This window comes from Chenopodium album, chromosome 14 (assembly GCF_948465745.1).
Source record: "Chenopodium album chromosome 14, dcCheAlbu1.1, whole genome shotgun sequence".
NCBI classification, from domain to species: Eukaryota; Viridiplantae; Streptophyta; class Magnoliopsida; order Caryophyllales; family Amaranthaceae; genus Chenopodium; species Chenopodium album.
Window position 1 is genome coordinate 28,292,802 of NC_137847.1, and position 144,179 is coordinate 28,436,980.

The 144,179-nt window shown below is 39.4% G+C and overlaps 1 protein-coding gene, 3 non-coding genes and 1 pseudogene across 5 annotated transcripts; 3 read left to right on the forward strand and 2 right to left on the reverse strand.

Moving 5' to 3' along the window:
• Positions 1-4,317: 4,317 nt before the first annotated feature.
• On the reverse strand, positions 4,318-4,423 carry LOC145580422 (small nucleolar RNA R71). The gene has a single exon (XR_014099469.1). It is a non-coding gene; the product is annotated as a small nucleolar RNA R71 (small nucleolar RNA).
• Positions 4,424-54,387: 49,964 nt separating this feature from the next.
• On the forward strand, positions 54,388-78,408 carry LOC145577956 (uncharacterized; annotated as a pseudogene). Its single transcript, XR_014098841.1, has 7 exons — positions 54,388-54,394; positions 54,503-54,626; positions 54,831-54,863; positions 55,726-55,836; positions 57,021-57,127; positions 57,199-57,267; positions 77,790-78,408. The product of XR_014098841.1 is annotated as an uncharacterized LOC145577956 (transcript).
• Positions 78,409-100,536: 22,128 nt separating this feature from the next.
• LOC145580387 (small nucleolar RNA R71) lies at positions 100,537-100,642 on the forward strand. Its single transcript, XR_014099444.1, has one exon. It is a non-coding gene; the product is annotated as a small nucleolar RNA R71 (small nucleolar RNA).
• A 13,247-nt stretch (positions 100,643-113,889) lies between these two features.
• Positions 113,890-116,929, reverse strand: LOC145577957 (uncharacterized). Its single transcript, XM_081635371.1, has 4 exons — positions 116,447-116,929; positions 116,227-116,363; positions 115,791-116,073; positions 113,890-114,870 (listed from the first exon to the last, which is right to left on the reverse strand). The coding sequence occupies exons 1-4, from the start codon at positions 116,927-116,929 to the stop codon at positions 113,890-113,892; spliced, it is 1,884 nt and encodes a 627-aa protein (XP_081491497.1).
• Positions 116,930-143,553: 26,624 nt separating this feature from the next.
• Positions 143,554-143,659, forward strand: LOC145580564 (small nucleolar RNA R71). Its single transcript, XR_014099581.1, has one exon. It is a non-coding gene; the product is annotated as a small nucleolar RNA R71 (small nucleolar RNA).
• Positions 143,660-144,179: the final 520 nt, after the last annotated feature.

Below are 144,179 nucleotides of genomic sequence, written 5' to 3' on the forward strand. Positions count from 1 at the left end.
CTATGTTTAAGTGTTCTCAATTAGTGCCTAAGCTAGGTCAAAGTCTAGGGATAAAAGGTAACTCTAACAACTACCAAAACAAGGAACCAAACAAATAAAGCACTAGGGAATGGGATCAACGAGTAATCATGACAATTGTAACAACTCGGAAATACATGCAAATCAATGGTTGCGAAGACTAATGGCAAGAGCTATCAAAAGAGTCAACAAGCTATCTCCTAGAGGTCTAACTAGCGCCAACTACGAGAGACTCTAACTAGGAACATCACTAATCAAACTCAATCAAAAATTAAAATTCCTAAATCAATGGTTCGTATCATTAGAAACTACATAATTCTCATGGCCTATCGAATTACACACATGCACAATTTCCATTATTCACTTTAATCTCAACTATTAATCAACACAATCCTCAAATTAAGCACAATCAATTAATCATCCAATTAAGTTTCACCCTAACCCTAGCCAAACAACTACTCTAACAACATCATCTAATCAACAAACAACTATAGAAATCAAAAATCAACAAAATATCAAGAACAACTACATTAATCAAAGATCAAACAACAAAATCAAATCAAAATCAAATCAAACAAACATTAATTAACTAAAGAAAGCAATAAAATAAGATAGTGTTAGAAATCATCATTGATTGATTTGATGATATTCAGTACAATTGTCACCTTAGATCTTCAATCACTCAAATCACCATTGAAATTCCTCACTTTCTCTCTCTAAAATCTACTCCTAAATTAACCCTTAAACTAGAGAGAGAAACTCTCAACTAGGCAAAAATTATGAATTCTAATTCTAATCTACTTGTTCTCTCTCTAAACCAAAAATGGGTATTTATAATTACAACAATAAAAGAAAATAAAAGAGAAAAGAAAACACAAGAAAAATATAAGAAAAGGAATTGAAATAAGAAAAGAGAAGAAAAGGAAAAATAAAAAAGAAATTAAAAGAAAGAAAATAAAAATAAATAATAAAAGAAAACGAAATCAGGGGCTACGAACTGCTCCAACAAGTGGGAATAATCCCCTGCTTTGCATCTCCTCAGACCCAGACACGCGCAGCCGCGATGAATGCGAGCGCGGCCGCAATGAATGAGGTTCGAATCGAGCTAGTTTGCATGAGGTGCATTTGGAGCTGCTGCCGGAAATTGTTGTTGGTGTTGCGTAGTGGTTGCGGGATAGGAGATGAGTGGAGTCAACTGGGCAATGCTGCTGGTTGCGGGTTTGCTGCGACTGGAGCAGGGGAAAGTGGCTGATTTGTGCGGTGGTGGTGGAATTGGAGGAATTAGGTGGCTTGGGACGGGGGAGCTGCGGTGGTCAAGTGAAGCTGGCTGGAGGTGCAAAATGGTGGCAGGGCTGGCGGGGCAGGGGAGGCAGCGAGCTGCTGTGTTGTAGGTGGTCGAGACAGGGGTTGTGGTGGCTGCTGCTTGGTGGCTGTTTTGGGTGATGCCGGGGCTGCTGGGAGTTGTTGTAGTTGTTGGTGAATTAGGGGAATAAGGAGGTGCGTGAGTGGTGGAGTGGATTGGTGGCAGGTTGGTGCGTAGGGGGATAGGTGTGATGGGAGAATAGGTGGCTACTGTTGGCTAATTAGGGAAATAAGGAGGTGCGTGAGTGGTGTGAGGTTGATGGTGGGAACGAGCATCACCCTCATAGTAAGCTCGTGATAAACACTAAAGTATGCGGTCCCAAAACACTTCCATGGTGGGTTCAAGCACCCGGCTTGAGAGCGCGGCTTTGCGAGCGCAAGGAATTGAACTTGGAACATTCACCTACAAAACCCAATTGAAACCAAGGAGAAAATGAAGTAAAAAGAACTCAAAATTAATAAACAAAAATAAAAGAAATAAAATGAAAATGAAAAGAATAAAAGAAAGAAAACTTTATAAAATGAAAAGAAAATAAAGAAAAGAAAATGAAATGAAAATGAAAATGAAAATAAAATAAAAACTAAATCTATAAAATCTATTATAAAGGAAAAGCATGATGAGTGGCATTTATGCCACAATTTAGTGTACTCTTTACGGGTTTTTCCCACCCATTTGTAGCTTGTTTGCCCCCTTTTCTCTCCTTTTTGTTCCTCTTTTCTTTGTTTGCCTTTCTCCTTGTTTTCTTTGTTTTTGTTTTGTAGGAACCAAGACATTGGAAGAAGAGCAATTCACTTCCAAACTCCCCTGTGTGCGGGCGCGCAGCTCTGGGAGAACCCGCGCAGGATGGCTCCTTGAGTAGAACACAAACAGAAGATTTGTGCGCCTTGTGCGCGCTCAGTGTACGGGCGCGCGACTTTGATGTGTGCGGGCGCGCAGCTCTGGGAGAACCCGCGCACAGCACAGCATCAGAAGCAGAATCAAAACAGAGTGTTGCGTGCGCCATGTGTGCGCCTTGTGTGCGGGCGCACACCCCTCAAGCGCGGGCGCGCAGTGTTGCTGAGAGAAGGCGCGCATCCATGGGTTTCATTCTCCGTACCCACAGATCTGCGGGCGCGCAAGATCTGCGAGGGCGCACACCCAACTTCTGCGCGGGCGCGCATTGTATGTGCGCGGGCGCGCACCGCTGAGCTGCAGTCTTTATTATTTCGTATTTTTGTATCTTTTGGGGGGACCTATATATAGAGGTCGTAGAGAGTTTAGTGCATCATCTATCATTACTTAGAAACATTTTAGCCCTAATCTAGTGAGAGAAACTTCATTAGTAGAGAGAGAAAGTGTGGATTTCCATTGATGAACTTGGATATTGAAGAAGGAGCTTGATTGAATCTTTGTAAATCTTCATCTTCAATTAATGAGCAATTTCTTACTCTCTCTCTTTGCTTTTGTATTTAGCTTTATTTGCTTACTTTGATTTTTCCTTCATTGCTTATTGATCATGTTGATGCTTATTGATTTGATGATTGGTATTGCTTTCAATATGATTTGTGAGTAGTCACCTAGCCAAGGGTGTGGGGATGGTGTAGTTGTTGATTGATTCATGCTTATGATGTTGGGGTTTTGTTAATGGTGATTAAAGTCTTTGTATGTTTGATGTTCTTTAATCTTCTTGCAAGTGCACATTGTTAGTTGATTAAAGGTGAATCTTTGCTAACAAGAAACGGAAGTTGACTTAGTTAAGATCCATTGTTATCGATAGTTCTTTGATTGCACCTTCTAATATATGGTTCTAGTGTGGAAACATGGAGGCTATGTTAGGAGAATTTGATTTACCCCGGAAGGCGGTTAGATTGAGCTTCAATTCGATATTCTTACATGCTTAGTTTACCATTGCTTTGCTTTCGTGTTATTGCATGATCAATTGGCAACTACATCTACCCACTTCCCTTGGTGCTTAGTTATATTGGTTTTAATCATTCTTAATCTCCAGTTTAATTTCTTAGCTTTTCACACTTCTCGTTCTGAGGTAGCTTAAGTATTGAGTAATGAATGTGGTGTTTATGCATGTCTCCTTGTGGTTCGACCCCTATACTTGCCTTATACTTGTATTAGGTTGTTTAGGTGTATAAATTATATTTGATCTAGGTGTAGTCGTTTGACGACGCGATTATTCCCATATCAAATTGGCGCCGTTGCCAATTAATTTTTCACTACTTCATTTGAGACTATCTCATTCCTTGTCTGTTAGTATTTGTTACTTCTTGTTACTTGTCAGTGCTTACGTTCTCCTTAGCTTTGTTGTATGAACAGAGGACGAACTCGCTCAAGGTCTTTGGTTCCCATTGATCCGAAGTTAGAAAGATCTTTGTCCTTACTTCGAAGAGAAGCGAGAGCGAGGAGTAGAAATTCTCACACCCCAACGAAAGAAGAAGCAAGAGAATTGGAAGATACTCCACCATCTTCACCCTCAAGTGAAGACTTAGATAGCCCTAATTCGCTATCAAGTCCGGAAATCAACCCCTTTTCAAACTTTAAGTCCGGAGGTGAAGAAGGTCCTAAAATGGGAGAGAATACACCTTTGAGTCGTCTTGGGGCTCCCGAAGCCTTAAGAGCCCAAAGTGGGATCCTAACTCCTACCACTCAAGCCAACAACTTCGAAATCAAGCCCAATTTGATTGCTTTGATAGAGAGGAAACAATTCTCGGGTGGAAAATTTGAGAGCCCTCATTAGCATTTAAAAGAATTTGAGAAATATTGTGACACAATCAAAGCCAACGGGGTGACTCAAGAGTACATCCGCCTCAAGATGTTTCCATTTTCTTTAATTGGGAGAGGTCTAGAATGGCTAGAGAAGGAGGTGCCCCCTAACTCTCTCACAACTTGGGACCAAGTGACTACGGCTTTCTTGAGGAAATTTTATAACCATAGGAAGACCGCCGAGGCTCGATCGTTGATCCAAGGCTTTCGCCAAAAGAGTGGTGAGACTCTAAGTGCGGCATGGGACCGGTACAAGGAGCTTCAACGCCAATGCCCTCATCATGGGATACCCAAGTATCAACTCATCCACACTTTCTATGGAGGTCCCTCACCTCAAGGGAGAACAAGCCTAGATGCCGCCGCCGGCGGTCCAATCATGAACAAGGGAGAGGATGAAGTGGAATGCATCATAGAGGAGGCCGCAAAGCATTATGATGATTGGTACGAAGGAGAAAGGGAGGCCACTTCTAGAAAAGGTGTCTATGCATTGGAGCAAGCCAACGCAATCAACAACCTTTCTTCCCAAATCTCCAAGATGGCCAAGCAAATGGATGAAATGATGAAAGAAAGGTCCAACCCTCATGGTAATACCTCCCCTTCAACCAAGGGAGGCAATGGTATGGCCACTTCTTCCCCCTCTTCTTATAATAGGATGCCTCAAGGATGCATGTTTTGCTCAAAATGTGAAACCTATGATCATGATACCTCCCATTGTGTGTATGCTTGTGAAGTTCAACCCCCTCCCTATGAACATGATGATAATGTAGAAGATGTCAATGCTATGAATTTTGCTCCTAGAATGGAAAATGTAGGGAACTTGAGGCCAAACCCCAATCAAATGGGGAATTGGAATCAAGGTGGAAACCGTGGTTGGAACCAAAGTGGTGGTGGTTATGATAACCAATACCATGGTGGGGGAGGCCCTTCCAATTTCAATGGAAGAGGCTACTCTAACCAAAGAGGGTATGGCTACCAAAACCAACAACCCGACTCCCGATACCAAGACCATCAAAATCAAAATTTTGGTGATCAAGGTAACATGGGAAATAATCGACAAAGCAATGTTCCCAACCAAGGAACCGGAGGCAATAGGGGCCAAAATGTTTCTAACTATGCCCAAACCAATAGGCCTCCGGGTTTCCATCAATCCCAACTTCCTCCACCTCAACAACCTCTTCAAATTGAGGCCCCTCCTAATGATCCCGTGATGGCTAAGCTAGATGCCATCATGAAGATGCATGAGGAGGAAAAGAAGAGGAATGAGGAGGAAAAGAAGAGGAATGAGGAGGATAAAAAGCGAACCAATGCTCATATGAAAATGCTTGAAACCCAAATTGCCCAACTTGCTTCCAATTCTTCTTCTTCTTCTTCTTCCTCTATCCCTAGTCAAGGAGTCAACCCAAAACCTTTGTATGCCGTGACAACAAGGAGTGGAAAGGTAGTAGGGAGTGACCCCTTAGTTGAGGAAGAACCTCGAAATGAAGTAGAGTTGGAGAGGGGGGGTGAGAGAACCAAGAAACCTTCTAATGTTGAGAGGGAGAAGGATGTTGAGGTGCAAAAAGAAAAAGAGACCACCCCCTTGCCCCTAAATCTCCAACCTAGAGAGGAGAGGCTACCTTTTCCCCAAAGATTTGTGAGAGCTAAGCTTGATGCCCAATTTGGGAAGTTTTTGGATGTGATCAAGAACTTGCATGTTTCTCTTCCTTTTGTAGATGCTATGAAACAAATGCCCCATTACTCTAAGTTTTTGAAAGATCTATTGAGTGGGAGAAGGGAGTGTGAAACGGTGAGCTTGACCGCCAATTGTAGTGCAATCCTTTCCAACAAACTTCCCACTAAGTTGAAGGATCCGGGTAGTTTTTCCATCCCTTGTTCTATTAATGGGATTGAGTTTGACAAAGCTTTGTGTGATTTAGGAGCGAGTGTGAGCCTCATGCCCTACTCCGTCTACCAAAAGCTTAGTGTAGGAACCCTTTCCCCCACCAACACCACTCTCCAACTAGCGGATCGGTCCATTAAATTTCCCATGGGGAAAGTGGAGGACATCCCCCTAAGGGTAGGGAAGTTCACATTCCCCGTGGACTTTTATGTGCTAGAAATGGATGAGGATGAAAGGATTCCTATTATCTTGGGTAGGCCGTTTTTAGCCACCTCTAGGGCCATTATTGATGTGAAGGAAGGCAAAATATCTTTGAAAATTGACAATGATTCAATTGAGTTTGATTTGAATAGTGTCATGCAACAACCTTCCTCAAGTAGTGAATGCTTTAGAGTAGATGTTCTAGATTCCATGCTTAGTGAATTCTCTCGTTCCCATTTGCATGCTTCTAACGATCCCCTAGAGAGTGTATTGTTGAATGATTCTAAGCTAGGTGTTCACAAGGACGACATTCAATTCTATGAGGATTTGCTAGAGGAAAGCAAGAGCAAGTGCATGGATGAGAGCATGGAGGAGGAGGCTTTTCACACCCATGACCTCTTTCAAGTTGAGGAAAGAGACGAGAGCACCAATGGTAAGGGAAAAGGTAGACTTGAAACCTCTACCTTTGGGCTTGAGGTATGTATTTCTTGGTTCTAATGAGTCTTTCCCCGTGATTGTTAATTCCAACCTAACGGAGGAGCAAACCTCCCTCTTGATCAATGTTTTGAAAAAACACAAGAAAGCTTTAGGCTATACCATTGATGACATCAAAGGTATAAGTCCTTCTTTATGCATGCACAAAATTGATCTAGAGGGAGATGCCAAACCCGTTAGGCAAAGACAAAGGAAGCTTAACCCTTCCATGCAAGAGGTTGTGCGGAAGGAAGTGGCTAAGCTTCTTGATGCGGGAATTATATACCCAATTGCTCATAGTGATTGGGTATCTCCCGTGCAAGTTGTGCCTAAGAAAGGGGGAATTACGGTAGTGAAAAATGATCATGATCAACTAGTCCCCACTAGGCTTGTAACCGGTTGGCGCATGTGCATTGACTATCGCCAACTCAACACAAGTACATGCAAAGATCATTTTCCATTACCGTTCATTGATCAAATGTTGGAGAGGCTTACAAAGCATTCCTTCTATTGTTTTCTTGATGGTTATTCGGGTTTTTTCCAAATCCCGATTGACCCCAAGGATCAAGAGAAGACGACTTTCACTTGTCCCTACGGTACTTATGCATATCGTAGGATGCCTTTTGGGCTTTGTAATGCTCCCGCAACATTCCAACGTTGTATGATGTCCATTTTTAGTGATATGATTGAGGATGAGATAGAGGTCTTTATGGATGACTTCTCCGTTGGAGGGGCCACCTATGAAGATTGTCTATCTAATTTATCTCGTTGCTTAGAAAGATGTGAGAGGGCTAATCTCGTGCTAAATTGGGAAAAATGCCATTTTATGATAGAAAGTGGGATTGTTCTTGGGCACAAAATTTCCCATGCCGGAATTGAGGTTGATAGAGCCAAGGTAGAGGTCATTGAGAAGCTTCCTCCCCCCACCAACGTGAGGGAAGTGAGGTATTTCCTTGGCCATGCCGGGTTCTATCGTCGTTTTATAAAAGTCTTTTCTTTGATTGCAAAGCCTCTCACATCCCTATTGCAACAAGATAAAGAGTTTATATTTGATGATGCTTGTCAAGAGTCTTTTTGTAGGTTGAAAGAGGCCCTTTGCACCGCCCCTATTGTCCAAGGCCCGGATTGGTCTCTTCCATTTGAGCTAATGTGTGATGCAAGCGACGAGGCTATTGGTTCGGTTCTTGGGCAACGAAAGGATGGGAAACTTCATGTCATAAATTATTTTTCGAAAACTCTCAACGACGCCCAACGAAACTACACAACCACCGAGAAGGAATTCTTAGTGGTTATTCACTCATTTGAGAAGTTTAGAACCTACCTCATTGGTTCTAGGACAATTGTGTACACCGACCATTCGGCTCTCAAATATTTGATAGGGAAGAAGGAAGCTAAACCAAGGTTGTTGAGATGGGTTTTAGTTCTCCAAGACTTTGATTATGAAATGAGAGATAAAAAGGGAGCCGAGAACGTGGTGGCGGATCACCTTTCAAGGTTGGGCGGTGCAAGGTTCAAGGATGATGGTTTGCCAATTGAGGATGCTTTAAGGGATGATGTGCTATAAGTTCTTGAGGTGAAGTCGGCTCCATGGTATGCGGATATTGTGAATTACTTGGCTTGTGGTGCCATACCTCCGGATTTCACTTCACAACAACGTCGAAAACTCAAGCACGAGGCAAAGAGATATATTTGGGATGAACCGATTTTGTTGAAGAGAGGGGTTGATGGGTTATTGAGGAGATGCGTTCCCGATGATGAGTTTCAAAGTGTTCTCCACATGTGCCACTCCTCTCCTTGTGGTGGGCATATGAGTGCTCAGAAAACGGCCTCAAAAGTTCTCCAATCAATGCTCTTTTGGCCTTCCTTATTCAAGGACTCTTGGATATTTGTCAAGACCTGCGATAGATGTTAAAGGGTGGGGAATATTTCGAGAAGGGATGAAATGCCACAAAACCCCATCCTTGAGCTTGAAGTTTTCGATGTGTGGGCAATAGATTTCATGAGGCCTTTTATCTCCTCAAATGGGAACAAATATATTTTGGTTGCCGTTGACTACGTGTCCAAATGGGCGGAGGCCGTAGCTTCTCCAACAAATGACTCAAAAGTGGTGGTCAACCTCTTCAAGAAAGTGATTTTCCCAAGATTCGGTGTTCCGAGGGCAATTATTAGTGATGGGGGGTCACATTTCAAACACCACACCTTCGTGCGACTACTTGAGAAATATGGGGTATCTCACAAGCGGGGGCTTGCTTATCACCCCCAAACAAGTGGTCAAGCGGAGGTCACAAATAGAGAGCTCAAAGTGATCTTGGAGAAAACAGTTGCCAGAACAAGGAAGGATTGGTCCTCTAAGCTCATTGATTCTCTATGGGCCTATAGGACCGCTTTCAAGACGCCAATTGGGACCACCCCTTACAAGCTTGTATATGGGAAGAATTGTCATTTGCCCGTGGAGATGGAGCATCGTGCTCACTGGGCGATCAAGCAAATCAACTTTGATCTCCATATTGCGGGGGAGCAAAGGCTTTTAGAGTTACATGAGCTAGAGGAATTGAGGTTGAGCGCTTATGAGAATGCAAGCATGTATAAGGCAAGATCAAAAGCGTGGCACGACGCTCAAATCATCAAGAAGGATTTTGTCAAAGGGCAAAAGGTGCTCCTCTTCAATTCAAGGTTGAAACTCTTCCCGGGCAAGCTCCGATCAAGATGGAGTGGGCCATACATTGTTACGGAGGTGTTTCCATATGGTGCTTATGAAATTTTCCAAGATGGCCACTCCCCCTTCAAAGTCAACGGCCACCGCCTCAAGCCTTATTTTGAAGGATTCCCAAGTGATGAACCAATTTCAGTTACTCTAACTGATGTGCATCGTCAATTCCACCCTCCTTAATCATCTCGAAGAACGTCGAGATAACGACGCTAACCAAAAGCGCTTCCGGGAGGCAACCCGAGTTTCTAACCCTCTTCTACTTTCTTCTTTTCTTGTTAGTTTTTCATTTTACAACTTTGGATTATTGGGATTTATGAGTTTTGATTATAATTGAGTCTTTGATAAACGGTGCATCTAGCATGATACATGACTATTTTTGCAGGCCGTTTGGTGTTATATTTGGAGCTAAGTTGAGGTTTGGAGACTTGAAAGTGAGCGAGGAGCCATGCACAAGAGGAATTGATGAAGACCCTGTGCGCGGGCGCGCAGGCCTGGGAGAACCCGCGCACAGGGAAGTTCAAATTCACAGATTCTGGCAGAAACTTTTGCGCGACGTGTGTGCGCCATCTGTGCGGGCGCGCAGTATACTTGCGCGGGCGCGCAGATCTGGGTTTATCGGGGCTTAAGTTCTCTTTTTCCCGTTTCTTTCATCATTTTCCCCAACCTCATTCACGATTCCCACTCTCTCTCCTCAAGAACTCAAACCCTAACTTCCTAAATCTCCTCTAATCTCACTTATTTCCCCGAAATCTCAACAAATCCCTTACATTCCCTCAACTTCCTCACGAATTTATCACTTTTCCCTCTCAAAATCACCCATTTTTCACCAATTTCGGAAGTGCTCCTTGGTGGCCGAAGTGGTGGTGCGTGAGTGGTCGTGGTGGTCTTCATGCTCTTCAATTGTGGTATAATCCTAAACTTTGACTACTTGGTAGCTTTAATTCATTAGATAATACCATGTTTTAGGATTGTTAAGCAAAAAATTGAACTTGCATGAATTTTGTGTGATTTTGAGATAGTTTAGCTTATAATTGTGGATGTTGGGATTTTCTTGGTGATTTGTGTGTATTGTTGATGAAAATTGTTGTTCTCATGAATCTTGGCTAGCAATTACTTGGCTTGAATATTGAGAATTGTGCGTATAATCACTAGTTTGATTTTGAGCATTGAAGATTGTTAATGTATGAGGATTGAAAATGCATGTTGATTGAAAGTTTTGATGCTTGATTTTGAAACTTGCCTAGTGATTCTTCATTTAGCGATTGAGTATTGCGAATTTTGGCCTGGATTTTTGTTGTTCATAGTTGTTTCTTGCTTGTGATATTTGTGTCTGGAAAGATTGTTGCTCCTAACCCCTTTTCAGGTACCAGAATCAAAGGTTTCATTTGTTGTTGTTGTTGTGGGAAGGTTTTGGTATTTTTGAGTGTTGGACTCACTCCCTGGTGTTCTCGGTTTTTTTTGGATTGTTGAGTAAGTTGGTGAAGATGAGCGGTAGGAGAAGGAGTAGAAAGGAGCCTAGAATATCAGTTGATGAGCCCCACCCCTCCTCCCAAAATCAAAACCAAACACAATCCTCTCTTCCCACTCTAAAGTTTGTGAACCGACACCATGCACCCTTCCATCAAACACTCCTCAAACGCAAGCTTAACCCCACCCGACACTACTATCAACGCTCAATGCGTGATTTGGGGATAGATGAGGACCTTCGGTCCCTTCTTGACAACCTTGGGATGAGTGAGTTCATCAATCACCAATACCCAACCTTCAAAGAACCCACCTACGAGTTCCTCGCTTCCTTTGAGAAGGAACCCGTTGGAAACAACGAATTCCAAATCTCCTTCCAACTTTTCAATGCCCGCCATGTCGTCTCTCTTCGGCGTCTAAATGAACTCCTAGACTTTAACCCCGACGCCGACCTTCTTGCCCCATCCACCGAGCTCTTCCCCGAGTACGATGCTTTCCGTTGATGGCGGACAATTACCGATTCGGATGAGTTTAGTACTCGGTACTCGGTGGCAAGCCAAATCATCCACCCGGTACTCCGCATCCTTCACCGCATCTTGGGGTTTGCGGTGTTTAGCAAGCAAGACTTGAGTAAACTCTCTCATGAGGAGCTTTTCACCCTTTGGGTCGCCACAAAGGAGGAGTTGAGTGGGCGGCTCAACATGGGGTATTGGTTTGTGCTTTGTTGCGAGGCAATCAAGAATGGGAACAAGACGGGAGAGATTGTCTTAGGAGGGATGATTTCAAGGATCGCCTCGAAGCTAGGGGGTGAGGTTCTCTTCCCTTTTTGTACAAAGGTGGGAAGAGACAGAGACATATTCGTGGACATCTCTTACATGAGGAAGTCGGTTTTCATCCAACCAACCGACGATGTGAACAACTTCCATGATTGGTGTGTTGAGAGGGAGCACCATTGCATTCTTCCATTCCCGAGCCGCACTTCCTTAGAGAGGAACGCAAGGAATGTGTGGAAGGTTCCTAAGGACAATGGTGTCCTTCCTAACGCTCTTGGAGGTGAGCGAAATATGATCATCCGCGAGCGGCATCAGCAGCAACAACATCAACAACAAGAAGAACAACAACAACAATTCCAACAGCAACAGCAATTTCAGCAACAGCAGTTTCATCAGCAACAACAACAACAAGGGTTTCAACTTCAAGGTTTCCAGTATGGGGAGGGATCCCAAGGTTTGCGCATCCCCTCCTCTAGCGAGGGAGGTATGGCCTCTTCCTCTTCTTCTTTTAACCTTGAGCAAGCTTTCCAAAACCTGTCAATGCAGGTAAACCGGTTGACGGAGGCCGCCGATGGGTACTCGGTTTACAATGCCAACATTTATGATTGGCATGTAAACCAAGGAAATTTTAACCCACCGGTGAACTATCTGTATTTTCCGCCCCAACAGGGGCCGGTTCCTTCTTACGAGGAACCGCATTCTGACGGCACTCCCCGTCAACCGGTTTGGCCCTATTGGTCCGGGCCTTCATCTCAAGGGACCCCCCGAGTGAACTACCCCACCTTTGAGGGGTATGATTACAAGGCACCGGGGGGGTGTGATTACCGTGGAGACCTCAACTACCCCATGTACCGAGTGAACTACCCCACCTTCCGAGCCCCTTGAGATGCCCCCTCCCTATGACCCTCTTCCGGATTACCAGCAAGAGTTGTACCGGAACCGCGGTTTTCCACCGGGTTACACCGGTGGTTGGGACCCCCATGGCCCTCCTATCGACGTCGACTACGAGTGGCGTCCTTATGGAGAGGGCTCTAGTTCTCACATGGAGGACTAGGGCCCTCGGGCCGAGTTTAGCCCTTCCTCCCACCCCATTTTCCACTTTGTTCAAACCGAGGACGGTTTTCCGTTCAAGTGTGGGGGGGTGCTTGTTTATTGTTTCATTCAAGGGCTTTGTTTTTATGGGGCGTGATTTTGGGCCAATAGGTGTCTTTTTGGAAGGTTCCCTCCCCTCTTTTCAACAAAATGATGATGATGATGTTTTAATGAAACCTTGTGTTGTTTTGACTCCCTTTCTTTTCGAAAATCCAAATTCCCCTTTAATCCAAACTTTTTCTTGTGTTTCTTTTGCTTTGTATATATTTCTCTTGCTACTAACCAAATATTTGCCGAGTTGTTTTGGTCTTTGACATTTTGTAGGGCTCATGGGCGCATTCCCCGAATATTTCCAAGCAATGGAGTTTCAACGATTGTGGACTTGCGTTTTCTAAGCGTAACTGGGTGACAAATTCTCCTTCTCAACTCTTTAAATATTTGATTGGTTGCATAGCTTAGGTTAGTTTAGGAAGGAGTTGAATGGTTCGAGGTTGATTGATTTGGTTCTAAGGAACCTGGGATCGTTGATGTTGTATTCAACGATCATTGTATGTCGATTGGGATTTATATGATTTGCATGCCTCATTTATGAGCCTTCTTGACTTCTTCCTTTTTCTTTGTGTGTTTCTTTTCTTCTTTCTTTTATGTGACATTCATAATCATGACAAGAGAAAAATTTTGGAAATTGAGAATTTGCTTGTTCATTTGGAAATGTGGACCTATATGCTTTTGCTATGACATATTCTTTTGAATGCTTACCTTCCTAGTTGAAGAGGGTCTTCACGGTTTGAGAGTGCTTAGGGTTGAACTAGACACATTTTAAGCTAAGGTAGCCCGGTTTAGAACTCTTGAGGACGTTTGAACCCCTAGTTCACGGGAAAGTGGTAAGATGGTGTTGCTCTTCGTAGTGAATAGGATTCCCTTGGTTGGTAATTGCTTACTTTCATATCCCATGTGAGCGTTTATTGTTCAAGCCTCCATCACTTTTGTTGAGCGGCATTTTGGATCCTTAACTATGCGTGTCTTAATCCTTGTGTTGGTATCTAGCTCCCAAGACCGTGATCATATAACTCTAGAGGAAGGGGGCATCTCTTCTCATTTTTCTTTGTTTCCCTTGTGTTTTGTTACAAATTTGGTTTTTATTTTACATGTACCTTCTTGCTAGCCATGTTGAGCCTTATTTCCCCTTTCTTGGTTAAACCACGTTACAAACCTAGCGGCCTATGTTCTACCAACCCTTGTAGCTAGTGAAGCATCGGCTTGTGAGGTTCGGGTTTGAGAGTCTTGGTTTTAAGCAAGGAAGTTGTGCAATTTGGTTCGAATGAGGTCTTGAAAGTCTATTCATGAAAAAGTGTGCAAAAGGTTTGGCAGGGGAGTTGTAATCTATGAAAACCAAACACCACTCAAAAAAAAAAAAAAAAAAAAAAAAAAGAGAAAAGAAAAAAAAGAAAAAAAATTATTGTAAATATCAAGTTGGTAGAAATTGAGAAGGAAAAATCAAGTTGAACGGAATTATTGCAAAAAAAAAAAAAAGAGAGTAGTATTGTCATGTAGTTTGTATTGAAGGTGGTGATTTGAAACTTAGGTTAGATTCCTATGTTGCTTTTGAGAGATGGCCACTCTTATGCTTCACTTAGGAGTTTCCACCAAAATTTTCAAATTAATCCCCTACCTTAACCTTTAGCCATGACATTACAACCCTAACTAAGACCCTTGGACTCTAGAGGGGCGTGATCAAGGAAACGGTGGAGGGAGATAGATTTCAACCCTATGGAGAGAGTACGCATAGTTGAGATGTCGGGATAGCCTCGTTGTTCCACATAGAATTGATTTTTTTTCCGGTTCCCTCGCGGAATCATGAGGAGCCAACTAGGGGATGAATTGAAGCTAGCGGAGAGAACGAGGACAGTCTTGGATGGGGCTAGGGCGGAAGATGAAATCATTAGTTCTCTATGCTTAGCTTAGGTTTGTCTCTTTCAACCTTGAGCATCTTAAAGCGTGTTTCCCCTCTTGAATTGAGAAAGGTAAGTATTCTTTGATCAATGTCATTATATCTGAGTCCGATCTGAGCATTTCTCACCGTGGCACTAGATTGATTCTCTTGAACCTTGTCATGTTGTGTCTGTTGTCTTTTGCCTTGGTTTCCCTTGCTTGGGGACAAGCAAGAAGCAAGTGTGGGGGAATTTGATGAGTGGCATTTATGCCACAATTTAGTGTACTCTTTACGGGTTTTTCCCACCCATTTGTAGCTTGTTTGCCCCCTTTTCTCTCCTTTTTGTTCCTCTTTTCTTTGTTTGCCTTTCTCCTTGTTTTCTTTGTTTTTGTTTTGTAGGAACCAAGACATTGGAAGAAGAGCAATTCACTTCCAAACTCCCCTATGTGCGGGCGCGCAGCTCTGGGAGAACCCGCGCAGGATGGCTCCTTGAGCAGAACACAAACAGAAGATTTGTGCGCCTTGTGCGCGCTCAGTGTACGGGCGCGCGACTTTGATGTGTGCGGGCGCGCAGCTCTGGGAGAACCCGCGCACAACACAGCATCAGAAGCAGAATCAAAACAGAGTGTTGCGTGCGCCATGTGTGCGCCTTGTGTGCGGGCGCACACCCCTCAAGCGCGGGCGCGCAGTGTTGCTGAGAGAAGGCGCGCATCCATGGGTTTCATTCTCCATACCCACAGATCTGCGGGCGCGCAAGATCTGCGAGGGCGCACACCCAACTTCTGCGCGGGCGCGCACCGCTGAGCTGCAGTCTTTATTATTTCGTATTTTTGTATCTTTTGGGGGGACCTATATATAGAGGTCGTAGAGAGTTTAGTGCATCATCTATCATTACTTAGAAACATTTTAGCCCTAATCTAGTGAGAGAAACTTCATTAGTAGAGAGAGAAAGTGTGGATTTCCATTGATGAATTTGGATATTGAAGAAGGAGCTTGATTGAATCTTTGTAAATCTTCATCTTCAATTAATGAGCAATTTCTTACTCTCTCTCTTTGCTTTTGTATTTAGCTTTATTTGCTTACTTTGATTTTTCCTTCATTGCTTATTGATCATGTTGATGCTTATTGATTTGATGATTGGTATTGCTTTCAATATGATTTGTGAGAAGTCACCTAGCCAAGGGTGTGGGGATGGTGTAGTTGTTGATTGATTCATGCTTATGATGTTGGGGTTTTGTTAATGGTGATTAAAGTCTTTGTATGTTTGATGTTCTTTAATCTTCTTGCAAGTGCACATTGTTAGTTGATTAAAGGTGAATCTTTGCTAACAAGAAACGGAAGTTGACTTAGTTAAGATCCATTGTTATCGATAGTTCTTTGATTGCACCTTCTAATATATGGTTCTAGTGTGGAAACATGGAGGCTATGTTAGGAGAATTTGATTTACCCCGGAAGGCGGTTAGATTGAGCTTCAATTCGATATTCTTACATGCTTAGTTTACCATTGCTTTGCTTTCGTGTTATTGCATGATCAATTGGCAACTACATCTACCCACTTCCCTTGGTGCTTAGTTATATTGGTTTTAATCATTCTTAATCTCCAGTTTAATTTCTTAGCTTTTCACACTTCTCGTTCCGAGGTAGCTTAAGTATTGAGTAATGAATGTGGTGTTTATGCATTTCTCCTTGTGGTTCGACCCCTATACTTGCCTTATACTTGTATTAGGTTGTTTAGGTATATAAATTATATTTGATCTAGGTGTAGTCGTTTGACGACGCGATTATTCCCATATCAAAGCACAAAAACAACGAAAAGAGAACAAATAAAGGAGAAAATACTAGATTAGACATCAAACTGCACAAAACCACAAAATAAGAGAGAAAAGGTAAAACAAAGAGGAAAAGCATAAAACTAAGCATTTATTAAGCATGGAAGCCATGAAAAGAAGGAGAAAACAACCTAAATACTCATCAAATGGGTGCCATTCATGACACCCATCAAATGCCCCCAAGCTTATCTTTTGCTCGTCCTCGAGCAAAACATAACCAAGGGATGGAAATGATGAGCTTATTCAAACAAAGTAAAGAAGAGAGAAGACAAGAATATACACTAAATCACTTTCGTAGGAATCATGGTCAATTTTAGCAACTATAGACAAGCCATTTAAACCTTTAGATCGCCCTAGAGGACGAGTGATGCTCTCGTAAAGGTTTCCTAAGAGATTAACCTATAACTCTCATAATAATACAAACAAGTCAAAGCATGAAAAAGAAACCAAAATACAAGAAAAGCAAACAAATGTTCATGAAAGGACTTTTCCAAATGTACAAGCACAAGTGAATGCAATTCTTTCTAAACAAATAAGGGAGTGCACGTTCTAAGATATCCGAGATTGATTGAAACATAAATATGCTAAGCATAGGAACTATTTTTCACAATCCACTTTCATCCCAAACGGTCTTACCGCATTCTCCCTACTTGTCTCATATCTTCCCCTAGTGAGCATCTCAATAGTTCCACGAAGGAACCGGAAAAGAAATTATTTTGGGCTACTCGACGTCTTGACTATGCATCCCCTTTCTTTAGGCTATTACTCATAATTTCCTCCCCCGATATGTGACTCAACCTCTAGGTCAAAAGGACTTTCAAAGGTTGTAACGTCAGGGCAAAAAGGGTGAGGGTAGGCTTAAAATTTAAAATTTGGTGGTTTTCCTAATTAGTGAAGCAAAGATTGGCCAAATCATAACACCAAAACCAAGTAATCACCAAACAAAAACAAACTAACACCCCCAAGCTTATTCAAAGCTATACTCACAAACATATACACAAGAAGCGTAAGAACGCTTCCCCCCAAGCTTATATGGAGCATTGTCCTCAATGCCCAAAAAGGGAGAAAAACACTCACATCAAAATATTTTTGAACTTTTCATTTTTCACTTTTTTTTCGTTTTTCTTTATTAGTGCTTTGTCCTCGCCTCTTTTAACTATGGACGGCTTTTTCAGCTTTGCACTTGAATGTCCTTGCCTTTTATTTAACTTTGGACGGCTTTTTCATTTATTCATTTGCCATTATTCACACAAAAGTCATAACACAAACTTGCTCATTAAGGGAACCAAATATCCAAACTCCTCCACCACAAACTCCAACAATAATGATCAATTGCTTCACAAAAACAAAGAATAGGAACAAAAATGAAACAAAAGACTCAAAATTCTAATGATGTGGCTTGAAAAGAAAGTATAAAGCTCAAATGGTTAGCAAGTAGGCAAATGTAAACCCAAAAACCAAAAATGATTAAAACTATCCTAGAAAAGAAAAATTACCACCCCGAAAAGATGCCTTTGTCCTCCCTAGATGGTTCGGTCTCGGTCTTGAGAACTATGAGTCGAGATTCTAGATTAGGTCCGCAATAGTCAAGGATCCATGCCGCTCATGCAAATAATTGTTGATGGCTTGAAAAAGAATGAACCTCACATGGATGTAGCAAAAACTCACTATTAGTGTAAAATCAACTATAGGAAGCAACTACCAACATGGCACAAACTAGTAGACTCCGGCTTCATGGTCCCACTAGTTCTAACCAACTACCTTAGCATGCTTTATCCTAGAATCAACCAAGCATACTCTCAAACCGTGCACACCACTACCACTTAGGAAGAAAAGCATTCAAGTTTACAAGTCCAAATGTTATTATGTCCAAAACAAGAACAAAACAAAACACAATGCAAATTTGCCTTGATAGAAACAAAAATCTTTTTGGAGTTTTTCAAAATAAAGGAACATGGAAAAGCATATACAAATGTGGATGGCATATTTGAATCAACATCCCACCAAACATGATAGAATACCCTCCCCCTGGCTTGAATGAGACAATACACTCAAACATAAATCAAGTAATCCAACATGGAGATCAATCCAACAAACCAACACATGTCCAACATGGCATCAACCATTAGAGTAAGAGCAAGGAAGGATATTACTGGATATTAGGTGGGTGTAAACACCCGCAAATGACCTAATTGAACCTTTCAAAGCTAATTTCTCAAGAATTGAACCTTGTTTCCATATGCTGGCAAAAATAGGGGTCAAACTTCCTTGATTCTTGATCCAAATTGAAGCACCAAAGTATATCAAGTCATGTACCTAGCAAAAGGCACACAAACGTTTCCATGAGAGAAAATCTATTCTAAAAACAAAAGAAAAACTATTCTAAAACACGGGTTACTTCCCGAGAAAGGTTTACTTAAGGTCTAAGCTTGACCGCTCTAGTAAATAATATTGCAACGATCGCAAGAGCTTGTCAAATGCACTACTACACATTTCATACGAAAGTAAGTGTGCACATGACAAAAATAAGGCATGCAACAAGCTTAGTGCACACCTATAAGGAGAGAGATGCCAAGAGAAGGAAGAAGAATCAAAAGAAAATTCAACAAAATATGAAGAAAAAGAAGAAAAAGAAGGCAAACTCTCCTTAAAATATTTTTGGGTGGCAACATCACCCTTTTCCTCAATAATAGACGAATGAGGGACATTAAGATCATCATAGACAAGGGGGTCCCCAATAGGCTTATTAACAAAGGAAGGGAAGGATATGGGAGTGTAGGGGATATGGTTGAAACACCTTGAAAAAGGGACATGAGATGAAGGAGTAGGGGCTATGGTCTCACTAATGGACTCTTCCTCACCACCATGCCTCAAATCACCCATAAGGCATGGAAATCAATCATAGAATCCTCAAAAGAAGAACACTCATGATCACTATCTCCCTCAAACATCCAACTCCCAAGAGGAACCACATAATCTCCTCCACTACATTCATGAACAACAACTCCCTCAACTTCCTTAAAGCCTAAAGTCTCAAAACCATGCATGAATGGATGCAAATTCATCTCAAAATCATCTTTCTCCCATGAAGCATTCTCAATGAACTCACCCAAAAGGTTATGAATTTTCCTTAGACTCTCAAAAGCTTTATTGGCCATACCCTTAAACAAGTCCAAATACTCATGGATAGAAGAGTCACATTCATACACTTGAGACTCATCACAATCAACCAAGGAAGGGGAGTTTAGATTCACAAAATCATCACAATCATCATCACTCTCAACTCTTTTTCCTTCACTCCTATGCTCACTAATAAGATCCTCAAACTCTTGGTTGTTCAAAATGATCATCATCCTCCTCCTCAACACACACATTAGATAGGGATTTTCCATAAACAAGCATCAAGATCGACAATTGGCTTTCTAGCTCTTCACCTCTCCTTCTTCTCTCCTCAAGTTGCTCCTCCCACTTTGTAAGAGACTCCTCACTCTTTTTCATCATCTCCAATTGAAATCTCTTAAGATTAAGAATCAACCCTTTATTAGGCCCAAGATCATTACTAAGCTCATCATGCCTAATTTGATCTTCCAGAGTAGCAATAGGAGATTCAAAAGGTGTAGAAAGTTGAGGATCAACAAAAGAAGAAGAAGTACAACCAAGATTGGAAGAATCAACATTAAAATCATGAGCATATACATCACATTGGGGAGTGGGGGCACAATCAAACATATGAGATTTGTTAACTCGAGCATGCACATCATTATCGTGAACAAAAGAGGAAATAGAATTTAAAGCATTTGTTCTAGGTTCACTAATGGGATTATGTGACAAATCATGGGAATTCATGCTAATATTAATAGAATTATACATTGCACATCAAAATTAGAAACATGACTACCTATTATAAACATCCCTAGCAAACCAAACATAGAAATCCCAAGCATCATCAATTGACAATGCTCTAAATCTACCATTATGCATGCATTCAACTTCATTCCTAGTTTGTTCATTCAAACCAAAATAACAAATCTCACAAGCCTCCCAAAGACTACAACGATGATAGTCAAGAAATCCCTCAAGTCTATTAAAATATTCACAAAAGGCTCATTGTTATGTTAAGGAAAAGAAAAACGTGCCATTTTTACAAAGCAAACAAAAATCAAATAAAAGAAAAGTATAAACAAAGACCAAGACTCAAGCAATAAAAAACATTCAAACATAGACACCGTTCCCCGGCAACGGCGCCATTTTGACGAGGGGTGAACTAGGTCGTTGGACAAATCCTCCCTAAGCCAAACAAAATTTATAATCACTTAACTAACCTAAATACAAGTATAGAGGCAAGTCAAGGGTCGAACCACTAGGAACGGTTATGTTTAAGTGTTCTCAATTGGTACCTAAGCTTGGTCGAAGTCTAGGGATAAAAGGTAACTCTAACAACTACCAAAACAAGGAACCGAACAAATAAAGCACTAGGGAATGGGATCAACGAGTAATCATGACAATTGTAACAACTCAGAAATACATGCAAATCAATGGTTGCGAAGACTAATGGCAAGAGCTATCAAAAGAGTCAACAAGCTATCTCCTAGAGGTCTAACTAGCGCCAACTACGAGAGACTCTAACTAGGAACATCACTAATCAAACTCAATCGAAAATTAAAATTCCTAAATCAATGGTCCGTATCATTAGAAACTACAATGCAATCTAGCATAATTCTCAAGACCTATCCAATTACACACATGCATAATTTCCATTAATCTTTTTAATCTCAACAATTAATCAACACAATCCCTAAATTAAGCACAATCAATCAATCATCCAAGTTTCACCCTATCCCTAGCCAAACAACTACTCTAACAACATCATTTAATCAACAAACAACTATAGAAATCAAGAATCAACAAAATATCAAGAAAAACTACGTTAATCAAAGATCAAACAACAAAATCAAATAAAAATCAAATCAAACAAACATGAAATTAACTAATCAAAGTAATAAAATGAGATAGAGTTAGAAATCCTCATTGATTGATTTGATGATCTTCAATACAATTGTCACCTTGGATCTTCAATCACTCAAATCACCATTGAAATTCCTCACTTTCTCTCTCTAAAATCTACTCCTAAATTAACCCAAAAATTAGAGAGAAAAACTCTCAACTAAGCTAAAATTCTAATTCTAATTCAGACCCAGACTCGCGCGGCCGGGATGAATGCGAGCGCCGCCGCGATGAATGAAGTTCGAATCGAGCTAATTTGCGTGAGGTGCGTTTGGAGCTGCTGCTGGAAATTGTTGTTGGTGTTGCGTAGTGGTTGCGGGATAGGAGTTCAGTGGAGTCAGCTGGGCAGTGCTGCTGGTTGTGGGTTTGCTGCGGCTGGAGTAAGGGAAAGTGGCTGATTTGTGCGGTGGTGGCGAAATTGGAGGAATTAGGTGGCTTGGGACGGGGGAGCTGCGGTGGTCAAGTGTAGCTGGCTAGAGATGCGAAACGTTGGCAGGGCTGGGGGAGCAGGGGAGGTAGCGAGCTGCTGTGTTGCAGGTAGCCGAGACAAGGGCTGCAGTGGCTGCTGCTTGGTGGCTGTTTTGGGTGATGCTGGGGCTGCTGGGAGTTGTTATAGTTGTTGGTGAATTGGGGAAATAAGGAGGTGCGTGATTGGTGGAGTGGATTTGTGGCAGGTTGGTACGTAGGGGGATAGGAGTGATGGGAGAACAGGTGGCTACTGTTGGTTAATTGGGGAAATAAGGAGGTGCGTGAGTGGTGTGAGGTTGATGGTGGGCACGAGCATCACCCTCATAGCAAGCTCGTGATAAATACTAAAGTGTACAGTCCCAAAACACTTCCACGGTGGGTTCAACACCACCCGGCTTGAGAGCGCGGCTTCGCGAGCGCAAGGAATTGAACTTGGAACATTCACCTACAAAACCCAATTAAAACCAAGGAGAAAATGAAGTAAAAAGAACTCAAAATTAATAAACAAAACTTAAAAAAATAAAACGAAAATGAAAAGAATAAAAGAAAGAAAACTTTATAAAATGAAAAGAAAATAAAGGAAAGAAAATGAAATGAAAATGAAAATGAAAATTAAATAAACTAAAATAAAATAAAAACTAAATCTATTGCACAAATAAAGGAGAAAATACTAGAAAAGACATCAAATTGCACAAAACCACAAAATAAGAGAGAAAAGGTAAAACAAAGAGGAAAAACATTAAACTAAGCATTTATTAAGCATAGAAGCCATGAAAAGAAGGAGAAAACAACCTAAATACTCATTAAATGGGTGCCATTTATGACACCCATCAATATACAATGTGGCTAACATAAGAGTCATATAATACAAACAAGCAAAGTCCTACAGGTCAAATAATTAAAATTACAGGTACAACTACGATGGCGGAGGACGCAGATGAGTGGGAACTCCGGATGTATCAAAGAACTGTGCAGTCCGTGGAGTATGCTCCTCACCAGCTCCAAGATCGCTGATGGTCGGGATCAAAAGAGTAGGGCTAGCCCATCCAGGCTCACCTTAATGCCGAACCTCTAGAGGCTGAGGCTGTTGTGGCTACTACGACGACAAGCCAACCTCGTACGTCCCACCACCCCCTATAGGAGCCGATGTCATGCCTCCTTGGCCTGTCGGCCTTCCCGATGCACCCTCAGATGAAGAGTCCAAACCCTTCAATCTCACAGTAAGAGCCACCTCCGCTCGACCACCCTGGCTCCCAAACGAAGTACGGCGACGCCTCAAGCCATACCCGGATCTCTCTCTCCCAGCCTCGGGTCTTGTACGAGTACGCGTCGGAGAAATAGGCTGAAATGCAAGAAATAAATCAAGTCAGGCACATAAGATAAGGAAAAAAAAAAGACATAAGGTAAAGATGAGAGAAATACCTCTGCGCCAGTGTCATCACGACGACAGGAGGCTCGGTCTCTCAATCTCACGAGATGATAACGAAAGGCGTCCATACCTCTCGCCACCACCTCGCGAGAAAACTGTTAAGAGACAAAGTCAGTAACAATAAAAAAAAATATACATGAAATAGTAAACAAATGACTTACCCAAGTCTGATGTTGAGGTATCGACCGCTCTATAAAGCGGTATCCCTCTAAAGCCAAAGGAATCATCTCCTCAACCGGACGAATGTCCCCTTAGTAGGTAATAGATATTGGTGGAGGCATAAACTCTGCGATCGAAGCTTGTCAAAATAAATCTGAGTGATTAGAATCTACTTGGGCGATATCAAAAGGACAAATACCGAGAGTACAAGATATACCTCCACCTCCTATGACAAGCAAGGTGTTGGAGCCAAATGCGGTAATAACCTCTCTTAATAGCTCTGGTTCGTACGGGTACAACTCTGCCAATCCATACCACCTGGCGACCTAACCGCCAAAGCCCTCAGCCTCGTTTGATCAAACATGTGTCGAGGAGGGCGAGCGGGAACAACAAAAGACCCTGAGAGTGCTGAATAGCCACTCTCTCACCTAAATATACTACAGCATCGTATGTCCCCTGAAAATACCGACGCTAAGTAGTATATTGCACGGCAAGTGCAGGAAGATCGAACTCGGCCCACAGCCGAAACTGCACATCAGGCTCCTGCAAAACGAATGTTCATAAGATGAAATCCTACTAAAAAGTAATAAAAGCAAAAATATCAAGAAATTATACCGAGAGGATCAACTCTCGAACACGTACAGTAGCTGTCTGGTCATTAAAACGACCTCCCCAACTGGCAGCGATGGGGAGCTCTCGAGGCGAAGGCCTCGCCGCTGAAAGAGACGGGAAATACTCGTAAAACCAGACCTATAAAGATAAAGAAGCATCAGCAGGTGCTAACATAAAATCTAGAGCAAACTTCAGCTAAGAAAACGAAGTATACCTCTATGAATCTCCAAAAGCTGGAAAGCGTGACATCCTCCTCGAATCTGCTATGGTGACAGGAGAGTCGCTATCCAAGCAGGAAGTCCGCATAAGCCAAGCTGGCCCAGTCATATGATCCGACCGTATGAAGGTTGCGAAGAGCAGGCAGGTAATAGAGAAGGACTCGGCTACCCCTGTTAGGAGAGAAAGTCCCTAACAAAATAATTAGACAAAGATGCACACCCGCTGCTCCGGGGTGGTCGCACCATCTCGAAAGGCCTCCGCAAGCGTGGTCCGACGGATACACCTAGCACTAATCTGCGTCGGTTTAGCCTCGCTGCGGGCTGGAATAGCAATAGGACCTAATAGCTCCGCTACCTCCCGAGAGTAAACTATGATGTCACTGTCGAATGGAAGCACAGCTGACCGAAAATCCAACCCCGTGATGAGAGTGAAGTCGACAGGATATATAGTCATCTCACCCCAAGGAAAGTGAAAGGTGTTGGTGGTGTCCCAAAAGAACTCCACCAAAGCTCGAACCACATAGCGGCTCGGTGCAAAAGAATAGAGAGCCCTAGTAGCCCGAAGCAAGGGAGTCAAACCGCAAGACTCCCATAATCCGCGCAACTCGTCGTTGTCGCGAAAGTGAAGGTCTACAGCTCTGCAATAGTCTCGTTGTCGGAACCATGGCAACGAACTCTCCCTTCATGCATTCCAAGTCGCACGCACTCCAAGATATGGAACCTGGGTGCGAAGTATAAAGTGCGCTCGTCCCACTCAGGGAACTCGCCTAGACTAGTGGAAGTCATATCCCCTGCGTCGATAGGCTCGTCCTCCCGGTGAGCTTCACGAGAACGAGAGCCAGAGCCACGTCGTCGAGACATGCTATATTATGCAAAGCAACAGTGAATTAAAAGTTCTATATTACCTAAGTTTCGCCTAGCCACATGATACTATTTCTGCTTGATACTCCCAACAGTGTTTGGTACCGTAGACACGTAGACACGGGTATCATATTTCTGCTTGATACTCCCAACAGTGTTTGGTACCGTGCTCGAGAAACATAAATGTAAAGTGAGTGATAGACCCTACGATCGAGATTGTCCACACTTATCAAATGAAAAAAATGACAAAAAAAAGAAAAAAAAGAGAGCAAAAAACAAAATAAACAAAACAAAAGAGAGTTCAAAAGTGAGAAAGCCTCAAGCATAAAAATACAAAAATTCAAATACAAGGTTGCACACCTTAGGGGCTTATCTAGGGTCTTGAGCCTTTATCCCCTTCTTCTTCAACCTTTAGCCTAACCACGTTACAACCCTTCAAAGACCTCTTTGAGGTATACACACACTTGTTCGAGGTTCGGCTAGAGCTACGTTCGGCCTGATTCCTAACAGATATGTAGGTGTAGACACCTAAAAATGTCTCCCCAAAACCAAACCCGATGATGAAAAACCTCTCATCGCCATTATTGGTCGGATTGAGTATTTAATATTTGGAGTGCTTAAATCCATGTTCTATCCAATACATTTCATAAACCAATCCAATTCCTAGCTCATTTCCCTAAACCATAACTTACTTTCCACTTTTCGTATTCACATCAAAAACCCGAGAGAAACTGATTTTGTGGCCCTATAATTTGGATCCAATTATTATTTTATTGCATACCCCTTTCAATAAGCTTTCCAACAGTATATTATAAGTCCAATTCCGATTTGAAACGAAGAAGATATGAGCCAAACACTAAACTCGACCCAAAACCGACACCTTTCTACTAAAACGGCCATATCATAAAATCTACAAATGATTTTGACCTGATTCTAATTGGGTTGGAAAGTATACTTGATAAGCTTTCCAATTATATATTATATGCCTTATTCCAAGTTACGGATCAAAAGTTATTGCAATTTTAAAAACGCGTTAAAAACTGGAATCGTCGTGCAAACAACAAAATTACCGCGTCGTGGGGGAAAGTGACGTGGCACGGGCCAGGTACCGTTTCACGGCAGTCTATACCATGTAGCGGTACACATACCGTGACACGGTGCTTTTCTTTGTCATTCCCCACGTGATTTTTTCCTCGTGACACGGTGTACTGTACCGCGCCACGGTGGACCTTGCCGCGTCGCGGTGTTGTTTGCCGTGTCGCGGTACACACACCATGACACGGTGCTTTTTGCTTCATTTTCCACGTGATTTTTTCACCGTGACACGGTATACTGTACCGTGCCACGATGGACTTTGCCGCATCACGGGACACTTACCGTGACACAAGGCAGCTCCGTGTCCTTTCCGCGTAAACCCTTCACGCGTTTTATCTCCCGTAGCCTAATTATTTCCCGCGTCACACAATATTCCCCCATGTCATGGGATTTTCTGCCGTGTCGCGGTAGCCTTTTTAGGGTTTTTATCCTTTTTAGGGTTCCATGTTTTCCCCCTACTCATTTTCCCTATAAATACCCCCCTCCTTTCTACAGTTCGGGGCACAAAATCATTCTCTCTTCCTCTCTATTACACCAAAAATCATTCTCCTCTCTTTCTCTCATATTCTAAGCCTTAAACCTATGTTCCTTATTTCACCATTTCTTCCTTTAAGCACTCCAAGGAGTCCATACTTAACCCGAGGTTCCGTCCTTAAACCAAGGAGTGAAAGGTACAAATAACTGAGGGTTTGGACCAAATCAACTATATTTTTAATTTAATTTAATTTCCATTTGATTTATAATTTTATTGAAGTTACTAACAATTTATTCATGATGTAGCAATTTAAAGGAACGCGCGGAATGTGAGTAATTAATTAATTTAATTACTTATTTTATTTTATATTGCTGGTATCATTATTATTATTATTATTATTATTATTATTATTATTATTATTATTATTATTATTATTATTATTATTATTATTATTATTATTATTATTATTATTATTATTATTTGATTTGACTAACACTATTATTGTTGAATTGCTTCCAATATTAATATTTATTCTACTATTATTTATGATCACCATATTGCATGTTAAAGGGAATATGTAATTGAATATCACGCCTAATAAAATAATTTGGATAACCGGTTTAGGTTCCTTTAATCTTGTTATTAAATTGAAGTGGTCACAATATTTTAGAATTATATATTGCATTAATATTCAACCAATTTAGCATAATAATAGTTTGGAGCAAATTGAATATTTGTTTGTATGCCTTTGAGATCACAAGAATGCTTTTTCACTTCGTACCATCATCCCCGATCCTCCTTTCGTGGTTCCGAACCATATGGAGTTAGTAATCTCATGGATTATGAATGGGGTGTAACCTTCATGGGTCAATCATTGTTGCCTTTCGTTGTCCCTTTTCGTGGTTGCCTTATAATGATTTGTGAACGGTTTACAAGTTCCTTAAAAACTTGTTGGCGACTCCCTACTTTCCTTGTCCCTAATCGTTGTCTTTAATCTTATATGTCAATTCCCACTTCCTATGAGTGCCAAGCATATTCACCACATGCTTAACGTAGGCGCACTTCAAACGACGCCTACAATAGGAAACCTCACATTAAGGTGCGGCCGTAATAATAATACATTCACATTCATTCATGATCATATTAAGGGATATCCAATGCACATCCCTATCCATTTAGAGCTAGACTTGGGGGCTTGATCCCTACATCATTAGCCTACCTAGCCTAAGAGTCACCATCATTTGACTCTTTTCAAAATACTTCTCCACACCCTTAGCCTTTGCAACTTAACTTTAGTGTCACTTTCACACACATCACAGATACATGACCAAATAATCCTTCCCTTAGGATCCCTTTGTCATGAAATCTTAACACAACGTTGAAGTCTGCCTTGTCATATCAAGATCACTCATTATCATAATCATCATTGCATCACAAAGTATGAAGTACTTAGCCTCTGCGCCTAAGTTACCTAAATACTTTCATCATCGAGTTAGGGCCTAGGATGTTATAATCCTTGCACCATTAGATACAACATCGATTCATACATTTGACTGAGCTCATTCAACATGCATTATCAAACACTTAAAAACTTTACTTTGACTCTTTTTCACGTCTTCTTTTTCGGGAGAAAGTCGGTACCGTCCACAAAAATGACAAATTTTTTTTGCTTTTCTACATTTTGAGTCGCACGAGCAAGATCACCTTACAAAGCACACACGAGTCATGTACGTTGAGTCATGTCATGTCATATCACATCGAGTGGAGTTTGCACCTTGAGTTATGTTGAGTCACATGTATCAAAACACATTGAGCCAAGTTGGTTAGGTAACATAATAAGTTGAGTAACACCAAACCTTGGGTCAACCCTAAAATGATTATAAACATGAGAAAAGTTCTATAGTCCAAAATATAGATGTAGGTACACCAAGTCCTTAATGGACGAGTAACCTTTACAAAGGATTTAAAGCAAAAAAAACGCAAAGACTTAGCAAATCAACTGAAGTCAGCCTGATTGCAATCACATTTGATTGACGATCGGCCTGATGAAAATCATATTAATTGTAGCATATTTGGGTTTTGATCGAGCACATCATTTGAGTAGTGATTGGTCAGGATTTCCCAAGATGGAAGATCTCTACGGAAATTAATTTGAGCTCGGTAAAATCTTGAAGGATAAGGTTTTACAAGGCATGAGAAGTTATCACTTCCAAGGAGTGAAGACAAGAGGATTTGAAGAAGATTGCTCGAAATAAGGAAAAAGAGTGATTCAAATCCGCAAAATGCAAAAATAACTCTAAGCGATGCTCACATCGCTATGCGATACGACCATCACGATGCGATGAAGATATAAATTGCCATACATCTGCCACTACTGGTGACGGACTATGTAGGCCTCATAGACATATTATGAGGACTCTCTTCAGCTAATCAGGATCCTTGGTACGCCATTTAGCCCCTACAAGCAATTGGCATGTTTAGTAGTCAGCTCGATTACAATCGCAAATAGTGATGGGCCTGAAAACGATCATCTCACTTGACTTAAGCGTCTAAACATTGGCTCAGCATAAGAACCTAAGTATCGGTTCACAAGCAAGCACAAGCACCAAAGTACCGGCTCATTACATCCAAAATGCGCTGAGATACTGGCGAAGCAAAATTACACCGAAGCATTAGCACAGCACGCATTCAACAAAACAAAGCATCGGCAAACTCAGGATCACAAGGCATCGAGGTCTTCGACGACTTTCACTAGGGTGTGGAAGTTGTCAATTAAACGGTCAAGTCAAGGCGCAGACGAGATTTTGGAGATAGCTACAAACAACAGTCTTCGACGATGTCTCGAAGCATAGAGGAGATTGTCTACAGCAGCGAGGCACTGCCGAGGCGAAGCACGACCACAACAACTGAAGATGGCGAAGCACGGTCACCTTCGACGATGTTCCCGAGGCACCGTGGAGGATTGTCACAACAAATGAAGATAGCTAGGCATTGTTACCTTCAGATGGCGTTCACGAGGCACTGTGGAGGTCGTCACAACAAAATGCGGCAACAAAATCAGTTACTCCAAAGACGTGTACTCGACGGTGCAAGATACGCATTTTTAAATCTTTTATCTATTAACTAACGCTAGTTTGCAGGTATCGGCGTTATAAGAATGATTTAGGATTGCAGGACGTTCTGAATCATTCTACGACCCTATCGCTACTTTGACTTTTGTTTTTGAAACTTACGTTTCTCCAAACTCAGTAAAGTGCGGGCTTCTTTAGACACTTGATTGTGTCTCCTCAAAAACCAAACCCAGTGATGAATATCTTTCACGTCATTGATTATCGAACGAAGTGAAATGTGAAAGAGTCTCGTGAATCCCTCTGTTTTTAAAATGTTTATAATAAAATTGTTCTTTTTAGTTTTCAAAATTATTTCTTTTCGTACCCTATTTGTGAAAAACGTCCTTTCCACTTTAGTTTTCCATAATATAGGTCCAATAATTGTGTAGTTGGATGGGGCTTAAGAAGAGTTTTCCAACGACACATTATACGCCTGATTTCGAGTTATAACGAGGAAGTTAGGGCCAAAATACTAAACTGGGCCTAAACCAGATTTTATGTGCGGCCCAATGATCAAGTTGAGGGTCCATTAATTATTATTCCTAAAGTCATTAGGATTTACCTTAATCTTCTAAAATAATCTAGAAGGTTATTTTAAGTTCTAAGGAGATTTGGATTGATAATTATATTTTTATTTGATTTTGAAAAGATAAAGAATTTTATTTGGAATGTCACAAGTGTTTTTAAGGATTAAATCTAGGTTTAATTAAAGATAAGTACGGACACTAATTAACCCAATTCAATTGGAAAACGAACTCTGTACGGAATTTTATCGTACAGCACCTATCCACTGCAACAGGTCCATCGTGTCGCGATAGGCCTATCGCTGTACGATAGAGCCATCGCATAGCGATGACTTTGTCGCATCGCGATGGAACCAGTTTTACTTCAAGTCGAATTCTAGCTCTTTTTTTATCGTTTTCGATCGATTTTTCTTTATAAATAGAGTCAATATTCCCCGTTTTCAATTAACTAACAATCACCATCTCTCTCTTCTCTCTCTAAGCTAAAGCTTATTCTTTCTTTCTCCCTCTTGATTTCTAAGCCTAGCCTTTTTAAAATACACTTTACGTCCATCACGAGACTTAGACACACCTACACAAGCTCGAAGTTGCCTTCGCCCACGACGTGAAAGGTTGATAATTTCTGAGGGTTTGGTTTAGTGTTTTATTGAAGTTTACTAACGTGTGTATTCTTTTGATAGAAAGAGGTATGAGGCAACAAAGTGAGTAATTCAATTACTCTATTTCTTTAGAAAGCATACTTAGATTATTTTATTAATTCCTAGTATCATGTTAGGATGTTCTCTATTGCTTTCTAGTATCATGTTTAAGTTGCTTCCTATTTCTCCTATCATGTTAGTATCATAATAGGATTAAAGCTTTGATCTTTAATATTTAGTGACATGCTAGGATTTGTTATTAATCATGTTAGTATCATGCCTAGGATCTTGCTAATATTATTATTATTATGATGATGATGATTTGTTGTATCAATAATATAATAATATGTTGCTTGATATATCTTATTGTTATTGCTTGGTTACGCCCTTTTCTACAGGTTTAAAGGGGATTTGTACTTGAAATCACGCCTAATAAGATAATTAATAATTTGATTTAGGCTAATATGATTTTAATTCAAGTGATCGCCAATAATAGATTTATTTCTGCATTAACAATCAACCAGCATAGATTAAACAGGTTTAGAATTAGTTTAATGATTGTATGTTAATTGGAAAGAGCACATGAATATGAGAAGAATAAAGTAGAGGCCTGTTTTAGGGCGGGTTCAATCTCTTTTAGGTTGGATTCGTATCTTCATCCCCGAATATCCAGTCATGGTTCCAGACCACTATGGAGTTAGCGATCTCTATGATCGTGAAGGGGTGTAACCTTTACCCTGTGAACGGTTTACAAGTTTCTAAAACTTGTTGGCGACTCTTTTGCTTTAGCTTCCTTCCCTTTGAACGCCACCATGTTTAAGTGCATGATCATAGTGCGGCTCAAAGTTGGGTGACTTGAAATATTCCCTACAGTCCTCCAATTGTTTGGCCTATTCCTTCAATTGGTTAGTTTGATCCTGTAGCTGCTGGGACTGCACCTCCACCTTCTTCTCTTTTTCTTCCAATTTGCTCTCTAGACCTTCTACTTTCATCTTCGTCTCATTTAGCTCCTTCTTCACAGTGACGAACTGCCTCGTCACAGTCTTCGTCTTAGCCTCGTGATTCTTTGCAACATCATCCAGCCTTTTCATCTCCTTAGCCAACCCTATCACCCTATCTCTCAAAAGCAACGAGTTCTGCAAACACTGTGATAAGTGCATAATATACGATATTTTTAGTCCCTAATATTAGTTTTATTATTGCCTTTTATTTATTATTTTAGGAATTTATTTACTTTTATAATTTTAGTAGTATATTCATTTTAGGTTGATTCTTTTATTAAGTTTCTTTTATTATAAGTACTTAATATGTTTATCATTATTTTGTGATTAGGAAATGGAGGAAAACTGCTTCCCACTAGCTCAAAGTCACGTGAAGAGCACCCAAGGAATTGCAAATTAAAAAGAAATAAAAGAAAAGCAAAAGGATAAGAAGGAGTGCCTAACTATTAGGCGTGGAAACCAAAGAACCAAACTCAGTGCTCATCTTCAATAAGAGCTACGAATTCATCCAAAATTCAAGGCAAGAGATAGAGAAGATGAATCTCTATCTTATTCTACAATTTTATCCCTTCAAACCCAGAAAACCTAGGTTGTTTTTAGTTATAAAAATCCCCAATTATCCCTCCTAAAAGAGACACAAGTATTACCACAAAAAATAGGAAGTTCGTGATGCTTACTAGAGTACGATTTGGTCCAAGGTTGATCGATTGGGTGGTATTGGAAGGCGAAGGGACGAATCTGACGTGAATTTGAGCAGCGGCTGTTTGATTCTTGGCTCAGTTCATAAGTTCTCCTTAATTTACTCTTCATATTTTAATTTTGTGATTAATTTATTTGCTTCTACTTGGTGAATTGGATGTAATTTGATCTTTAATTTCCTGATTTATGTTTTGTCGTTTAAACGCTGAGTATAATCGTGTTTCAATATTCAAGTTTGATATTTAATTAATTCACATAATTTTTCCTTGTTTTTAAAAGAACGTTTAATTTATTTATACTTGTAATTGAGGACACAATTGCTAGTATGAAGTAATTAGACTATGCTAGATTATTGACAAGAGGAAAATGTAGGTCGTTATCTACCTCTCCCTATAGCCAAACCTAATTTGTAAACACTCGACCAACCTAATACAAGTATGTGTTAAGTCAAGGGTCAAACCCAAAGGAATGAGTAGGTACTATGCTATAGTCTACGTTAAGCTAATTTGAAGAATATAAATGGTTGTGGTTGGTAACTAAAGTATCAAGAAGCTAAACGAATCAAGAAATTCAATAAGCTAAACACTAGGGATATAGGTTACACATGCAAGCTCAATTATTATGCTAATTGATGGATCACTCAATTGATTTAAACGTTGCATGGGACAAACAATAGTTGCAATCAAAGGAATCCAAAGGCTATCTCCTATAAGCCAAGCTAGGGTTCACTATGAATGGCTAACAAGGAAAATCACAATCAAATTCAATCAATTAAAGCAACGCTCAAATCAAGGGTTCATGTCATTGAAATTTGCAATGCAATCTAGATTAATCTTATAGGTTGATCACTCCTAGTCTAATTAATCACATGCACAACTATGTCAACCAATTTAATTGCAACAATTCAATCAATCAATGATAATCAACTAGCAAAAATCATCAATCAAGCATGCTTCCCCTTCTCCCTAGCAACTAATCTACTCACTAATCATGGTGAAATTGAAGGACAAAACAAATTCAATCACAATCATATTCATTTCAAGCTTAATCAAAAGGAAAATCAATCAATCAACAAATTCTCAAACCTAAATCAAACATTCAAGCATTAAAGGAAATTGCAATAAAAGTAAATTCAAAGGAAAGAAATCTCACAAACTTTCATTGATATGAAGAAGAAATCCAAACTTGATTGAAGCAATGTTGTAATACAAATCAAAATCCAAGAATTTCTATCTTTACTTTCTCTCTAACTTCTCTCTAGTTTCTCTCTCTAAAAACTAAGCAAATGCTATATTATCTAAAAGTTAGCCTTGAAAAGGAATTACAAGAGTATTTATAGACAAAGAAGAAAATCTGATCGGCCGCGCCCTCTCCAAGAACATCCTGCGGGCGCGGAGAAATGGGTCGGAACCCATAACTAACTCCGCAGGCAATCTGGGGAACACCCGCGCCCGCGGGTACTGTAGCCCGCGCCCGCGGCTAAGGGCGCGGCAAATGCTCTGCTCCCAAGTGAAATCAGGGGCCCGCGGTCTCTCCAATAGGAGCGGTCTCTCCAAAACCTCCGCGCCCGCGGCTAGACCGAGGCCAGGGCGCGGAGAGTTCCTGCCAAAATTCTCCATTTTCTTGCACTTTTCCGCGCCCGCAGCCTTCAAGGCCCGCGCCCATGGCCTTTGGCAGAGGCTATGCGCCCTCTCCGTGCCCTCTCCAGGCTCTCTCCAAGGAGCTAGCTTCTTCTTTGCTTAGCCTTTTTTGCTCTTCTTGATCCCTTTGCAAAGCCAACTCCTTAAGCACCTACAAAAGTAAACAAAGAGAGAAAATAAAAGAGAAAAAGAGCCATATAAAAGGGAAACACAAAGAAACCACATAAAGGAAAGTAAAACACGAAGAAAGAAAGAAATAGAGAAACTAAAGGAAAAAAGACCAAAATAATAAAAGAAAGCTATGAAAATAGGGTGAAAACAACCTAAAAGACTACCCTATGAGTGCCATAAATGACACTCATCAAATTCCCCCAAGCTAGACTTTTGCTCGTCCCGAGCAAAGCAAAAGCTAAAAAAGGAATAAGAAGGGCTTATTTAGAAAAGAAAAGGAAAAAGAGAGGAAAAGAATATACACTAAGACTCACTAACGTAGGAATCACGGTTGTTTTTAGCTACAACAAGCCCTTTAAACCCCAAAGTCGCCTATGAGGACGAGTGAGGTCTCGTAAGGGTTTCCTAAGAGCTTAACCCATAACTCTTTGAAATAAAACGAGGAAAAATCATTTAAAAGAAAAGAAGGTAAATAAAAAATTCAAACAAATAGCACTTGATAAGGACCTTCACAAACGGTCAAATGCAAGTGAATAAACACTTTTCTATATGATAGGGGTATGCATGCTTCAAGATATCCACGGTTGATTGAAACATAAGGTATGCTAAGCGTAGAGAACTAATGAGGCGCAATCCACTTTCATCCCAACCAATCTAACCGCGTTCTCCCAATGGCTTCAAATCTTCCCTTAGTAAGCGTCACTATGGTTCCTTGAAGGAACCGGAAAAGAGTAAAATTTGAGGGTTCTCGACATCTTGACCTTGCATCCCTTTCCTTAGGCTTTAACTCATAATGCCCTCCCTCGGTATATGACTCAACCACTAGGTCGAAAGGACTTTCCCAAAGGTTGTAACGTAAGGGCAAAAGGTTAGGGGTAGGCCTAAAATTTAGAATTTGGTGGTACTCTATTTTGACGAGAGGAAAACTAGGTCATTATCTAATCTTCCCTCGGTCAAACTAAATTTATAAACACTTAACAAACCTAAATACGAGTATAGAGGCAAGTCAAGGGTGGAACCCAAAGGAACGGTAATGTTCAAATGCTTTCAATTTGGGTGCCTAAGCTAGGTCGAAGACGAAGGTAAGAGAGAATACTAACAACTAACAAAACAAGTAACTAAGGAATAAAACACTAGGAATGGGGATCAACAAGTAATCATGTCAATTGCAACAACTTAGGAAGATCATGCCAATCAAAGGTTGTGAAGACTAATGATAAGAGCAATCAATTGGAATCAAAGAACTATCTCCTAATTGTTAAGCTAAGGTTCACTATGAATAACAAACTAAGAGAATCACAATCAAAACCAATCAATAATTGCAATTCCTAAATCAATTGTTCGTGTCATTAGCAATTACAATGGAATCTAGCATAATTCTCAAGGCCTAATCGAATTACACACATGCAAACCTTCATTAATCACTTTAATCTCAACAATCAATCAACACAATTCCCAAATTAATCACAATCAATCAATCACACAAGTTTCACCCAATTCCTAGCCAACAACTACTCAAATCTCATAATCTATCAACAATCAACTAAAGAAATCAAGAATCCAAAATATATCAAGAATAATTACACTATCAAGAACCAAACATCAAAATTAAACCAAACAAACATGAAATTAAACAAAGCAATAAGGTGAGATAGAGTTAAGAATGCTCATTAATAATAGAGAAGATCTTCAACACAATTGTCACCCTTGTATCTCCAATCTCTCAATCACCATTGAAATCCCTCACTTTCTCTCTCTAAAACTACTCCTAATCTAGAGAGAGACTCCTAAACTAACCTAATCCTCCTTAGAGGAGAGAGAAACTATTCTAAAACTAAAGAATTACATGTATGAAGAATAAAGAAAGCCTTACAATATATATACAAAAGGAGAAAAGAAATGAAATCACAAAGAAAACCCGGAAACCCGCGCCCGCGGAGGAGAAAACCCCCAAGCCCAAGCCCAAGCCCGCGCCCGCGGTTGGAACTCGCGCCCACGGTCTGCCCGCGGGGAGTTCCTGGTTGGAATCGTTTGTTTTGAGGCTGCAGCAACCCCGCGCCCGTGGCGAGAGGGCTCGCACCCGCGGCCAGCCTGCGGCTGTGCTGCTGCACTGCTAGGTGCGCGGCCGAGTTGCTGGGAGCGTGGCTGCTCATGCTGCGCGCAAGAATGCTCGGGCTACTGCGTCTAGGAGCTCGGGCTCGCTTCCTTGATGCTCGAGATCGCCACCTTGGAACTCGTACTTGCGGAGCTTGCTTGGATTGGCTTTACTTGCGTGATTGGCTTCCCTAACTTGGCTCCGTTAAATTCCTTGAATGCACTTGAGCTCCTTCCTTGATTATTAATTCCCGGGGAACTCGACATATCTACAAAACAAGTCAAATAAACGGAGAAGCGAGAGAAATAGCGGAGAAATGAATAAAATAATAACAAAACCATTAAAAGCACGCATTTCTCTTAACTTACACGAAAATATGCAAATCATGCATTATTCCCTAAAAGCACGACATAAAAGACTAAAAACGAGAATAAAAATATGAAGAAAACCTAGCCTAAGAATGCCATAAATGGCACTCATCAATTATTACTTGATTCGACGTTAATAGATAATTTAGAGTGAAAGACTCGATATTACTAGTTTGAGCGGCTTAATCATAGTTTTGTTGAGTTTGTAGGTTGATCTAATAAATCAAGTTTATTGGGGTAGAAAGTGTATAGTAAGATTCTGATTTCTAGTGAGCGATACATGTCAAATCCACTGCGACGGTAATTTGACAACCTAAGTATTAAGTTGAATATTGAAGGAGACTATATGAAAGAAAGTAGGGAACTAGGTTATGTTGTTTTAATCTATGATCGAATTGGTTTCACTATGGTGGTTTGCTTGTCGTGTAATTTAAATAATAGATTAGTATATAATTTTTATCTTGTTAGGCTTAGTTACTCGTTCTATTTAATCCCCCCAATCTCATGTACATAGTGTGAATAATACTCTTTTATGTATATAGTTTACGTTTCAAGTTGATTTTGAGTTTATAGAGTTAATTAATCTCCTTGTGGGTTCGACCCTTACTTACCCTTTTTACTAGTTGTTAATATTTTTGAAGGTTTAAGTTAGGTAATTTATTAATTCATTTTATACGGTAAATGACACGTATCACACTGCCCAAAACAAAACTCCAACACAGACCAAACATCGATTCATATGGTACCAACCAAAAAGATAGAAGACGAAGACTTATGTAGAGATGAACGGAGGCAGCCTCCGACACAATATCCAGGGTAGATGTCCCAGCCAAGTGTTCTCGAGAACCAGGAAATAAGAACTGATTAAGTTGAGGAAACATAGGTGGACGATCCTTCTTCTTGCCAAGATGAAAAAAATCAGAAGGGAAACGCATCTCCACGTCGGGAAATGCGTATCGTGTAACACCCTAGAAATTCCTTTCCTTTAAAATATCTGTTTTGCTCTTTTAAAAACCCAAAATAGGAAAATCTAAGACATTACCACCACCGTGAAAACAGCTAAGGAAATTATCAAAGACACACAGCGGAAGACTATCTTTAAAAACATTCAAAACGAGTTAACTCAAAAAGTCAACCAAATGAAAGTAAAGTCAAACCAAAGTCAAACAAAGTCAACCTACAACTTGGAACCATTGTAGGCCCTTATTGAAAACCAAACCAACTTCAAAACTTTGTGTTAGTCTCACTGGTAAAATAATAAAATATTTAAAGCAATAAATCACATCGTAAACTTATGGAAACTATGCATGATTCGCTCTTCATTCATGCCCCATCATGAATATGCTTCATCACCTAAAAAACTTATCTCTACTTGTCCCCACTACTCTCCATTAAAAATGGGTCATCATAGGGCCAAAGTAAAGGTAAGGCCAAACAAACATACAAACACACAATCAGCAAAGCTGAGTACATAAGCTTAAATAGAACACAATAACATGCTTTCACCCTATCATAACACAACTTACCTTGTGGCACCTGTATTCAAGCATACAACATCTAACAAGACTCCATAATTAAATAACTAAATAATTTATTTAGCTTGATTACGCATCGAACGGGTTTTCCCCCTAACCTGCCCCAATAAAGGGGTACTAACACGGGAGCTAACCGTGCCAGTATAAAAGAACCACTCATAAGTGGCGGAATTCCTGCGCATAATAATAAAAAGGAATGTACAGCGTCCTGTACTCCAGTAGAAGTTACGGTTAAATATAAAACCCTATAACTCTCCCCATGTGTTCATACTCTCTTTCATTTTACGTTATTTACATATTTTTAGACTTCGTGATGACTCTCAAACCACAATACAATCAATCATAATAATTATTCAAACAATCAAACATACCAATTTAATTCTTAAATAACTAGTGACCATATAATAATTAATGTTGAACCCTTTTTTAACTCTACCTCGGTGTCAAAGACACCTTAAACGCGTAAAGCGCCACAAATCCTATCCCTCGGTATTGAAAACACCTTAAGTGCACTAAGGTACCAAAATATAATTTAATCATCGTGTACAAAGACACTTAAATAGCTCTTTCCCCGTGCTTAAAGCATCAATAAAAATTATATGAACCATAATAAAATTTCTTTTCTATATTCCAAACTCAAATAAACATGTAGTTTAATTCAACATGCCTTATAACATGCCATAAATAAAAGTGTGGTTCATATACAACATGCCAAATAATAATTTTTCAATCATTAATTCATCACAAATAAATCATGCTTCATAATTCAATCACCAATATCAATAAATCCACAATTTCCAATCATAACCTTAGCATGATAGTACTTGGGATTAATTAATCAAGTCTAGCATGTTACTATATCATCAAAAATATGCTAAGTAAGCGAACGTACCTTGAATACGATCTTAGAATCACCACGACTATGCGAAATCACTTAATTGGAAAATCTCCTACAAATCAAAATTATAAGGAGGCACTAAAATCTACTCCACACAAATTTCAAGCAATATATACTCTTATTAAACCACTCTTTAATTAAAAAAAGCTGAAAATTAATATAAAACCTCATACTTTAATCCCAATTAATGGGTAATCAAATTCCTTCAAGAAACTTAATTTTTAACATACTACCAAAAATTCCTACAATATTAATTCAAGAAAACTTGCTGTAAATATGCTTTAAAACCTTCAAATTTAAAGATTTAAACCATCCTAAATCATATTCCTTCAATACACAATTATTTACAAATCTAGGGTTTCAAAATTGGGGCTTTTTAATTAAATTTAAAATCTGAAAATTAATTTGCATCATACATAAAATCATCACAAAACTCATAAATTAATATAAATAGATCTATAATTAAACAAAAGAAAATAAAAAGAATAAGTTTTTTTTTTTAGAAACCGGACAGCAGCCACGGCTAGGGGTGTACAAAAGCTGGCCCGGACCTGAAAATCGACCTGAACCGGACTTGTTGGGACCGGACCTGCAGATTCAGGTCCGGTCCTGGTCCTTTATATTCAAGGATTCCGAGTTTCAGGTCCGGTCTAGGTAAAACCCGGAATTTTCAAGTCCGGACCTGAAACTGGTAAAGCTACTTTTTTTTTATTTAATAAGTCCAAATAGGTCCAAATAGGTCCAAACAGGTCTAAAAAGGTCCATAAATAGGTCTAAAAAATAGGTTTTTAAACAGGTCATAAGTTTTATATTATTTTTTTTAAAAAAACGAAATAAAATCAATAATCAGGTCTTATTCAGGTCCAAACCCGAACTGGACCTGATTTTTCAAGTCTGGATCGGAACCGGACCTGATTTTTCATGTTCGGTCTCCAGTCCTTAAAAATCAAGGATTCAGGTCCCGGTCCATTCAGGTCTGGGTCAGGTCTGGTCCGGTCCGATTTTGGATCGGTGTACAGCCCTAGCCACGGCACCACAGCAGCTACTACCGTGCTGCTGGTGGCGTCGCCGCTGCTGGTGGTGGTCGGCGGTGGTGAGTGCCGAAAAGGGGGAAGGGGAAAAAGAAGGAAAAAAAAAAGAAATAAAGGAGAAGGGAGAGAAAGTTTACCTTGGGTATTCTCCACTCTTGACAAAGTTTACTTTTGCCCAAGTGTTGAATATTTATACTCCCTTAACCCTTTTTTCCTAAAATTTCCCTTTTTATTATTTCCTAATCCCTTTCCTAATAAAACTTTACTAAAATAAAACTTTCCTAAATTAAACCCCAACTTAAATAAAGTAAATAATTAAACAAACTTTCCTTTTATAAATAATTAAAATTCCATAAATAAACATTTCAAATTATTTAAATACTTCATAAAATACTTATTTAATCTAAAATACGTATAAAAATACGGGGTATTACATATCGTCGTTTTGAACCTTCTATTGCTTCGACGGAGGGGATGACGACACTAGTATCATCGCAGGTGCATTACTTGCAATCTGCGGCGATAAAGCATGAAGCTACTCCGTCCTTTCAACCACCATAAATGGAGACGATGCCTTAGCAGGTAATCCTCGCTTCCTCCTCATCCATGCATCTTGCTCCGCCTGTGAAATGTTTCATCCTTGACAAAGACCCTGCACCGGAGATTCTGACACATCGAACAACGAATAAGCATAATGAACGACGATGATGATAATACAATCGATGAAAATAAACCAAAACTTACATGTTGACATGGTTTCTTCGGAATCTTCGATCCTTTGAGAAGTACTAACCACTTTTCTCTGTTTGTGTCACGACGATTCACCAAGAGTCTGTCTTGTCCTCTCAAAATTCCTCTCTAAGGGTCTCACTTCGAGAAATCGCTTCACTTTCGACAAAGACGCCTCCGACGATTCAAGAAACTCCAAATTCAAACCTGCACCATCGAAGCAAAGATCAAACACTTTAGATAACGTCAGCCCTAAAACACAAATGCCAGGAAAAGATGCTTATCATCCGTAGGCCACCCTTCTGTCAACCAACTACCCTCGTCACCTAGTGATGTCTTCCTGACAAACACAAACCAATTCGCCCAACCCCTGTCGTTACAATCAGTATTCAGGACCAGTCGATCCCCTTTCTTATGCAAACTCACACAACCGTCCTCCCTCATCTTAATCTCATATGCGTCAGCCAGATCCTTGTCCTTAGTAACCTCTTCCAACACAGACAAAATTCTGCGACCAGAGGGCATCAATTGCATAGGGCTCAACCCCAATACTTCAAAGAAAGACCTTGTTAAAGGTCTGAATAGGAATTTGGCCCCTGTTTCCAAGAACGAATATCTGAAGAACACAACGAAACCATTGGGGCACTTCTCCACTTTCTGACCCTTGCCCGGAATGTGGACGAAAGCGGTTTCAGGGAACCCTGCCATCTCCACGAAGCCAGCTATCCTGGCAGGCGCCATCGACGACTCCGCCTTAGTCATCGTTTTCTTCTGTGAAATAATCGTTCCCCTTTTTTCAACAACTCGATCAAAGTGAAAACCTAGATTTAATATATTTTTGGGTGTTTTACTCGACATTTGCCCAAATTATCAAATAAAGCAATAAAATGAAGTAATTACCTGTAAATTGAAGCTAAAGGAAGTTCAAGATCGCCGCCGCGCACCACCTTATAATCGCTGGAGAAGTTTTCTACACAAGAGAGAGAAAGAAGAGAGAGAAGGAAAGAAAGAAGAGTGTAGTAATTCTTGGGAGGCGGGAAAACGTGTGGCAGTAATAAAGAAGGAAAAAAGTGACGGTTAAGAAGAGTGGGAAGTTGAAATAACTTCTCAAGGTAGTGCTCCAAGACGAATGATGAATCTACCCTTGAGTAGATTTTTGAATTGTTAGTTTTTAGAGTTTTAACTAATGTGTAGCCTGGGCGTTGCACCGGTTACTACTTTAATTAGATCTTGTGATTATCAATTATATACATTTATTTTCATGTTTATAACATAGCTTATGATTGCTTAGATGGTTAAGTAACTATCTTTCTTATAAAAGGTTGGGTGTTCGAATCCCCTAATCATCATTTTTTTTTATATGAAGCAAAGTGACGCGGCGTGGTCTACGTGGAACAGAGACATTCTTAGTAACGCCTTTTAATATATTATTATAGATTTTTTTCAGTTGTCCTTTCATTTTCTAATTTTTATAATTGCCCAAAAATGAACATAGCTGTCCATATTTAGCAATTATGGGTAAATTTTGATAAGTTAGAGTCAACGAAAGTCAGCAAAATTCAACCAAAGTCAGCGATGAAGACTAAGCTCTGACGAGGAACAAATCTTGACAAAGAAGAGCCAGCCTTCGACGGACGAAACGTACGAAAACTGCTTCCCTATTTTCTAGGAAATGATAAGCATGGAAGACTTGGTCCTTCCCCAGCTGGAGACAGCCGTTAGTGAGCTGTGTTGAGGGAGAGTATTTGAAAGGATAACTCCGAGAACTATCGCCTATAACAGGTGTAAGCTTCATCGACATAAGACACACCGAAACCTAGCTACTAAATACACATTGAGCATACATTGTAATCTTGAAATTCATATTTTGCATAGTGAAAGTTTGGTAGATCCTTATTCTATCCGCGGATTTTACCTCTTTTGGGTTTTCCACGTCACCAATTCCTTGTGTCACTCTTCTAATTTCGCATTACATTTTCTTTAGATTTTATTTGGTTGATTCCTAGCCTAGATTTTGTTATTCAATCCCACTTGACGAAAATTAGCATAAACAATATCTAAAATATACTCTCAGCTATTAATAAGATTAAAAAATCAAGAAAAAATGTACAATTCCACGAAGGGTGAAAAGAAAAGAAACTACTCACTTTTCTCTCTCCTCCATTTTTCCATTTTTGATTGTCCTTCAATTTCTCTCTCCTCCTCAATACAACCAATTGATTGTTAAATAAATTTACAGATCTAAAAAGTTAGGAGTATTTCCACCAAAATATGAATCTCATACTCCAAAAATCAAGCTTCGAATTTCTGCATTGAAATTTATTGATCAATCAAATGAGTAACTTCGATCAATATTGAAAAAGAAATTGAGAAACAAAAAAAGATGTATAAATCGATGTCGCTTAATGGTCGGACTAGGTAGAGTAAGGTGCATCCTCCCGGGCCAAGTTCTCTATTTATTTATTAGACGGATCTTGCCCATTTATAACTTTGGCGGGTCATGGCTTTTAATAGGGCTCAAGGCCTCCAACCCAACCTCACCCAAAGGGCCAAAGTATTCCCGGGTTGCCTCAAAAAAAAAAAAAACCCTCACTCTCAGTTATATATTGAAGCGCAGTTCACGTCCTCCATTGAAGCACAATTCACGTTCTCCGTTGAATCTAACACTTGTATCCCCCATTGAAACAGCTTCTGAGGTAACTTGTTTGTTTTTGTTATCATCATATCAATTTCACAATCTAGGGTTTACCTTTGCTCTAATCAACTTGAATTGTCTGTGCATTAAGTGTAGGGTTCGAAAATCTGAACTCTTGGTTCTAAATTCTAAGATTATGAAACTTCATAACCAGCGAATTTACCAGAAAAGAAAATTATGAGCCTAATTTGATTATTGAATCAAATATCCCTAAAATTTCGTATTTTTGAATCAAATTTAGTTGCTAATGTATTGCACAACCCTTTAGTGTTAGGATTGTATTTGGTTATAAATTAGATAGAACTCAATGTGAATAACTGTAATGCTTTACATGTAAATTTAGATTTCATTTGGAACTTTCATGACTTTTCGAATTCAATATTATATTAATTTATTATTACTTTTTAATTTTTTTTTTTTGTCTTCAAACCCCATCGTACAGGTGTTGTTTGAATGTTTTCCCCCTCCAAAATTCTGGACTCGCCACCATGGCCCCCCTCAATTTACTAGGGATAATTTAATTATATTTGTGCTGGTTTTGCACTTATCAGGGTTTGAATTAATGTTTCGGAGCGTGTCATACTTGTCACAATATGCATGGCCCGCGTGCAAGGTAATCATTATCTATTACCATGTCAAGCATTTGTAAATATTGTGGCATACATGTTAAATTATGTTGTATTTGATGGTGTTGTGGTTTGGTCTGATTTTTTTTTAAATATATTGCCATACTGATGAAATAAATACTATACTTGGTGATTGCAATCAGGCAAATCAAATTTGTGAATGGCAGCTAGAAATCCATGCCATGAATGGTTATTCAAACATTATGAATTATCTCACTAGCATGTAGTCGAATAGCCTAAAGTAGATTCACTTAGGTCTGGAAAAAGCAGTATTTTTCAACTTATTACGGTGATATTCAAAGTTTCAAACCCTAGAGAAGGAATGGTTTTTATTTGTCCTACATGTGGACATTGTGTTTAGGAAAGTGTTTGGTTGGGTGAAAAACAATGGTTATATTTGAACCCTAATAGTGAATTGCTAACTAGTTTTCCTTTGTTTTTGTTTGTAAAGGGTGTAAAGCAGTATACTAAATGGTGATAAATAGATCATACTGTTTATTTGGGTTTTCATAATATAACCCGACTATGAGTATAGAATGGAAACAAGAGATGCTTGATAGTTTTGATGTTCTTTAGCTTAAGATGGGTGAATTTGAATTCTTAAGTTGTTTCTTGCATAAATTTGTGGTTGATGTTTATTATATACTTAGTTATTCAATGGATGCTTGTAACCACTAACTGATGTATGTTATGTGTTTCGTGTTCGTGTTGTTCTTATTTTGGGGTTCAACCTATGACACTCTAATGGGAACTAATCTTAACAAGGAGCAGTGGGTGTCATTTACTTGCAGAAAAGGTATGGCGTTCTAAGAACTTGATTTCAGTTTTGCATTTGGAAGTATAGTTATTTTTGAAGAAATTAGTTGCTTTTTACATGGGAATTATTAGGATAGTTGTTGTAACCGATGTCTAGTATGGGAGTAATATTTCCAATGTGATATTGTATTTAGCTTCTGCCGCATTTTCTAAAAGGATTTAGCAGGCTGTAAAATCAGGGATGTCTAGCATATAGCACAAATTGAAAAGAGCCACTGTCTTGTTTTACACAAGGTTGTCACAAAACTTAATGCACCTCAAATAATTTAAACTTACCTATAATTAATGTAGGCTAATAAGTTGGGATTTGTTTTGTAAATGTAAGTAGGGTTTTCGGTCTTTTTCACATGAAAATGATAAGGCCTTGTAAATTGTTATCCTGATACTCTAATGAAGTATTCTATGTTCATTGTTATGCTGGACTATCTAGTGTCTAGTTGCCTACTGTGGTGGTTTCTCTGTCCTTAACTTCTTTGTGCAGAATTTCTCTGATAGTGTAGAAGTTATTCATTTACCAGTTCTATTCTTTATCACTGAAGTGGTACCCTTGTCATAGATTTAGCTTATTGGCTTTAGATTAGGGGAAAAAAATCAAACAACAAAAACTTTATTCATTAGTAAAACTATCAAATTGGGAGACACTAAAGCAACCATCAACTAGCTGTAAAAAAGCATGGCTCTAAGGTCTAAGGTGATCGAGTCAAGTTCTTTTTTTTTTGTTTTTTTTTTTGGGGAACAGGTGAGGTGAAAGAGGCGCACTTAAGGCGCAAAAGTGTAGATGCACACAATTTTTATAGAAGAAACTCTTGAGTTGCGGTGCACTAAGGCCATATTGCTTCAAATCCTCACATATGAAGTGTACTATTCGTATAAGAAATATAATGGGAATGAGAGCAATATATTTTAAAGTATTGTCAATTATAATGGAAAACTGAAGGTTATTGGGGAATGGAGATTATCTTTGACTAAAAGCTGATGGGAAAATAGTCTACTCTTTACCTTTAGTTATGGAGGATATGGGTTTGGGGAAATAGAAAGTTGTTAGAATTTCATGGTCATATTGCTATACTGTGTGGTGCTGTGACTTTAATTTTTTGTATTGAAATTTTTAGACTATTTGCAAGAAAATACATATTTGGATAACTAGGCATGTACCTAAATGCAACCCCATGTCGTGCTTAGGTGTGTCAACTCCTGTAAAAAACAATTTTGTCATACGATTTCACTTAAAAAAGGTTAGCCGTACTACTCGAGGACACTTCAATCAAGGGAAGGTGTGGGTGTTAACTGTTAAAGACTAAAGAGCTATTCAATTTAGTTAAGAATTTACCAAGAAATCTTAAATCAACAATCAAAGTGGCTAACCCTTGCTTTTATGAATTCGGTTTTTTTTTTAAGAAACAAAAAAACAATACATTTTTATAGGGTCACTGCCATGGTGCCATTTATAGTCGTATCGCTAAGAGAAAGACCCTAATGATCTCCCAGCTCGACTACAAGTCTACAAGTGCTAATTAGGGAATACAAGTTTGGCTGAAAAGTTACTTTCCCTTCCATAAGACAAGCATATTTCTGCTATAGCAATGGGTTTAGTTAGCCGCTTATCCATAGCCAGGTTACCCATTAGCTCCTTGAAGTCGTGGCTTAATTTCTTAATGATTCATACTTATCATCTCCTTCACTGACTTTAGAAATTAATATATGCATATGAGTGTTTGCAAGCAGATTGATATTCTTTATTGTATACTTAGGTGTGATTGATGAATGTCTACTGTCTTTGGTGCAAGATAATTGATGACTAGTTTTTTTAGATATAAAATTTAACTTTTTTGTTTTTTTTTTACTAGGATGTTCTGTTTTTTCCGGCCTTGAGGCCTCTTTACGAGCCATTAGCTAAGTCAGTGAAAGGTACCAAAATGATTTCATTACTTGTATTGTGTTCCCTCATTCCTATTTTCTAGATGACTCTTTTTTTATTTGTTTGCTTATTTTTATTTATTTATTTATTATTAATATTGTTATTGTTATTATTGTTGTTATTGTATATAATTTGTTTGCTATGAGGTCCCATGTCACAGTATTGTATCATGTTCAAAATAGAGGTAAAATACTAGATGTTACTGCGTTGTGCTCAAAATGGGATTCCATTCTTTTCTATTCCTTTCTCTTTCTAACTAAATTAATCTTGAGAAATCTGGTTTCAGTTCTTAATTTAAAGATATTCTTCTAACTATTAATCTTGGAAGTTTGGCTGAATGCAACTATGCTTATAGACTTTGACATGCATCTTAAGACAGTTCAAATCTCATAGAACTAAAATTATAAAATATTAGATTTCTGTGCTTTTCTTCTGGATGCATTTACAAAGAAAATCATAAAATCTAAAAATAAGTGAGGTTAATGGGATAATGTACTGTCAAATTGCTTGTAGTTGTAGCATATCACCTATCACATAGAGATACTAGTTAATATTTAATTGGTGATGGAAAATTCTTTGTTAATTACTCAATACTCCATTATTTTGAATTTAAAAGATGAGCTTCAAACTTAGGATCTCTATGTTGAAGAGCCAATTCTGTAGACCGGTAATTGGAATCAAATTACCTATGTCCCATTCAATAAATTTTGATGAATTTTATTAGCATTTGGAGGTTAATTGGCCTTTTGTCCAACCCAAATAATTGTAAGTTTTATGTGAATTTCACTTTTCTTTAAAAGTTGCAGAATGCCAATTTAAAGGAGCTTGTCCTACAAGCCTTTTGTATTAGCTATGAAGTGTTATTTTGTTAGGAAATGATAGCTCTTTCCATACATTAGTGCAAGTTACAAATGATACCATTATTAAATACTCCCATCAGTTGTTCATGTTTTGCATATTTTAATGACCAATGACTACTTTAGCTTCTCAAATGCTTGCAATTGGAAGTCACTTGATAGTTAATACTAGGGTTGAGCAAGAAAATCGGGTACCGGGTCCAATTCCAATAATAAGAACCCTTTTTGAACTGGTTCTTGTTTCGGGTCCTATATCAACCAAGTACTCGGTTGATAGCATTTTTTTTATTTTTCTCCCGACCATGCTAGTTGTCTTGATGCCTTTATGGAAAGTTGCTATGTCACCTTTATTTAAGGGAAGTTATTCTGTAGCTTTCTTTATCAATTTACCAGCCACACAACACTCTTTTTTTATGGACAGTTGAATTAACTAATTCATTTTACTCCCTAGAAACTTCTGCCCAACTCCTAACTTTTTTTTTTGTTACCACACAATTCTCCATATATCATGGGAAGTTAAAATATCCATTCATTTCTCCCTAAAACATTCGCCAAAACCTCCTCCTTCATTTTTTTTAAAAAATATTTTTGATTTTCCTATTTACCAATTAATTACTTCTTTATAATATATTCAATTTAAACCCTTCTCCATTTTACAGTTTAATATTACTCTTAATTTTATCAAAGATGAGATAAGCAAAGTCAAGCTGTGATCCATGTTCATCGTCGTTGTTGAGATTAAAGTGAAGAATTGTAATATTTAGAAGAGGATTATCAGGGAGTTTGAAGGGGGCAAAGGGAAAAATGTTTGAGAGGGAAATTTTATAAAAATTAAAGGTTTGGTTTGATTAATTGAGATTTTTTTTTTCCTTTTTCACTGCATAATTTTTGTTTTAATTTTTGTGTTGCAATGTTTTTTTTTTTTTTTTTTGTATATAATAGATACGAGTAAATAAAATTCTTCAACAGATGACCCTATGAAGACTTCTGGACAAGTTCCAAATTTTTAAACTCGATTTTGGTGTATTTTACCCTATGAAAACTTCTTGCCAAATAAGATCATAAGGACTTGGAATTCGAACTTTACAAGGGAGAGTCTTTAAGCATCAAAATTTAATAGGCGTGTTGCATACCTAATAAAAATAACCGAAATAATTCTATTATGTAGCTGTGGAAGCAAAGTTTAAAAAAGCCCAAGGCGCATTGAAGCTTGCAGCGCCTAAGTTGCGCCTTAGTGTGCCTCTATGAAGCGAGCGCACTGTGTGGCCAGTTAAAAAAATTGGCTTAAGTTTGGTTCAGGTGCGCCTCGTGTGCTTTTGGTGCGCCTAAACAAAATTGTCTTGCCTAGACCATATTAAGCGCATACCCCTCATTGTCATACACTGTGAGGAAGTAAAGGTTGAATCCCAAGAGACTAATGGATTAACTAATTAAAACGACCCAAATTAATATTAAGCAGTAACAAAAAAAGTGCAGAAATCTGTACTAAAATTATTAGAGAATTGAAAGAGTTATATCATGCATTAATCATATTCGAATTTTGCTGAATCTCGTTTTGGGGAACTAAGAAATTAAGGAGATCAGAAAAATATAAAATCTTGAAGAGAAATTATGGATAATCAAAAGCATATAATCAGGCCCGGCCCGGTCCTTAGCCGGTGCAATGCACCTGCCAACCCAAAACCTGAAAGGGCCCGAATCTATGTAATATATTTATAATGTTGCAGCAATAGGTGAGAATGTTAGATATGTTTAAGTGGCTCAATAAATTAGTGCATTAATTAGTGTTAAGCCAGTGTAGCTGTGCAGGGTTCGAATTTTGTCACCGACATTCTTCATTTTTTTTTTTCTGTACATGGTAAGGAGGGCATTACACACTTTTTGTATTCATATTATTGTATTATGTATTTTTTTTTAATAACCTTATTTTCTTATAAACCATAACAGTAATTATTGTCACCAACATTCTTCAATTTTTTTTCTATACTTGGTAAGGAGGGCATTACACACTTTTTGTAATCATGTTATTATATTACATAATTTTTTTTAATAACCTTATTTTCTCATAACCCATAACACTATTTATTGTCAACACTATTTATTGTCAACTATTTAATGTCAACATTATATATTCTCATAACCAACACTATTTATTGGTAAGGAGTGCAAACCAACATAAAAGTGTTTTAAGTATTCTGATTTTTTATGAACATGAAGTATACAAAACTAATTTCTGGTTATTATATCATTGATGATTGTTGGTTTGCGTTTACTTTTAAAAATACATACTTTCTCCGTTTTATTAATATTGCAACAATGGACTTTTTGCTCTGTTCATCACTCTTGTTTGACCATATAATATGATTTATACGTTAAACAAAATATAGTCATGTGGGATCTTGTTAGATTTGTCTCATAAAATATTTTCACAATATCAACTTTTTATAATTTTTACTCTTACACAAATTATAGATATTTAACATATAAAATGTGGTTTGGGATGCGTAATTTCATCCTTGTTGCAATATTATTGGAACAGAGGAAGTATAATAAAGGGCCTAATTTTATCTTAGTTGCACGCCTCCATAATGATTGTGTCGGCCCTGCATATAATCTAAAAGGCAAAATCAAAACTAAGTGGAAAAATGTAACTAGGATCTAATGCTGAGTAAATAAATTAAGGATGCAAAAGAGTCTTTATAGTAGTTCTAAAAGATAAGGTTAATTAAGGAAACATGACTGCTGAAACTAGTGCCATGTAGTGCCTTCTTCAAAGCCTCTTTTTGAGGCACTAGCTTCAGCTTGTAATTACTTTAGCAAGGTAATCATCTCCTGTTCGCTATGGCACGTACGTGCCAATATACCACCTTGCCTTCACCTTAGTAGGCAGCCAGGCAGGTTTGTTATAGGTGAATGAGCAATGGATCAAGGCTAGGATATGGGATATGTAGTTGTTGCTACTAGCTTCCATGTTGATTTTTTGTGCTAAATGAATGGATAACGTTGATTTATGCAGTCAAGGATGACAGATGTGCACTGAACAAGCCTTGGTTTAAACGTCCCTATCCTTCTTCCCGAAGTCATTCTTTGCCGTCCTCCATGCATTCATCTTTTCGTATCGTGGTTGTTGGGGACATTGTAAGCTCTCTTATATCTACTATCATAATCTATGCACAATCTCTCACTTTCTCATCTCATATTTTGTAAATTTTTTAGTCCAGGAGTCCTTTTATTAAAGCTTTCTCTCTCAGTGCTTTATTTATTTTTTATTTTTTTACTTTTTATGTTTTGGTTAAGTCATGTCCTCTTTCTTTTTTAACACCTTTCTCACACACTACCCCCTGTATTCTTATATCAAGCATGAGGATTGGGAACTAGAGCATGATTATAAGGCGCTCAAATGTTTGTAGGTAAAAACAGCTCGTCTATCTATTCATCAATGTCTTACCCTCTCTCTCTCTCTCTCTCTCTCTCTCTCTCTCTCTCTCTCTCTCTTTTCTTTTTTGTGTGTGTGTAGGTGTTGGAGAGGAAGAAGAGGGGGGGTTGGGGGGGGGGGGTTGGGCTTAATTACAACATATGGTTTTTGTAGTGGTGGCAAATCCATACAAGTATAAACTATAAAAAAACACAAATTCAATGAATCCATATGCTTGCTTCATCTTAATTACATTATTTAGCAGCTTTTTAGGCTCATGTAATTCAAATGAGATTGACTTAGTTATAAAAAGCGCACCTAAGGCGCGCTTAGGCTCATGGCACAGTATGAGCTGGCAACTTAGCTCTACAAGGCTCAAAGACCTACAAAAGGCGCGTGCCTTTGCATTTTTTTCTAGGCTGTTTCTTACGCCTCATTTTGTGCCTTATGTTGTAAAGCATCAATAGCTATTAGTCTATTATATAAGTTGTTTTTTTTGCTAAAAAACACCATGGGACTTTGTGACGGGCAGGTTTAAATTATTCTAGAGGAGAGAAAAATCCCCTTTCGCCCAATTTGATTCGAAGAATCCTAGCTATTGATCACATGGCCCTTTCACCTTTTCTCATGATTCCAATTTTACACTTATTTAATAGAATATTTTTTTTCCTATATGAATAAAGTACGCCTCATATACAAAAGGCGCGCGCCTCACATACAAAAGGCGCGCGCCTTCGCCTTGTGCCTTACGCCTAAGCTCCAAGGACTTTTGCGCCTTGCACACTTTAAAATTAAGGTCGTAGACTGGACAATGGAAGGGATGAAGGAGAGAACAAAGGGAAGAGCTGCAATAAGTGAGATTAACTTTCAATTGTATAGTGACGTCAAAGGATTGGGGAGGACGTGGAAGGCCTGTAGACTTGGATTTTTTTTTTTTTTTTTTGAAAATTTAAATGTGGACCTTTAAACAAAAAGGAAGAACATAGGTTGGAGTGGAGAGGCTGCAAAGATGCAAAAACTCCCTTTTCCAAACCCTTTTATTTTTATTTTTTGGGGAACAAAGGGTTTTGCAAAGGTATAGGCATGGTTGGCCCGGCAAATTGCGATCTAGTTTGTGTACACTGGAGTGCGGAACTGACGCGACTCATATTGCTTGAGGTTGCAATCTAGATTGTGAATATGGTGACCCAATTTCAAAGCTCGAGTTTATGCTTTTGTGATTTTAGGGTTAAAGATTGTTTACCACTTCAAGCCCTTGAAGCTTTAAAATGGTGAAGAAGAAAGGTTGAAGATGGGTCAAACCTTCAAAGGTTGATGAACAATCTAGAGGAGAGAGGAGAGAGAAATAAAAAAATTAAATGGCTGTTGGACACTTGGACCCCACCTCAATTAGCTTCCTTTCCTTTTTTTATTGTGTATTTTGGACCCACACTCCATTATCTGTTTTTTCTTTGTAAATTTTTAATGTATAATAGTAAGGGTCTTTTTTTTCCCTTTTTTTCCATCATTAGATTAGGTAGTACTGTAGTACATCTTCTACTCCTGTTATATTAGACCAGATTCACCCAAGGCAGCGCTCCATGGTTTTTGTACCGCGTTTTGAACTGAGCACCATCCTTTTCAACTATAGGCTGGATCCCTCCCTCCCTCTTGGTGTTAATTTAGTTTGCATTGTTTATTCATCTTGATAAATGATAATCATCTAGTGTATCATAACCATTAGAAATGGATGAATGGAAGTAGGAGATGTGTTGCTTGGATATGTAAGAATAATCTAATATGAATATGAGGTCTGTCTGAATTTTAAAACTTAAAAAAATGCCTGGACAAAGTCAGTTTTTTTTTTTTTACAAAAAATTTTGGACTCAATTGAACAAAATCTCCCTTTGAATGGGATATTATTAAGTGGATAATTTTCCAATAGCCACCTTGCCACAGCAGATTTTAGCCACTAAAATTATTTCCCATGGGCATTGATTTTTGGTATTAAATCAAAACCATTCATTTGATTGACTACATAATTAAAATAAGAAATCAGTTACCATTAAAAAAAACTGTTTTAAATTAAAAATGAGTAATCAGTTACCATTAACCCAAAAAAAAAAAAAGTTTTTTCATCCCCTACCTGACTACCCTTTTAACTCAGATGGATGTGGAAAAACAGTTGGATGATTACAAATTGATCTTTTTGCCTTTGAAGATGATGATAATACGATTATTAGATTGTTAAATGTGGTCTGATAACAAATTGTTCTATAACTTAGAAATTTGTTAATAACACAACTATGTGCTTGTTGAATTTACAAAAGTATCATTCAATTCGATATCAAGTATGCGTAAATTAATGAAGATTGTTCGAGTTTTAATGTGGAAGAAATGCATGATATATACTATAAGTTTTTAATAAAATTTAAAAAAAATAAACATTTTTTGTTTATTTACTTGTGAATTAATTTTCTAATTTTATTTACTTTATAAAATTTTGTAGTCAAACACATGAATGGGCAAGATTGGTCCACAAAAAATAAAGGGTAGAGATTGAAAACAATTACAATAGCTACATTTTTTATGTAGCCATTGAATAGTCATCCATTATTAAGTTTAGGCTCAGTACTTTTCAACTTTTTATATAGCCGAACTAAACTTGTTGTGTTTTGTATGTGGTGCAAGTCTAACAACTAATTATGTTTACTGCAGCCAGAGTTGGTGCTTTTTACAGGCAAGACTTTGTTCTTTACTTGCTATTTTATTTAAATCTATAATAACTATCCTTCGGTGTCCTTGAGGTATAGTCCCTTCTATCTCATGTGATGGCTGGTAAGATATGCTGATAAATTTGCGATTCCAGGCTTTAGTTTGCTGTCAATGTATTTGTCTTTTTGTCTACCCATCTAAAGGGGGATCCTCGTTCATGTTGATTATTAGGCGACTTTGGCAATGAGAATGTTGAACTTGTTAGGAGCATTGCAAATGTAGACATGCCTAAAGCAGCAATACTTGGAAATCATGATTCCTGGTCTACTTATAAGTTCTCCAAGAAGTAAGTTCAGCTTCCACACTAAGTATGACAACTGATATTTTTTATTAGGCCTCAGATATATATCATATTAGATTACTTGTATGGAAGTTAATAATAATCCCTATTAATTTTGACTTCCCTTCTCCATCTGTTAATACTCTTTTTGGTTAATGTATTGATCATTTTACGAGTAGTCATATTTTTACCAACTATTGACTTTCTTTTACATGCTAGGACGAAAGATGGAGTTCAACTACAGCTGGAACTGTAAGTTTATGCGCTGTTTGAAACTTTCTACCTTCAATATTTTGTCTTGTATTCCTGCCTGAAAATTGAAACCCACCACCTACGACCCTAGAAAGAATTCAATGTTTGATCTCTATGTTTGTATAGAAAGATGTTATGGTAACCAGCCTCTATTTTAAAATCTTCTGTAATGGTTTTTAAGTGCTTCCTTATCTTCTATTACCATAAATGATGGGAGAATCAAAGAGGACAGAAAAGGCTACCATAGTATCCATCATTCTGTAATCAAGCATAAAATTGGTGTCTTGTTTGTGAGTTTTTCTACTTGTATCCTGAATTGGAAGATCACATTGTCCCCTCTACTGCCATTATAATGACTTTAGTCTTAGGGAGGCTCATTCTTTATAGTTTACAATATGAACCTTAGAAGATGAATGGAAATACTGAAGGACATGGATGAGTGAAATAAAAATTTGGTAACCTTATAATTTTCCAATGTAGAGTTTGGAAAATTGGATGGTTTAAAATTTCTTCTTATGATGTATTGTGAAAAACAAATGGAAAAGTAAAAAAGATATACAGCAAGGTGGAATGTATTGTTGGGTAAAGGAAGAAATTTCTTCTAGCTAAGGCTCTTTGCTGAGTTGGTCTAAAGGTTTTTAATGCATTTTGTAACTGTTAATCTGCCCATGTGCTGCATTGGTTGATCACCTTGATTTTATGGAAAGAGATCGCTTATTTGAGGTGATAAATGTTATCGTCTATGAAGTATATCACACACTCATTATTATTTTTTAATTAGCTATTTTCAATAAAATAGATGTTTGGAGCAATTTTTTTTCATTAGGTGAAATGATTTCTTTTACCCTTTGTCAACATTTAGGTTAGGTGAAGAGCATGTTGGATATGGACGCTTGGACTTCCCCAAATTAAAGCTTAGTGTTGTAGGTGGGAGACCATTTTCTTTAGGAGGTGATAAGTTATTCAGAAAAAAGCTTTAAAAGCAAGGTATGTTATGAAAGCAAGCTCTAGATTGGCCGTCCTATATTTTGATGCATTTCATGCTGGTTGTGGTATTGCTATATGTTGTTATATTGTTAATTATTATGCAGAACCTCTGATTTTTTATTTATTTATTTATTTATTTATTTTCAATCTTCTTGCAGTTGGTTGGTAGTTGTATAAGCTACATCTATGAGTTTTCTCAATAAATTTTATCTTTCATGAGCAATTTTATTTTAGTTAAGAGAATAAAAACAGACTATCGGACCCTTTTTGCTGGACATCTGTCACGTTTGATTATGGAGATGCATTAATTGGCTTTTTAAACTTTCTCTTGAACTCACTCCATAAGATTTCAGGTTCAGATGCAATTCAGTACACCCTTGGCTTAGTAATGGACAATTTTGCTGGACTATTTAGGTGCTAGAGACATTTATTATTTGCATTGTGATGTCAGACCATAGGGTGTCTGTGCAAGTTGCTGTGAATACTTAGACCATTTGGTGACAAAACTGTACCCACGTTTTGTTATGGAGTGTAGTGGAGCATCATCATTCTTAACATCGTTTGCTTCCTGCATTTCTCTTTTGCGGCATGTGGGTTTTTGTACTCCTTGTAACTTCCTTCTTTATGTTCTCCTTTCTCTTTTGCTACCTTGCGATTGTTACTCCCTCTATCCCTAAATATTTCTCAATTTTCTTTTTAGTACATCCCGTTTAAGTTTGCCCTGTACTATTTTTAGTAGTTGGGGACCATAACTTTACTTTCACAACCACTAAATTTACCCCACCACTTTTCTATGTTGGTAATCCTTTCAACCAAAAATTTAAAAAATTACTCTACCGGGAGGTTGGTGTTCTTGTAGCTTACCATCATAATGGAAAATTTTAATGAAAGCAATGTTACATGGCCTCATTCCATTGTTCCAGACTTTTTGGACACTTTAGTTTAGGGGATTTACAGAAATTTCCTTTCTGAACTGTTGACACCAAAGCATTGTTTTGAGGGAATCAAATCAACGGGATTATATTATTATGTCTAATCATCACACAATTTTTGATTTCATGTATATAGCTTACATATGATTGCATTCGCTGATTGGGGTTTTTTCTCTTTAAAATTCCAAGACCTGTTTAGCTTTTTAATGTTTGCTTTTGATTAATAATTTGAGGTCAGATATGGAGTCCAAAACATGGAAGAAAGTGCACATAAAATTCATAAGGCTGCTAGTGGAACTCCAGAAGACCACTCAATTATATTTCTCTCACATAATGGGCCAACAGGTAGTCGAGCTTAAATACAATTGCTGGAGATTGTAGAAATTTTGTTGAACTTTTGGATATTGTTTGTGCAGGTCTTGGTTCGGGTGTGGATGACATGTGTGGCAAGGATTGGGAAGGCGGTGGAGACAATGGGGATCCAGGTAAAATGATCCCAGTTTAAATGTTTCATTTGCACTCAGTTATTTATGTGGCCATTTTGCATTTTTCTCAATGGGATGGAGATGACTAATTGTGGACGATGAAGTTATTCATATAAGGCCCCGTTCACTTCACCTTATATTTTGCTGAACTAGAAATTATTTTTACTGAAACAAAATTATATTTGCCGAACTTAAATTTTTTTTACTAAACTGAAATTATTATTATTGATTTTCTATTATAATTCTTCTTTAAGATAACTGAATTTTATTGAATTAAACTTATTTTTAATGAACTGAAATTATTTTTAATAAACTGAACTTATTTTTACTGTACTGAAATTATTTTTACTTAATATTATTTTTTTAAAGTGAAGTGAACAGGACCCAAGTCAATTCAGTCAGGTTGGCCGGGTCGTTTATGTTTGGGTTTGTTTTATGTCCAGTTTCTTTCGGGTCGAGATGAAAATGCTTAACTTGTTCCCGAACTTTCAGGTTTAGATAAATCTGATGTGTTAGCTCACTTTCCTAGTTTGGATATACCATCTTCTTTTTACATATCCTAGTTGTAGATGTGTGTTGATTTTGCATTCAGTATATTGAGTGTCATAATCAAGATTGAGTTGTGTAAATAACTATCAACAAATAAAAAAATATCCATTTTTAAAGAAGGGTCAGACTCAGTATAATACGAGTCAGCTCTATTTTATATCAAGTTGAAAATGATACCATGTGAGTACACCTTTCACACGGCTCGGTAAACATGAGTTGAGAATTTACATCTCGGTGGGTATAGGACCTGGGCCAGGTCAAGGTGTAATTAAGTTAAAGCAACATTTTTATTCATCCTTTATAAAAGATGAATAAAATGGGTTTTGCCCTTATAAAGGACGAATGAAAAAGAAAAAAAAGGACAAATGAAATGGTTTTTGCTTATATAATAACATTGAACCTTTAGTGTTACATAACTATCAAAATTTTGTTGTCCCAACTATAAATTTTTTGTATTCTACTATAGTATTTCAAGATTTTAAATGAATAGAGTAATGTAATAGACATGACAGTGAATACATGACCCTAACTATCCGATGAATAACTGGTGCAATTAATTTTACAAACCAGTTTTCTTATTTTGTTTTGTATAGTTCAAAAGAATTTATATAATATAGGAAACTTTGAATCTAGTTTGTCAGTTTTACTCAACTGGTTCCTGCTATTTTTGACCTGTTCTTGACCTTTATTTTTTATTTGGCTGTTATAGGAATTAAAATTCCATACACTGGCGGATCGACGTAATGACCTGCTACCCCCCCCCCCCCCCTAAAACCCAAAAAAAACTGTTTACAAAAAGGCCTCCTTTAAAATAAGATATAAAGATTAAACAATGCTAACTTTACAAGGTGATTGAAGGTGTTTCAGTGGTAACTAAGCAGGTGAAAAAAAATTTCTAGTGTAGTTGGGGTCTTAGGTTCGAATCTCCCCCCCCCCCCCTCTTATCTTTTTTAACTTTTTTTGGTTCATTTCTGTATCTTTGTTTATTTTTATTTTTGAAAACTATCAATGCTTTATTATTTTTAAATATCCAAATTACTTTCCTATTTCTTGACATTTATATTCAAATTTTCAAATACTTCGTAGAGTAGATAAATAAATATGACCTCCATCATTAATTGATTCTTCCCCAAATCACTTTTCACTTTTTTGACATTTATAATTTTATATGTTCAAATCAAATAATTTAGCTTGAATAAATTTGTCCGTGAACAAAATTAGTAATTTCTTATTAATTTGACTAATTTTATATGATTGTAATACGAAGTATTTCAATATATATTGTACATAATTTTATTCGTAAAAATAACTCGGTGCAAAATATATAGATATTTAAAATTTTGGTGGTAACTTTTTATACAAAAATACAAAATCCCATTACATTATGCAAAAAAATTTAACTTGATGTGTTATTACTGGCTTAAATTTAGCTTCTTTTTTTTAAGTCTCAAGTTAGTACTCCAGTGTATATTTTTTTTCCCCTATCATTTACTCGTTTAGTGCTACCCCTACTTTGGAATCCTGGATCCGCCAAGGATTCCATAGGCGTATTTCATTGGAATTAAAATCCCACATCAAATTTCCTAGGAAATAATGAAACTTGTTTGGTTGTTATGAAGGCATTTGCAAATAAGGGGTCTTTTGAGTTACCAAAGGGGGGCTTGTATTTAATTGCCATGGTCTTGTGGGAATTGGAAAATCTCATGAATCTGCACTTCTCACATTTTTTACTTTTTATAGCCAACCAAACAAATCCCCTATTTTCAAATTAACTTGAATGTTCAAACCCCTTAGTGATTTAAATTGGTGACGGACTGATATATGATTTATCTTCCCCCCAAAAAAAAAATTTATACAACCAAACAATACCTTAGTGATTTAAATTGGTGACTGACTGATATATGATTTATTGGTCTGTTCCACTCTGACCTTTCACAACACTAGGAAAATGTAAATATAGTACCTAAGAAATTAACCAAAATGAATGTTTGGTCGAGTCGGTTTGAGTTATCTACAAATTTTCCTAGAAAATTAGCATCACATAAGTTTGTTCGAGTCGGTTTGAGTTATCTACAAATTTTCCTACAAAATTAGCATCACAGCAACAGTGAAGTCGTTAATAATTGAGGGTGTTTGCGGTCTGATTTGGTGCAGTTTGGTACCCAAGCAAAATTAAACCGCAAAAGTACACTTTGGTATTTTTCCAGACCAACACTAAATATGGTTTGTTGCAGTTTGCGATTTAACAACAATTTTTATGAAATCAATAAAATCAATAATTTATAATGTCTCTTAAATATTTTATGATTAACACAAATTTATAATGCAAAAGTTAATTTAGTACTACCTAATTACATACTCCGTAATATTCTTATGAAGGTATGGTATTATTAAACAGTTGTAAAAACTTTTTATTTATTTATTATGTTTTGAGAGAGAACTTTAAAAAAAAAAAAAAAAAAGCCCAAAACAACTAGAATGTAAAACAAAGTAAAGACCCTTTTAAAGGAAGAGAAGAGAAATAGAGTGATGCATTCTCCCTTATTTAGATATCTAATATAAGGAGGGAAGGGGAGGGAATTGGAGGGATCCATTTTCCTTCCACTTTTAATGAATTAAAATCCCTCAATTGTTGGAGAGATTTGGAAGGAAAATGGAAGGTCTTCTTCTCCCTCCCCTCACCTCCCTTTCCCTTCCTTTTCCTTTCCCTTCACTATTGTTATCCAAACATAGTGTAACAGTAGGCCGAGGAACCTTCAAAATATGGCACGCACAAAAGGAAGGAACATGAACATAAATATCATCCGAGGTCTGGTCTCGAAGAGCAATCAGTTTTGAACTACAATCAATAAGAATCTGGAGACGGGTAAACAAGCCTGCAATTCAGACTGTAGAGCGGAATTACCAAAACAAGCCTGAGCCTCTCCCTCAATCCGAAATTGACAACTCATAATTATCTAATTGCAAAATAAGATGAAAAACTCATAATTACAAATCTAATCTAATATATATAATTAAAGAGGAGTTTTTTCCCGAGTTTTTAGAGAGCCACGTAGGATCTAATTTTCTCAGCGCGCCATGTAAGATTATAAATATTAGTAGTAGCCAATTAAATAAGAGATTATTAATTTCTTTTAGAATTAAATAATTCAAATGCCACGTAAGCAAGATTGGTGAATGAGATTTTTAAGTTTAAATTAATTAAATATTAAATATTATCTTTTAATAATAGGAATTTTATCTAAATATATAACAAATTTTAGCTCATAAATACAAAAAAAAAAAAAAAAATCAAACAAACTGTGCATCGCACGGGCTTCATCTATTTAAAAATTAAAAATAAATTATATCATGCTTAAGAAAATAGTGGGAGTATTACATGCACAACTAATTATAAATGGATTACGTTACAAAGTTAGATGTAAGGAAATATTATTGCATAGTGTTAAATATTCTCTAAGAAGCTTTGGCAAAATAAAAAAAATTATTGTTTTGGCATGAAATTTTTAAAAAAGAAGATGACACTTGTCATTTCCGGTTTCACCTTTAATAGTTATAGTTATAGATTGTTGTATTAAAAGTCAATTTGATGCACTGTAACGTGATATATATTTTTTTTGTTCTATTTCGTACTACAAAATATGAATTAAATCTACTTGATTGTAATAAATCAATTAGAAAAAAGTTTTTTGAGCAAATAATATCAATGTTAGTAATACGAAGGACATTTTGAGTTTTGCTACCACTAAAATACACTATTTTGACTACTATTCACAAAAAAAAAAAAAAAAAAAAAAAAAGAAACCATTTTGACTTTGCTATCCATCTAAATTTTTATAAAATTTTACTATCTCCTATAAGCAAAAAATATATGTTTTGCTACCACTTAACAGAATTGGTTACTATTTCGTTAGTGGGGCCAACCACGTTCTAGGTACCCCTCCCCCTTCCAGCCACCCCTACTCCATGCCCACACCAACAATCAACCACCAACAACCTCCTAATCACACGCACAACAGCTCTTGTCTCACCACCAGCACAACACCTCTCACCACCGTCACTTTCATCACCTCCAGCAATTAACCCAAATTTCCCCTGCTCCATTATCCGCCAACAACATCACCCAGACAACAGCAACTCACAATCGACCACCATCCCTGCCAATAACACTGTTGCACAACCACCCGATACTCCCATCACCGCTCACCCCACGCACTAGTAATTAACCGCGACAGTAGCGGTATCAAGCAACCAATTTCGGTTAATCACGGCAGCAGCAACCAGTTGCAATCCCTACCAATAACACCGGCATAGGCATTAGGCAACACCATTAGGCCCCATCCCTCGTTGAAATCACCCTAAACGAGTAAAAATGAAACACTAAAATCCGTTTAGAGTGGTTTTAAGGGTGGTGTTTTAAGGGTGGTGAGGGGTGTCGATTTTTGGGTGGGGGAATGGGGTCATCGGGGCTGAGGGATCGTTTGGGCGTCGACATCCGGCACGAAGAGGGAAGGGGTGGCTGACGGGCTAGAGTGGTTGAGATTTTTTTTTTTTTTATGTTATTACTCTATGGTTTTTTTTTTTTTTTTTTTTTTTTTTTTTTTTTTTTTTTTTTTTTTTTTTTCTTTTTTGGGTTTTTCTACATAGTACCCTTGAGTTTTTGAGTTTTCTATCTTGTACCCTTCCAAATTCAAATTTTTACAAGGTAACCTTGAGTTATTAGTTTGTTTTACATTATACCCTTAAGTTTTTGGATTTTTCTATATGGTACCCTTGATTTGTAAAATAAATGACTCTAAATTAATTTGAATCAAGCCAACACCATCTAAATGACTTATTTAGCATCTTCAAAGACACAGCTAGCATGTTTATTGCAAAAAAAAGGACTAACAACTTGAGTCCCCTCTAAAACAAGCTCTTTTAGTTAAGTAGGAGCAAAAAAATTTCTTATCTTTCATCTCAAACAATCATACAAAACTTCCATTAAATAGCGAATAATGAAGATTGATGATTCCTTCATCGAATATAAATATAGAAGTGGTAAATAGATCATTTAGATGGTGTCGATTTGAGTCAAATTAAGTTAGAGTTATTTATTTTACAACACAAGGGTACTATGTAGAAAAACCCAAAAACTGAAGGACACCTTGTAGAACTTTGGATTTTGAAGGGTTCATTGTAGAAAACCCAATAACACATGGGTACCATGTAAAAACCCTTTTTTTTAAAAAAAAAAAGTTTTATTTGTTTTTTAATAAATTAAATCATTATTTAATGAAATAATGGGCCTCACTTAACGAAACCTAACAATTTCTGGTAGCGTAGCTATATGTTTTAACTTTTGGTGGTATAAAAATAAAACAAAATTTTAGATGAGTAGCAAAAGTTAAAATAGTTTTTTTTTTATTTTTTTTTTACACTATAGCAAAGGAAACAAAGGAAACTACAAATAATTAAAGAGGTTAGTCTGACATTTTTTCACAATGTCATCCGCCCTTTAAACCTGACCCCTATGAGCTTTTAAAATTGTGCACCTTTGGAACGAAGCCCCTACCTCCCTTAACTCTTTTAGTATCCAAGATATCGAAATCTCCTTGCCTAACTTATCTTGTAAATTATTCAGAAGGGAGATGGAGTCTAATAAAATGAGGATTCCTTGCCTTCTTTTAGCCCGAGCCCATTTCATTACATTAAGGCAAGCCCAAGCCTCACAATGGAGGGCAGAAGAAGCTGCCCCATGTCTCCCCCCTTTCCTCCATGACATAGCCTTGGAGATTAGGCTTAACTACCCAACCAATCCCAGCTCTTGTAGTTTTCTTATCCTATGAACCATCAGATTCCACGATGAACTTGTCAAAGCCCAACTTCTCCTTCCCTAATTGCTCATAATTGAAACCCGGTGAAAGGATTGGGATATCCCTACTCGTAGCCTCCATATCATTAGTTGAGTTTCTTTGGAGTTGAAAAACCTCATGGTCTTTCATTGCTAGATTTATAAACTCCACTACTAATCTTGTCGTCACTTTAGCCCCTTTGAACATCTTTCATTCCTAGACTTCCATAGCCCCCATTATTTTGCAATAAACAAGGACACCAATTACTATGTTTACCATCCTCGCTACAAAAAAACAGAATATAATGATGAATCCATCTGTTCAAAGAATTAGACCCAGGAGAGTCAGGGCAAATTGTTAGGGAGCCATTCTCCCAAACCTCCTTTGCCAAATTACAGAACCTACAGAGGTGTTGGCTGTCATCCAAGTCCACCCCACATTGATCACAAGCTTCATCAACGCACAATTTGGAGCAAAATGATCAGAAGTTTTCCTGTTAATGACAGTTTTGAAACTCACCGTCGAAATACACTATGAGATCATCCTTATCCAATGGCTGGAAAACCCATAAGCTTGCAAGTTTTTTTGAGAAGAAAGAGCAAATGCACTATATCATATGCTTTTGACATATCAATCTTGATTGCTGTGAAATTCGAGCCTTTCCTCGAATTTATGAGGTGAAAAAGCTCATGACTCAGGAGAATGTTGTCCTCCATATTCCTTCTTGGAATAAAGGCATGCTGGTTTTTCGAAATAAGACTTGGGAGAATCGACTTTAGTCTGTTAACAAGGCATTTTGAGATGCACTTATAAACCATGTTGCATAAACTGATCGGCTTGAATTGGCTAGTGAGCTCCGGGACCTTAACCTTTGGAATTAACACTAGGAGGGATTGGTTCCACTCTTTAAGCATGTTCCCTATTCTTAGGAACTGCTTCACACTGTCTACCACTAACTGTCCAACCTCCTCCCCGTAAGCCTTGAAGAAATCCACCGTGAAGCCGTTCGGCCCTAGAGACTTAGAGCAGTGCATGTTGAGCATAGCCTTTTTGATTTCTCCATCCGTAAAACCGCTGTCAAGCCAAAGGCGATCCTCTTTCTAAAGGAGGGGGATATCTAGTTGACGGAGTAATAGGTTGATGTCTTCTCCATGATTGGCAAGGATGACCAGATTATAAATATCCTTAATTGAGGTTAAAATTACCTCTTCCACCTCCTTTTGCCCTTCTACCCAAGTGTCGTTGTTATTCCTTAGGGTTAAGATCTTATTATGTAACTACCTTTGCTTCACTTTCCTATACATTGTAGGTGTGGGACAATCCCCAAGCCTAACCCAGTTCGCCTTCATTCGTTGTTTCCAGTAACCAAAACTCAGTTGACTTTTCGGGATGAGAAGTTTTATACGTTGGATGTACTCCTCCCTATCCTGAAGTGAGCTAATATTCATCCCTGTACTCTGGAAGGTCCTTGGAAAGATTTCTCCAGTTAACCCCCCAAACCTTATTGTTTTCCAAACACCAGTATTGAAGTTTGGATCTTAGCCTATCAAACTTCCTTGAGAGCTGAAACATATACGACCCTTGGAATTCACCCTTCCACGAATCCTTCGCTATTTCTTTGATTTTCGGGAAGGCGAGACACCAATTCTCAATATGATAAGGCCTATTAGATGAGGATGAATTAATCCTTGCACCTTGAGAGACATTGTTTTGGGGTTTTTTGTCCCTCGGGAGAGTTACAACTCGAAGACTGATCCTGCCGGCTCTGTACCTGCAAAATTAACGGAGACACCGGTTGGATGGTGCTCCGCCTCCAACGCTCAAGTTAGTAACTTGAAGTAGAGTAAAAGATGCGGAAATTAAGGTGGGGATCTGCTTGGATTCCAAGCTCAGTTGTCTCTATCAAAGGGACGGTTTTCAATGAATACCTTAAAATGTGAACGTCCCTCCAAAAGAGGGGAATCTCCCTATTTATAGGGTCATTGGGAATTGTGCCCCTGATTAGGGTATCAAACCCTAATCATTGGTGGGCTGCGCCGATCTACGGCTTTCTCGGGATTTGGGCCTGAAGGCCGACATTTTCCCAAATATCTGGGATGACACGTGTCAAGCGGGGAATGGTCCACTTTGGACTATCCTTGGGCTGACACGTGTCGCCCTCCGATTAGGCCACATGGCGGGGTAAAAATACCCTAAACATTTGCCCCTCACAGATGTGACGTGGCAATCCGCGTGGCATCTATGACACATGTCACTCGCTGAACGATGGTAAATTTACCGCCAAAAAATTACTGTTTAACTTCTGGGTAAATTACGGAGTTGCCCCTCCTTTCACCCTCTATATATAGCCGTTTACCCTCAGAATCTTGCCACACTTCACAAAAATTTCAGAGTAAACTTAGAATCTTGAAAGAGAGAACAGAAGTCATCCGTCTGAGTCAGGCGCATATTTGAAGAAACCCAGACGCACCAACACAGGCGGAACCGTCTACCTTCAGATATCAAATCTAAAGGTACCGTCTCTGACTCTTTCAGCTCTTTTTTCATTTTTCCGTTTGTATATATTCCTTACAATAAATGGATTCATCACCAACACACACGGCACAACCTAGGGTAGGATCCAGCCGTTCACCAGGGACGGCTGAGTCTAGGACTGGTAGTGCCGTCTCAGGGTGTTGGGACCACCCTCATGCTTGGATTCCGACCATCTGCGCGTCTGTGCAGGACACAATGGCTCGGACTATGCAGACGGCACGAGATCCAAATTATAGGAGCGACGACTCAGGCGCACAAGCGTCTGAGGGGGAGGCGTCTAGCTCTGGACACCAGACGGCTCCAGTAAGGTCCCCTCCGCGTGGCCCCCCAACTCCTCCTGATTCCTTTTTGGAGGAATGCGACCAAAGCGGGGAAGAGGACAATGACCAAGGCGGGGAAGAGGCCGCCTCAGTTTCCCTTTCTTTATCAGGGGAGGAGACGAGAAGGGTTGTTGACGTCTCTTCCTCTGAAAGCAGTGACGATCTTCCCCCGCTTGAGGATAGTGAAGAAGAAGAGAGGAAGACGTGGAAGGAGAAAGATGATCCCTTCAAAATCCACGTCTCCTCAAAAGACATTGACCTGATGGAGAAAAATCTTCCAAATTTCCTGAAAGCCCACCCAATGGGAGACGGGTGGAGTATAAGGGTGCCTCCCCCAGACGGCACCATTTCTTGGGAGGACACTGAACGCAACGCAAACGGCTACTTCGACTGTTACGAGGCGGCGTTCAGGGCAGGTCTTCGCTTCCCCCTTCACCAGGCGGTGAAGGCAATTTTGAGAGGCTACGGCCTCGGAGTCTGGCAACTTTCCCCCAATTCTTGGGCAAACATTCTGAGGTACGTTGCCGCCTGTGAATTCCAAGGGGTTCACCCCGGCTGGGAAGCGTTTGCCAAGATGCACTATCTCAGCCGCAACCCAGGCGGGTTCAGAGCGTGGTATACTCTGTCCACACTCCCCCAATACATGATGACCTTGGATAAGGTTTCCAAATTCGACGGTTGGAAACACAGGTTCTACCTGTGCACGGCTCCCACCAGACGGGAGAACTACGAGCTCCGTCTGTACAATAAGAAGCCTGACCTTATGGGTCGGAAGTGCTGTCTTCCTCGAATTCCGGATGAGGACTTCGACAAAATAATTGAGGCTGATCTCTTCGGCCTCACAGACGCAACCCTGTCAACCGGGGAAGTAATAAAGGTTCCAAAGAACTGGATCCCAAAGAGCGCCAGGTTCAGGGACGAGTGCTTCCTAGCCGCCTGCGGGCTAGGGCACATGTTTGATAGAAGTATGCGCCTGAATCATTTCCGTCTGGGGTACTTTTGTGTCGGAAATGAATTTCTTGTTTATGTTCTAACTGTTTTCCGTCTGACCTTGCAGGAGAAGCATTAAACATGTTGCCCGAAGAGAAGACACCCAAACGGTCCTCTGCCCAGATCCGCCGAGATTTGGCGGAAGCCCAGGCGCGTGAGCTCAGGGCCAAGGTAAACGCCTGACCTGCCTTTTGAGTTAACTTTCAAAGTTTCCTCACGTCGTCTGCTGACATTATGTTGTTGTATTTTCAGGGAGGCAAGGTGGACAAGACGTTTGAGAGGAATCTCAAACGGGCTAGGGAGGAGACCCCCGTCTCTAACCCAAGCAAGTCCTCTAAAAAGGCCGCCTCCTCTGCTACTCCTACTGCCCCGCCTGGGAGGCAAATGAGAATAGGAGGGAGGAATGAGCAGGTGTCAGGCTCTCTTGGCCTAAGCTTGGCCCGTCCTCTTCTTGCAACCGGGGGGCTTTCAACGGCTGCTAGCGGCTCCCGCCTGGCCGGCTCTGCAGGTAAGAATCCCTTTGAATCCCCGTCTGAGCTGGGATGGCCGCTGCGAGTGAAATCACACTCCTAGCAAACGTCATCCTCAGACGGTCGGAACCAGATAGGCGCTGCTTTAGTAACCCAATCTGATGCTGATTGTGATGCAGATCAATCGCCTCGCTGGCCAGACGTCCAGAAGCATGCCAGGGCCATGCTGGGCGCTGTAGGCAAACGGGATAAGGATGCTATCCCAGGGATTGAGACGTTCAATCTTGAACGCATCGTCACCCTTCTGGCTGAGGTAGTACACAACCAATTTTTTCAATGGCTATTTCTACACTCTTTCCCGTCTGCATCCTTAACCTTTATTTTTTGTAGGCCTTGCTGCGGGTAGACGGTCTCAAGCGCCCTTACACCCGCAAACGGGATGAGGTAAGACGGGCCAAGGAGTCCGCCTCCATTGCCAATGATGTTGCTTTCCATTCAACCATAATTAACGACCTTGAAACTAAAGCAACCGAAATGACGCAGGCGGCCAAAATTCAAGAGCTGGAGGCGGCACTGCAGACGGCCAACCAGAGGGCCGAGGCTGCAGAGGCGGCCCAGAAGCAGGCGGAGGTGGATCTCCCTAAGCTGAAGGAGGACCTCCAGAAGGCCAAAGAGAACCTCCAGGCTCTTCAAGGAGCTTCTTCAGAGAATGCTGATCTGAAGAGGAAGATATCCCAGATGGAGGAGGCGGCAGCTAAAGCTCAGGAGAACTTCCGAGCAACCCTCCAGGCGGAGCAAGACCGTCTGGTTGCTGAGATGGCCGCCGATAATGAGGCCATGATGAAGATCGCCTGGGATGCCTTGAATCCTGGAAAGGATTACGGCGTCTGGGCCCTGGCTCACAAGTATGCTGACGAAGTCGTCTACTTGCGAGAGAGAGGTGAGCCAGAGCCTGAGTCCTTCCTCGCCTGGGCTGAGACGGAACAACCGGAGCCTGAAACTCCAGAAGCTCCAGACGTTGAAATCCTTGAGGAGGGCGAGAGGAACCAGGAAGGGCCGCCTGCAGGGCAGTAGCTTCAGCGGCTGTGCGCCAAGCCTTAGTTTTTCTGCGGCAGTATGCCAAACACTTTGTTTTTCCGGCCTGCGTGCCGAGTATATTTGTATTTTTACCGGCTGAGGAGCCGGGTCTTGCAAACAATATTTGATAACAATTGATCCATCCAGCCGTTTGGTTGGACGGAAATCTTTTATGAATGCACCGACTGAGTCGGTTTTATTACTTTGCGCTTGTGTTTGAGCTTTCAAATTTTTGCATTTCAAATTTCTCCGCCTAACTTATCAAAAGTATGCGGCTGGTCTTGCCCCTGGACGGCTGTGTGGTTGGTTTCAAGTGAAGCTGGTTGATTGACTTGGGAACGTCTGATGCTGCAAAGAGCATGATACGTTTGTAAGTCAATCAATCACAGTAGTGATTGCCCCAAACCAAGTACACAGCCGTACATTAACAGGCGTTTCAGCTTCTAGCTAAACGGTGTTGCCCGTCTGAGCAGAATTTAAATAGCAGTTGCACAACTCTTTTGCCCCAAATGAGGATGTGTACAATTTAAAAAACGCTAAGTAAGAAATGCAGCCGGTCCCCGCCTGATGTCCTTAGACATCCGGGTTCCGGAACTTGCTCTTTCCTTAGACAGTTCAGGTCAGACGGCTATGGATGGCTGATTCAGCCGTCCAATTGTGGCCATCTGCATTGATAGAGCAGGAAGGCAAAAGCCGCCTGGGGCCAGGATGCATAAAGGCCGCCTGACCCTTCATGGGGCAGGAAGGCAAATGCCGCCTGCCCTTCATGGAGCAGGAGGGCAAATGCCGCCTGTCCTTCATGGAGCAGGAAAGCAAATGGCCGCCTGGCCCTTCATGGAGCAGGAAGGCAAATGCCCGCCTGGCCCTTCATGGAGCAGGAAGGCAAATGGCCGCCTGGCCCTTCATGGAGCAGGAAGGCAAATGACCGCCTGGCCCTTCATGGAGCAGGAAGGCAAATGCCCGCCTGGCCCTTCATGGAGCAGGAAGGCAAATGCCGCCTGTCCTTCATGGAGCAGGAAAGCAAATGGCCGCCTGGCCCTTCATGGAGCAGGAAGGCAAATGCCGCCTGGGGTGTTTGCAATCCAATTATACATTCAATGTCCTTTTGCCCCATTGGGAGGACTTGTATAATTTTCGAAAGTAATCTAAGTAGGAACTTCAGTCGGTCACCGGCTGATGTCCATTGGACATCCGGTTGTCGAAACTTGATCGTTCCTTAGATTCCTCTGGTCAGACGGCTATGGATGGCTGATTCAGCCATCCAATTGTGGCCGCCTGCATAGGTACGTAGAGTAAGCAGGTTGGCTTCTCTCTGCGACGATTGCACCCGGAGGGGTGTCGCCGGACGCCTTTGTCCATGTTGGGACAGGCGAATTTAGGTCGAAGTAGCCATCCGGCCATTGGCCTCTGGTCTTGTTATAGACCGGCTGTATAGCCACTAAGCGTTTCTATGCTTAGCTTACTTATCTGGCCATTGGCCTCTTCGTCAATCAGACGTTAATTCAATTTTCAAGTGTCAAACTCAGAAAAACAAACAGGTGACCCGTCTGGGTTCAGACGGGAAACAAAATATGATAACAGAAAGCAACTTCTCATTAATGTGCTTCTTGTTTACAAAATTTACAAAATCTCAGAAGTAGTATTTTTTCAAATTATCTACATTCCATGTTCTAGGCAGGCGCCTGCCGTCTGGAGTTTCCAGGCGATAGGTGCCATCTCTTACTTCTTCATAAATCCGGTAGGGGCCTTCCCAATTAGGAGTTAGCTTTCCAAGCTCATTAGCCCTACTGGTTGCCTCCATTTTCCGTAACACTAGGTCGTCCACTTTCAAGGGACGCCTGTGTACTCTCTTGCTGTAGGCTCTTGTCATTCTCAGACGGTAAATCTCATGACGCAAGGCGGCGTTGCCCCTACGTTCTGGAAGTGAATCCAATGCCAGGCGCATTGCCTCCCAGTTTGCCTCTTCATCATATAACATGACTCTGAGAGTCTGCTCATAGTGTTCAATGGGCAAGACGGCTTCAGCACCGTAAACCATGAGAAATGGGGTTTCTCCGGTTGACCCCTTTGCTGTTGTCCGGATGGCCCATAGGACATGGATTAATTCCTCAGCCCATAAGCCACCGGCTCTTTCAATTTTCTTCTTTATGCCGTCTGAGATCAGCTTGTTGAAGGCTTCAACTTGGCCATTTGCTTGGGGACGGCCGACTGATGCGAAACAGGTTGAGATCCCTTGATCTCCCAACCAAGTTTTTAGCTGAGGCGTCTCAAACTGAGGGCCATTATCAAACACCATGGACATAGGTACCCCATACCGGGTGATGACATTCTTCCAGATGAAGGAAATGACGTCTGATGTCTTGATATTCTTTACCGCCTCAGCCTCTACCCACTTGGTGAAGTAATCCACAGCCACCAAGATATAACGCTTACCGCCTGGTGCAGGCGTGTAAGGACCTAAAATGTCCATGCCCCATTTTGCAAACGGAATTGGGCTATGGATGACCGTCAGATCAGTAGCCGGGCGGTGAATAAGTTTGCCAAATTTCTGGCACTTGTCACATTTTCTCACCAATTCCTTGGCGTCTGCCTCTAGAGTAGGCCAAAAGTATTGCCGCCTGGCTCTGACGGCTAGAGATCTGCCGCCTATGTGGGAGGCGCAGAACCCCGAGTGCAAGTCTTCGAGAACTTCCTTCCCCTTCTCTGGGGTTACACACTTCAATAGAGGCTTAAGAAACCCCGCCTTGAAGAGTTCTCCATTTCTCAACTCAAAGCTTGCAGCTCGCTTTTTCAGAACGGCTGCCTCCTGTGGCGAATCAGGGAGCGTGCCGTCTGAGAGGTACGCCCGGATGCCATCCATCCAGGTGGAGCTTCGGTCTAGGACTCCAATAGGATCTTCAAAGATGCTTCTTTTTTCAAGTACTTCCCAGAAGACTGACCGAGGCGTATCATGGCAGGCGGAAGATGCAAGCTTCGATAGCGCATCCGCCTGGTTATTGTCAGACCTGGGCACTTGATTCAGCCGGAACTCCTCAAGTGACCCAGCCTCTTCTTTGACCGCCTGAAGATATTTGATCATAGCCAGGTGAGTTGCCTCATATGCTGCCTGATACTGGCTAACGACCAACTGCGAATCTGAGTAGGCGTAAATTTTTGTTGCCCCTGCCGCCTTACACATACGGATTCCGGCTAGCAGGGCTTCATATTCCGCCTCATTGTTTGAGGCCTGAAAATTGAACCGTAGTGCATACTCATATCTGTCCCCTTTAGGAGACTCATAAATTACGCCTGCACCACAGCCGTTCTTCGTAGAACTCCCGTCTACATACACCTTCCAAACCTGATCAAGATTATCCGGAGCCACCGGACGGGTCATTTCCACAATGAAGTCGGCAAACGCCTGACCTTTCACTGCCTTTCTTGGTTCGTAAATGATTTCAAGACTTTGCATTTCAATAGCCCATTTTAGCATTCTTCCGGATGACTCCAAGGTAGACATTGGCCACTTGAGTGGCTGGTCGGTGTAAATTACCACCGGATGAGCCAGAAAGTAAGGCTTCAATCTTTTGAATGCCATGTACAAAGCAAAGCCAAATTTTTCAACCAGGGGGTACCGGAGTTCAGCATTTTTAAGAACATGGCTAATGAAGTAAACCGGGAGCTGAACGCCGTCTCGCTCAGCAAGGAGAACGGCACTGAGAGCATGGTCTGAGACGGCCAAATACATATACAACGTCTCCCTAGGTAGAGGACTGACCAACCTAGGCAGAGAGTGCAAATGCTCTTTTAGCTTCTGGAATGCCGTCTCAGCATCGTCTCCCCATTCAAACCTGGTTTTCTTCCTGATTGCCTGGAAGAAGTAAAGGCATTTGTCACCTGACCGGCTGAGGAACCTCCCCAAGGCGGCCAGGCAACCAGTTAGTCTCTGAACTTCCTTGACAGAACGGGGTGACTTCATGTCAATTACCGCCTGTATCTTTTCGGGGTTAGCCTCTATCCCCCTTTGATCAATCAGGAATCTGAGAAACTTCCCAGACTCAACACCAAAGACGCATTTCTTGGGGTTTAACATGACCTTATGCCGCCTGAGGGTGGTGAATGTTTCTCGTAGATCAGCAAGGTGATCCGCCTGTTGCTTGGATTTGACTATCATGTCATCAATGTACGCCTCCACATTCCTCCCAAGTTGATTGATGAAGACCGTATTAATCATTCGTTGGAAGGTGGCAGGCGCATTCTTCAAGCCAAACGGCATCACAGTATAACAGAATAACCCCAAATCAGTGACGAAGGCCGTCTTCTCTTGATCTTTTTTCCAGAGGGGTATCTGATGGAAGCCGGAGTAGGCATCCATGAAGCTCATCAAGGCGTGACCGGCTGTAGAGTCGACCAGACTGTCGATCTTTGGAAGCGGGTAACTGTCCTTTGGACACGCCTTGTTGAGGTCTGTGTAATCAACACACATGCGCCATGTCCCATTCGGTTTCTTAACAAGGACCACATTGGCCACCCAGTCGGGGAAATTTCAGGGCCGAATGAACCTGGCGTCTAGCAGCTTTTTGATTTCGGCAGCTGCCGCCTGACTTCTTTCCTCGCCGTGGTTTCTTTTCTTTTGCCGGATGGGCTTCTTTTTGGGATCCACGACGAGTTTGTGGACAGCGAGATCCGGGCTGACGCCTGGCATCTCTTCCACTTCAAAGGCAAAGATGTCTTTGAATTCTTTCAGCAGAAGGTGCAAGTCTGCACCCAGAGCAGCATTAGCAGCCGTCCCAACCTTCACCGTCCGCTCTGGACGGCTGTCGTCCAGAACGAGATCAATGTGTTCTCCAGCCGGTTGGGGACGGAGCTCGTCTGACCGTTCGCCGGCCAGTGATTGCTATTTTTTCTCTTTTTTCACCTCCACCAGCAGAGGCGCTTTTCTCTTCTTACCAACGGCTGGTGGGGCAGGGTTGGCATATTTGACAGCGTCAAGGTCTATGGGTTCCTTCCCTTGGCCGTCTGAGGCCACAGTATCTTTAACGGCTGAGAGATAACACTCCCGAGCCGTCTTCTGATCCCCGTTCAGGGAACCAACAGAGCCATCATCCCGCTCATACTTGACAAGCATGAGAGACGGGATGATCACCGCCTTGGTTTCGTTGAGGGTTGGCCTACCAAGGATAATATTGTAGGCGGTCAACTCCTCCACGACCAAGAACCTGACGACAACATGCCGTCCCTGGCCTTTTTCTCCCAGCCGGATGGGCAAATCAATTCTGCCGGCTGGGTAGACCATCCCACCCCCAAAACCAACCAAGGGGTGGGTAACCGGATGCATGCTGCTGGAGTTGTACTTCAGCTTCTGCAGGCACCGGAGGCTGATGATGTTCGACGAGCTGCCGGTGTCAATAAGGATCCGTCCAACCAGCTGGTTGGCAACCTTACATTCAATGACGACCGGGTCGTCATGCGGACGGCGGACGCTGCCCCTGTCCTTCTCAGTTATGAGGACGTCTGGGAAGGTGGAGGAGGCAGACGCCTGCTCATCATCATCCTTGTCCATCTTTCGAAGATGGCTCTTGGTGCCCCGGATGGTCGGGCCACCACATGAAAATCCGCCTGCTATAGTGTAGACCGGATCCTTATCTGTATCCGAACTACTAGCCGGCTGGGTAGCCTTGGAGGACTGACCCTTGCTCTTCTTTTTTGCCCCGGCTGGGGACTTAGAAATGTAGGACTTTAAAAGCCCTTTGTCAGCCAGACGGTCCAACGTCCGCTGCAGACTAAAGCAGTCGTTGGTGTCATGGCCAACCTCCTCATGGAACTGGCAATATTTATCTTTGTTCCGTGACTGGACGGAGCTCTTCAATGGATTCGGCTTCTCAATGGACAGCCGATCCTTTACCTCCATGAGGATGGAGTTGCGGTCTTTGTTAAACTCGTACTTGGGGACGTACGGTTTAAACTCTTTCTTCTTCTTCTGGGACGGCTGCTCAGAATCGCTGACCGCCCAGACTTCTTTTCTCTTTCCGCTCTTTTCTTTTTTATTACCCGGCTGAGCTGGCCGGCTGTCTCTCTGTTTGTCAGATTTCTTGGAGTCTGACTGGCCACCAGGCGTGCAGAGGTCGGTAGCCTGTATATAGCTTTCCGCCTCCCTCAGGGCCGCCTGTAGCGTAAATGCCCCTTTTCTGACAAGGTCGAACTTAAAAGCCGACCCGTCTCTCAGACCCTTGAAAAAGTCTGTGAATGCTACCTCGTCAGACAGCCCCTGGATCTGTATTCTAACCAGGTGGAACCGCTTGACATAGGCGCGTAGCCCTTCTCTCTCACCCTGCCTAACGGTGCTCAAATCAAGGCTCGTTTTCTTGGCAGGAATGTTCATTGAGAAGTTGGTAGCAAACAAGAAGGCTAGCCTCTTGAAGCTATCAACAGAACCGGCTGGCAAGTTGCCAAACCACTGCTGGGCAATGCCCTTCAGTGTAGCCGGGAAACAACGACACCAGGTGGCATCGTCCCACCCCTGTAAGCACATGAGGTTGGTATATGCCATCAGGTGGTCTTCCTGGTTGGTGGTACCATCATAGGTGCCCACCAAAACATTCTTAACCTTGGTCGGCTGAGCCGCCTCGGTTATATTGGCTGCAAAGGCAGACGGCTGTTCGCCTAGCCTCATTAGCCGAAGCTGCCAGTCCAGAGGCTGGGCAGGAGTATATGCCGCCTGACCTCCAAAAGGAGGTGGCTGCATGAACTGGAGGCCATATTGCCCATGCTGCGCCTGAGGTGCGTATGGTATAGACCCTATCATCAGCTGAGGTTCGGTGTTGACGGTTTTACCGCCTGTCCGACTCTCATGCAAGGACATAGAGTTCCTTGCAGAAGCTTGCTTGAAGCTGTCTGGAAAGCTCGAAGTGGAAGCTGACTCAGACTGCTGCCGCCTCCTTCGATCGATGACTTGTCGTGCATCGAAGGTAGACGCATTTTGTGCCTCCGGCTGGGGTCGCCGGGTCATCAGAATCTTAGACCAGTCAAGTGTTGCGGCTGCCTTCTCCTTTGGATGAGGAGTTGGCTGCCTGTCCTTGACCGGCTTCTTCTTCTTTCCAGAAGTGGGAGTCTTTTTAGCCGGCTGACTCTTGCTAGAGCCTGCCTTGTTTTTGTTGATCATAGCCTTGATTTCACCTTTGAAAGAGGTCATGAATCTCATGAGCTCATCTCGGGTGACTGGGGCTTGACCTTTGGCCTTCTGGGTTTCCCCGTCTGGCCTTCCAGGTGGGCGCCTGCTTGGTCCCGCCTGGTCTTCATTTCGCTCCAGTTGATCCTTGGAACGAATAGATTTAGAGATGAGAGATCCATCCCTAGAGATGTAAGTCTCAACATCATTATCTTCCTCCTCATCCTCCTCCTCAGTGAATACCTCTGGCTGAGGCTGAGGTGGAGGCTGGGGAATTTCGAACCCGATCGGTTGAATAACCGGTTGCAAGTCATCCAAGTTACCCGTCTGGGTACCCGGACGTAGAGAGGTAGAATTGAGAATCGGTACAGAGTTTTGAACCATCTTGAGGTACTCTCCCCACAGACGGCGCCAAATGTTTTGGGGTTTTTTGTCCCTCGGGAGAGTTACAACTCGAAGACTGATCCTGCCGGCTCTGTACCTGCAAAATTAACGGAGACACCGGTTGGATGGTGCTCCGCCTCCAACGCTCAAGTTAGTAACTTGAAGTAGAGTAAAAGATGCGGAAATTAAGGTGGGGATCTGCTTGGATTCCAAGCTCAGTTGTCTCTATCAAAGGGACGGTTTTCAATGAATACCTTAAAATGTGAACGTCCCTCCAAAAGAGGGGAATCTCCCTATTTATAGGGTCATTGGGAATTGTGCCCCTGATTAGGGTATCAAACCCTAATCATTGGTGGGCTGCGCCGATCTACGGCTTTCTCGGGATTTGGGCCTGAAGGCCGACATTTTCCCAAATATCTGGGATGACACGTGTCAAGCGGGGAATGGTCCACTTTGGACTATCCTTGGGCTGACACGTGTCGCCCTCCGATTAGGCCACATGGCGGGGTAAAAATACCCTAAACAGACATCATCAAACGCATATATTTGACTAAGCTCATTCAACATGCACCCTCATACACTTCATTTCTTCCTTTTTGTGTCTTTCTTTTTCGGGAGAAAGTTAGTACCCTCCACAAAAATGACGGAAAATTTTTGTTTTTTCTGCATTTTTGAGTCATATGGCACAATCACAATGCACACACGAGTCATGTACACATTGAATCATGTCGTGTTATCACATCGAGTTAAGTCTACGCACACGAGTCAATTTGAGTACATCGAGTTACACGTCGAGTCAGGCAATAGCATTAAGTCACACAAAGTCAACCTTAAAGACATGAGAAAAGTCCTATAGTCCAAAATATAAATGCAGGTACACTAGGACGAGTTACCTTTACAATAGATTTGAAGCAAAAGGACGCAAACAACTTGGTAAATCAACTAGAGTCGGCTGGATTGCAATCATATTTGATTGCCGATCGGCCTGGAGACGGTCATATTGATTGATTGGGTTCCTGATGGGTGTCATAAATGGCCATTTGATGAGCATTTAAGTTGTTTTCACCTTCTTTTCATGGCTTTCATGCTTTATAAATGCTTAGTTTTATCCATTTGGTCTTAGTTTTACCTTTCCTCTCTTATTTTGTGGCTTTTGTACATTTTGTTGGTTTCTCTAGTCTTTTCTCCTTTATTTGCTCTATTTTCGTGGTTTTAGGTATTGTACGAGGTTCGGGTCTAAATATTGGTGATTTACTAAGGTGGAAGATGCTTTCAAAGCAAGCTCATGACAATAGGAACGCTCAAGATGCAAGGAAGTGGATTCTCCAAGTTCTAGCTTTTGCGCTCTCAATCCGTGCTATCATGAAGGAGTGGTGTTGCACCCATTATCAAGTGCCTTAGAAGCTTCCACTCTTAGTGTTCATCATCATCATATTGCGCGTTCATTCGAAGACCTTAGCGAACTCACGAAGCCGCGAGAAGAATCGAAGAAACCCAGGGGAGCGCGGGCGTGCCACCTGCCAGCACGGGCATGCCTCCCTGGGTATTCGCCTTGCTCGGTTTTGTTTCGTGCCTTCTATAAGTACTATTGTAACCCGATTTTTGGGGCGAGTTTAGAAGCAAGTTTCGTTTACATTTTTTATCATAATTCTTAGTTAGTTGAGAGCTTCTCTCTCTAGTTTTAGGGTTAGTTTAGGAGTAGATTTAGAGAGAGAAAGTGAGGAATTTCAACGGTGATTTGAGTGAATGAAGATTCAAGGTGACAGTTGTATTGGAGATCATCAAATCAATCAATGAGGATTTCTAACTCTATCTCATTTTATTGCTTGGTTTAATATTCATGTTGTTTGGTTTGATTTTGATGATTTGATCAGTGTAATTGTTCTTCATATTTTGATGATTCTTGATTTCCTTAGTTGTTAATTGATTTGATGATGATGTTAGAGTAGTTGTTTGGCTAGGGATAGGGTGAAACTTCTATGATTGATTGATTGTGCTTAATTTGGGGATTGTGTTGATTAATTATTGAGATTATAGTGATTAATGGAAGTTTGCATGTGTGTAATTCGATAGGCCTTGAGAATTATGCTAGATTGCATTGTAATTTCTAATGATACGGACCATTGATTTAGGAATTGCAATTGTCGATTGAGTTTGGTTGGTGTAGACACCCATTTGTGTCTCCCCAAAACCAAACCCAGTGATGAATACCTTTCGCGTTGAATGACAATCCAATGAAGTGAAAATGTGAAAAGTCTAGTGTTGTGGTTAGTTTTTATTAAAGATCTTCCTTTCTCTTTCGAAAACCTACTCTATTTTATGAAAATAGCTAGTCTAGTTTATTTTGGTCCATGATAAAGGTCCAATAATAGTGTAGTTGGATATGGCTCGAAAAGAGATTTCCAACGATATATTATAAGCCCAATTCCGATGAATAATGAGGAAGTTATGGCCAAAATACTAAACTGGGCCTAAACCGGATTTTACCTACGACCTAATGATCATGTGGAGGGTCCAAAGGTTTAATCCCATTCCTAAACCAATTAGGATTAATTAGAAGCTTCTATAAGTTTCTAAAAGATCTTAATTATCCTTTTTGAAAAGATAAGATCATAGAATTTGAAATTGAATAAAAACTTTGCTTTCTTAAGTCCTAATTCTATTCAAATTTAAAGATGTTCAAAGACAGTCAGATATTATTTTCGTGCCTCATAATCATTATCCAAATTTTATATGGTTGGATAGTTCTTGAAATTATCTTTCCATGATATATTATAATATTTATTCCGAGCTATAACGAAAAAGATATTAAAGAAATACGAAACTCTATCCAAAACTGACACCGTCCCACTATTTTGGCCATATCTTTTTATATAAAAAATATTTTAATCTGATTCAAATTGGATTGGAAAGTATACTTTAAAATCTTTCCAAAGACCTGTCGCCTGGCGACAGGCTCGGTCGCGCACGACAGCTTTGCGACATAACCAATTTTATTCCGATTCAAATTCTAACTCTTTTCTATCATTTCTAGACTATTTTCTCTATAAATAGAGGTCATATCTCCCCTTTTTCAAATCATCAATTCTCATCAAGAATTCCCTAAATCTCTCTCTTCTCTCTTGAGCAATATAATTTGTTAATTTACGAATTATTTCATATTATTTGTTAATTGACAAATAATTTACATATAATTTGTTAAAATTATGTTGCTTGATCAATATTATTGTTATTGCTTGACCACGCCTTTTATGCAGGTTTAAAGGGAATTTGTACTTGAAATCACGCCTAATAAGATAATCAATAATTTGGTGTAGGCTAATATGATTTTAATTCAAGTGATCGCCAATAATAGTTTTATTTGTGCATTAATATTCAACCAAAATAGTTAAACAAGTTTAGGATTAACCTATTGATTGCATGTTAAGCGCACATGAATACGAGTAGAATAAAGTACATGCCTATTTTATAGGGCGGGTTCATTCTATTTTAGATTGGATTCGTACCCTCATCCCCGAACACCAGTCATAGTTCTAGACCTATTAGAGTTGACGATCTCATGGATCGTTAAGGGGTGTAACCTTCACCATGTGAACGGTTTACAAGTTCCTAAAACTTGTTGGCGATTCTTTTGCTCTTGTTTCCTTCCTTTTGGACACCACCATGCTTAAGTGTATGATCACAGTGGGGTTCAAGTTTGGGATAATGCTTGAAATATTTCCTACAGTTTTTGGCGACTCCACTGGGGAGGATTTCTATTTTAATTCCTGAAATTTATTTTGGCAATGATTTAGAATGAGTGGATGAGACCCAAAAAGTTCTAAGTATTTCATGTGCGTAATTTTGATTACCATTATTGTCATATGCATAAAAAAAGGTCCTCATTGGAAAGACCATCCGAAATGAATAAAAAACATAAGATTTTTACACGTAGGAAATTTGAGAAATATCTTTCACAACTAGAATCGAAATAATACTGCGAAAACTGGAAAATTCTAAGAATACAGAAAGCTGCTGAGGCATGTAGGAACTAGCGCCGAGAAAACAGAGCCAGCGCCTTGCGATGGCTCTGTCGCCTGGCAAAAGCAATTTCGTCTGGCAACAGGGTCATCTTCTGGCGCCAGTCTTTGTTTTCTCGCGCCAAGTTCTTCCAATACCGAGCCATAACTCTGCCTTCTTATTTTGACTAGTTCTAGCACTATTTGCTCGATTGTACTTCCTGATTGAGTTTTTTCTCTCTTTTCTGAACCCATATGTGTTCCACATATGGCCATAACCCTCTGGGGGTTCACGCTCCATCTACCCAATCGAACGCTCCTGGAAACGACAGGTACATCCGAGTTTGAGAATCCACCAAACCGTGGAAGCAAGTTTAACTTGCGGGGTGCCATCCATACACGCCAACCCTTCCAAAGGTAAGGTTTTCGTGCGTTGCATCTGGACTCATAACCATGGACCCTCTTTAACTAACCCTTATCCTTGAACTTTAGAGAATTAGAGCCATGGTTAGGTTGCAAACTCATTGCATCATATTGTGCTTACTTGACTACTTGTGCATTCTTTGCTTGTGCATAACCTATGTGTGTTTACACTAACTGTTTGTTTGACTTGTGAATAAGTCTAAATAAACTAATTAATGACTAAATGAATTTGATTAATCAATTGATTAATTAATTTTTAACTAATGAATAAGCCTAAAATCGAGTCATAGTTCCTTTGAGTCAACTCGGATTTTTATTCCCGTATACTGCACAAGCGTCAACTTTCTTTGGTCATAGACGTAGTTTTAGGAAGATTTACTAGTCGTACAACCTATAGATCTATAGCCCCAAGTTTTAACTTTAATTTGGCGTTGGTTTCGTCCCAATCAGAGTCACAGATCAAAAGTTATGACTAAATTACGACAGCCTGTCCAGTTTAGTGTATATACATGAAGTCTTAACTTAGTCTTTGTTCGAGTCTAATTACATAGTCTAGCCACATGGTCATGACACAAGTCTTAACATGTCACCTACACTCACTAGTCTTAAGTTCATGACCATGTCTTAAGTTCATGCATGAGTCGTTTCGCCCATGGACCCTCTTTGACTAAACCAACGGTGTCTATGTTTGAGTGTTTTTGATTGCTTGAGTCTAGGTCTTTGTTTATACTTTTCTTTTATTTGATTTTTGTTTGCTTTGTAAAATATGGCACGTTTTTCTTTTCCTCAATATGATGGTGAGTCTTTTCATGCCTATTTCCATAGACTTATAAGGTTTTTGAACTACAATGGTTGTAATCTTTGGGAGGCTTGTGAGGATTGTTAATTTTGTTTTAGTTAACAAACTAGGAATGAAGTTGAATGCATGCATAATGGTAGATTTAGAGTATTATCAATTGATGATGCTTGGGATTTTTATGTTTTGTTAGCTAGGGATGTATATAATAGGGGTAATCATGTTCCCAATTTTGATGTGCAATGTGTTAAATCTTCTAATGTTAGCATGATTTCCATTGATTTGTCACATGATCCCATTAGCGAACCTAGAACAAATGATTTCAATTCTATTTCCTCTTTTGTTCATGATAATGATGTGCATGCTCGAGTTGACAAATCTCATATGTTTGATTGTGCCCCCACTCCCCAATGTGATGTATATGCTCATGATTTTAATGTTGATTCTTCCAATCTTGGTTGTACTTCTTCTTCTTTTGTTGAGCCTCAAATTTCTACACCTTTTAAATCTCCTATTCCTACTTTGGAAGCTCAAATTAGGCATGATGAGCTTAGTGATGATCTTGGGCCTAAAAAGGAGTCGATTCTTAATCTTATGAGATTTCAATAGGAGATGATGAAAAAGAGTGAGGAGTCTCTTAAAATGAGTGATGAGCAACTTGAGGAGAGAAAAAGGAGAAGTGAAGAGCTAGAAAGCCAATTGCCATTCTTGATGCTTGTTTATGAAAAATCCCTATCCAATGTGTGTGTTGAGAATGATGATGATGATATTCACGAGTAACCAAGAGAGTGTGAGGATACCTTTGATGAGCATTTGAGTGATGGTGAAGGAGAGAACGAAGAGAGTGTTGAATTTGAAAATCCTAACCCTCTTCACATCTTGATGAGTCTCAAGTGTATGAATGTGACTCTTCTATCCATGAGTATTTGGACTTGTTTGTGGTTATGGCCAATAAAGTTCTTGAGAGTCAAAGGAAAACCCATAGCCTTTTGGGTGAGTTCATTGAGAATGCTTCATGGAAGAGAGATGATTTTGAAATAAATTTGCATCCATTCATGCATGGTTTGAGACTTTGGGCTTTAAGGAAGTTGAGGGAGTTATTGTTCATGAATGTAGTGGAGGAGATTATGTGGTTCCTCTTGGGAGTTGGATGTTTGAGGGAGATGGTTGTCATGAGTATTCTTCTTTTGAGGATTCTATGATTTATTTCCATGCTCTTATGGGTGATTTGAGGCATGGTGGTGAGGAAGAGTCCATTAGTGAGACCATAGCCCCTATTCACTCATCTCATGTCCCTTTTTCAAGGAGTTTCAACCATATCCCCTACACTCCTATATCCCTCCCTTCCTTTGTTGATGAGCCTATTGGGGACCCCCTTGTCTATGATGATCTTAATGTCCCTTATTCGTTTATTGTTGAGGAAAAGGGTGATGTTGCCACCCAAAAATATTTTGAGGAGAGTTTGCCTTCTTCTTCTTCTTCTTCTTCTTTTTTTCCGTTTTCTTATTTTGTTGAATTTTCCTTTGATTCTTCTTCCTTCTCTTGGCATCTCTCTCCTCATAGGTGTACACTAAGCTTGTTGCATGCCTTATTTTTGTCATGTGCATACTTGCTTTCATATGAAATGTGTAGTAGTGCATTTGACAAGCTCTTGCACGCGTTGCAATATTATTTACTAGAGTGGTCAAGCTTGGACCTTAAGCAAGCCTTTCTCGGGAAGTAACCCGTGTTTTAGAATAGATTTTATTTTGTTTTTAGAATAGATTTTATCTCATGGAAATTTTTGTGTGCCTTTTGCTAGGTACATGACTTGATATACTTTGGTGCTTCGATTTGGATCAAGAATCAAGGAAGGTGGACTCCTATTTTTGCTACCATATGGAAACAAGGTTCAACTCTTGAGAAATTAGCTTTGAAAGGTTTAATTGGGTCATTTGCGGGTATTTACACCCACCTAATATCCGGTAATATCCTTCCTTGCTCTTTCTCTAGTGGATGATGACTTATTGGACATGTGTTGGTTTGTTGGATTGATCTCCTTGTTCTCCCTTCCCATGGATTATTTGATTTATGTTTGAGTGTATTGTGATATGAAATAACCAAGGAAAGACAAGTAAAAAGGGAAAACTTTCAAACAAGCACAAATTCCAATGCAACAAATAAGGCAAACCTATCTCAAAATCACCAAGATAAATGAAATAGGGGTCTTAATCAAAGCCAACACCAAGTAAAGCTAGGATTAAGGTGTAACCACAAAGATTATAAGGTAGCAATCACAAAGAAAGCAAGATAATCACAAAGATTATGGTAGAGAGAGAAAGTCTCTTTGATTACAAAATCAAGCAAAGTTCAACATTAACTAAAATGCAAAAACGTCTTAAAACAACTTAAATAGTTTGTACAAACTAGCAGAAAAACGAGAGAAGGTTCGGCCGAAATGATGGGATGAGAACGGTAGGTCGTTGGGCTACCACCCTACCCAATCAAACTAAATTTGTAACTCAACTAACCCCTATAAAGTGTAGTGGTAAGTCAAGGTCGAACCCAAAGGAATGGAGGTCGAATGCACAATGCCTAAGTCAAGCTATTCCGAAGTCTAGTAGGGGTTTATGGTAGAAACTAGAGCTAAGCTAGGTAATGCAAAAAGCTTGAACTAATCAAATGCAAAGGCGCTAGGGGAATGGATCCACATGCATCAACAATGAAGTTCAATCAACTTGGGGAATCCACCAATCAAGTCAAGCAATGTGAGGGAAAACCGAAATTGCAACCAAGAGAGTACATCAAGCTATTCTCCTAGAGGTCTAATTAGCGTCAACTACATCAAACACTTGCTAGGAAACATCACAAGATATCTTAATCGAGTAAATGCAAGCCACAAATCAATGGTCCGTATCAATGTGAACTCACAATGCAATCTAGTGTGAATAACAAGGGTGATCAAGCCTAATCAAGCACACACATGCACAAAATCAATCAACCAATTTAATCACATTATCAACTCAATCAATTTCACCCAAATTAATCTCAATTCATCATCAATACGTGCTTCACCACTACCCTAGCAAATAAACTACTCACAATCCATGAAGAACATCAAAATCAAACCTAAACTAATCATCATTCCCAAATTCATCAATTGAAATCAAATTGAAACCAACAAATTCAATCAAAATCAATCAAACTATCAATTAACCAAATCAAACAACAATACTAATGAAATCAAACTTTAAATTGCATTAAAGAGTAAAGAATCCTTACAAACTTGATAGAAATCCAATCAATTGTAGCAATCTTCAATCATCAATCATCAAACCCACATTTTCTCTCTCTAAAAATGCTAAGAACTAGTGTTTTTCTCTCTCTAAAATCTAATCTAATCTAAAATCTCTCCAATCAAGATCTAATTCTATCTCTATAAAAGGAAAGAAATAACTATCAATACAAAGAGGAAGTTAGGATTGACGTCCAAAAGTAGACCCACGCCGGTGCGGGCGCTTGGAGGAGAGAGAGTGGCGCGCACGGGAACACACCCAGATAGGTGCGCCCGCACGCACCAGGTGTGCGGCCGCACTCGACAGATGTGCGGCCGCACACTCCTCGAGTGCGCCCGCATAAAGCTGCAGCCTCCTTCTCTTCTTCTTCGTCCTAGCTCATGCGGTGCACACATCCTAGATGATGGTGATGGAGGACAAGGTAGGCAGGACCTTTCTTGAATTTCTTGAAGGAAATAAACCATGAAGAAGGCATATACAAGACCTTGAAGCATGCTCCTTGGACCCCCCTTTGACTTGAAACTTCTTGCACAAGCTTTAGGCATGAAAATCAATGAAAAACCATGGAGAGGAGGCTTGGAAATCCTTGGACAATCATTCACAACCTACAATCAAAGGATAAAAAGCAAGTAAAAGGGAAAAATAGCAAGTAAACTAGAAAATACATAAAATAGAGAAACTAACTACAAAAAGCATAAAATGAAGAAAACTAGAATAAAACTAAGGAAAACTAAAGAAGAGAGTAATAAAATGAAATAAAATTCATCCAAAAAGGGACCAAATGAGTGCCATAAATGTCACTCATCACGAAATCAGGGTAAGTTCGGTTGAACTTCTGGGTAGGTTCGGCCGAACCTAGGGAGGGTTCGGTCGAACTGTCCTGCTCCTGGTTCGGTCGAACTTTTGGAGTTCGACCACTGCTGCAAAACTGATAAAATCGGGTTTGAAACTGCCTAGGTGGTTCGGTCGGACTTCCTTGGTTTGGCCGCACCTTTTCAATTCTTCTTGTCTACAAGTGTGATGATGGTTAGCCCTAAAAGGTGACCTCCAAGGAGCTTAGCCCGACTTCGTGTCACGACACGTGGCACATCTTCCACTTCTTCCATTAAGTTCCATGCACCCGCGTCAAACCCCTCCTCTTCAAAAGGAATTTCCCTCAATTCCGGATCATCATCACCATTCACCAATATCATCTTCAAAAAGAAAAGGAGCAAGATCACCAACATTAAAGGTAGCATGAACTCCAAAGTCTCCCGGTAGTTTGAGCTTATAAGCATTAGGTCCAACTCTCTCCACAACTTCAAGGGGGCCTTCGGATCTTGGCATGAGCTTGTTCTTTCTCTTAGCCGAGAATCTTTCCTTTCGAAGATGTAGCCACACAAGATCACCTACATTGAATTCCCTTGGCTTCTTGAATTTGTTTGCCCTTGCCTTGTAACTCTCATTTGCCTTCTCAATTTTCTTCTTGACATCTTCATGAAGTTTTTTCATCGTTTCAACTCTATCTTTTGCCTCAAAGCTCAACTCCTCTTGAGGGATACTAGGCAACAATTCAAGTGGTAGGCGGGGATTGAAACCATACATTACTTCAAATGGTGTTTTCTCGGTAGCTATGCAATGAGAGCGGTTGTAAGAAAATTCAACTTGAGGTAGCTTAAGATCCCAATCTTTCATGTGTTTGCTAAATGATAGCTCGAATAACGGTGGACATGGTACGATTAGTTACCTCGGTTTGGCCGTCGGTTTGAGGGTGACTAGAGGTACTAAACAAGAGCTTGGTTCCCACTAACTTCCACAAGGTCTTCCAAAAGTAGCTCAAGAACTTAGGATCTCGATCCGACATAATACTTTTTGGAATGACATGAACCTTCACCATTTCTCTGAAGAACAAGGTAGCCACATGAGAAGCGTCATCGGTCTTGTGGCAAGGAATGAAGTGAGCCATCTTGCTAAAACGATCAACCACAACAAACACGAAATCATTTTGCCTTTGAGTGCGAGGGAGAGCAATAAAAAAATCTATACTAAGATCATCCCAAGGGTGACTAGGGACCGGAAGAGGAGAGTAGAGTCCTTCACGGAATTGACTCTTATTCTTGTGACAACCCCCACAACGACCTATCACATCTTGCACATCACCAAACATCTTGGGCCAATAAAAATGTTCTCGAAGAATGTCATATGTTTTTGCAACCCCAAAGTGTCCGGCTAGTCCTCCTTGATGAGCTTCTTTGAAAAGCAACCGTCAATGAGAGCATTTCAGAACACAAAGCTTGTTTCCCTTGAAAAGGAAACCCTCTTGCACCATGAAAGAGCCATCGACCCCTTCCTCACACTTCTTCATCAACCCACCAAAATCCTCATCATCGCTATACAACTCTTTAAGAAACTCAAACCCTAAAAACTTCGCATCAACAATAGTGATCATACAATGCCTCCTAGAAAGAGCATCGGCGACAACATTGCTCTTCCCTTCCTTGTACTTAGAAGGGAAAGTGAATGATGGGAGGAATTCAACCCATTTGGCATGCTTTGCATTGAGTTTATGAGAACCATTGATGTACTTGAGAGATTCATGATCAGAGTGTAGCCAAATGGTTTAGGCCTCAAGTAATGTGACCAATGATCAAGAGCCCTCACAATAGCATAGAACTCCTTGTCATAGGTACTATATCTCATTCTTGCTCCACCAAGCTTTTCACTAATATAAGCAACCGGTCTCCCTCCTTGTACAAGAACCGCCCCAACTCCAACCCCACTAGCATCACATTCAACCTCAAAGGGTTGATAAAAATTCGAAAGAGCTAAGATTGGAGCCTCACACAACTTCTTCTTGAGGGTCTCAAAAGCCCTTTGAGCCGATGGTGTCCACTCAAAAGTTCCCTTCTTCATACACTCCGTTACCGGGGCCAAAATAGTGCTAAAATTCTTCACAAACCTTCGATAGAAGGAAGCTAGACCATGGAAACTCCTAACTTGAGTGAGAGTGGTAGGAGTAGGCCAAGATTGAATGGCCTCAACTTTACTAGGGTCCATTGAGATCCCTACATTCGAAATCACATAACCAAGAAAAATAATACTATGAACCATAAAAGTACACTTCTCCAACTTGACAAAAAGCCGCCTACTTCTCAATGTTTCAAATACTTGCCTCAAATGTTTAACATGATCAAGTTCACATTTTCTATAAACAAGTATGTCATTAAAATAAACAACAAATTTACCAATGAAGGGGCGAAGTACCTCGTTCATGAGCCTCATGACAGTGCTAGGAGCATTAAAGAGCCCAAATGGCATAACTAGCCTCTCATACAAGCCTTGCTTTGTCTTGAAAGATGTCTTCCACTCATCTCCTTCACGCATGCGAATTTGATGGTACCCCATCCTCAAGTCAATCTTCGAAAACACCTTGGAATGATGAGTGACATTTTTGGCACTCATTTGGTTCCTTTTTGGATGATTTTTATTTCTTTTTATCTTTCTTTTCTTTAGTTTCCCTTAGTTTTATTCTTGTTTTCTTCATTTCGTGCTTTTTGTAGTTAGTTTCTCTATTTCGTGCTTTTTCTTGTTTACTTGCTATTTTTCCCTTTTACTTGCTTTTTATCCTTTGATTGTAGGTTGTGATTGATTGTCCAAGGATTCCCGGTCTTCCTTTCTATAGTTTTCCATTGATTTTCATGCCTAAAGCTTGTGCAAGAAGTTTCAAGTCAATGAGAGGTTCAAGGAGCATGCTTCAAAGTCTTGTTTATGCCTTCCTCATGGCTCATTTTCTTCAAGAAATTCAAGGAAGTTGCTGCCTACCTTGTCCTCCATCATCATCATCTAGGATGCGTGCACCTCGTGAGCAAGGGCAAAGAAGAAAGGAGGAAGCTGCAGCTATGTGCGGGTGCACTTGAGGAGTGTGCGGCCGCACATCAGGTGTGTGCGGGCGCACTTTCCTTGGTACACTCCTTCGAGCGTCCGCACCAACGTGGGTCTATTTTTGGACGTCTTTCCCAACTTCCTCTTGGGATTGTTAGTTATTTTTCATTCCTTTTATAGAGAGAAGTTTGGATCTTCATAGAAGAAGAATTAGATTAGATTAGATTTTAGAGAGAGAAAACATTAGTTCTTTTCTCTCTCTAAAAATGCTAAGAACTAATGTTTTCTCTCTCTAAAATCTAATCTAATCTAATTCTTCTTCTATGAAGATCCAAACTTCTCTCTATAAAAGGAATGAAAAATAACTAACAATCCCAAGAGGAAGTTGGGAAAGACGTCCAAAAATAGACCCACGTTGGTGCGGACGCTCGAAGGAGTGTACCCAGGAATGTGCGCCCGCACACACCTGATGTGCGGCCGCACACGACAGATGTGCGGCCGCACACTCCTCAAGTGCGCCCGCACATAGCTGCAGCTTCCTCCTTTCTTCTTTGCCCTTGCTCACGAGGTGCACGCATCCTAGATGATGATGATGGAGGACAAGGTAGGCAGCAACTTCCTTGAATTTCTTGAAGAAAATGAGCCATGAGGTATAAACAAGACTTTGAAGCATGCTCCTTGAACCTCTCATTGACTTGAAACTTCTTGCACAAGCTTTAGGCATGAAAATCAATGGAAAACTATAGAAAGGAAGACCGGGAATCCTTGGACAATCAATCACAACCTACAATCAAAGGATAAAAAGCAAGTAAAAGGGAAAAATAGCAAGTAAACAAGAAAAAGCACGAAATAGAGAAACTAACTACAAAAAGCACGAAATGAAGAAAACAAGAATAAAACTAAGGGAAACTAAAGAAAAGAAAGATAAAAAGAAATAAAAATCATCCAAAAAGGAACCAAATGAGTGCCAAAAATGTCACTCATCAAATTCCCCCAAGCTAAACTTTTGCTCGTCCTCGAGCAAAACAAAGCAAGAAAAAGAGAGGATGAAAATTTTATTGAAAACGAAAAAGAAAGACTTAAGATAAGAATGTACACTAAGACTCATTGTCGTAGGAATCACGGTTGTTTTTAGCTACAACAAGCCCTTTAAACCCCAAAGTCGCCTATGAGGACGAGTGAGGTCTCGTAAGGGTATCCTAAGAGTTTGACCCATAACTCACACCAAACATCAATGAGGCAAACCATAGAAGAAAAAGAAAGAAAAACAAACCTTTACGAAATGAATCAACATAAAGACTATAGAGCAAATGAATGACAATCTTTCTCAAGTAGTTAAGGTATGCACGTTTCAAGATATCCAAGGTTGATTGAAACATAGGGTATGCTAGGCATAGGAACTAGTTATCACAATTCACTTTCATCCCAAACAATCTTACCGCGTTCTTCCCACTAGTCTCAAATCTCCCTTTAGTGAGTGTCCCAATGATTCCTCGAAGGAACCGGAAAAGAAATATTTTAAGGCTACTCGACATCTTGACTATGCGTCCCCTTTTCTTAGGCAATGACCCATGATGCCCTCCCTCGAATAGTGACTCAACTATCTAGGTCAAAAGGTCTTTCCCCAAGGTTGTAACGTAAGGCATAAAGGGTGAAGGTAGGCTAAAATTTAAAAATTTGGTGGTTTTCCTAATAGTGAAGCAAAGATTGCGCATATCTTTACACCAAGACTAAGTTGTCACCAAACAAAAACAACACCCCCAAGCTTACTCGAGGCTATACTCACAAAAATATATACAAAAAGCGTGAGAACGCTTCCCCCCAAGCGTAAATGGAGCATTGTCCTCAATGCTCAAAAAGGGAGAAAACTCACATCAAAATATTTTTGAATTTTTCATTTTTCACTTTTTTTTTCATGTTTTTCTTATATAGATAGTGCTTTGTCCTCGCCTCTTGTAACTTTAGACGGCTTTTTCAACTTTTGCACTTATTATATGTCCATGCCCTTTATAATGTAGGACGGCTTTTACTCATACTCATTTGCCATTATTCACCAAGAATTCAAAACACATATATGCTTTCATAAGAACCAAACATATCAACTTCTCCACCACAAACTCCATCAAGTATGATCAATTGCTTCACCAAAAACCAAGAAAAGAAAGAAAAATGAAACAAAAGGCCAAAGAACTAAAGATGTGGCTTGAAAAGAAGGTATAAGGCTCAAATGGTTGCAAGAAGGCAAATGTAAACCCAAAAATAGAGAAAATAACAAAGTATAACAAAAATGAAGATACCACCCCGAAAAATGTGCCTTTGTCCTTCCTAGATAGTTCGGTCTCGTGTTTGAGAATCATACATCAAGCTTTATTAGATTAGGTATGCATAGTCAAGGATCCACGCCGCTCAATCAAAGAATGTTGAAGGCTAGAAAAACAAGTAACCTCACAAGGATGTGGCAAAAACTCACTAATGGTGTCAAATCAACTATGGGAAGCAACTACCAACGTGCCACAAACAAGTAGAATCCGGCTTCATGATCCCTCTAGTTCAAACCAACTACCCTAGCATACACTATCCTAGAGTCAACCAAACATAGTCTCAAACCGTGCATACCTTTACAACCTAGGAAGAAAATCATGCAAAAGACAAAGTCCAATGTACAAGGTCCAATTCAAAAGAAAAGTGAAAATTAAAGCCTCAAAATTATACCACAAAGAAAAAAGAAAGGAAATAAAAGAAAGAGAAAATAAAAGAAAATAAAAGCGAAGTAATGGAACATAGAAAAGGAAAATAGGAGAGATAACATGAAAGCACTAGAATGCCAGTGAAACAAATAAGAATCCCAATCGACAGACAAGTGATCGAATGACATCATTGTCATCGATCCCAAACACATTACGTGTTAACAAGCATTCATCCTCGAACCATTCAACATCCCATAAACTAAACCTATTCTATGCAACCAAGAAAAATAAAGAGAAAAATAAGAAAGATCTCACCGGCTCCAAGCTTAACAAAACTAAACGAAGTAAGTAGAAGCCACCTCGTTGCATTCCATAAACAAATGCTTTGACCAAAGACCAAGTGAGAAAAAGAGAATAAAAGAATCTATATACAAAGAAAATTGTTAGTAACTTCCAAATGAAAACAGCCAAAAATTCGGCAGCATAACGACGGGAAATGAAAAATATATATCAGAGACAGTGAAACATCAGGAAACATCATCAGCAACAAGAATCATCAGAGTAATAGCAGAGCAGATAGATAAAGAACAGAGCGAGTCATCATCAAAGAAACAGCAGATAAAATATCACAGAGACATCAGAGCAGACAGAGGACATAGAGGCTAAGAAGGAAAAATGCGAAATAAACCACTAACAAGGAGGAGAACCATGCAAACCATAACCAACCTAAACCAACTCCCCCAAGCTAGAAATGAGCCACCCCTCCCCCAAGCTAAACCCAACCACAGGGCAAACACAAAGCACAATCATAAAGCATGCATACGGAGGGGGCCAAAATGGCTCACTCGGCACTAAAGTAGGGGGTAGAACTAGTACTCCCCCCACCTAACGAAACAACTTCCTTCCCTTTAGCCTCACCCAACCTCCTAAGGGCATCAGCAGCAAAATAGTCAGACCAGTCATCCAAGACAGGGGGCCCTGAACGACCCCATCTCCCCTCAGTCTCAGGGGAAGGGAAAGGAGCAGGGTTTGCTGGATCATAAGTCCAGTCACATCCTCCCGGCCTCCTGTAATCGTAATCCCCTTTAGAGGTCCCACGAATGGCACTATGCGCCATATGCGGGCCCTCCCAGTAGGGATAGCAAAGACGGGGCCCCACCGCCTTGTCAAAAGGCTCCCACTGTGGGACAGGGCCCTCTTGGACCGGGAGATATGGATAATTCACATAAGGCTCAATATCCCCTCTAGACACATGAAAGTCATACACCCTCCTAGCATGATAATCATAACCACCCACAAAACAAGTATTCCCCATAGAAGAAGAAGACAATGCAATAGAAAGGGCAGCAATCTTAGCATGCAAGCTAGATAAATCATGCAAGGGAGGGGATGAAGGAGGAAGAGGAGTAGGAGAAGAAGTTTGAGGGATACCTCCCTTAGATGAAGAGGCCTTAGACCTTGGAAAAGCATTACCCGAAGAAGGCATGGAAACCCGACGAAAAGAAACCGGAATATCTCTCTTGGGCGGCTTCCAAGGATAGGGCGAACTCTTGTCTCTCACCATCGACCCTTCGTAGGAAATGAGGCACCAATCGGTTGTCCGAGACACCTTCCAAATAAACAAATCGTCCATGATAGTGCGCTCAATGAACTTTTGATTGATTAAGGCAAACGTGCCCAACAAACAAGACGGAGACTTCTCTCTAGGATCCTGAATCTCCACAAGATCTCCAATCATGGAAGCATATTTTTTGTTAAGCGATAGCACGATGAGGGTGATCATACCCCCAATTTGAATGCTTCCCGAGAGAAAGAAACCGTCACGAATATCGATGAAGCGGTCGAGCAAATGCCTAGCAAAATCAATTACATCAAAGTCCTCCAACATATCATCCCAATATCGTGAGCCAACCATAGCCAACTTAATTGCTCTTGAGATATAGCTCCAAGAGATTCCTTGGAGAAAAATGCATAAGTAAGTATGCGGCTAAAGTAGCGCATCGCTCCATGGACTATAGTGGCCGATTTGGAAGTTTGGGCACAATAAGTATCCTCAATAGAAATATCATCCCACCAATCATTCTCATCATACCTATGGTTGCGATGGAGAGCTTCATAGGCCGGATAAATCAAAGGCTTTCCATCAATAGGCTCCGGAAAGTTAAACATCTTGTTTAGGAATGAAAGGGGAATATAATAGTCTTCATTGAATACTTGGAAGGTAAGTGTTGGACATTCATTATCGTCACCATCCTCTTGCACTTCGAGCGAAGATAGGAATTCATAGGTGAGACTTGCATAGGTGGGAGCATTAAGGTCAATGAATTGCTCAAGACCCAAATTTCGAGCTAACATCCGCACATCGTCGTCTATCCCAAGAAGAGTAGTGGTGTCTCGATCATAGAATCTTGTAGAATACAATTTCCGTGAAGAAAGACTCTCAAATCTATCCCAATGCTCTTGAACCGTGAACTTGATGCCATAAGTTTCTTTGATGGAAGAAGGTGGATCAATTGTCTTCCTCGAATTTGTAACCTTTGCGCGCTTAGCTTGTCTTGAACCACCCATCTATAAGATAAAGCACAAAGAAAATGATTTCAATAGTAGGAATGGTGTGCCAAAAATTAATCATGTACATGGGGAAAAATAAAAGGACAATATGACATGAGTTAAGCAAAAGTTCAATAGAGATGAATAATGCATAATCAAAACATCACAATTGACACAAGTATTACCCCAATTCACAATTAACAAAAGCAACTATATACCATACTACCAACAACCACTTTCTCCATTATCACCATCAACATCAACAAAACACCCTAAAACTAAACATATGAAAATCCAACAAGGTTCATGCCAAAATTCGTAAATGCTCAAGTAATATCATCATCATAATTAGATTTCACAAAACCATCATCAACAATTCCATAATCATCATCATAAAAACAAGTAGTAGTAATGGTGGAGAGTAAGAGGGTAGTACTAGTCATGCTCAAATTCTCATGAGATAAGAAAATTGAAACTTTATCACATAAAACATGCAATTATACTTTCAATTGATTGAAAATCACAACAATTAAGCAAGAAAAACACCACTACACATAAACATCTCCAACAATCATACCAACAAGTTTCAATTAAAAAGTACCCAAAATTTTCAAACTAGGAGTGAGAAAATTACCTTTAAGGATGTAGAATGAAGACTTGGGGAGCAAAGTAATGAGAATTATGGAAAATTTTGATGAGGAAAAATGAAAAATATTATGAGGAGAATGGAGAGCAACTATGAGCAACCACAATAGACTTAAGGAGGAAGTAGAATGAAATAGGAGAGAGAGACAAGGAAAAATCGGGCTTAAGAGAGGAGGGAAAACCACCCCACGTAGACCCAGCAATGTGCGGCCGCACAAGAGAGATGTGCGCCCGCACAGTGCTCGTGTGCGGCCGCACAGTGCTGGTGTGCGGGCGCACAAAAACTGGGCTCTTTTTCCCGATTGTCTTCCTCCCTCATCATGTGCGCACACCCCATGATGGTCATGAGGAACCACATAGGCAGTAGCTACACTTCATATTGGAGAAAGAAAAACTTGAAATCATGAAAATAAACACAAGTATTTACCATTCTCCATTCTTACCCACCTTTCCAACTTAAGAATTGGGACAAGTTTACCTCAAAGTTGGCATCAAAATTGTTGGAATTCGACTCAAACCATCCTACAACATCAAACACAACAAAATTAGATCACAAAAACATCATCAAAACCCAAAAAAAAACCAAAAGAAAAAGAAAGAAAAAGTTAGAAAGCACGGGTTGCCTCCCGTGAAGCGCTTAATTTAGAGTCTTAAGGTAGACATCCTCCACCTCTTTCAAGGCGGATCATAGAGAGTCATGTCATGAATGACCCCCACGAACACTCCATCATAATACCTCTTTAGTCTATGTCCATTAACCTTAAAAGTTCTCGAAATATCCAAGGGAGAAATTTTGATAGAACCATTTGAAAACACCTCTTGAACAACAAAAGGGCCGGTCCAACGAGACATCAATTTTCCGGGAAAAAGCCTCATTTTGGAATTGAAAAGAAGCACCTTATCCCCCGGAACAAACTCTTTCTTCTCAATGAGCTTATCATGCACCTCCTTAGTTCTAGCTTTATACAAGCTAGCACAATCATAAGCATCCAACCGAAGCTCTTCTAACTCATGAAGATCTAACCAACGTTGCTCACCCGCACTAGCCAAATCAAAATTGATCTTTTTAATAGCCCAATGAGTGCGGTGCTCAAGCTCAACCGGAAGGTGACAAGATTTCCCATAAACCAAGCGACAAGGAGTGGTACCAATAGGAGTTTTGAAAGCCGTTCTATATGCCCATAGAGCATCATCAAGCTTATTTGCCCAATCTTTCCTACTCCTTGCAACCGTCTTCTCAAGAATTAACTTAATTGACGATTAGATACCTCAACTTGCCCATTAGTTTGAGGATGATAAGGAAGACCAAATCGTTGGTTCACTCCATGCTTCTTCAACATCTTCCGGAAAGCATAGTGCACAAAATGCGAGCCATTGTCACTTATAACCGCTTTGGGGATGCCAAACCTAGGGAATATTATCTTTTTGAACAATTTCATCACCACTTTATGATCATTAGTGGGAGAAGCAATGGCTTCCACCCACTTTGACACATAATCAACGGCAACAAGGATATATTGATTCCCATAAGAAGATGGAAAAGGACCCATAAAATCTATACCCCAAACATCAAATATCTCCAATTCAAGTATTGGTTGTTGGGGCATCTCATTCCTCCTCGAAATATTCCCGGTCCTTTGGCATTGATCACAACTTTTGACATATTCCCAAGCATTCTTAAAGAGGTTAGGCCACCATAATCCACATTGAAGCACCTTAGAGGCCGTTCTTGAAACACCCATATGACCACCACTAGGATCCGAGTGGCACATCTTCAAAACATTTGGTATTTCCTCATTTGGCACACATCGGCGCAACAATCCATCCACACCTCTTTTGTACAAGATTGGTTCATCCCATACATAGTGCCTTGCTTCTTGCTTAAACTTTCTCTTTTGATTGTTGGAAAAAGAAAAAGGGAACTCCCCACAAGCAAGAAAATTCACCAAATCGGCAAACCAAGGGAGCTCCTTCATATTGATAACATACAAAGAATCATCCAACATCCGGTCCTCTATAGGAGACCCATCGTCTTGAACTTGAAAATCTTCAAGTCTAGACAAATGATCCGCAACAACATTTTCAGCACCTTTTTTTATCTCGGATCTCAAGATCAAAAGATTGAAGCTCAAGGACCCAACGAATTAACCTCGGTTTGGATTCTTTTTTCCCAAAGAGATACTTCAAAGCCGCATGATCGGTGAAAACTATAGTCTTAGACCCCAACAAGTAACAACGGAATTTCTCAAAAGAATGAACAATAGCCAAGAATTCCTTTTCCGTTGTTGTGTAATTTCTTTGAGCACCATTGAGAGTCTTTGACATATAATAGATGACATGGAGCTTCTTGTCAATTATTTGACCCAACACACCTCCTATAGCCGTATCACTTGCATCACACATGACCTCAAATGGCAAATCCCATCTAGGGGCTTGGACAATAGGAGTAGAAGTCAAAGCTTTCTTCAATTTATTAAAAGCTTCCAAGCAAGCATCATTAAAGACAAAATCAACATCTTATTGGAGAAGATCATTTAAGGGCTTAGCAATAAGAGAAAAATCTTTGATAAACCTTCTATAAAATCCGGCATGACCCAAAAATGATCTTACCCCTTTCACATTGACCGGGGGAGGCAACTTCTCTATTACCTCAATCTTAGCCTTGTCAACCTCGATGCCTTTATTGGAAATTTTATGGCCTAGAACAATCCCTTCTTCCACCATGAAGTGGCATTTTTCCCAATTAAGCACCAAGTTGACCTTTTCACATCTCTCTAGGCATCTTTCAAGATTTTTGAGGCAATCCTCAAATGAAACACCTCCCACGGAAAAATCATCCATGAAGACTTCCATTTCCTCTTCAAGCATGTCCCCAAAAATGCTCATCATACACCTTTGAAAGGTCGCCGGAGCGTTACACAATCCAAAGGGCATTCTTCTATATGCAAAGGTACCATAGGGGCATGTGAAGGTTGTCTTTTCTTGATCCTCGGGGTGAATAGGAATTTGAAAGAATCCCGAATATCCATCAAGAAAGCAATAGAATTTGTGCCTAGTCAACCTTTCAAGCATTTGGTCAATAAAAGGGATAGGGAAATGATCCTTTTGGGTTGATGTGTTTAGACGTCTATAGTCTATACACATCCTCCAACCGGTGACTGTTCTAGTTGGAATGAGCTCACCTTTCTCATTCTCAACTACGGTCATACCCCCCTTTTTAGGAACGACATGCACGGGAAAGACCCACCTTGAGCTTGAAATGGGGAATATAATTCCCGCATCCAAAAGCTTGGTGATCTCTTTCTTGACTACTTCTCCCATTGGGGGATGTAGTTTCCTTTGTCGTTCAATAGAAGGAAGGGTGCCTTCCTCAAGTGTTATGTGGTGTGTACACAAGGCGGGGCTTATGCCTTTAAGATCATCAATTGTGTACCCCAAAGCACCTTGGTGCTTTCTCAAAACACCACATAACGCTTGAGCTTGGCTCTCACTCAAGGATGCACTAACAATAACGGGATATGTAGAATTAGGGCCTAAGAATTCATACCTAAGGTGTGATGGTAGAGGTTTTAGCTCTACCATGGGAACACCTTTTCCTTCTTTGGTTGAGGCCACTTGCAAAGCATCTTGACTTGATATCCCCATGCAAGTTTCTTCTCCACTCCCTATATCGCCTTCATTAAGCAAATTTTCATACAATTGCTCTTCCTTGGTTGAGATACCTATCTTTTCCTTGTTCAAAAAGACACACTCAAGAGAATCGTTAGATGTGAGCAAGTGCTCATGCATGGAATTCACAATATTATCAAGCACTTCAACTCTCATGCAATTTTCTAAAGAAGAGGAAGGATATTTCATTCCTTCATTCAAATCAAATTCAATTACTTCCTCTCCTATCTTAAGATATATCTTAGCACTTTTCACATCTATCATAGCCCCCGATGTAGCAAGGAAAGGTCTACCTAAGATGATAGGTATTGTAGCATCTTCATCCATGTCCAACACAACAAAATCAACCGGAATAACAAATTTTCCAACCCTTAAAGGCACATCTTCTACCTTTCCCTTAGGAATCTTGATTGACCTATCGGCTAATTGCAAGGTAATCTTTGAAGGTAGAAGTTCTCCTAGACCTAATCTTTAATAAACCGAATATGGCATAAGGCTAACACTAGCTCCTAAATCACATAAGGCATTATCAATTTGGGTCTTGTTGATAGCACAAGGGATGGAAAAATTTCCGGGATCCTTCAACTTAGGAGGCATCTTATTCATGATGATTGCACTACAATGCTCGGTAAGGCTAATGGTCTCCACCACATCACAAGTCCTTTTTCCACTCAAAATCTCCTTAAGGAACTTAGCATAATTTGGCATTTGTTCAACAACATCGGTGAAAGGAAGAGTTAAATGAAGTTGCTTAAGCATCTCTACAAATTTCCCGAATTGTTCGTCCAAATTATATCTATTATATCTTTGAGGATAGGGGAGCCTTTGTTTGCAAACCTCTCTCTCTTTCTCTATCACCTTCTCTACTTGTTCCTCACCAACATTTTCGCTCAAGGGGCATTCATCACCTTCGATTTCAATGGAATTCTTACTAGTTCTCTCATTAGCAACACTCTTCTTAGGCACACCTCCCTCAAGGACCTTACCACTTCTAGTAACAATGGCATCCATAGGGTTCCTAGAATCTAAGCTTGGTGGAGTCAAAGAAGAAGAGTGAGCATATTCCTTGAATATACTAGTCAATTGAGAAAGTTTTTCACTCAAATCTTTGTTATAAGCCAACATGTAATTAAACTTCTCTTCATTCAAAACCATACACATTTCCAAAGTCTTGGCTTGTTTCTCAATGACACTTTCCAAAAATTCTCTAGAAGGAAATGATTGGTCATGGGAATTATCATTTAAACTTTGAGCATTTGGAACTAAATCAATTGGGGAACCATCTTGAAAACTTGCTTGAAAATATCCCCTAGCTTGATTATTCCAATTACCCCTAGTTTCATTTTGGCTCCTTTGTTGACCATAGTTATCATAACCTTGGTTATGATCCCCATGTCTATAGCCATGACCATGACCATTACAACCATGATGGTTATAGTTACCATGAATCTCTTGGCAATCATGATTCCTATAACCTCCATTTTGGTTATAATCATCATGATTCATATGATAATTCCTATTTCCAATATTCCTTTGAACATCATTTCTAGGTTCACAAGCATGATTATTGACATAATTCATGTGTTCCATTTCACTTCCATCACATTCACTACAAGAAACATTTGGGCACATAGAAGCATTGTGATCATTCATTCCACATAATTGACATGGCCAACATTCCACAATCATGCAACAAGTTGAAAGATTGGAGTTAGAGTGAGAAGATGTACCTCTCCCCTTAATTTGGGAGGGAAGAATTAGAGCTTGGGAAGGAGGCTTCTCAAGCTTTTCCTTGAGAGACATAACTTCTTTCCCTAAATCCGCAATCAAAGTGGTCAAATCATTAATGACACTAAGTTGTTCGATCGAGTAACCCTTGCTTGCTGGTTCTCTTTCCACTTCTTGCCAATTCATATAATGACGAGCTACTTCATCAATAGCATCAACCACTTCTTCTTCCGTCTTGTTCATGATTGGGCCTCCGGCTCCGGCATCCAAACTTGCTCTCCCATGAGAACTCAACCCACCATAAAAGATATGTATGATTTGATAGGTAGGAATCCCATGGTGTGGACACTCCCTTTGATAATCCTTGAATCTTTCCCATGCTTCATAAAGGCTTTCATTAGGCCTTTGCTTGAACCCTTGAATCAAAGCTCTTGCCTCCGCCGTTTTCTTTTGAGGATAGAAACGGAACAAGAAAGCTTTGGTGACATCATCCCAAGTTTTCAATGAATTGGGCTTCATCTCTTTATCTAGCCATTCCAAAGATCTTCCTATGAGGGAGAAAGGGAACAACTTAAGGCGGATGAATTCTTGAGACACCCCATTAATCTTGATTGTGTTACAATATTTTTCAAACTCCTTAAGATGGTTCAATGGGCTCTCGTTCTTCGCCCCACCATATTGTCTCCTCTCAATAAGGGTGATCATTGCCGGCTTTATTTCAAAGTCATTCTCCGGTGATATAGGTGGAGCTATGGCGCTCTCATACCTATAGGCCTCGGGCACTCCAAGCTCCTTCAAGGTAACTCTTGAACTACCTCCCATGACTTGGGATCTACACACACAAAACTCAAAGACAATATTAGTAGCACGGCTACAAGTGTAGCCTAAGTGTAAAATCTTTTTGTATTTTATCAAAATGAAATAGACTCAAAAACAACATGCACTCAAGCACCATTACCCGGCAACGGCGCCATTTTGATGGGAAGGAGAACGGTAGGTCGTTGGGCTACCACCCCACCCAATCAAACAAAATTTGTAACTTAACTAACCCCTATTTAGCGTAGTGGTAAGTCAAGGTCGAACCTAAGGGAATGTATATCAAATGCACGATGCCTAAATCAAGCTATTTCGGAGTCAAGAAGGGGTTGAGGTAGAACTTAGGCTAAACTAGGTAATGCAAAACTTATATGAAATCAATTTAAGACACTAGGGCAATGGATCCACATGTAATCATAATGGAAACGGTAATTTGGGAGGTTAAACCGACTAAGTCAAGCGATATGAAGGAAAATCATCATGTATCCAAAAGAGCATACTAAGATGGTTCACCTAGAGGTCTAACTAGCGTCAACTACGCTAAACACTACCTAGGGAACGTCACAAAGCACCTCAATCGTGAAATTGCAAGTTTACTAATCAATGGTCCGTATCATAGCAAGCTTACAATGCAATCTAGTGTGAATAACAAGGGTGATCAAGCCTAATCAAGCACACACTTGCACAAAATCAATCAACCAATTTAATCACATCATCAACTCAATCAATGTCCCCCAAATTAACCTCAATTCATCATCAATACATGCTTCACCACTACCTTAGCAAATAAACTACTCACAATCCATAAAGAACAACAAAATCAAAGCTAAACTAATCATCATTCCCAAATTCATCAATTGAAATCAAATTGAAACCAACAAAATCAATCAACTATCAATTAATCAAATCAAACAACAATACTAATGAAATCAAACTTTGAATTGCATTAAAGAGTAAAGAATCCTTACAAACTTGATAGAAATCAAATCAAATGAAGCAATCTTCAATCATCAATCATCAAACCCACACTTTCTCTCTCTAAATATGCTAAGAACTAATGTTTTCTCTCTCTAAAATCTAATCTAATCTAATTCTTCTTCTATAAAGATCCAAACTTCTCTCTATAAAAGGAATGAAAAATAATTAACAATCCCAAGAGGAAGTTGGGAAAGACGTCCAAAAATAGACCCACGTTGGTGCGGACGCTCGAAGGAGTGTACCCAGGAATGTGCGCCCGCACACACCTGATGTGCGGCCGCACACGACAGATTTGCGGCCGCACACTCCTCAAGTGCGCCCGCACATAGCTGCAGCTTCCTCCTTTCTTCTTTGCCCTTGCTCACGAGGTGCACGCATCCTAGATGATAATGATGGAGGACAAGGTAGGCAGCAACTTCCTTGAATTTCTTGAAGAAAATGAGCCATGAGGAAGGCATAAACAAGACTTTGAAGCATGCTCCTTGAACCTCTCATTGACTTGAAACTTCTTGCACAAGCTTTAGGCATGAAAATCAATGGAAAACTATAGAAAGGAAGACCGGGAATCCTTGGACAATCAATCACAACCTACAATCAAAGGATAAAAAGCAAGTAAAAGGGAAAAATAGCAAGTAAACAAGAAAAAGCACGAAATGAAGAAAACAAGAATAAAACTAAGGGAAACTAAAGAAAAGAAAGATAAAAAGAAATAAAAATCATCCAAAAAGGAACCAAATGAGTGCCAAAAATGTCACTCATCATGGAACCATGTAACTCATCAAGCATATCATCAAGTCGGGGAATAGGGAAGCGATACTTGATGGTGATGTTATTGATGGCCCTACTATCAACACACATCCTCCATGTACCATCCTTTTTCGAAACCAAAAGAGTCGGAATCGTACAAGGGATAAGGGATTCCCTCACAAATCCTCTTTCAATCAAATCACCAACTTGTCTTTGAAGCTCTCTTGCTTTATCGGGGGTACACCTATAAGCCGGTTTATTAGGGAGTTGTGATCCGGGAATAAGATCGATTTGATGCTCAATTCCCCTAATAGGTGGCAAACCGGGTAGGAGATCATCGGAAAAAACATCATGGTACTCAACCAATACTTCCTTGACAAGGGGGTGGATTGGGTTATCTCGCTCACTCTCTTGTGTTTCCCTAAGAAGACAAATAAAGACAAGGTGTCCTTGATTTATCTCCTTTCCCATCTCATTTTCACCAATGAGAAGGTTCTCTTTGATTGTGTTTCCCGTACCCAAGGGTTCTTTGTGTTTGATGGTGGGGGACAAGGGGTTGAGTACAATCTTTTTCTTATCCATCATGAATGAATAAGTGTTCTTTCTTCTATCATGCATTACATCTCTATCAAATTGCCAAGGTCTACCAAGAAATACATGAAAAGCATCCATAGGCAATACATCACAAAGCACCTCATCCTTATATAGCTTGCCAATTGAGAAAGAAAGAAGAGTTTGTTTCGTTATCTTCACCTCATTGTGATTGTTAAGCCATTGAAGCTTGTAGGGAGTAGGATGATCGGTAGTTTCAAGATTGAGCTTACTCACCAATGTTGTTGAAGCCACATTAGTGTAAGAGCCAATATCAATGATAAGGTTGCAAACTCGATCCTTGATGGTGCAACGAGTTTGGAAGATGTTTTCCCTTTGCTCTTCCGCCAAAGGGGTGGAGATGGAGTGAAGTGCCCTCCTCACAACAAGGATTTGACCCTCATCGGCTTCAACTAGAATCTCATCCTCTTCATCATATATAGGGTCTCCAAAATCCCTTTTCTCATCTTCGTACTTATCATCATCCATTTCACGAATCATCATAGCTCTACTATTTGGACACTCATTGGCAAAATGTCCATAACCTGTACACTTGTAGCAAGTCTTCCGATTGCTCATCTTGTTGTGCTCATCTTTGCTAGAAGAGTGCATGGGAGCCTTGCCTTTGTCATCCTTGGCAATGGGCTTGCTTGTCTCACCCTTTAGGGCAAAAGAATTCTTGAAGGTAGGCTTAGTGTACCCACTAGCACTACTCACCTTGTCATACTTCTCAAACTTCAAAGCCTTTTGCACCACGTGATCAAAACTTCCATGGGCATGCACATCAACCTTTTGCCCAAGTTTTCTTCAAGACCACCAATATATCTAGCAATCTTATGCTCCGGTGCTTCTTCAATTCCACTCATGATAGAAAGTTTTTCAAACTCCCTAGTATACTTCTCTAATGACATAGTTCCTTGCTTAAGAGAGTTCAATTTAAGATAAGCATCTTGTAAATAATCTTTAAGCATAAAGGCCTTGTTCATATGTTTCTTCAATTTCTCCTAAGAAGTGATTTTTGATTTTCCATCTTTCCTCCTACGATTCTTTAAGTTCTCATACCACAAAGAAGCATGTTTTTTGAGTTTAAGGATGGCCAATTTGAAACGTTTTTCATCATTATAACCCTTCTATTCAAACACATTCTCCATAATTCTATCCCAATCAAGAAATTCATTAGGATCAAGATTACCTCCAAAGTCCGGAAATTCCAACTTGATGTCTCGGTCACGGTTGTCCTCATGGTGTCGTTGGCGGTGTTCCCTTCTCCGGTGAGGAGAGTGAGAGTCATCTTCTTCACTAGGGCTCCTCCTCCTTCTATGACTTCTTCTAGGGCTTCTTCTATTCTCCAAGACCTCAAGAAGTCTATCAAACTTCCTTTCTAGAGCATCCAATCTAGAGTGCTCATTGTAACCTTCATCATCTTCATAATAGTATCTATCACCCATGTTTCAAGATAGAAAGCTTGTATCTTGATAGGCCGTCATCGAGCCTACCAAAGATAAAGTCCTATCTTGGTCTCACTAGCTAATAGCAAGGGTAAGAAAGGGTCAACCCCAAGAGAGGCGTTGAATCAACCACCGAGATACTACCGTTTAAATAAGCTAAATGAAGTCAATATTGGGTATGTTTTGTGTAACATGTACTAGTTCAAATCAACTAAGACTAAGGGGATATTAACGATATTTAGAGGAATCTAGGGCTCGGGATATACCACTCAACTTCATCACAAATCACAATTAACATGTAGCAAACAATGGTAAATTGAGGGGATAATATAGGGGAAGTCATCTAAAGCACCCAACTACTCTCTCAAGCTAGAGGGATTACTTGAATCATGGATACAACCAACTCTCGTGGTTACAAAGCATAAAACAAGTATTAAAGCATAATCACGATGACAAAAAACATTCCCTTGACTGGAAATTCCTATGCTCATGGCATTTCAAGTCAATTAAGCATAAGGGAGCTAACTCAAGTTCATCTCTCGATCCTTTGTTGAGAAAGCTTGGATAATAGTTCTAGCAATGGCCATATACAAGAACTAAGCAATTAAACCACTTAAGCTCAACTAATTAACACCCAACCATTATCAAATTAACAGATGCAAAAACAAGTAATTAGTGACTACATTGAGGGTTTTACCCAAACCCTAGAAAATTAGACTACTCACAATCCATAAAAATTAAAGCAATTAAGGTTTTCAAGCTACTCATGAACAAGATTCAAACTAAAGATTAAGCTAATTAACAATCTAAGCATACAAGAATTAAGAAAAATAATTAACAATCAAAGCAATTAAAATGGAAGAGAAGAGTGAGAAAAAGTTACTAGAAGCTTCAACTTGAATAACAATGGTGGAACTTGTCTTCTACAATGATTGAGATTGAAATTTCCAAGCTATTAATTAAAATCTAACTAATGATTTGAGAATATTTGTGTTTCTACGATTACAAACTAAGAGAAAGCTCTAAAAACTTGGATGCCGTACAAATGAGTTCAAGGGGTTATTTATAAAGACCCCCAAATAGAAAAGACGGAGAAAACAAGAGTCGGGCACGGCTACAGGTCAGCACAGACGTGCTGGACTTGGTACGGACGTGCTGCCTAAACTGCACGGACGTGCCATCATGTGCACGGCCGTGCACAGCCAAAAGAAGAGAAACAGTCAACTACTGTTTCAGCCTGGAAATCTTGCACGTATGTGCCACATTAGGCACGGACGTGCAGGCCTTGAACTGCACAATCAGTTTTGAAACTGATTCGGGCTGGGCAAGCTGCACGGACGTGTAGGATCAGGCACGGACGTGCTGAACTCTACACGAGCATCGTGCAGGTCCTAAGAGCAGCAAGCAAAAGTTTCTGGTCATGTTGAAGCACTCTTGCACGGACGTGCCATACCTTGCACGTCCGTGCAGACTCTCTAAGGCCCCTATCTTCACTTTTTCTTCGATTTTGCTCCATTGTCTCGGCTTCTAACCTCGGTTTATCATCCATATGCTTCAAATGGTCGTCTTTGGACCTAAAAACTGAACAAAAACACTAACAACCCATGAAGCAAGGGATACACCAAAGTTGAACGAAAATAGAGTAGAAGTGAACCAAAATGTCATTATATCAAGTAAACAAGGTTCAAAATCACTTTAAAATCATATCAAATAACAAGTTATCAAATCCCTCAAGCTAAGCTTTTACTAGTACTCGAGCAAAACAAACATGTCAAATCAAGAAGGAAGATAACTTGCTAATGATCAAACTAAGGAGAGGTACTAAAGAGGAAACACAAAAACAGAAATCCGCATGGCAACAACCATAAACACTTTTAGCACAAGTGAAAAGCAATTTAAACCCCTAAGTCACCTAAGAGGACGAGTTTTTATCTCGTGAGGGTTTCCCTTGAGCTTAACCCACAACTCACAAAAACCACGCCAAAACTATCAAAACACATCATTATTATCAAAGTAATCAATACACACCAAAAGCAATGTTTTTATTGCCCAAGTCAACTCATCGGGATATAAATCACAAGCAAGACAAGTGAGCGACTTTCAAGAATTACCGATCATACAAATGTGCACATGAGTTGGGGGTAGAGAGGAGAACTAAGAAAGGTTGCACTAGGATACTTCCTTATACCTTTTACTAGTTCATTAGAGCACGTCTAGATATTCCAAAGTTGCAATAAGCCCTCTTTCGGTTATAAAATCTCAAAATGCAAGTCGACCTCCCAAAATGCACTCTTAAGCCCCTTAAACTACACTCTAACTCGGGATTTACATAAGAAACATCAAAATAGATAATGTGTGGGAGGAATCCACAAGTTGACCTCTAGATTAGAAAAAGGAAAATTTTGAGAATTTTTGTAGGAGTTTTGTAGGAGTTTTTTTTTTATCTCCCTTTCTTTTTCTATTTTTTTTTTCAACATACATTGCCCTCGCCTCTTTTAACTGTGAGCGGCTCTTTCTTTATTCAAAACATGTGGCTTATTATGCCACTTATTACACATGATACAAGTAGAACCAATTCCCTAATAGAGTTTCATTTTGGGGTGGAAAGGGGGCACATCAAGGGCACAAGGAACGACAAGTTAATTCAAACATATCCTACTTTGGGCAAATTTGACGATATCTTATGCTGGACGTGCACTTGAGCATTCATCGGTTTTCATTTCATATACTCTAATGCAATCAAGATTAATGGAGCTCTAAATGACCCCAACTCTTGCACACACCCTTCTAAAAGAATTTGTATTCATCACTCAAGAGTCAAGCAAGCAAAACATATAAGTATCGTCATTTGAATCTCATCCTTGAGCCTTTTTTCATTTTTTCAATTTTTTTTTTTTAATTACTAAGCTAAGCATAACTAGAAATCTAAATAAAGAGAGAGAGGAGAAGTATTCACAAATAAGAGATTTGGATTTAGGGTGTTGGATTTCAAAGGGAGTAATTTTGGATTCAAGGGATTTGGATTTTAGGGGAAAGGATCAATTAACATGCAAGTTCAACACTATCAACACACAAATAAGCACAAACATATGAGCCGATGACTCTCCCCCCAAGCTATCATGAACATTGTCCCCAATGTTAAAACAATAAAAGCACGAGAAAGGGGAGGAAGAAAACTAACTCAATGGCTCGGGCCTCCTTGGGAGCTTGAGCCCCCGGGGTACCAATGCCGGTAGACATTCCGGAATTCACCCAATTCTGACCGAAGACCCTCAAAGCTTGTCCTCATGTTGTCGTAGGAGGACCTCATGTCTTCGTGAGACTTTCTCATAGTCTCAAACTCGGTGGTCATGAGGGTGGAACCGGCATTCATGAGCTGCATCTGTTGCTCGAAAGAGAGATGTGGGTTGTCCTCACCCACACCTTGACCTTGGTACCCTTGTTGGTACCCTTGTTGTTGCTCATGTTGTTGTTGTTGAAAGAATTGTTGTTGGTGGAATTGTTGTTGTTGTTGCTCTTGATCTTGCTTCTGCTCTACCTCTTGTTGTTGAGGTTGCTCATGGTCTTCCTCCTCTTCACCGGGAACCTAAGGATGGTCCCTCTCAAAGACCTAGTTGCTCTCATCATAGATATAGGTCTTCTCTTGGTCGGGAAGGAAGGCATAGGGCCGGCCACTCACATGCCACAAGTAAGGATGTGGCCCTTCTGCGTCCACAACCCATCTCATTGTCCTCAGCGATTGCATATCTAGCTGCGTCAGCCTTGGACAGACCTCCTCATCTGCAAAATCAAGGTTAAGAGCAGAAGCAGTAATGGTGATCATGCCACCTATGGTGATGCTACCGGACCCTGTGGCAACATCCTCTAGATGGTCGACTAGCCAGGACCCTACATTTAAGGCCGTGATACCCTTGCTCAAGTGCCAAAGGAAGTGAAGATCCCTAGTGGACACTATTCCTGAACTATCACCTCTAGCGAACATCGTGTTCACTATGGTGCGCTGTGAAACCCTAAAGGCGGGGTGGATGATGGCCGTGGCCTTGTAAGTCCTCGGGTTATAGTCGAATAGGCCAATGATTTTTCTCCAAAATTCACCCACACAATAGTTACGAGGGGGGCCTATCCTTTGGTTCTATGGTTCCGTTGGTTGGCCACCCAAAAGCTTGGTTTACCCTCCTTATGGTCATGTTGTGTTGGGTGTTCATAAGTTGGAAGGTAAGGCGGCGGGGAACTCTATTGGTGTCTCGTTGCACTTGGAGGGTGGAGAGGAACTCAAGTGTCAACCTCTTGTAGGTTGGGGCGTGCAAGTCTAGCCAATTACCTAGGCCACATCCCTCAAATAACATTATAATGTCGTCCCCTACCCCCAAAGCCTCGCCTACATTCTCATCATAGAATTTCGTCGATCTAATTATCCTCCTACTTATCCTAATGTAGTTGTTAAAAAAGGTAGGGTCATTAAACACAATTCCCATAGTATCCACTTGTGGTGGATCAACGGGGGGAGGAGGAGAAGGGTTGCAGTACCTAGCATCCGTGTTTCTAGGTCGGTTTCTTCGGCTCATGGTCGGTCTTTATGCAAAGAAATTAAACACACCACAACCAAGAAATCAACACACCAAACACACAAGAGGCACTAGGTTCACTAAGACAACAACTCAAGGCTTAATCAACACCAATAAGCACAACACAATCAAGTCAAGTTCAAAGTCCACCACCTAAAACAAGGCAAGCAAATCACCAAACAACCAAGACTACTTCAATAATTCATCCACAATAATTTGACACTAATTTCATGAATTAACATCAAACAAACCAACACAACAACTCACTCAAACAAGCATGCTTTTTCATTCATTAAAATCAATTCCTCAATCTCACTTACAAAAATCCAATATTCACAACATTCACCAAACACCTTCAAATTCACTAAAACTTTGCAATTATCAACTATTAATCACTCACAACCAATTCAAACAAACTTTCTCAAGCAATTACATGCAAAAGCTCAAGAACTTATACATAAAATTAGTGAAAGGGAGGAACGATTATACCGAGCTTATCGTGGGTGTAAAACCCGCAAATGAACCTTTCTAACCTTCCGTAAACTTGCTTGAGCATACTCCAACACCCAATTGCTTCAATTTTATCCCACAAGAAAACCCCCAAATTGATTTTTAAGGGTTAGGGTTTTGAAAATTTGGGTATTATTTGGGTTTAAAGAAGGAGAATGTAGTAGTAGATTGTGATTTTGTTGAAATCGAGTGAAGATTTTGGAGAAAATTGTTGATTTTTGGTGGGATTTTGAGGGTTTGAGGGGATTTGAGTGAGTAGTGAAGGAGGAAGTAGGAGAGAGAGAGAGGGGAAATCGTGAGAGTGAGAATGAGATTGTGAGAAATTTTTTTATTTTTTGTATAAACCGTGCTGCTGGCTTGTAAATCTAGGGTTGCACGGACGTGTAGGATGTGGCATGGACGTGCAGCCTCAGACAGTAGCAAGGAAGACTTCTGACTCAGGTGGCACGGATGTAACACGCCCAAATCTCCCTCTACGAAAATACTAGTATAATACGTATAATTATACCGTAGAGACAGACTTAGGCGTATTACCGCCGCGTGATTACGCAAGGCTACTCAACTTACTAACAAAACCATACTTTGCAGCGGAAACTTCAAAACTCTTCTTTATTAATAATAACTATAGATAGAAACCAATGTTATGAGTACTCAATTTAAATACAAGACCAAAATTCCTAATTTAGTGAAACCAAATCCCGGGACTCCAATGCATCAATTTATTCACTCCACCTGACATAACACTGCTTACCATTACGGTAAACAGGGCGAACCAAAACAAATAAGAAATACGGGTTAGCAAATATGCTAAGTACGGTAAGTGCAAGATAATTAAATTCAATTTATTTGCAAACATGCTTTTGAAATTAATTCCAATAATTATTCCAATAATTTCAAACTCATGATTCAAAACCAATTCTCAATATTCAAATCTCAATAATCAATAAAACCAATTCCAATTATTTTAAAACCAATTAAACCAATTTAACCAATTCCTCTCCCAAGTGTGCACACCCCCCAAGCTAGTCTCCTTATGTTACAAGACTATTCTTGAGGAAAGACCCAGTCATACAAAGTCCAAGGCCTTATCAAAATACCAAATCCGCATAGTGGGATTACTAATATGCTTATAAAGTATAAATAATAAATTTAATTCAATGATTAAATAAATCTTCTTTAAATCCAATAATTCCAACCTTTAATAATAATAATTCAAACTCCCTTTTTTATAAATCCAACAAGCTTTCAAAACCAATCCTTTTTAAACATGAATAATAAATTAATTAATCAAAACATGTTATAAAAATCAATACTCCAATTTAATTATTAAAACCAATCTTTTAAACATACTTTTATTTCATAAACCATAATTCAAGTCAATTTAATTCAATCACCATAAAATCATTCAAACATGCTCATTCAAATCGATCACTTTCAAGGTATCTAGCCACCTAACGTACCTTGATCCTTGCTTAGCCAAAAACACTTCAAAAAGAACTCTCAAGTAGCTTGATCAAAAACACCCTACAAATAAATATAACCTTAATTAATATAAGGTTAACAAATAATCACAACAATGAAATTAAAAACCCCCAACTATATGTACATGAACCTTTTAAATTAATTTTCATAAACATCATTAAAAATCTAATTTATATAATTAAAACTACTCATAATAATTTTTATAAATCCCCCATAATAATAATAATAATAATAATAATAATTGAATAAGAGAAGAGAAAGAGAAAAGATAAGAAACCAAGGAACAGAGAAGAATTGAATTTTCGTTGGAAATAATAGGCAGAACTTGCGGAGGCTATAACTCCTTCGATATAACTCCGAATTGGGTGATTCTTGAGCCTAACCTCAAGGATTTTTCAAGAGGAACAATCTTTTGTGAAACAGCAATACCCCAAAAACTGACCAGAAGTGTCCGAAAATTGGTTTCAAAGATAAACGGGATGATTTGTGTAAAAAGAGGAGAAGAAAAGAAGAGAATTGGTGTGAAGAATGTGAGAGGTATGGAGGGGTATTTATAGGCTAGCTCATGCAAGAATTATGGTAAGAGAATTTGGGAAGAATTATGGTAAGTAGGGTTTAAGGGATTACTTGGAGAAGTGAGTAAAGATTTAAGGAAAGTTTTGATATTGAAGAGATTGTGTATAATTGAATATGGAAGGTATGATTGTCATGAATAATATTAAGGAAATTGGAATTACTTGGGGAATAATTAAGAAAAATAGATGGCAAGAAAATAAAATGATTGGATACTAAAAAGATGGAGAATTAGATTTAAGGAAAATAGGAGATTTTAAGGAGATAATTAAAAATACAATTTACCAAAAATATTTTTCCCAAAATCTACATGGGATGGCCGAAATTTTTGAGCTTTCCTAAGCTCATATTTTCGGCCCTTCTATTAAGTACTTTAGGAAATTATTTTGCTAGTTTTAAGGAATTAAAATAATTGTGTAAATAATATTTATTGTAATAAATAATTAAATAATAAAATACCAAATATTCACCAAATAATTTAACTAATAAAATCAGATTTTCTCTTAGGAAAATCCGAAATTTATTAGCCAAATAAATGGGATTTACGGACTTATTAAAATAATAATAAAATATAGCTTTTGCCTTAATTAAAATATCCAAAATATATAAATAATCCGGTTTTTAAAATAGGATAAATGGATAATAAATCTTATCCAAAATAATAATTTGTTTTTAAAATACTTTTGGCGCCAAAATTCAAATATCGTTTTGGCTCCAAGATTTAAATAGTAATTTAAATTGCTAAAATACCCTTTTTAGAAAATAATAATTAATTAATTAATTAGGAAAATACGTATAAAAATACGGGGTATTACAACGGACGTGCAACACTACCTGCACGGACGTGCTTGGTTTGGCACGTCCGTGCCAAACTTGTAATTTTGATTCTCACCTTCCTGATTGCTTCTGACTGCTTCTGCACGGACGTGCGATGTTCTGCACGTCCGTGCAGACCTGATGCTGCACGTTTTTTACCCCTTTTTTTTTTTAAGAAAGTAATAATAATAATAATAATAATAATAATAATAATAATAATAATAATAATAATAATAATAATAATAATAATAATAAAATTATTATTATTATTACCATTATTATTATGATTATTGCTAAGCCTACTACTTTACATCCACAAATATTTTTCTTACTCCTCTTTTCATCAATACCTACAAAAGATATTAAGAGAAAAAGTAGTAATATAAAAATGATGGAAGGGAAATAATAGTTTAAGAGAGAGAGAGGTTGAGAAACTCGAGTTGCCTCCTGGAAGAGCTCTTCTAACGTCACTAGCTTGACGACATTGCAGGATCAATGAGAGGAAGGAACATCAAACTCATCAAGGTGAACAACCTTGGCTTCTTCATGCACAAAACCGTCAAAGTATGGCTATGGTTTAGCCTTTGGCCATTCACTTTGAACGGTTCACCATTGTCATTTGAGATTTCAATTACACCATATGGAAACACCTTCTTAACGGTAAAAGGTCCACTCCATCTTGACTTGAGCTTACCCAAAAACAACTTCAACCGGGAATTGAATAGTAGGACCTTGTCACCTTCTTTAAACTCCCTTTTGCTAATATGCTTGTCATGCCAAACCTTGGTCTTTTCTTTTCTTTGTAAATCTGTGCACTCTCATATGCATCCAACCTTAATTCTTCCAAGGCATGGAGGTCAAGAAACCTCTTTTCACCGGCACTTTGAAGGTCGAAATTCAATGTTTTGATGGCCCAATGAGCACGATGCTCAAGTTCTACTGGCAAATGGCATGATTTCCCATAAACAAGCTTGTATGGTGTGGTGCCAATGGGAGTTTTGAATGCGTTGCGGTAGGCCCATAGAGCATCATTAAGCTTTTTAGACCAATCTTTCCTAGACCTATCCGCCGTTTTCTCAAGAATCATTTTTGTCTCCCAATTTGAAATTTCGGCTTGACCACTTGTTTGTGGGTAGTAAGCCAATGGCACCTTATGCCTCACACCATATTTCTCAAGAAGAGCTTGAAAGGACCGCTTTGCAAAATGTGAACCTCCATCACTAATAACGGCACGTGGCACCCCGAAACCTTGGGAAAATTACTCTTTTGAAGAGCTTTAGCATCATTAGTAGGAGATGCAACCGCTTCTACCCACTTTGACACGTAATTAACGGCCACAAGAATGAATTTATTCCCAAAAGAGGTCGGGAAAGGCCCCATAAAATCAATGCCCCATATATAAAAAATTTCTAGCTCAAGAATGTTATTCAAAGGCATCTCACTTCTTCTTGAAATATTACCGGTTCTTTGACATCGTTCACAAGCTTTCACTACACCCCACACATCTTTGAACATTGTAGGCCTATAAAAACCACATTGTAAGATTTTTGCCAAAGTTTTGTTAGCACTCATATGCCCTCCACAAGGTGAGGAGTGGCACATTGTGATAACATCTTCAATTTCATCATCCGGGACACACCTTCTAAAAAGGCTATCAACATGTTTGAAGAGCAAGGGGTCGTCCCAAAAGTATTGGCGAACATCATGTAGAAACTTCCTTTTTTGTTGATAGGAGAGGTCGGGAGGAAGAATAGAGCAAGATAGATAGTTTGCAATGTCCGCAAACCATGGTGCCGGTGCTTGAAGAATAGCAAATATTTGATCATCCGAAAATGAATCGTCGATTGGCAAGTTATCAAGATCACCTACAAAGATAGGCAACCGTGAAAGATGATCGGCCACAACATTTTCGGCACCCTTCTTGTCTCTAATCTCAATGTCATAGTCTTGTAAGAGCAGGACCCACCGTATCAATCTTGGCTTTGGTTCCTTCATGGACAAGAGGTACTTCAAGGCCGAATGGTCGGTGAAGACTATAACTTTAGACCCCAATAAGTAGGACCTAAACTTCTCAATTGCATGAACAATGGCTAGAAACTCCTTTTCCGTGGTTGTGTAATTCCTTTGTCCAATGTTTTGCTGGTGTAGTAGATAGCATGGATCTTCTTATCCTTCCTTTGTCCAAGAACAGACCCAATGGCAAAATCCGAAGCATCACACATGAGCTCAAAAGGAAGCTCCTAATTAGGGGGTTGAATGATAGGAGCCGAAATCAATGCCTCCTTCAACCTATCAAATGCTAGCATACAATCATTAGTAAACATAAAAGGGGCATCCTTACCAACAATTGAGTGAGCGGCTTTGCGATTTTTGAAAAATCCTTTATGAACCGGCGATAAAAACCCGCGTGTCCAAGAAAGCTCCTTATCCCCTTCACATTTGTAGGGGGTGGGAGGCGCTCAATGACCTCAATTTTGGCACGATCTACTTCAATTCTCCTACTAGAAATTACATGACCAAGAACAATGCCCTCTTCCACCATGAAATGACATTTTTCCCAATTCAAGACCAAGTTCACCTCTTGACATCTTTTCAACACTTTAATAAAATTTGAGAGGCAATGTCAAAAGATGAAGCGAAAATAGAAAAGTCATCCATGAATACTTCAATTGATGATTTAATCATGTCGAAAAAAATAGACATCATACACCTTTGAAATGTGGAAGGTGCATTACAAAGTCCAAATGGCATCCTTTGATAAGCAAAGGTGCCAAAAGGACATGTGAATGTAGTCTTTTCTTGGTCCTCGGGTTGGATTGGGATTTGGAAGAATCCCGAATATCCATCCAAGAAACAATAATGACTATGTAATGCTAGTATTTCCAATATTTGATCAATAAAGGGGAGTGGAAAGTGGTCTTTTCGGGTGGATTTATTCAATTTTCTATAATCAATGCACATCCTCCACCCGGTGACCGACCTTGTAGAAATGGTCTCACCCTTATCATTATTAATGATGGTAATGCCTCCCTTTTTAGGCAAACTTGAACCGGACTAACCCACTTACTATCAGAGATAGGGTAGATTATGCCCGTTTCAAGGAGTTTTAAAACTTCCTTTTTCACAACTTCCTTTATGTTTGGATTGAGCCTTCTTTGGTCCTCAATTGAAGAAGCATGATCATCATCAAGTAATATCTTATGCATGCAAATTGTGGGACTTATCCCCTTAATGTCATCAATTTTGTACCCAATGACATCTCTATACTCCCTTAGAACAACTAGGAGTTTATCAAGAGAGACATCATCGAGCTTGGCATTGACAATAACGGGATAAGCCTCACTATCATCAAGGAAAGCATATTTAAGTAGAAGGGAAGGGGTTTAAGTTCAACCTTATGAGGAGGCGTAGTCCTCTCCTCTTTTACCTCAACATTGAGCACTTCCACTTTCATTTCATTGTGGACTAAAGGTTGGTTGAGAAAATAAACCATACCCCCTTGTTTCTTCACCTTCCTCAACTAAGCCTCCCGTTAGGATAGCTAGTAAAGGATCTCCTTCAATCAAATTATCTTGGAACTCCTCTAAGTTCCTTTCCAATGTGTCAACTCTATGAACTTCATCAAATGATGGCTTTTCAATGTTTAGGAAAATGAGAATGAAATTTTCTCATCTCCCACATTCAATGTTAACCTTCCTTCTTTCATATCAATTACAACACCCGTGGTGTTCAAAATTGGTCTCCCTAAGATGAGGGGTACCCTTGCCATTTCCATCACCACGAAATCACAAGGCACAAATACTCTCCCGACTTGAACCGGTACATCTTCAAGAATTCCCAAAGGTAGCCTAACCGTGCAGTCGGCCAATTGTAAGGACATTCTTGTTGGCTTCAAGTCTCCAACTTTCAAACTCTTTGCAATGGAATAGGGCATCAAGCTCACACTTGCCCCAAGATCACACAAAGCATCCATAGCATCCAAGTCTCCAATCTTCACTGGTATTGCATAGCTACCGGGGTCACCAAGCTTTTGAGGAAGCTTGTTTTGAATGATAGCACTCACCTCCTTAGGAAGGGAGATGGTTGCACTCTCCTCAACCCTACTCTTGTTGGATAGAAGATCTTTCAAAACTTTTACATAGGTAGGCATTTGTGACATAGCATGAAGAAAGGGGATATTCACTTGAAGTCCTCTCATGACTTCAACAAAATTTGAAAACTTCTCATTCAATTTCTTTTATACAATCCTATGAGGGAATGGAATACGAGGCTTGTATACTTTCATGGGGGCTTTTCTACTTTTTCCTCATCTCCCTCATTTTTCTTTTGTGGCTCCTTTCTCTCAACATCAACTATTTCATTTTCAAACTTATCCTCATTTCTCACCACAACTCCCTCATATCTCTTTTTTGGCTCCTCTACACTCATAACCGTCCCTTCGTAAGCTCTCCCCGATCTCAAAGTAATGGCCTTAGCTTGCTCCTTTAGGTTAAAAACCGTTGAGCTTGGGAAGTGACCACTAGGATTGGAGGATGAACTTCCAACTTGTTGCGCAATTTGAGCCAATTGATTCACAATTATCTTGTTGTGTGCTTGAAGTTGTTGGATGTTCGCTTGCTGTAGACACCTACATTTAGAGCTTTCCAATGATATCTCGCACACCTTAATCCGACTCCGCAATCAAAAGTTATGGAAGTTTTAAAAATGCATTTCGTATAAGGCAAACTGCAAACCAGCGCAACTCAATCAGTTGCGCGCGCCTGGTGCGCGCGACTCATTGAGATGCGCGCGCCACCTGACGGCGCGGCTCTAGAACCCTAAACCTAGATTCCTATGCCTATAAATAGGGGTCTTCGTTCTGCTCTAAACAGATAGAAAAATCAGAATACTAAACCCTAAATTCTAAAAACCCTAATCTCTCTCAAACCTTCTTACTATCATACTACTTTTCCCTCTTTCTTCCCAATTAATCTTCAACCCTAATCCAATCATTGAAGCTCTTGAAGGTACGAAGAAGAAAGAAAGTCCATAAACGCATAAGACGTTGATTTAGCATAAAAGAAGAACGGTTAGTTTCCTGAGCACTAAGCTAAGCAACAAATTCATCATCATCATATTAATCAAAGAAAGTCCATACTTTTCCCTCTTTCTTCCCAATTGCAATACCCTAGCAAGTAAACTACTCACAATCCATGGAAATCAAGATCAAAACTAAGCTAAGCAACAAATTCATCATCATCATATTAATCAAAGAAAAATCAATCACAAATCAATTAAACTTGAACAATCAACAAAACAATTGAAATCAAAAGCTAAAGATTGCATTAAAGTAAAAGAAATCTTTACAAACTTGCTTCAAAATCAATAGAAAAATGCTTAGAATCATCAATCTTCAATAATCAACCATGAATTTCTCTCTCTACAAACTAGAGTTTCTCTCTCTAAAATCTAATAAAAAACCTTTCTAATAATATTTCATCTACTTCTCCCTCTAAAAATAGAAGGAAAAACTATATATAGAAAAACTAACAAAAGGAAGTTAGTTAGATCATCCAAAAGAAACCCGTACAGGCGCGGTCTACATCAGATAAATGCGCGGCCGCGAAGAAATGGGTACGGTACAAAGACCCAGAGAGGCGCGCCCGCGCCATAGTAAGGCGCGCCTGCACCACCAGGCTGCGCGGCCGCACCAGTGTCGCGCGTGCTCGCGCCTGGGAGCAGGGCAGCCTCCTTCACCCTCGATTGTGCTCTTCCTCATGCGCTCCACTTGGTGATGTTGATGAACACGGAAGGTGGCAGTCTTTAAAGAGCCTCCATGGTGGGTTCAACACCAAGAATGGTGCCCTCACCGCTTGAATGCACAAGCTAGAACTCTTGGACCTTGCACTCCTTCAATCTTGAGCTTCAAATGGTATGCACAAGGCATCTCAAACGATGTAAAACTTAGGAAGGAGACTTGGGAATCCTCGGATTATGATCATAACCTGAAAAATGAACAAAAACAAGAAAATAAAAGAGAAAATAGCAAAATAAACCAAGAAATGCATAAAAATAGAAAATCAACTAAGAAAAGTGCAAACTAAAGAAATAAGGAGTAAAACTAAGGGAAAACTAAAGAAGAGAGCTATAAAAAAGCATGAATTTCTTCCTAAAGAGGATCAAATGAGTGCCATAAATGACACTCATAAAATTCCCCCAAGCTAAACTTTTGCTCCTCCTCGAGTAAAACCAAGCAAGCAAGAATAAGGATGAAAGACTTATTCAAAAAGGAAAAAGAAAGATATAAGATGGGAATATACACTAAGACTCACTAACGTAGGAATCATGATTGCTTTTAGCTACAACAAGACCTTTAAACCCCAAAGTCGCTTATGTGGACGAGTGAGGTCTCGTAAAGGTTTCCTAAGAGCTTAACCTATAACTCTCCACCAACATACATGAGACAAACCATGAAAAGAAAAGAAAATCAAATAAAAGAAAATCAAAACCTTTACGAATTGGACTTTACAAAATGACTACACTACAAATGAATAAACAACTTTCTCAAGCAAGTAAACGTATGCACGTTCCAAGATATCCAAGGTTGATTAAAACATAGGGCATGCTAAGCATAGAGAACTAGTTATCACAATCCACTTTCATCCCAAACGGTCTTACCGCGTTCTACCTACTAGTTGTAGACACCTAATTTTGGCCTCTTGTCCCGAAAGGAAGTGCGATGATGCTACAAAAATCCGTTCTTCACGCTAGATCAAAGTTGAAGTGTTTATGGACTACGAAATGCATTATGAAGTAATTTGAAACCCACATTTGAGACCAATTTATCTTAGAGCCTTATCCAATTACTAATTAGGCCTAAAACATGTTCATACATGTTTAAACTTGATTAATAACGGACCCAAATGCGGCAAATGCAATGATTGGATCCAATGGAACCTACATTGTTGAAAAACCGAGCCAAACAGATGAAACAAACATCAAATTCCCATGCGAGGCCTATACATATGGATAACCCTTTCAAATATCTTTACAACGGTATATTATAATCCCAATTCCGAGACAAAACGAAGAAGTTATGATCAAAACACTAAACCGGGCCCTAAAACCAACACCCTTGCACTCTAACAGCCATATCTTTTGATCCATAATATATTTTAACCTAATTTCAATATCATTGAAAAGTATACATTAAGAGCTTTCCAATGATATCTCACACGTCCTAATCCAACTCCGCAATCAAAAGTTATGGAAGTTTTAAAAACGCGTTTTCGTATAAGGCAGACCGCAAACCAGCGCAACTCAATCAGTTGTGCGCGCCTGGCGCGCGCGACTCATTGAGATGCGCGTGGCACCCAGCGCGACTCAGAGAGTTCCGCGCCACCAGCTGGCGCGGCTCTAAAACTCTAAACCTAGATCCCTACGCCTATCAATAGGGGTCTTCGTTCAGCATTACGAGGACCGAAAAATTCAGAATTAAAACCCTATTATTCTCAAAACCCTAATCTCTCAACTTCTCTTACTATCATACTACTTTTTCTTCTCTCTTCCCAAATACTTTCCAACGCTAATTGAATTCATTGAAGTCCTTGGAGGTACGAAGAAGAAAGAAAGTCCATAAACACATTAAACGGAGATTTAACATAAAAGAAGAACGGTAAGTTTCCTGAGCACTTTGATAAATCACTTTTCCTTTATTGTTTAAATAACTTTAATTGAATAATTAGTGTTGTTTGATCACTTTAAACAAACTTTTAATTAATTAATTCACATAGTAATCTTTTGTTAATCAAGACTAGAATTTGAATAATTAATTGTTGTTTTATCACTTAAGACAAGGTGAATATTGTTTATTTATTGTTCTTTCACGAATATTGATTAAATAAGAATAAAGACTTTTGCAATGAAATTCCTACATGATTAATGCGTGTAAATAAAATCAACTAACTTAGTTTTTGGTATCGCGTTGCATATATTGTTTGGTGATGAAATTGTGAAATAGGAAGAGCTAGTAGAGGTCGCACTAGGGGTAGAATAGCGATTCCTCCCTAAAAGGAACGTTATTTTAGTACCCTCGCTCCCGAACTCATTTCTGGTTTATGTAGACTAATTTGGGTATGGGTAAACTTACGATTCGTGCTAATTAATCCCGTGAACTCCTCATGGGAGAAAGACATGAACGAGGTTTATGAGTTTTCCTAAAACTCATTGGCTAATCCCTACTTGTTTCTTATAAAAAAAACGTGATCAAGATCAATTCTAATTCAAGGTCCCCCAAACAGTCAGGAATTCAAATCCTACTACACCTTAACAAGTGTAAAGTCCTAGGCTTTTAAAGGGCCAATGGGCATCTAAGGAAGGATCCCCTTACAATGGGAACACGCTCCTTACAGTGGCGACTCCACTGGGGACTTAGAAGTTACAAGATTAGTTCGTAGTTATGGTTCAAGGTTTCCAACACTAGGTTGCCTATGGATTGTAATGAGAACTAACTTGGATAATCTCTAGTTAAAGAGCGAGACTCGAACGCATAATATCTTTCTTTTTCACAAAAGTAAAAATCAAACAAGCAACATTGCATCATGCATAATCATAGCACAGTTTAACCAATGGGGATTGACTCATTGACTAGGGGTTGCCAACACTAGGCTTCTATCCCAAAGTCAATAACAATCATCCCACCCATATCGCCAACAAAATGTTGGGAGGGCTATGTCGTGGGTCAACATGTTGAGTGATTGATTCGTGCATCGTCCCTTAAGATATGGTACCTTTGGACACCCAAGCCTTGACCTTAGAATGACATTGTATGCTTTGACGGTTCCTTTTATGTGCTTATGTGACTACATGAATATGTGCTTCGTGTCTAATCTAACTAATTCCAACTTGTTACCTAGAGATATAATAAAAAAAAATTCGCAAAAATTATGGTTCGACAAAAAAGTTTTTTTATCGTTCTTTTTGCATTTTCGCAAAAAAAAAAATGTCGAACCTACCAGGTGCCACGCGCAACTGTCAAAGTTGCGCGCTCCCTCCTAGCGCAAGTTCAGAAGTTGCGCGCGGCACCTCCGCGCAACACTGTTTCTTGCGTGCGCCCATTGTTCAACGTTGACTTTGACTCGTTACGAACAATATCATACGGAGAAAACGATACTACCGCTTCAAGGTTAATCGTTAAGTAGGTGCTAAAAATATCTCTTTGGCTAACAATGTTGTCTAACTTTTACTATGATCGTCTTTTTTTTTCGAAAAATCCAAAAACATGTTTTTTATCGTTCTTTTTGCGTTTTCGCAAAAAAAAAGAAAAAAAAAATGTAGTAGATGCTACTCTTGAAGATGCATTTTCCACCTTAGCACAAGACGGAAAATTGCGCGCGATACTATTTTTGATTATGATGATTCGTTTACGTACTTCATAATCAAACTAATGACATTACTTCTTATGAGGTTCGTAATTAAAAGTTCGCATCCCTTAATAGGACGTCATCAATATGTTTATTCTTAAACGTGCCTATTTTCGTGTTCATCATGTTTTAGTTGTAATTGATCAACCTTTATTTAAGAGTATAATTTATTTACCTCTTCTATGGTTTAAAAAGAAAATCTCGAGAACCTTACTTGGGATGTTTGCCTCACACAAAATATATATATATATATATATATATATATATATATATATATATATATATATATATATATATATATATATATATTATAATTCTAAAAAAAAAGAGAGAATATAATGAATGATAAAACCAAGAAAATGATTTAATTATTTCTTGGATTTTACATTCGGAGGCCATTATTCTTTTTAAGCAAATAGTAAAATATTATCCTTTAAAGATGAGAAATATGAGAATCATAATTATAAAAAAAAATGATATAGATCTCTATTGCAATCTAATTGATCTACAAATCCCATAGTATATTTGATCATTTTAAGGAGTATGTTTGGGTTGATTAATATTCCTAAAATTTGATGAGTATTTTCAATCCAACTTTCTTGTCTTTCTCTTCTACCTTTTTCGAAAACAATTCATTTAAAGTAAAATCCTTAGATGATTACCTTGTTGAAGTCAACACGAATCATGACATTCCATTAATGATTGCTCGTGAATTTTTTGAAATTCTTCATCAACAAACTTGCTTAAAGTGAATTCGTATTACAAGGATTAAAAAAAAAAGAAATAAAACAATCATTTTGACTTTGGTTATTTGTTTGAATGCTTGGCAGAAAAGGTTTAAGTGAACGCGCTCAATTTCTCGTGATACACATTACTAGATCATCTTCCACGCTCGCATACTAGTCCAATCATGGGTGACAAAGCAGCATTGGAGAAACTTAGAGAGGAACTCCAAAACCTAAAGGCCCTAAGAGAAGAAAAAGCCCAAATGAAGGCTCATAAAAAAGCAAAAAAGGCTAAAATAAAAGCAGAAAAAGAAAAAGGAAAACAAAACATTCTGCAAGAAAAAGCAAGAGCCGAAAGAGTAGAGGCCGTGGAGAAACTTGTCCTTCGAGCTAACTCAGGGAATAAGTACTTCAATTATGAGCTTGCACCACAACCTAGTGGCAAGACTCTCCCAGAAAAGTTCTTGACTACGGATTTGCCAACCTTTAAGGTTACAGACAATCCTAGGACTCACTTAATGAGCTTTATTGGAATTATGGCATTGAAAGTGGTTGAGCCAAGCCTATATGCATGTACTTTTCCTCTTTCATTGGACCCAACTGCTAGATCATGGTTTTATAACCTTGATTCAAAACAAACTTCCACTTGGAGTGACGTTGTAAAAGCGTTTTTAACCCAATATGGAGATAACATCGAGCTCACAACTACCTTGCGCGATCTCGAATTGCTTAAGCAAGGGGAAGAAGAAGGCTTCATTGACTTCTTTTCCAGTTGGCGATCAAAGGTTGCTCTTATTCCACAAAGACCTCTAGATCATGAACTTGTCCCAAAGTCCATAGACAATATGTCTCCACCATACAAGTGCCATTTACAATACCTTGGTTTAGACACATTTCAAAAAGTCTATACTGTGGGAATATTAATTGAAAGGGACTTGATAAATGAAACCATGAATCATATAGATGGACTTGATTTTTAGAGAGGATTTCACCTACGTCGGAAACGGACAAAGCCATCGAATCTACTTATTTTGTACTCTCATTAATTAATGAATAAAAAATATATTTTCAAGTACGTCTATCTTGTTCTCTTTTCAATCTCTTTATTGTTATTGACTTGAATTAAATAAAACGTATACATACAAACATGCAATATCAAAAGGCATACATACTCAGTACTTTAAGAATCTTGATGAGCTTTGGCTTACAAGATGTATTGAATGAAAAAGAGGCTAGGCCCACAAAGAAAGGATATGATGATTTCACCAACACATGAGGCAACTTGAAACTCCACAAATATAATCCCATGTTCTTAACCTTAGAGAAAATCCATGTTTTTGGCATCCCTTTTGAGCCTCGTCAATTGAGCCTTAGTTATTCAACCTACATTATTCCATACCTTGGATGGGAATGGTGCAAAGATACAAATAGGAAATTGGGGGAACGAAGCATAAGAGGGGGACACAAAGTTAGTCTAAACCCAAAAGAAAAGATCAAAAAATCGTTCCAAACCCAAAACAAAACTTGTAAAAAAAAAAGAGAAAAAAAAACAAAAGAGAGATGACAAGGAAAAGGCACCTAATGTAGGAAGTTGCCACACAAAGCAGAAAGGTTTAAATTTGAGAAGCACCAAAAGTAAGGGATTTCGGGAGTATACTTGAGCCTGTCCATTGTTCATAACCCCAAGCCTAGCAACCTTGGAAAGGCCCTCCTTGAGGTAGACCATAACCATATACCAAAATCATCATTCCATGAAAATATGGCCAATCTTAGGCCTTTGCACATATGGACCTACTATTGAGTAGTCATACCCATATATAAAATGCTTGAAGTGTTGAGTTATGATCTCAAGATCATATAAAAAAATTCAAATGATTTGGATGATTTGATAGCCATTGGCTTGATTACATCATGTTAGTAAAGAAATCGAATCAAACTAAATTCGATGTTTTCCATATCTTTTGCCAAAGAAAAATGAGATAATTATCACTTTAAAAAAAACAATCATCTTATTTTCAATAGGGCTATTTATTACCAAGGTAATTCAGGTTCTATATACATTGCCTAGAAAGAAAAAGAGTTAACATAATAAATTGATTTGATATATCGACAGCCTTGATGTCAACTTTAGATGTCTTTTACAACTCTTGAGCATTGGTCTTCTCACTTATCATGAGCAACTAATATGTCCGCCTGCGTGGGATATCTCCATCTTCTCTAAGCGAGGAACATTGATTGAACATGATTGCTACATGAAAAAAATGGTTGTTATCGCTATCACACGTATACCTCACTGCCAAGTCATCACGATGATTCAAATATTAAGTCAATAATCCTTGCTTTTCGAAAACATGTCTAATTTTCTTTCTTTATTCTTCTATGGGAAAGTTGGATTCCCCTTCCTTTTTATACAAATCCGTCTTTTTTGTTTATTTCTTTTTTAGGGAGTAAGTCGGGATGATCCCTCCCATTTGGCAATTAAAATACTCGAAAATAGTATAATTTTATCCGCTCTTTGCCTCAAATTGGGGGCTTAAAAAAGCCAGGACATCCCCACTTCTCTCTATTTCAGATTTGAACACGCTATTTATGCTGCGAAATTAATGTCATGCAAAGCTTATTACGAACCATCGTAATAACTTTAAATGACAAAGGGAAGAATACCACTTCCTATTCTTTGACCAAGATAATTAATTATGTTACTTGATCAAATCATTTATGATAAACATATGCAATATTCCGCAAATTGAAAATACAAATCTTGGGGCCTTAAATAAACATGAGAAACATCCCCTAGTATATGTATGCATGAATTCCAAAAGCCACCTAAGTCTACACTTGGGGGCTTCAAATTAAAAATATAAGTCTAACCTTAACTTTCATTTTAAAATGAGACCATATTTTGGAAAGTGATTCGAATGATTTTATAAATTATTCTAACACTTCACCAAACCTAGGTTTGATAAACATTCGTTTTCAAACTACGGTGCTTATTTAATTGAAAGAAATTCACTTTCAATTAGCAAAATATTACAATGATGACAAAAAGTAAAACTTAAACAAAATCAGATATACGAAAGTTTGCTCACGTTTTCCTATCTTTGTTGAAATAAGTTGCAAATTACAACTTACCTTCATCAATCTTGGACCAAAAAAGTCACACTCGATTACGAGCTAGAATTTTCTTTCCAATTTGGATTCAATTTTGAAAATAATATTATGTATTGTGCCAACTATAAAAAGTTGCTTCTCAAAACAAACTTTTATTTAAATTATTGGACCCTTTCCAAATTTTGAATTCTAGTTCGAAATAACCTGTCTCTAATAAAAAATAGTATTCAAAATTTCCTTTCTGATTTGTTTCATTTCCTCAAAAAAAATTAATTTTCAGATTCTCAATAACCGTTTGGATAATACGTGTATGAACATTTATATTTTCAAAAGGAATGAACTAAGATTCGACTTCTTGGCTCGAACTTGTTCTCATTGGCTAAGGGATGGTAAACAGACCACCTGCAAGACCAAAATCAATGATTGATAAGAACAAAGAAAATATTTGATGTTCTAAATCAACTTTGAGAATAAAATCACCACAATGATCTTTACAAACGTTTAGACATTAGATATTATATAATAAACTTTAAACACAATTGTTTTGGTTTATAAACAAGCAAAGAACTAACTTGCTTTCTCGAACATAACTTTAACTAAAATGTGAAAGCCATGTCATTGTCCTAAATATCTCAAAACAAAAATAGGACATATACATAGGTCCATCTCAATATCATGATTATATGAATGGCCTAAACAATAGCAAGTTATTAGAACCACCCCAAATTGGGGGTTCCAAGACTTGAGAAATAGCAAGAATGCGCGTAACCCGACACATGGGGGCTCCAATATCCATAAAGAAACAAAATGAGATATTCATGCCATTCGAGCTACTTTCGAGAATCACCTAAATAGTTGTAGATCTCGAGCCTTATAATTTTCAAATACATCACAATGATTTAATAATAATTTTGTTCCTTTGAAAACTAAGTTTGCAACTGAACTTGGCCAAGAAACAAGTTACATATTCGAGCCATTTTCAAGTTTAACTTCAAGAACTTATCTTAGTGTATAATTGTTGTTTCAATACTTCAATTTACTCTAGAGATTAGAGAGTATGACTAGTATAGAGTAACAAAATCATGATACTTGCTCATACGAAAGTTTAGTACTCAATCATTCATCATGAAAATTGTATCAAGACACATTATTAACATAAGACAAATAATTTCATGAGTTAGAATGTAAACAAAAGACTCCTAAATTCGAAATTAAGGAGTCTTCATTCTAAATTGTTCTCCATTGTTGCACACATTGGAATTTCGCAAGGAGGGTAACATCTACTTTCTCGAGCTTCAAAACAGTGACAAAATTTGAACTCAAAAGAAAGAATTCAAAAGTAGCAAGAATAGACGAAAAATTTGAACAACATTTCATTTTTCCCCTTACTTGTTCTAATGAATGACCAATATTACTAGACTAAGCAAATTTCTTTGTTAAAACTATGAATGGTCAAAAAAACGATTTAAACACACTAGTTTAATCGTTTCCAAGATCCTAGTTGTTATCATAATAAGACGAAACATGGGATTTCTAGACCCATTTCAAGCAACATGAAAGGGTCTAATTATTAAAAAATAAACAAGTCATCGAAGTCATCCAACATAGGGGGCTACAGTATTCGAAAACATAAAATGGGGGCTCAAAAGCCCGAAGTATAGCCAAACTATTCCAGTTCGATGATCCCTTCAAGAATTTCCTAAAACTAACTAGTTTTGTGGAAATCTTGAAACCACAATTTTATAAGTGAATAATAATAACCATCGATTATTTTTTATCATTGATAAAACCAATTTTGCAACTTACGCATGAAAAAAAAAAACAAAAAAACATGAGTCGCAAGAACAAATTCATGCTATCATAAAAGTTCAAAATTTCATTTATAATTTTAATGCATAATTGTTGTTCTAAATACTTCAATTTACATTAAAATTAACAAGTATAGTCTACGTGAGCAAAAAAGAGAAATAAAGTTCAAGCACAAAGTCAAAATTAGAATGAACAAAAAAAAACACATATATGCTTGACATGCTGATACAGGATCTATACTTTATCACTTCACATGAAATTTGTTGCAATATATTGCTTAAACATGTCACAACGACAAAAAAACAAATTCATGAAAACAAGTCAAATCAAAAACCCCCAAATTCAAAATTTGGGGTTTAACAGTTCGAAAATCGCCCAAATTCAGCCAAGAATGAACGAATTATGGCAAAAATGAATTAAGAGCGAGATCTACTTCCCTTAGATTGAAAAATTGCAAGAAAACAAGCTTTCTAGAGAGAGAAAGGTTCGAAAATGGCGAAAAGGGAGGCGAGAGAATGCGAAATGAAAATCATGTTCAGCGATTTCTTTTTGCTGAATTAAATGTTGCGCGCAACTGAATCAGTTGCGCGTGATAGATCAGCGCAACTCAGAATGATGCGCGCGCCTGGCCAGCGCGACCTACTGAGTTGCGCGCGGATACTGGTCACTAAAATGACCGGTATCCAGATTTTGATCCGTTTGATCATTTTCCAACGGTTTTTGCTCGTTATTAGACGTAATGGTGCGCAAATTATCAAAATCTTTTAAATTGCTTTGCATTTTGTAGTTCGTTTTCTTCTTTGTTAGTTTTTTTGCATCATCTTGCATGCACACCGTGCTTTGTGCCTTCCCTAAGCATACGTTTTGAACGTTTTTCGTAAGAGTGTCTTAAGACGTTCCGTGGTGGTGCTTTACGTAAAAGCACCCATAGACAGGTTTGTCATTTTACTTTACTGACGTTATAAATGTCTGGATTTTCTTCTTTTTTCACGTCCGAAGCAAAAAGGAAGGCGTTGTCATGCAGCGTAAAAATGCAAAAGGCGTATCGTACGGCGTAAAATTGTACGGCGTAGGTGTTGCGTAAAATTTCACTTCAGCCCAAGCTTTGCGAGATCTACCTCTCGGAACTGAAAGGTAGAGGATTACTTTAGGCGTTAGCTCACGAGTCGACAGGCGCGTCGAACCATCAGGAACAGACACTTCTTGATTGGAAGAAAATACAGTAGTTAGTGAGCTTACTAGTTTACCGACAGTTAGGGTGTCCGTCCACCCCCTGTATAAAGAAGCGATGAGACGATGTCGCGCCTATGTAGTCACGTGCCCCCAGTCCTGAGACATGTGTACTCATCTTGTGGACAAAACTGCTGAGAGAGTTGTTGACTTTCTTCCCTCTCACTGGATTTGGATATGTGCCTCCAGTCTTGAGACATGTATTTCTATCTTGTAGACATCCGGATCGAATATCAGACCATTTAGGCTCGAATGCCGAAAACACCTTTTTCATCTTTTTGAAGGATTTATGTCTTCGTCGTGTGCAATTACTAGATATATAAATGGATCAAATTATGGTGTTTATTAAGTTCGGACATTTGGGTCGTCGTTTTATCATAGCTAGAGGTACTAACGATCTTTGGGCTAGTAAAATAGCTCAAAGCCCAATTGGACGGATCCTATAAGGTCACACAAAGGGTCTAGATCGGGCACAAGAGGACAAGGCCCATGATGGGCCTCATCCTCTAGTATGGCCGGCCATATGGAGTAAGGTTGAGGGTTTTGGGCTTCCTAACCCTAGTCTAATTATAATGTGATTATAAATAGACTAGGTGCCTAGGGTTTGCTAAGAATTATGCAATTATCTGATCAGTGAGATCAAACCCTAATTAGCAAACACGAGACCAACCCCTCTCATACTCCTCTCTATCTCACGGCTCTCTCCTCCTCCCTTGGCGCCAGTGTGGTGGTTCGTGGTGGTGGTGGATCGTGGTGATCGGCTTAGTCCATTAAAGGTGGTGATTGCGGTTTTCCTTAATCACTCGACCAATCTAGTATTGGTGGACGGCTCGTTCAAAGCTCGTGGACTAAGTAGAGGAACAACGCTTGGGGCTCTATTCTCTCCCCGATTTGTCAATCAATTGCTACGTGGAATTCAGGCTTCAAAGGTATGATTATGTGTCTTGTGTGTTATGCATGTGTTCTTGGGATTAGGTACTTTTATGAATATGATTCATGATTTTCCGCTGCGTAGTACCTATAAACTCCTACAGTGGTATCAGTTAACCTCTTGCATGAACGCGTTTGATCATATTAATACGATTAATTTGAAGTCCATGTTAATTTTATAATCAATTAAGAGGGGGAATTAATTTAATTATGGTTTAATTATTATATTTAATGAGATTAAACTTTTGGAATTGATTAAATGTGATTTAATTATGCTCAAAATAGCCATGAAGAGGACCGGATTAAGCCCTAGAGTTTTTGAAATTTTCGAACCCTAGAACCCTAGTTTCGAATTTTCGAAATACCCTAACCCTAATTCGAATTATTTCGAAAATTCATAGCCCTAAAATATGATTTTGTGCTTGATTTTTTATTTAATTCGATTTGTTTTATGATTCATAATTTTAATTTGATTGATTTATGCATAAAAATGTTTTGTGTATGATCATTGATTTAATTTTAAGAGTTAGAATTAAATTGGGATTAATTTTATGATGAACCCTAATTTTAATATTGAATGATGATTTAATTTTAATTTTTGGACTAATTTGATTTAATTTTATAAAATTGATTTTAATTAAATTTAAACCCAAAAAAAAAATAGTTTTAAGGCCGGCAGCCGCGGCTGGGTGGCGCAGCCATGGCGGCTGCCGACCTGGTGGCATTCTAAGAGGGAGGGGAAGGGAGGGCGGCGGTCCAAGGTGGCTGGGGCAGCAGGTGTGCAAGTGTTGCACGCTGTTGCCGTGGCTGTCACTGCTACTGGCTGCTGCTGCCTTGCGGCTAGCCAACCACGGTGGCCAGCAGCCGTACAGTACGACTTTTTAAAACAAAAAAATTCTATTTTGAAAAATTATTTCAAGATAATTACAAAATTATTTTGGGATAAAATCGATTTTATTTTGAATAAAATATTTTATTTTAGGATAGATCAAATCTTGCAAAAGTTATTATATTTGATATTATCTATATTTAAAGTTGTTAAATTAGTAATTATCCATGATTACAGTGGTTAATTTTGGATAAGATTGATTAGGATATTCTGAGCATATTCCAAAAGGATAATAATTTATTTAAATAATGTGATTATCCCATAATTAGATTAGGATAATTGATTTTAAAATTATTTGATTGGCTAATAATTAGGATAGAATCTCCTAAACTTGTTAGGATAATCATGGAAGATTAAATATGATTTATCTTTCTAGATTTAAATAAGATTTGATTCTATCTCATGCCTAAATTAAAATATATGATATTTTATGATTGGTCATGAATAATATATGATATTATCTAATTATGATTTAAAATATATGATATTTTAGGAAATGCGTTGCCTTAATTATGAACCATTCGATGTTGTAGTTTAGACAAGCATGTTGAGTGATTTATTATATGGCACTTTTATAATATATGATATTATGTTGCTATATATAGACTAGTATGGCCCATAGATTCTAAAATACGATCTGCGCATCGTGATGTATTTTTGTAATCTAAATACGGTCTGCGTACAGTTAAGTATTTTTGTAACTTTTATTTAAAGTAAATAGATTACTTACTTAAATAGTGTTAGTCCAAAGAAGCCCATGAAGTGAAGGCCCAAAGGAGCAAGGTGGTTGGAGATCCATGATAATTCAAGTGGGAGCTTTTCATTTCTAGTTTTCTTAGGACTAAGGGGCCATACTATGTCATGTTTTATTGCATTAGTAGATTATGCATGTTAGATTTTATTTATGTTGATTGATGATGCGCTAGAGTTCACTAAATAATCACAACATAAATGAATCTAGGTCCCAATAATATTGAGATTGCTTTTCCAATTAGATACCCAACAATCCTTCGATCGTGAGTGATGGGTCGGCCTCAGCAGAGTGTCACTTTTTATCTTGGGTAATTTTGGGTAGATCACGTTCTACATATTTAATTGGTTATGCTCAACAAGGTTACCTAAAGCGTTTAGAACCTTGAAGCAAAGGGTAATAATTAAGCATGTGATGGTTAATTATTCAACCAAGAGTTACAAGAGTTGTAATCAGTAAAGAGTTTACTCACTTTAAAAATGTAATTCTTGATGGTAGGGCCTCAGTCCGGTCAACTATTACACAAATAAAGGATCTTGGAATCACTTAAAATTCAATTGGGATAAATTAATGTTGAATAAAGTTCTTTAAAGCTACAAATTTAATCGTTTATGGAACTTTAATGTTAAATTAAGCATAATTATTAAACTTTGCCTTATTTTGACATAGATGGGTAGCCGTAATCACAATGACAACAACATTTACAATCTTCGACCATTCCTTGAGAAGGATAGGTTGACAGGAGAAAACTTTTCCACTTGGGAAAGAATGCTAAGGCTCGTTCTGAAATCAGAAGGTAGAGAGGATGTCATTGACACCCCATTGCCAGGACCTCTGCCAGAAAATGCAACTACGGCAGAAGTCAAGAGGCACAAGGAAGCTCATAATAGAGTTGTGCCTATCACTTGCTTGATGAATGCTACCATGGAACCTAGTCTTCAAAAGCGTTTTGAGGATCAGGATGCGTACACAATCATGCAAGAACTCAAAGCCTTGTTTAAGAAACAAGCAAGAGTTGAAAGGTACGAGCTTTATCGTGAGATTCTGGATTGTAGGATGGAGAAGGGTGTGATGGGCGTTAGAACGGTCGCACATTCCACACTTGATCAAACACATTTATTAACAAACACCTTACAAACCAAGCATACAAGTAAGAGTTCAGTCCACAAGGAACGGGATATGGTTGCTAAAGATCTTAACACTTAAGCTAATTCGAAGTCAATGGTGAATTGGGGTTCGTCAAGTAGACAAACAAACTATGGTTCTAAATCAATGGATTAAAGACACTAGGGAATGGGATCCACTCAACCAAGGCAATTAGGCAAACGGGGAGTAAAATAGACAAGATATAGCAAGGACTATATGTAAAATCAACCTCATGCAATGAGAAAACAACTCACACTACTAAACTTAGATTCCTCATTAGTCTAGCAATAGATGATACATAATCAAATTGCAATAAGTAATGACATACTCAATTTACACTTCCATGTCAAATTAGGCATATCATGCTATCAAGCTCCTAAGTCAAGGGTAGCTAATCCTATCATGAAGAACTAACAAGCAATCTCATATAATCAATTTAATTGCAATACAAACATCAATGTTTCTCCCATATTTGCTTAACTAACCCAAAAGGTTGAGTTTCCCCCAACCCCTAGCAAGAAGACTACTCACAACTCATATTTATCAACATGTAATCAACAATTAGGATTCTAACTACTTCAATAATTGGGGAAAAGTGGTTAACGATTGAAATAACTATCATCTAACAACAAATTACAAAGAACTAAGAAGATTTAAATAACATGCAAAAGCAAATGAAATCAGAAATTAAGTAGAAAAAGGTTGGAGAAATTACTAATTGAAGCTTGAAATTGAATAACAATAGAGGAACTTGTCTTCTACAATGATTGAGATTGAGAATTCCAAACTAATAATTGAAATCTAACTAATGATCTGAGAGTACTTATGTTTCTACAATTACAAACTAAGAGGAAGTACTCAAAACTTGGCTGCCGCACAATTGAGCAAAAGGGGGTATTTATATGACCCTCAAATAAAAAAGACGGAGAAAACAAGAGTCGGGTACGGCTATAAGGGCGCACGGACGTGCCAGGGGTGCCACGGACGTGCAGCCTTAGTGGCACGGACGTGCCACCCTAAGCACGGCCGTGCAAAATCGGGCAGTAGCTTCAACTTAGGCCAAGTGAGATGCACGGCCGTGCAGCTTCTGGCACGGACGTGCTGGCTGACTTGCACGGACGTGTTTAAGCCTTGCACGTCCGTGCCAAATCAGGTAGTGGCTTGACTTGGCTGGGACACTCCTGCACGGTCGTGCAGGACATGGCACGGCCGTGCAGGGTCTTCTAAGCCCTTTTCTTCACATTCTCTTCAGTTTTGCTCCTTTGTCACGGCTTCTAACCTCGGTTTGTTATCCATATGCTTCAAATCATCGATTTTTGGACCTAAAAACTCAACAAAAACACTAAAAACCCGTGAAGAAAGGGATACACAAAAATTGAATGAAAATAGGATAGAAGTGAACCAAAATGCTAATATATCAAGAAAACAAGGTTCAAAAATCACCCTAAAATCGTATCAAATAACAAGTTATCAAATCCCCCCAAGCTAAGTTGTTGCTAGTCCTCGAGCAAAACAAACATGTCAAATCAAGAAGGAAGATTACTTGCTAATGATCAAACCAAGGAGAGAAAACACAAACACAAATCCGCATGGCAAGAACCATAAACACTTTTAGCATAAGTGAAAGCAATTTAAACCCCTAAGTCGCCTAAGAGGACGAGTTTTTATCTCGTGAGGGTTTCCCTTGAGCTTAACCCACAACTCACACAAACCACACCAATTATCATAGCACATTGTTGTCCTCAAAATGGCCAAAACACACAAAACCAATGTTTTTATTGCCCAAGTCAACTTATCGGGATACAAATCACAAGCAAGACGAGTGAGCAACTTTCAAGAATTACCATTCATACAAATGTGCACATGAGTTGGGGGTAGAGAGGCGAACTAAGCAAGGTTGCACTAGGATACTTCGTTATACCTTTTACTAGTTCATTAGAGCACGTCTAGATATTCCAAAGTTGCAAAGCCCTCTTTCGGTTATAAAATCTCAAAATGCAAGTCCTCCTCCCAAAATGCACTCCTAAGCCCTTTCAACTACGCTCTAATTCGGGAATTTACACAAGAAGCATCAAAATAGAAAGCGTGTGGGAGGCATCCACAAATTGACCTCTAGAATAGAAAAAGTGAAAATTTTGAGAATTTTGGAGGAGTTTTTGACTTCTCCACTCTTTTTCTATATATTTTTTTTTCATTCATTGCCCTCGCCTCTTTTAACTTTGAGCGGCTCTTTCTTTTATTCGAAACATGTGGCTTATTATGCCACTTATTACACAAGATATACATAGAACTAATTCCCTAGCAGAGTTTCGTTTCAGGGAGGAAGGGAGACACACCAAGGGCACAAGGGACCGCAATTTGATTCAAACATATCCTACTTTGGGCAAATTTGACAATATCCTATGCTAGACGTGCAATTGAGCATTCATCGGTTTTCATTTCATATACACTAGTGCAATCAAGATTAATAAGCCTCTAAATGACCCCAACACTTGCACACACCCTTCTAAAAGAACTTTTACTCATCACTCAAGAGTCAAGCAAGCAAATCGTATAAGCATCGTCATTTGAGTCTCATCCAAGGGCTATATTTTTTTTTTTTTTTTTTAACTAGAAAGCAAGAAAAGATAGCAAGTTAAGAGAACTAAGCTAAGCATAAAAAAAAAATTAAAACACAACTATACAACTAAATAAAGGGAGGAAAGAAGAAAAGTATTCACACATTAAGAGATTTGGATTTAGGGTGTTGGATTTCAAAGGGAGCAAATTTGGATGCTAAGGGTTTTGGATGTTAGGGGAAGGAACAAACAACATGCAAGGTAATCACCAATCAAGCACATACAAGAACCAACATAGAAACCAAATAGAAAGACTCCCCCCCCAAGCTACCATAAACATTGTCCCCAATGTTAAAACAATTAAAGCACAAGAAAGGGGAGAAAGAGACTAACTCATTGGTTCGGGCCTCCTTGGGAGCTTGAGCCCCCGGGGTACCAATGTCGGTAGACATTTCGGAACTAACCCAATTCCGACCGAAGACCTTCGAAGCTTGTCCTCATGTTGTCGTAGGAGGACCTCATATCTTCGTGAGACTTTCTCATAGTCTCGAACTCGGTGGTCATCCGGTTGAACCCTTTGTTCATCTTTTGCATTTGGTGCTCAAAGGTGAGGAGTGGGTTGCCCTCACCCATGCCTTGACCTTGGTACCCTTGTTGGTACCCTTGTTGTTGTTGTTGTTGGAATTGTTGTTGTGGAGGTTGTTGTGGAGGTTGCTGCTGCTCTCCTTGCTCTTGCTCCTCTTCGTCGTCGTCATCGCCGGGAGCCCAATCGTGGTCTCTCTCAAAGAACCAGTTGGTCTCGTCGTAGATGAAGGTTCGCTCCGTGTCGGGGAGGTAGGCGTAGGACCGGCCACTCACGTGCCACAGGTAGGGGTGCGACCCCTCTACGTCCTCCACCCACCTCATTGTCCTTAGTGACTGCATATCGATCCGCGTCACTCCTGGGCAAACCTGCTGATCTGCAAAATCAAGGTTAAGAGCAGCAACAATAATAGTGATCATACTACCTATGGTGATGTTACCAGACCCGGTGGCAACATCCTCTAGGTGGTCTATAAACCAGGACCCTACATCTAAGGCCGAACTACCCTCACTCAAGTGCCATAGGAAGTGAAGCTCCCTAGTGGACACTACCCCCGAACTGTCACCTCTAGCGAACGTCGTGTTCGCTATGGTGCGCTTCGACAACCTAAATGCGGGGTGGATGATGGTCGTGGCCTTATCGGTCCTTGGGTTGTAGTTAAAGAGGCCGGTGATCTTCCTCCAAAACTCACCCGCGTTATAGCTACGGGGTGGCCTATCCTTTGCCCCAATGGTTCCGTTCGTAGGCTACCCAAACGCTTGGTTCACCCTATTGATGGTCATGGTATGTTGGGTGTTCATAAGTTGGAAAGTGATACAGCGGGGGTTCCTGGTCGTGTCCCGTTGGACTTGGAGGGTGGAGAGAAATTCAAGAGTTAATCTCTTGTAGGTCAAGGCATGTAAGTCTAGCCAATTACCTAGGACACATCCCTTGAATAACATTCTAATATCTTCCCCCACCCCTAGGGACTCGGCTACCTCCTCGCTGTACAACTTGGTCGGCCTAATTCTCCTCCTACTATTTCTTAGAAAATTGTTTGCAAAATTTTCGTCATTGAAAATTATTCCCATTGTATCCACTTGTGGTGGACCAACGGGAGGAGGAGGAGAAGGGTTGCGGTACCTAGAGTCCGTGTTTCTAGGTCGATTTCTTCTAGACATGGTTGGTCTTTATGCAATGCAATCAAACAAACCACAACTAAATGATCAACACAATACACTCACAATAGGCACTAGGTCCACTAAACACAACCAAAGCTCAAACAAGGCCAACAATTACAACACAATCAAGCCAAGCTCTAAGTCTCCCACCTAAGACAATTGAATCACCAAGCAACAAAGACTAATCCAACAACACAACCACAATAATTTAATATCAAAATTATGCACTAGAATCAACAAATCCAACACAACAATTTATTCAAACAAACATGCTTTGTCATGTACAAAAATCAATTTCTCAACCTCACTTACAAAAATTCAATTCTCAAAACACACCAAAATTCATTCAAACTCAATAATACTTGACATTTATCAATTATCAATCACTCATAACCAATTTCAACAAACTTTCATCAGCAATTTCATGCAAAAATCCAAGAATTCATGCATAAAAATAGTAAAAGGGAGGAATGATTATACCGAGCTTATCGTGGGTGTAAAACCCGCAAATGAACCTATCTAACCTTCCCTTTGCTTCCTTGAACTTACTCCTTCAACCAATTGCTTCAAATTTTTCTCCCAAAGAAAACCCCAAATCAATTTTTCAAGGTTAGGGTTTGAGTATTTTGGGTGATTTTTGAGGTTGAATGTGATAAAAAGAGTAGTAGTTTGTGAATTTGTTGAAAAGGAGTGAAGATTTTGGAGAAATATGTTGAATTTTGGTAAGAATTTGGGTGTTTGAGGGGATTTGAGTGAGTATGGAGGAGGAGGAAAGTTGTTCTAGAGAGAGAGAGAAGGAGAAATCGTGAGATTGAAAGAGTGAGAGTGAAATTTTTTTTTTTAGAGTAAAACCCGTGTTTAAAGCAGCTGAAACAGGGCACGCACGGACGTGCAGATTCTGGCAGAAGCAAAGTGGAGTTACTGCCTGATTTGGCACGGACGTGCTGGGTTGTGCACGTCCGTGCTGAACTTTACGCACGGACGTGCTGATTCTGGCACGTCCGTGCCTAACTTCGAAGCATTTTTTGGAGTTCCTGCCTGATTCTGCACGGACGTGCGATGTTTTGCACGTCCGTGCAGACCTGATGCTGCACCCGTTTTTTTTTTTTTTTAGCTAATACTAAGGCATAATAATAATAATAAAATTATTATTATCACCATTATTATTATTATTATTATTATTAAAACTGCCTACTACTTCACTTTCACAAAAACCTTTTCTTACTTCTCTTTTCATCAAGACCTACAAAAGACATTGAGAGAAAAGTTAGTAATAGCAAGAGTGATGGAAATTAAGTAATAGTTTATTGAGAGAGAGAGCGTTGAGAAACTCGGGTTGCCTCCCGGAAGCGCTCTTTTAACGTCACTAGCTTGACGACCTCCACACTTAGGAGATAAGATTACATCAAGTTGATTCTAAAACACCCACATGAGCACCCTCGTAGTAAAGCTTGAGGCGATGCCCATTCACCTTGAAAGATCTCTTGCCGTCCATATCCCAAACTTCCACGGCTCCATGAGGAAACACTTCCTTGACGACAAAAGGTCCACTCCACCTTGATAAAAGTTTCCCGGGAAACAATTTCATCCTAGAGTTGTAGAGGAGTACCTTATCGCCTTTTTGAAATGCTTTCTTTTCAATGTTCCGGTCGTGGCAATCCTTAGTGCGATTCTTATAGTTGCTAGCACACTCATAGGCTTCCAACCTTAGCTCTTCAAGCTCATGCAAATCAAGCCATCTTTGCTCTCCCGCGCTAGCCAAGTCGAAATTAATCTTCTTGATTTCCCATTGGGTTCGGTGCTCAAGCTCCACCGGTAGATGACAAGATTTTCCATACACTAGACGGTATGGAGTTGTGCCTATTGGGGTCTTGTATGTCGTTCTATATGCCCATAGAGCGTCATCAAGCTTTTCCGACCAATCCTTCCTATTCTTTGCAACCGTCTTCTTGAGGATTAGCTTTATTTGACGGTTAGACACTTCCGCTTGTCCACTTGTTTGTGGATGATAGGTAAGGCCGAATCTTTGATGGACCCCGTTCTTTCTTAGCATCTTTTGAAAAGCACTATGAACAAAATGTGAACCATTGTCGCTTACCACCGCCCTTGGAATACCGAATCTTGGAAATATGACTTTTTTGAACATTTTCATGACAACCTTGTGGTCATTAGTTGGGGAGGCAATGGCTTCCACCCATTTTGATACATAGTCAACCGCCACAAGGATGTATTGATTCCCATGAGAATTTGGGAATGGCCCCATGAAATCCATACCCCATACATCAAATACCTCAACCTCAAGAATCGGTTGTTGAGGCATCTCATTGCGCTTGGATATGTTGCCGGTTCGTTGACACCGGTCACAAGTCTTCACAAATCCCCAAGCGTCCTTGAAGATGTGAGGCCACCACAAACCGCTATGCTAGATTTTCGTAGTTTTGTTGGCTCCCATATGCCCTCCACATAGATCGGAATGGCACATCTTGAGCACTCCTTGCACTTGTTCATCCAGGACACACCTACGGAGCAAACCATCTACTCCTCGTTTGTAGAGAATGGGATCATCCCATACATAATGTCTTGATTCCCTTTTTAGCTTCTTCCTTTGATTCTTGGAGAAATTGGGTGGGCATTCTCCACAAGCCAAGTAGTTCACCAAGTCGGCGAACCAAGGAAGCTCCTTTTCATTCAAGATGTAAAGCACATCATCTCTCAATTCATCACATATAGGGATTTCATCATCACTAGCTTGCACATTCTCTAGTCGGGAAAGATGGTCCGCAACCACATTCTCGGCCCCCTTTTTATCACGGATTTCAACATCAAATTGTTGGAGAGATAGGACCCACCGAAGAAGACGTGGCTTGGATTCTTTCTTTGCAATAAGGTACCTAATGGCTGCGTGATCGGTATAAACAATAGTTTTGGAACCAATGAGGTAGTTCCAAAACTTCTCAAAAGCATGAACCACGGCAAGAAACTCTTTCTCCGTTGTGGTGTAGTTCCGTTGAGCTTCATTCAAGGTCTTAGACATGTAGTAAATCACGTGAAGCCTCTTATCTACCCTTTGCCCCAATACTCCTCCAATCGCAACATCACTTGCATCGCACATAAGTTCAAATGGAAAATCCCATCTTGGCCCTTGCACAATTGGAGTTGAGATTAAAGCCTCCTTTAATTTGTTGAAAGCTTGGAGACACTTTTCATCAAAAATAAAGATGGCATCCTTTTGAAGAAGAGCATTTAGGGGTCTAGCAATTTGTGAGAAATCCTTGATGAATCTTCTATAGAACCCGGCATGCCCCAAAAATTACCTTACTCCTCTCACATTAATTGGTGGCGGTAGCTTCTCTATCACTTCAACTTTGGCCTTGTCGACCTCAATCCCCTTGCTTGAAATCTTGTGACCAAGGACAATTCCCTCTTCCACCATAAAGTGGCATTTTTCCCAATTCAAAACCAAATTGACCTTCTCACATCTTGCCAAGCACTTGCCCAAGTTGGACAAACAATCCTCGAATGAAAGGCCCCCTACCGAGAAATCATCCATGAAAACTTCCATTTCGGCTTCAAGCATGTCCCCAAAAATACTCATCATGCATCTTTGGAAGGTTGCCGATGCGTTGCAAAGCCCGAAGGGCATCCTCCTATATGCAAAAGTTCCATAGGGACAAGTAAAAGTTGTTTTCTCTTGGTCATCCGGGTTTATAGGGATTTGAAAGAAACCCGAATAACCATCAAGGAAGCAATAATACTTGTGCTTGGTTAGTCTTTCAAGCATTTGGTCGATAAAAGGGAGAGGAAAATGATTCTTGTTGGTGGATGCATTTAGACATCTATAGTCTATGCATATCCTCCAACCGGTCACCGTTCTAGTTGAAATGAGATCACCATTCTCATTTTCAACTACGGTCATTCCTCCCTTTTTAGGGACCACATGAATGGGGGAAACCCATCTAGAACTCGAAATGGGGAAGATGATGCCGGCATCAAGGAGTTTGGTGATTTCTTTCTTCACCACCTCCCCTATTTGAGGATTGAGTTTCCTTTGCCTCTCAATGGAAGACTTAGCACCCTCCTCAAGTGTTATGTGGTGCATACATAAAGCGGGACTAATACCTTTGAGGTTATCTATGGTATATCCTAAAGCACCTTGGTGGTCTCTCAAAACACCACATAACATTTGAGTTTGGCACTCGTTCAAAGAAGAATTCACAATAACCGGAAAAGTTGAATTGGGGCCCAAAAACTCATATCTTAGGTGTGATGGTAGAGGTTTCAACTCTACCATTGGAACACCCTTACCTTCTCTTGAGGTAGCTACTTCTAATGCATCATGTGTTGTGATTCCCATGCACACTTGCTCATCGCTTGATTCTGTACTTCCTTCAAGCATCTCTTCATACAATGTCATCTCTTTGCTTTGGTCACTTATCTTTTCCTTGTTCAAAAGGACATTCTCAAGGTCATCATTAGTAGTGAGCAAGTGCTCATGCATGGAAGTTAAAATAGAATCAATAGTATCAATCATCATGCAATTATCAAGATTAGAGCTTGGATATTTCATGCTCTCATTCAAGTCAAATTCTATTACCTCATCTCCTACTTTTAGTGAAATTTTAGCACTTTTAACATCTATTAAAGCACCCGAAGTACCAAGAAAAGGTCTTCCTAGAATTATTGGAATGTTTACATCTTCGTCCATCTCTAACACAACAAAATCCACCGGGATTACAAACTTTCCCACCCTTAGAGGAACATCCTCTACCTTACCCTTTGGGAATTTCATAGAGCGATCGGCCAATTGTAGGGTGATGTTGGTGGGTAGAAGTTCCCCTATCCCAAGTCTTTGGTTTACCGAGTATGGCATTAGGCTAACACTAGCCCCTAGGTCACACAAAGCATTATCAATTTGCATCTTGTATATTGCTCATGGGATAGAAAAGTTACCGGGATCTTTCAATTTGGGTGGCATCTTGTTCATGATAATTGCACTACGATTCTCGGTGAGATTCACCGTTTCAACCAATTCACACTTTCTCCTTCCACTCAAAATGTCTTTTAAAAACCTAGCATAATTAGGCATTTTCTTGATAGCATCGGTAAAAGGAATTGAAAGATGAATTTGCTTCAATGTCTCAAGAAACTTTCCAAATTGCACATCTAATTTGTTTCTAACAAATATATGAGGATATGGTAGCTTTTGCAATTGTTTTGTTTCCCTCTCTTTTTCTCTTTTCTCTTCACTCTCTTTTTCAAAATCATTCTCTTTTTCACACTCTTTTTCTTTCTCACATTCTTTTTCTCTTTCACTCTCTTGATTTTTCTCTTTTTCTTGCTCACAATCACTCTCAAGGGGAGGCTCACTCATGTTCACTCTCTCATTACTTTTTTTAGGAGCACTCTCTTCCAACACCTTCCCACTCCTAGTAGATATGGCATTAACGGGCCTCTTAGGATCTAGTCCTTGGGGTGGAAGCTTGGAAGTGCTAGCCCCTTCCTTCAAAGCATTGGCCAATTGTGAAATTTGAGTTTCAAGCATTTTATTATGAGTCATTACTTCATTAAACTTCTTGTCACTCGTGGCCATGAAAGTGTTGAACATTTTGGTTTGACTTTCCATCATTTCCTTTAGATTGGACTTACTAGGTGGTGCTTGGGCATAACAGTTATCTTGGGGAGCTCTATTACCTCTCACATTTGAATTGGAAGCATTTTGATTAGAAAAACCTCTATTGTTATTGTTGTTCCAATTATTCCTATTATTAGAGTTCCCCCCTTGGTGATATTGGCCTTGATTCCCATAATTCCCATGATTATTATGGTTATGGTTACCATAACCACCTTGTTGGTTGTAGTTACCTTGGGGATTTTGGTCCCTTTGGCTCCTATTACCCCATTGGTTTTGGTTATGGTAATCATAATCATTTCCTCTTTGGTTATAAGCATTTCCCCCTTGTTCCCTTCGATTAGGTGGTAAATATCTTTGATTGTCATTCCTAGGTCTATTATCATAAGACAAAGCATTGACTTGTTCATTTCATTATCATTACCCTCTTCATAATGGGATTGGGGTTGGGAATCATAATTACAAGAAGAGGTATCATGGTCATATGACCCACAATTTTCACAAAACAAACACCCATGTGGCATGTTATTAGAAGTAGAAGGAGAAGAGTTAGAACTCATACCTCTCCCCTTAGATTGGGAGGGATGCTCTTGTTGTGAAGTGGAAGTCTCTAGGTTTTCCTTGATAGATGTCATCTCCTTGCCAAGATTGGCTATTTGAGATGTCAAATTATTGATGGCGTTGAGGTGATCGACGGAGTAGACCGCATTCCCTCCTTTTCTTAAAGACTCCCTCTCTCCTTCTTGCCAATCCATGTGGTGTCTCACCACGTCCTCAATTATCTTGATGACTTGCTCCTCCATTTTGTTCATAATCGGGCCACCCGCTCCCGCATCCAAGCTAGTCTTTCCTTGTGGGCTCAAGCCCCCATAGAAAATTTGAAGCACTTGATATGATGGAATGCCATGATGAGGGCACTCCCTTTGATATTCCTTGTATCGTTCCCATGCCTCATATATGGTTTCACTAGCCCTTTGACGGAAGCCTTAGATCAAAGCCCTTGCCTCGGCCGTCTTCTTTTGAGAATAGAATCTCCCTAAGAAAGCCGTGGTGACCTCGTCCCAAGTTCTCAAGGAGTTAGGCCTCACCTCCTTCTCAAGCCATTCAAGAGCCCTTCCTATCAAAGAAAAAGGAAATAGCTTTAGTCTCACAAACTCTTGAGTTACCCCATTTACCTTGATTGTGTTGCAATATTTCTCGAACTCGTTCAAGTGTGCAAGAGGGCTCTCATGTTTTGCTCCACTATATTGCCTCCTTTAAATCAAATTTATCATCGTGGGCTGAATCTCGAAGTCATTGGCTTGAGTGACGGGTGGAGCAATGCTGCTTGAAGCTCTATAAGCTCCTGGAGTTCCCAACTCCTTTAAAGGTCTTTGAGGTGGTGGTTCCGCGTCACCCATTTGATCTCGATCCTCCTCGAAATTGGTCTCTCTAGTTGGGGGAGTATTGAACGGCCTAGAACCGGCTCTTTTTCTCCTTCTATAAGTTTGTTCAATCTCGGGATCGTAAGGTACCAAGATCCTGTT

Bases quoted from the DNA above. Each gene is read 5' to 3' on its own strand.
- LOC145577957 (XM_081635371.1), bottom strand. From the start codon at position 116,929: ATGAGAGGACTTCAAGTGAATATCCCCTTTCTTCATGCTATGTCACAA. The intron at 116,364-116,446 runs GTAATTGATATG...AACATTGAAAAG, and splicing joins TTTTGAACACCACGGGTGTT to CCATCATTTGATGAAGTTCA. The intron at 116,074-116,226 runs GTATGGTTTATT...CCTTGATGATAG, and splicing joins GAAGGTGAAGAAACAAGGGG to TGAGGCTTATCCCGTTATTG.